The sequence below is a fragment of the Camarhynchus parvulus genome, chromosome 4, assembly GCF_901933205.1.
Source record: "Camarhynchus parvulus chromosome 4, STF_HiC, whole genome shotgun sequence".
Classification (NCBI taxonomy): domain Eukaryota; kingdom Metazoa; phylum Chordata; class Aves; order Passeriformes; family Thraupidae; genus Camarhynchus; species Camarhynchus parvulus.
Window position 1 is genome coordinate 62,309,411 of NC_044574.1, and position 127,601 is coordinate 62,437,011.

Below are 127,601 nucleotides of genomic sequence, written 5' to 3' on the forward strand. Positions count from 1 at the left end.
GGTCACATACCCTCTTTGTGTCTGCATACAGACACACATGCAGTCTTTAAATAAAATAAAAAGTATAACTCCATAGAAACCAAGCTGCAGCTGGTTATTAAAGAAGAATCTTGCCACCATCCAGATGCACTGATCTAGGGTGATGGCTACATGTCTCTGGAGGTGAATTCATGCCGCATGTAACAATAATGAGGTTCCCTGAGTAAATTCCTTAGAGCAAAAATGTCTTCTGCACTCAAGAAAACAGCTCTTAGGAGTCAGGTCCAATTGTTTCCAGGGCTCAGTGAGCTCCTATGACATGCAATAGAAAAACCTGCCTTTTGGCTGTCCTCAGGGTGTGAAGGAGCACAAAACCCATACACAAAACCTGCACTTCCAAATTCCTTCATCAGTTTTGTTTATATTTCCCTACACAAAGCCTTTATGGCTTGAGAATCAAGCCTTTGGGGTGGAATACCCTCGAGTTTACAAAGATATTCAGCATTCCAGCATCAAATTTTAGTAATAAAAGGCAACGGAGGCCGCAAGCTTGGAATAGTAATTAGGCTTGTTCCCAAAAAAAAGCAAGAAGTCTACATAAAATAAGCTGAGGGGGTTTAATCAGTGATAAACTTCAGACAGAGCTCACACAGTTGACCCCTCTGAGCTCTTCTTTTGCAATTTGAAGGATATTCTAAACTTGGAGAGACCTATGATGAGGAGCAGTTTATTTGCTCAGCTTCCTTCCATAAACCAGAAATATTTAGATGGAAAGAGTCAGAAAGGATCCTACCACGCATGCTGGAATGCTCAGCCATAACCCATACACTGTGAAGAGAAACAAGTGTTGGTTGCTAAATCATTTCAGTATTTTTGGCAGTCATGTTACAGATAAAACAGGAGACATGTTCCTTGTCCGCTCATGGGTCCAAATCATGGCACAAGCAAAGGGGTAAAAAAGAAACAATCTTTGTATCATTCTACTCTCAGGAGGAAGGAAACGGAGAAAAGAAATCTTTATTCCACTGAAATCAGTCACAGAACTCCTGCTGGCACCAGCAGGTTTGAGACTTCAGAGACTCTCTGAAAGGGTGAACTTAGATGGATTCACTCAAATGAAGCATAAAAATAACACACTTGGCCAAAACTTGGAAAAATTTTGGCCCACAACAAGTCCCAGTGATGCTCATCCAAAGAGCAATGAGGAAAGACAGAAACCAACTCAAATCCACAGATGCTGACAGCACAGGAACACAACAGCTCCTCAGCTCAGCCCTGAACCACAAATCTGTGTTTTGCATTATTTAACAGCCTTAGAACATCCTCTCACCTCACAGAACCTGGGGACAAATATTATAAAAGGCCAAAGCACCAGACAGATTTTATTTGGCCAGAGTAGTGGAGTTACTTTTCCTGTATTCAGTATTTCCTATCTTTAGGGTTTTTAGAACCTGCTTAGTAGTCAAGGCTTCACTTCTGCAGTGCAGCACCTCCCAGATTTCAGTCTGATTTTCCACCAGCATCCTCAATCCAAATTCTGCATTGCCACAAGAGCAAACAGCTTGTGGCAGCAACTACCATGATCTAGACCCAGACCCGAGCCAGACTATTCTTATCTTGGAGGCAGTCCTGGGGGAGCCGGCAGCCCTGGAAAAGCACACACACTGCAGCTCCAAGCCCTCATTGTCTGTCAGCTGCACTCTGCTCCACTCTGACATGCCATGGCAACACTGCCACACTGCAGCAGCAAAGGGAAACGCTGGGAAACAACCAAACACAGTTCAGGCAACTGCAGTTACCTGCAGGAGCAGCTCTCAGGGTACAGCTATGCTGCCTTAAAGCAGCTCAAAACATCTCTGCTCCTCCTTGCTCTCAACTTCTACCATCACTTCACTCGAAACAATCTGCATCTGAAGGGGAAAAGGTCACCATATATTTTTTTAAAGATTGTTGTCATAAGTCAGTCTCAGGGGACTTATTGCTGAAATCATGACTTTAAATATCTCCAAACAAAGCTTATCTCTCAGCCTTCCAGAGAGAGCATTTAAAGTGGAAAAATGCAAGACTAGCAAAGGTTTTATTAGCAAATTAATCTGTGCTTGTTTACTTTGTAAAATACAACAGAATTATTGGTTGCACTCTGGAGCAAGCACTTAGGCAGTAATGAAATAAAAGCCATGAACTGCACAGCGATTACAGAGGAAAATCAGGGACTCCAGGCAAATGGCCCCACCTGGTAATCCATGGACTCACTTACAGTCCCTGCCCATTTCCCTTCTGACAAAGCTGCACCTTCTCCACTTACAAAAGTTAACAAGGACCTAGTGCTCAACTGTAACTCTGGCGATGCATTAAAGGAAGTCCTAAAAACAAGAAACAGAAGTATTTCCAAACAGCTGAGTGAGTATCAAGTACCTCTTTAGAGACCCTTCAAAAAAAACCCCAAAAAACCTTTTTTCATTATGTGGCCAGATGGACTTGAACAAAATGCACAAAGAACTTGAGTTCTAAACTAAACCTAAACTAAAATCCCTTTAGTTGTACCCACAAGGTTTAGGCTACATTGATATGAAACCTCCAAAAAGTTGCTGTCTGCCAACTTTCAATCTCCAGCTCTTCCTCAAAGCAGAAATAACGTGCCTAGAGAGTACCACCACTATTTATATTTTATTAGCTACATTTCTAAGCAACTGATTTCCCCCAGTAGAAGATTTTATCATTTATTTTCTAGACAGAGAGGGCTTAAGGTCAGGAATTCATCCAGAAGAACGTGTTCTCTGCCTGCAGCAGCTCCCACTGAGGTATGCCTGATAAACCTCTGTCAGCAGGACAGAGGTCAGTTTTCTGTTCAAACTCAGGTGCTGAAAGAAAATCACTGCACTTGAGTGTTCTGGTACCTCCACTAGACCTCTCAAATCAAATCCAGCCTTTCAAAACTTCCAGGAAATCCATATTTTAAATGCTATCCTGTCAGATAAGGTTCACAGTTCACCATTTTCCTACGCACATTCCCCAAGTGAAAAGCACACACAAGGACAAATGGGAATCCATCACAGTCCTAAAGCCAAGCAGATGATCTGCCCTGCACAAATGTAAGTATTTCTAAACTTACCATGTCCCTGCCTGAAGATTCCTGGCCCATCTCAGGTCATCTTAAAACACCAGAGTGGAAAAGCACTTCCTGGCTTGCTTTACTTGCCTGCCAAGAGCACGTGTAACTACAATGCACAGACCTTCTTCACCTCTTGCACTTCCAAGGATCCATCACTCACCGCGGGCTGGCATTCCACCCTCTCTGGAACAACTGCACACCCCTGACCAACAGCTCCCCAGAACACTCCAGATAAACACACTCAGCCTCAAACTCCTGAATCCACAGGGCCCTTTTCCACAGGAATGGATGATGTTGAAGGCTGGCATTTGTTTCCAATTAACATTCTTCCCATTACTGCCTGTGTGTAGCCACTGATATTCCAAGTGGCTTTCCAACCTCTCTGTCCCCTCCATTTCACACATTTGAGCCTTGGGCTCCTAAAGCCAGTCAATCTTGTGACAGCATCCCAAATTCTCTGCTCTTCTCAGCAGCAAGTACCAAAACCACCTTTCTACTGCTCAAGTGTGAACACAGGAGTGTGACTGCCCTGCAGGAAGGAAGGCAGGGTACTTGGCACAGGGAAATGCTCTCCCTATCTCTCTCCAGGCTGGAGAAGGCCAGGTAATATTAAGCCTCAGAGCACACAGCACAATCCCCCTTATTTTCATGAGGGATTTGAGTATGGGAGCTGGAAGATCTCCTCCAGAAGCTCAGTCCCTACAAATAAGGCAGTAGTGGTCTCTTCAAACAAAAGCAGGGGATTATATTAAGTAAAGCAGGCTAAAAAAATTTACTTACTATTACTCCAACTGCAAAGTTAATTAAGGCAATCAAATTATGAATAGGAACCTTGGCAAATGAATCCACAGACCTCAACTCCTTAAATAAAGCAACATAAGGATGTGTGCACTCACTTAATGATGAGCCTAATTTACACAGGCTTCTTCAAACATCCCTACCCAAATCCAAAGCCCATAACACCACAGTTTTGTGCAGCAAAAATGGATCAAAATCATTGAGGTGTCATTTATGTGAAGCACTAATCCCTCATTCTGAATTTTTCTGTGATCCCTGAAACTCAGAAAATAAAATAGAACACCTCACTCAGGAAAGCAGCAGATGCTGTTGCTTTTCAGCACTACGCTGAGCTTCAAAAGAATGGAGAATACCTTATTTACTATTAGAAAGCAGTCAGATTAATTAAATATAGGTAGGTTAATAACACCAAGTGAAAAAGGGATGCTGCTGGCAGCTGGCCACATGGCTGCACAAACTTTGGAGGGCTTTGCAAAGACAACCAGGGATTGTTCCAGACACCTGCCTGCTTCCCTTGGGCATCCTCAGCCACAAAGAGGGAGCAGCAAGGAGTTCTTCCCATTATTTTCAACTATGCAGTGTTGAGCACTGGGTTACTTCAAAGGGGCACAGCAGAGAAGTGGAAAAGCAGTGTACACTGAAGGACAGCCTGATTAAGCTCTGAAACAGCACCAAGATGAAAGACAGAGGAGGAAAAAAGTTTTAGTCCAATGCTTGCCTGCCTGTCCTGGATTTCAGAACCCAGCAGCCCTGCAGCTGACAGGAGCAGGAGCACCCCCGTGTGTACAGCAGTGCACTCAACAGTACTTCAAAGATTTTTACTTTCCAGAAACCATGGAACTGTGCCAAAAATGACACTCAGTCCAGGAAAAAAAATTCTTGCACTTCAAGGAATCCATCCTAGTAACTGAGCTTTGGATTAGGAGTTTGGATTCCCCACTAAAACAACCCCAAAGAACCACCAGGTGGACTGGCAAGGTGTCAAATTCTCTGGCAGACAGCAGCATCCCCTCCACCAGCCTGTAAAAGGTGTTGGATCATACTGGTATCTCATTCCTCAATGGGACAAGGGCCAGCTCATCTCACCTACAGTGTTTCAGGCTAATAATCAGAGGGGAGCTAGGAAGGAAACTGCCCTCCTTTCTAAAACCACAATTATTTTATCACTACTGGGTTTTGCTCATTTGTTTACAACCTCTTTGTTTTCAGCAAAGCCAGAACATGAAGCAAACAGGAGAGGTGGAGACACAGTTAAAACAGAGCTATAAACCACATTACTTAAATAATAAAGGGTCATTCACAAAGAATATTGTACAGGCTTTTTAAAGACACTTCAGCTGGGTTTCTGAGAGAACACAGCAACAGGTTTTTCTGACTTCTTCTCCAGAAACCTCTCTTAGCCCTTCCACAGTCAAGGAGCACTCATTGGACCTGACACACATAATTTTATGTATCTTTGCTCCATCTTTGTCTCATCGACATGGACTGACAACAAAAATACTGCATTATCATAAAAAGGCAAACAGCAAATCTCCGACCCTCTTTCCTAGGAACATCATCTAACACTGAGACAAGGATTTTAGGCCAGACAATGTATTGGAACACAGTCATTACTATGGCTGGGAACAGAGGTAAGCTTTTGTGTAAACAATGTCTTTTTGCAGGGCACAACCACAAAGACAACAAGCATCAAGTTCTCCAAGTTCACACTGCATCTTCAGGACAGAGGATGAAACAAGTATCACCCAGCCAGGATATTTCAGCACTTTCTGAACAGAACCCATTCAGGGAACGTGGATTGCCTGGCTTCAGCTCCTTAAGCTTAGGCTCCCTCCTAAGTCCATGCAGTGTTCCAACACCCTCTTCCAGACCTAAAATAATGCTGTGATAAATCCACCACCCAATACACTCACTGGAGAAACCTTATTCTCTTTTATCTTGCATTGGCAGGTCTTGGGTGTAATTTTATAAAGTTAAAATGGGGTAAACCAAACATAAATAAATGGAGAACTGCAAATCTAACAAAGCCAGTTTCCTGCATTGAACATATGGGGTCCTGACAGAGCTGTCATTTTTTTCAGTGACCAGTTTCACAGCCCTCTTTATGCTTCCCAAAAAATATAATTTTATTTTTTTACAGCACACAAGATGTAGCTGTTGCAAGCCTACCCTGTTCCCAGGCTGGGAATGTGAGCCCCTCTCAGGTGAGACTGCTGAGGAAGGAGAGCTGACTTTCCTTAGCACTGCATGGAGCACCAGCTCCCTCTACCACCAGCTTCCCAGACAAAAATTCACTCCCCTTTCCAGTCTTTTCCCAACACCTTCAGATCAGGCAAAATGACAATGTTCATTCAGAGAAACTTCTAAGACCCTTTAAAAATCTAGAACATTATCTTACCTGTAATGCAGACCTGGAAAGGGCTTTATCACATACCTTCTCATCTCCTTACCTGTGGGTTTTGAATTGTTAGACACCATTAGATGAGATGCTTTTGGCTGCTTTGCCTTCAGTTTCACACCCGTTTTGGGAGATTTTGGTATAAAAACATCCTGGCAGCATTCAGACACAACTATCACTGATGTTCTGAGACTCCTAACAGTGAAAACAGTGGAAGATCTCAGTGAAACACCCCTACAGGTAAAGTGCAGTGTTGGGAGTCCAATGACATCTGCACTTTTTCTTCTAAACTGCTGGTTTTAATTAGCCCTATCTGTAAAGTTCCACTAGGTTATCACAATAACTCAAATAAACGTTTACAAGTCTGCATTTAAAATTTCTGCTTCTGAATTTTTGTTAGTTTACATCACAGTAGTAGCTTGGAATCTTTAAAAAAGTTAAGGTAAATAATTCATGATCATTTTAACAAAAAAACCCCAAACCTTTTCACCTTTAGGACTTAAGAGTAAAAGAGAGGTGCTGTATATGAGTCACAGCTTTATTTAACACTCACCTGGCCACTTTCTTATGATAATTCAGGAGACCAACCTGGATTTCTGGACTATTGCAGCTGCAAAAGGACCCCCTTGAAACAAAGCTTCCCAGTAAAGACACATTTTTGCTGACCAATCCTTCCTCGTGGCCAGTCAGCGTTTTATTTGGAAAATAAATATACAGCAAATAAGTACATCTCACTAGAACAGCATGACTTCACTGCTGAGGCAGCTCCTCCTGGAGCTCAGAGGTGTTTCCTGAAGCTGTACTTGGTGGCCAAGGCAGCCAGCATGTCCCTGTAGGGCGTGTCCGACTGGGACGGGGTCCTGGGGATGCGGCACAGGCGGCGGAAGGCGGGAGAGCGCAGCACGAGGTTGTGGGACAGTCCCACCAGGCTCGAGGACAGCCAGTACAGCGCCATGGACTGCAACAACACAAGCACATGTCAGCTCCCTGGAGGCAAGCAAAGCATCAGCTTCAGGCAGCTCCTCCTGAACTACAGCTGTGGGTTATTCCCAGGGATTGATTAAAATAACTCACCTAAACCACTCCCCTCCTGCTCTCATCTGCAATAATGGCTTCCATGTGAAATGTAACTGTCTGTCTCTGAACTCCTCTGGGGAAAAGTGCCATCTACACTGAGGCTTAACAGCTCTTAAAATAATTCATAATAAGCTTGCTTCAACTTCTGTATTTGAAACTGTAATTGAGCCAAACAACCAGACACTTTATTTTTACTAAGAACCCTCTGCAGTAGAAAACCTGGTAAAAATGAGAAGTGCTTGAAGAAAGGAAAATGTGGAAAATTTCCTAATTTAAGAACTACACTGGTTTCCAGTGAACAAACATTCCCCTGTGTGTCTTTACACAAAGCTTTCCTCTTCTTTTTCAGGCTACATGAAGGACATTAACACCTTTCAAGTTTGCAAAGTCTTCCTCCTTGAACAAAAACATCCCAAAGGCAACAAGATTTAAGCATACACATAGACAGAACATCTGACTTTTCTTAAGCACACAGCAGTAGAGACACGAAACATGTGAGGCCTTCAGGCTGTCCTTGAAGCTCCAGAACAGCCCAGGCACAGCAGGTGACATCCCAGAGGTCACCTGGGTACTCACAGAGGGCACTGTGGCAGCAATAGGGATCATCACCACGGACACCGCAGCGGAAGAAGTTGGTGACAAGCCTCTGGATCCGTGAAACTGGCATTTTTGTTTGGGAAGCAAAGATCTGAAAGGGGAGAAACTCACAGTTACAAACAAGCTCTTTTTGAAACGGCCATACTGAGGATGAACACCCAGAAATCTCATTAGAGCAGCATTCTAAAAGAAACTGCAGTCAAGACTAAATATTACTGAAGCTCAAGTAGATCTGAGACATGTCCCATCTGACCTGGAGGCCTCTGAACAAAAATACCTAACACATTAAAATACACAGAGCAAAGAGATTTTGTTTCACTTCTGCCCAGTGCATTTGAAGCAGTGATAATCTGCAGTCACCTTTACATGTTAGCCCTCTGCAGTCTCTGCTGCTGGTTTATCCCACCAACATACCTCCACCACCAGCAAATTCACCAGCCCCAGGGACACTGGCAAAATCCACGTGGAATCAGGTGCCGTGAGGTCTGTGAACCACAGTGCCCCTCCTGAGGAAAACTGTTCTTGCACTACAGGGAAAAAATTGAAGAAAATACAGAATTCAGTATAATTTGCTGTCTCAAGTGAGCCAGAACTGTACCATATGTTAAATCAGAGACCAAAGTTTCTAGGTATGTTTTATCCACATGGTAAGTACAATTAAAGCAGAAATCTTTGGTTTAACACTCTGCTACCAATATAAGTAAGAAAAGTGAGAGATACGAGCTGAGACCTGGCTTAACTCATGACAGCCACAGACAGGTAAATCTGCAATAAAAATACTTCAATCTCAAATATTTTACAAGTCAGTGAGGAAAATAGGAATGCAGTAACCTACAGTGTTTATTTCCTGATTTTGAGAAAATTATATTTTTCTTAGTAGGTGTATAACTAGCCACATCTTTGCTTAAAAGAACAAAGCATAAACTCTTGTCTAAAAAATCAGTATAATTTTTTTTCAATTTAAACGACCCTCACACATTCACCTTGTCTACAGTATTTCACATGGAAAGAGAAAAAATACAGATTAACAGTGAGTGTGGTGTGGCATGTGTAATATGACTTGCTAAATAAACAGGATTGTCAGACTACATTAAGTTTAGAACTCATTTCAAACATTTATTACTTATTATTTATATTAATTGATTAATTAAGTTTAAACTATATTAGATTTAAAACCTGAGTAGCTGACTGATTTTTATATCAGCTTGTACACCAAGCTTGGGACACTGTGCCCTTAAACCAACAAGGTGCCTGTGAAGGCAGCAAGTGGATAAGAGGTGACAGTGAGAGAAGATTTGTACCAAGGTGCAGCACCTATTTGTGGGACAACACCCTTTTTCTGACCCCAAAACCCTCCACAAGTGCATTTCCCCACCTTCAGAGCCCAGGGCACCGACGCTGCAGTTGCGCAGAGCCAGGGACACGCACACCCACATGGGCACCTGCACCCACAGCAGCAGGGTGGCCTTGAAGGGGTGGCAGTTGTCCCGGATGTACAGCTCCGTGACAATCCTCCGCATGTTCCGGGCAAAGTGGGACCTTTGGGAGAGGAAAGCACAAGTCTGAGCTTTGACATGGACAACGGCTGAAAGGCAACAGAATAAATAAATAAATAAATAAATCACAGGCAGGGAAAGAAAATCTAAGCTGTGGGCCATGGCAGAACCTTGCTGCCAAAGCACTGTTTGTGGAATCTTCCTTCCTGCCACACCCCACTCCAGAATGGATTCAGGAGGTGTGGGCAATCCCCCTCGTACCTGGCCACCTTTTCAGACCAGCCCAGCTGCTTTCCACGCACTGAAACTTCATAGCGAAGGCGCTGGGCAAGCTCCTTAATCTCAGGCTGCAGGTTTTCCAGCTAGCTAAAGAAAAGGAGAACTGGTCGGGCACAGTGGCAGGTAACACTCACTCCCTCCCTCACTTCTGTTGTTAGTTATCCCTGGTAACTCAACACCTGAACAAGTATTTGACTTATTAATTATCACTGTAAAATTTAATATCTGTACAGGAATTAATATATAATAATAATGTACAGTCATTAATACACATTGCCACTGTATAATTTAATACCTGTATGGGTATTACACATATTAATTACTCTTCTATGATTTAATACCAGCACAGGCATCAAACATATTCATTACCACTGTAATTTAACACCTGTAGGGGTAGGAAACACCTGTGAGGGACAAGGCATCTTGTTAACGTTTCGCTCAACATCAGTGAACACCTTTCATCTTTAAACAAAATAACCACACGAAGGTAACAGTGACAAGTAATTGCAGTAACAATCAAAGATACTCTCTTACTAATACATTAAATGAATACAGAATTTTAATATTTTTAGATTTTATACTTTTTAAAGAAGAAAGTGATTTCTGTCACAGCTGAAACCAGGGCAATTCTTAACAAGCATCTTTTTGTCTGCATTCAGGACTTGTAATCAGCTACTCCACTTAACAAGACCCAGCTGTAATGGCACTTCAACGTAAAAAAAAAACCAAAACAAACCGACAATTATAAAAACTAATAACAACATACAAATATAAATATATAATAATAGAAATTACATCTATGTTTATGAAAAATCTTAAATTAACAAACCAAAACCACAACAATATAACAGAATGTATTATTTACAATATAGTGTACGTAATTTACAAATATATTGTGTTACACATGATAAAATATGTATATTGTATATATATATATATAAATAAAATGAAGAGTAATAAATTGAAGGCCATGAGGACACACTCGGCAGTGAACAACCCACAGCATAAGAGACCCTACTACACGAGAGTGCAACACACGCTCACTTCTACAACCAAAAAAACCACAAAACGTAAAATTCCTTAAAAAAAACCCCAAACGCCCCCAAACCCGCCGCAATAAAAGAACTGCGATGTTCATTCCGCGGCCCCCTCAGCCCCTCCACCGCTCCTTCCCTCAGAGCCCCTCAGCGCTCGCACCTTAGCCAGCAGCCGCCCCTGCTGCGCGGCCAGCGGCAGGGTCACGGCGGTGCGCAGCAAGGCGGCCCCGCCGGCGATGGCGGCCCAGCAGGGCATCCCGGTGGCTTCCTGCAGCGCCGCCAGCCCGCCCTCGGCCCAGTGCACGGGCGGGGACCGCGCCGCCCACTCGTACCAGCCCTCGGTGCCGCCGTGCCCGCCCGGCCCCGCTCCCGCCGCCGCCAGAGCCGCCAGGGCCGGCGGGGCCCGCGCGCCCGCCCGCGCGAGCCGCCACATGCCTACTGGCTCCGCCCTCTCTGCCACGGCGCATGCGCCGCCCCGCCCCATGGCGGCTGAGGGCACGGGGAGGGCGGCGCCTCACGGCGTGCCCTGTGCTGGGTCGGAAGCTGGCTGCCCCGGGCCCGCCACATCACAGAGTGTGTGCCGACTTGGAAAGGAACCACGGAGCCCAACAGCTGGCCCTGCACCGGGCATCCCCAGGGATCACACCGCAGTGTCTCACCCCTCTTCCAGTAAATACTTCCTCCCAACAGCTAGCCTAAATATCCCCTTTTTCCACTGTACCCATTACTTGTGGGCGTATCACTGCAGCTCCTGACAGGAGTCCCTCCTGGGCCACTTCAGATACTGGAAAGCTGCTGTGAGGAGCTCACACAACCTTCACTTCTGCAGGCTGAACAGCCCCAGCTCTCAGCCTGAAGATTATATTCCACAGTAATTAATCATAACCAAACACTTCATCCTTCCACATGAGGAATGTTCTCCTTCCCAGCCAGGTTCTGACCTGTCTCCTTACCCCATTCTGCAGCAAGGAGAGGTCAAAACACCGCTTAGACCATGCACTGCACTGTGTTCTCTTCCTGTTCCTAACCCTGGTTCTGCTCCCTTTCCCCAAACAAACAGCACCTGCCCACTCCCAAAAGAGTGCATTCCTTGGTTTACTGGACAAACAAAGACCATTACACTGTGGGGGAAAAAAATCCAAAACCATCTGGGAGTAAAAATGGTCCAATGCCCCCACCCAGGATCTCCCGTGCCCAGCCCACTGCCACAGGGGTGGCATCAGGCCTGTTACTGCCCCAGGCATGGATGTAACTCTCAGGTCAACAAAATACTCTGGGAATTCATGGTGCTAATAAATACTGAGCGCTATTTCTCAGTAGGATTAATAATTAGTAACCCTAAACAGCACTAAAGCTGGCAGCAAATGACTAGCAGCAGAGGGGAAGGGCACTCACCCACACCCTGATCAAGGTGTGAGATGGAGTTTCAAACCTTTTTCCAAGCAGTTCCTCACTCTGGGATCCATTTAGCTAGCACCAGATCTTCACAGATGTATTTCAGGAGATCAGACTGCTGGAAAAAGGAACTTGCCTTTATTCAGAGCAGCACCTAAGGACAGGTATATAGCCTTGGGTATGCCAAAGGTTTGGGGACACCTCAAATACCACAGTAGTTAAAAGGCAGTAGTTTCTGTGGCCAGCTAAGGTGTTTGCTTTGTTTTCTAAGGAGGAACCATAATAAAACCAAATAATACTTCCTAAATCTGAGCAGTAGATCTCCTTTAAGTGCTCTTGAAGGGAGCTGTACAGGGATCCTGACTGGATCTGTGTCACTGCTCCCCAGCCTGGCCTCACAGGACCCACCCTCCTTCATCTCCTGCTGCCTCTGCCCACAGGTGACAGCTCCTAACAATGTACACGGGACTTCCCACTTGGACTCTTCCAAATAAACCTCCATGGGCCTGATTCTGGAAGAGACCTGCCTCTGGAGCCTTCAGCAAGGAAGCTCTCCTCAAATGTCAAACACAGAATGTATATTTTCTCAAAAAAATCCAACACACATTTGGAAAAGGCCCTCTGATAATGCCTGGGGTGTTTTTCTTTTTATCACTTATTTAAATTACACAAGTAGAAAAGTTATGCTTATTAATAGTTTAATGTATGAAGGAAACATCCAGATTTCTGAATATGAAGGTACATATCTCACATTAATTTAAGTCTACATAAAGTAGAGCCTCTATAACTGACATATTGAAATTTACTTTCTGCTTAGCCATTTGTTATGTAAACAATTGTACATTTATTTGCCATTCTAAAACTTCAGGATCAAGTTTACATAATTTTGCTAAATTTCTGTGTTTGCTCAGAAGCAGTTTACAGTACTAAAACCAACCAGCCAAAGAACAGCTTCAACAGAAAGTTATGTCAAAAAAAAAAAAAAGAGGAGGAAAGGAAAGAAGAAAGTCTAACTAAGTTGAAACATATGATGGTGGGGAATGGGCGGTCACAATGTTCACAGAAAAAGGTCAGTTAGTAAGTTCTTCTGCAAAAAGCCTACACACTTCAGTCAAGCACATCAGTAGAATGATCTGGGAGCACATAAACTGTTTCTGCCAATTGTGGTTTCCTCTGCAATAAAAGGAATCTCAAGGCCAGCACGTTGATCCCACTCAGCCCAGTTGGTTCATATGCACACTGTTCATGTGAGGTGTCCAGGTTCCAGTCCACACCTGCAAGAGAAACCCAGGTTAGCACCATGCTTCGGCCTGCTCCAGGAGGGCACAGCCCACAGGGGCTGCAGGGTCACACTTCTCCTGGCCAGGACCATGAACAGGGCTCTGGGGGTGCAGCAAATGATTGCTCAGCCCAGCTCCCAAATCCCTCCACACCCAGAGCAAGGGATGTGCACTCTTCTTGACCTTAAGTTCAGACAAACAACAACTTGATTCCTGCCACCTCATCTTCCCCTAACACCTTCAGCTCTGGGGAATCCCAGGTCTAACACAGTAAAGCTTTCTTTGGGGGACAAAGTTTCCTCATGAAACCAGAAATCACCTTGCAGGGACGAGAAGCCACCTCAGAGCAATACCTAAACTGTGGCCAAATCCCCTCTCCTTCACACCTATGGCCTAGCAGAGCTGGGAGTGTTCCCCACAGCTTGGATCATTCCCAAGCAAATTCAGCCCAGAAACATCTTTATTTAGTAACACTGTAACAGAGATCACTGTCCAATTAAACACAATCACAGGATATAATCTAACCAGAGCTACTGATGTTCCATTATAGTATGAGTTCCTGAGTAAAAACAAGAGGTTATGGGGAATTAATCCCTCTGCCTAAATTATATTCAGTGGACAAGCCAGGCAAGATCAGAGCAGCAAAGAGCTACTTACTCCCTTCCTCGGGGTGCTCCTAACGCACTCACAACATCCTCAACTACAGAGCCCAGCAGCAGCCCTGTTGCTGTGTCCCCTTCTTGGGAAGGGAAAGCTCAACTAACAGCACATAAACTGGCTTTTCCTATGAAATTTTTCCCCAAGATTTGTCTTCCCAAAGCCTAACTGCACAGACAAGAATCATGATACATTTTGAGTGAAATACGCAGTGCAAGAAAGCGGAGCAATTACCGTCTGAGGCCCATTGTTTTCTGTGGAATTTGAAACCATCTTTATCAGCGAGTTCCAAGATGGGTCAGCAGCATGAGGCCCGTTAAAGATGGGGCCTCCAGTACCATCTGTGATGGGGGCTACAGGAGGAATTATGGCGTTCCCATACACAGAAAAAGGCATTCCCTGGGGGGAAGGAAACGAACAGTCACAGGATGCTTTAATGAATGCCACTGCATGGCCAGCAGGATAAAAAGGAGCCAAGGAGGTCATTACCCCGACTTTTGGGAAGTCCATGTATCCTGCAGGGACGGGCTGATGGAATGTACCGGAAGGCGCTACGATGCCTGCGCTGTCTCTCTCCATGGCTTGGTGCGAGAAGACGCCTGGGTCGGACATGGGCCTGTGGATCATGTGGCTGCCCATGCCGCTGTGACACCAGTCCACTTTGTCTGCCAGCAGCACAGAGACACGGCGTTAGCTACAGCACCCCTGCCCCTGCCAGCCCACAGAGCTCAGCCCCCACCCGCTCCACAGAGCAGGAGCACACGGCGTGGATGGACGGATGGATGGACAGACGGACAGCACCAGGAGTGCCACCTGCAGGGCCAGGAGCTCTGAGCCGCTGCCAGGAGTTTGGACAGTTACCTGCAACCAGAGCGCTGCCCCTGCAACTTTCCTCCATTTCAACAGCAAAGCTGGAATTTGGGCTAACTCTCCCTCCTCCAAAAACCTCAGATCCTCCAAAAACCTCAATTCCTCGTGCCTTTGGTGCTGTGGAGAGGGTATGTACACTATGAAGACTATTTGCTCTACTTCACTACCATTCTTCCATTAATTACTTCGTATTCTAAGGGACACAGAAGTATCTGTGCAAACCAAAACCAGGAAAGGACCAGCTGCAGATATGTGCTCATGTCCTAATTCTGTGAATTCATCAGAGGCAGCTTGGTATTGGTGCTACAGTTCAAACTCCAGACATTCAAAAAATCCAATTTTCAACACAAAACATAAAAAAAAAGTATTTGGAGAAGGGGTACAGAAACATTTCTGAGGCACTCCAATACTCAAGTAGAGAAGAGCCAATCCCAATGTGAACTAATAATCAAAATGTTGAAGTCATTGACCGAAGCAGAAAGAAAGCAGCATCCCAAAAGCCAAGACAGGTACAAAGGACAACTTTTACAGCTACCCAAGGCAAATAAATAGTGAATTTCTAAAGCTTTATCTGGGAAAAGACCAACAGTGAAGTAAAAAAAGAGTTTGTATTTGGGGAAAAATTCCAGACCAGTCAGTCAATTAAAACCTTCAGCTGTCTGGACTCAGTCAAGGAGCAGAACAGATTGCTCTGAACACTGGGGCAGTTCCAGTCCTTGCAGGTTTTCCAGAGCAGACTGGAGCCTTGAGCAATACAGGCAGAACTCATGGCAAACCCCATTTTGTGCAGGAGGCTGACAGGACATCCAACACAGCCTCAATATCCATACCCCCCCATCCCAAGCAAAAAAACCCCAAAGAAATTAAAAATAAAACATCCCACAAAAAAAACCCCCAATTAATATGGAAAAAGTTAGTCGGTCTCCCAGAAATTGCATCCAAGACTCCTGACAGGTTTGGTAAGAAAAGCTGTAAGATCACTAACTGAAATTGTTAATAAAACCCAAAATACTAGACTCTATGTGACTCCAGGAGAGCCAAGAGCCTTGTGCTAGTAGAAGGTGGATGGCTGAAAATAATAAAGGAAATCCAAATGTGGAATTTTATCACTTTATAAAAGCACCATCCTCAGCACAAAAAGTTCTACCTTGGCTACAAATTAAATATTAACTCCTACCATACAAACAACCTCTTTATCAACAAGAAACTCCAGACAGTTATCTTGTGACACCTCAATTTCCCCTCTTCCTCAATCCAATGTTCCTCACTGTGTTCATGCCTGGAAGGCCTGTTTTTATTTTTCCTGCTCCTACTTGGGAGTACCAAATCTTCATAGTCAGGATATTTCAGAACCCCCGAGGGCTTCAGAAACCTTGTTAAAACAATTAATTGGACAAAAAGGCTAAGAGAAGTCCTTGTTCCAAAGCCTTTGGAAAGAACATTTCTGTGTTTTCAGGCACTCAATTTGGCATGCTCCTGTGCTGAAGACAAGCCTGGCAAACACAATGCTGTGATCAACTCAAGTGCACCTATAACACCACATACCTTGACTGCCACCTATACCTTCGAAGGACCAGATCCCACTGTGGCCCACTGGAGCAGCCAAGTTGCTCCCAATTACAGAAGGAGTCGACGTTCCAGTTTGTCTAATGCGTGCAGACCGTTCAGTCCCAATGGGAACAGGAACTTTTCTGTCCTGAGAAACGTTACTGGGCTTTTCTGATCCCAAGGACACTGCTGAAGGGGTGGGAGAGGGTGCTCGTACTCCAGAGGACACGGACTGAGCAGGAGATTCTGCAAGGAGAGCAACAGGAGCACTTAGTGATGGCAGCCAGACCCCACAAACCTGCCCTCCATGTCCAACAACTGACAAGGGGAGCTGGTTAATGCCACATTCATCCACCTCAGGATAATTTTATTCCCAGATCACAGAGATATTCACCACCACTTAAGCCTCTTATATAAAATGCTTATCATGCCCTGGTAGTTCAGCCACTGGAGGACACACACCACAAAACCTTAACTAAGCATCACTGCCTATCAGCAACAGAGGATTTGAGGATTATATCCTGAAACAGAGCTGAAATAAGCCCGCATAAACCTATGTCTTTGTTGGGTTTGTTTTTTCTTCTTCTTTTTGATTTGTTCCCTGGGGTTTTGTTGGTGAAGATGGAACAGGGAAGCTTTATAAATATGATTGCTTGGCAAAAGATTTTGAGAATATAGAAACTATAAGTGAGATTGAAATGAAAGTAACTTTTGAGATCTCTTAGTTACTGAACAACGAGAAAACAATGGTGTGGCTGAGAAGGTAATTTCTTTTTTGATGAAACAATACTTTCTCTTTGCAAGCAAGTCTAAGGGTCAGAAGCAGACCCTGCTTGCTTGGCAGGAGGAGTCTAAAGAGTAGTTTTTAGGGTTTAAAATGTAACACAGTATAGTAATGTAGTGATTCTTGTAAGCTGTAAGTAAATGCTATAAGATTTGTATCTTAGATTAGTTAGTGAGAATCAGAATATCCGACACAGAAGATGATTTAATGCATTGTAACGGGAACTTCGCTCTCTCACTTGCTCACTCTTCTATGCTCTAAGCTTCTCTTACTCTTGCTTCTTACTTCTTCTGCTCTCGCTCTTTTTCGCTCTTTCTTTGCTCTCTCTCTCTTTTTCTCTCAGCCCTGCTCTGAGCTGCAGTTGGCAGCTCCCAGCAGGGCTCTGCACTTACACTTTGGCAATAAACTGCATGTCTACGACTTAGCTTCAGAGATTTCTCGTCTCTGTCTATCTCGACCGTGCTGAGGACCCTCAGCTGCTCCTACAGGGTTTGTCATTGTTTTTGCCAATAAAACAGATTAACACGTTCCCTAAATAAGCCAGCACTCCACAGCTTATTTGCTTTCTGTCCAAAAAATTCCTAACTGCAGGGGCCAAAAGTAGAGGAGGAACCAGAACCTGCTCTAAGGATTTTATCCTGGAACTCCTTATGCAGTTCTGCCACAAAATTTTATTTATACAGCAGCTTCTCAGCAGCTCCCTGCTGACCAGAACTCACCATTTGATGCTGATGAACATGGAGGCAATAAACTAAGAGGGGAAAAATGCTGTCTGTTGAAATTAGCAGCTGCAGGTGCGCCGCCCAGCGGTGTCCCGGGCGCGTAGATCTGCCCTCCCGACAGGTTCGAGGCAAAGGTCCCCAGGTGTGTAGAAGAAGGTGTTACAGAAGCATAGGGAGAATCCATACTGACAATACCTACGAGAGAAAATGGGCACAAGTGACTTCTGCAACTCCCAACACTCCAGCAAGAGGTCCCTGGTAGCACAGAAATAGAAAGGAAAACTTTTATCCAACCCGTCTTTAGGGGAATGTGTTACAATTTTCCAAAGGCAACTGGAGCATTAAGCTTCACACCCCACAAGTCTGTTCAGTATGTGGCAGTTGTGCTGCACACCTATATCAAGAATATCCCAAATAAAAGAATTACTGCTCCCTTCATGTCCTTTTCGATGAAGAAAGGGAAAAATAAAATCTTAGGGATCTGACACTTATGCATTTCTCTATCTTAGGGGCATACAGGGCCCTAGTCAAAATGCTGATTAGCACATCAAGGTGAAAAAATTAAACACCATCATGTTCACAAAATGGGAAAGAAAGTGCTACTGTATCTCTCAATCTATTAGCATCTCAGTGCTCCTACAAAAACCGGCACAGATGGTCCAAACCATCTCTGTACTTTCTGAAAGCTCCGTAACAGGTTCTGTGACAAGCCCTTGGTTTCTGTTTTGGGCAGAAAGCAAAACGTCTTACTAAAAAATGCAGGCAGTCAAGGAAATTACATTTTTTGGATCAAATTTAGTAACTAAGAGAACACACCTCCTGTAAGTTACAAGTTCACTTTTTTACCACCCTAGCCCTTAGAAGATGCTGCACATTTTTCTGCAGCCTCAGGACAAGGTATCACAAACTGGAACAATCACTATCTGGTAGGGACGGGGGGTGGAAATAAGAGTGTTTTATCATCTCAGCTATTGGGAGAGGAACAGACTGGAATGGCAAAAACCCTCTTATATCAAGCCCATCAACTGCCAAACAGTTACTAGATTTGACAGGGCACTTAAAATGAACTCCACTTGGCTTAAACAACACAAGAATGAACTGTATTACTATGGAATGGACACAAGCCACAGGCTTACCTGAGGGACTCGGAGCTGGCCTCTGTAACGGTGGCCTAAAACCCGGGGCTTTGGAAGTATCAGACTGATGTAACGGATCTGAATTTGGCAAAAATGAGGACTTAGCTGAGAGCATGGACTCCGGTGTTGTCTGAGAGGAAACGACGGAGCCGCCCCAGAAGGCATGAGCAGACGTGGGGCTGTTCTCGAACAATGTACTAAAGGGCCCAAAAGGCAGGGTAGCACTGAAGTTGTTCCCCATGGGCTTGTTTGCCGCGTGGGCCGAATTCTGAGAAGCACTTTGTGTACTTAAGGTAGAAGGAAGCTGCACTGAAGAAGGAACACTGTGGGGCCTTTTGATGTGGTTAACATTGAGGACTGCGACAGGGGAGTTCTGCACGGGAGCTGGATTCTTGGGGACGCTGCCGGTGCCGTGGACAGGTGGTCTGATGGCTGGGGTTTCCATCTTGGCTGCGGGCTGAGCTGAGCCCATGGCCGGCTGGGACACGGGGTAGGTCATGGGAGTGCCGCTTGCGCCAACCGCCGGAGCAGATGAGCTCGTCGCCGCTAAACTCGGAGGCACAACCATGCGAGGATCTGGTGCGGGAACCTGAGGTTGCTGGAGAGGGGGCCTGGCCTCCGGCAGAGGAGCGCCCGGGGGCTGCTGATGAGCAGGATGCACGGAGGAGCCACTGGTCCCAGGATTGGGCTGCCTGCTGCCGGTTGAGCCGCCCGCATCCACGGCGGGCGGGCTCCCCGCGTCCGGCTCGGACGGAGGCGCGCCTTTGTTGGGAGAGGTGGCCATGGCACAGTCGGGAGGACTGCTCCTGGAGACGCCCGCCGGCTGTGCGGGAGGAGAGGGAGATGAGGGGGAGGATGCGGGGTAGTGTTCTTTGGCAGTAGGAGTTGGATACGTGGTGTTGGTGGGCGCCGTGCTCGTGTTGCTCGCCGTGGTCGTCACGGTGGTGGTGGTGGCGTTGGACGTCTTCACCACAGTGACGAACAGCTGCCTCCTCACCGAGGGGGAGCTCGGGTTGCCGCTCGCCGAAGATCCAGGCACAGTAGAAGCCACCGAAGTCGTCGTGGCTGTGGGGCTCGATGTCAAAGAACTCGCTGCGCTCGCCTGAGCGCCGCCGCTGCTCTGGCTGCTGTGGCGAGGCACCATGTGAGGTTTGGGCGAGTTGGTTGCGCGGGCAGGGCTCAGTGGCCTGACAGGGAACGGGCCCCATGTGGACTGGGCTGGTGGGAAGGTGCCTCCGAAGTGCGTCATGGGCAGCCGCGGGGGACGGATCTGCTGGAACGTCTGAGCGGCCAGGAGCGCGTGTGCAAACTGCGGAGGAGGATACGCCAGCGGGAGGGAGACCTGGAAACCGGGCCGCACGTTGTTCACGGGGTTCTTGATGCTCTTGTGAGTGGATGCTGAGGAGATTGCAGGCACGGTGAGCGCGGAGGCCGTCTGAGATGTCGACGAAGCAGCTACAGTGGTCACTTTGATGCCCACAAGAGAACTGTTAGCAGCTGTAGTGGTGGCAGGTGTCGAGGACCCTATCTTGGAATTTACAGTTGAGCTTTTCAAACGGTTCTTTGGAATAAGTTCATCAATTTCCTTGTCTGGATCCTTAATCAGAGCATTGATCAACTGCGTGGCCTGTCTGGTTGATTCTGTGCCACCCCTACAGAAAGGAAGGACAGGGAAAAGTGCATCCAAAGCATTTACACACATTATACCCAAAGCCCTCCCACACAGGATCCAGCCTGTCTTCTATCACCCTAACACAAACAGGAAAATAACTCTCTATGCAAAAACTGAGCCTAGCACAGTCCTGCTGCAGACCATTACTCAAGAAATTCAAGTTTAATACTCCAAATCCCAAAAAACTCAAATGGATAAAATACTTGCTTCCCTACATATTCTTTCATAATTCACCATGTATTAACAAGCCCAAACACAGAATCCCAACATTTATTTTCTCGCAAGCCGTCTTTTGTACCTGCTGGTGCTTGTACTGTTTCCCCACCCCTTTCATCTCCCCTGCTTTCAAGGGATCTTCCAAGGAACAACCAGATCAAGCCTTTAATTTTCCTATGCAGACCAACTTTCTAAAAGGAGAAAATACCCACAGGACAGAGCCAATGCAGGATCCTGCTCACCCACCTTATGGTGATGATTCGGTCTCCAGTTTTATCCTTCTGTTTGTCAATGTCTATGTGTGCTCCCGTGCACTCCCGGATCGCATTGATATTACACCCTCCTCTGCCAATAACTCTGGAAATCACAGTTGATGGGACAGAAACCTTCTTGGATCTACACAAAAAGAGAAACAACATTAAGTAGGAAACACTTGCATAGCAAGAAGCTGTGGGCAGGCTGGTCAAAAGAACACTGTATTTTCTAATTCAACTTAGGCAGCAGCAGCTCAAACCCACTAAGAAGGCCATTCAGTAACTCCAAGGAAGCCACACAAAGACAGCACCAAAGGGAATAAGGGGAATTATTTTGCTTACCTTCTCACGACTTCCTTCCAGCCTTCTTCCCTTTTCTGACCACGTTTAGGACTAGCAATGGTTAGCTTTCCATTTGGAGAAGAAAGGGGAGAAGGAGCGGATTTTGTGCAAGTAGACAAGGAATTACTTGTCACTTCATTAATAACTTCAGACAACCTGCAAAAGGAATTAAATGCTGTCATTATGTGGGGGAGAAAGAAAGGATGACTTGCACTTTGCATTTGTGGTCACAGGAACTCACTTGATGGATGACTTGCCAGGCACTGCTTTCCTCTCATCCTTTGGACAAGTGACGAGCACCGACGGTTGCTTTTTGTTGCTCTGTGTGTTGGTGACAGCTGTGGAGGAATGATTGTCACTCTTGTGGCTGCTGTTGCTATTGCTGCTCTCATCGCTGCAGCTGGAGATCCTCATATTGTCACTGTCACCACTCTCACTAGTGCTGCTGCTCTTGGATTCCCCATTCACCTTCTCAGGCTGGCTATAGGAAATGGGAAGCTGATCATCAAATATAATCTGAACGTTATCAGGGGTTACTTTGTTTTTCCTGTTTTTCCTCTTGGAGCTTGTGGTGGTGATGGTGTTATTCCTCTTCCCATGAGAGCCTGCTAACGTTGTCCAGGTTGCAGATATACCTATGGTCGTGGTGGTGGTAGCACTGGGAGGCTCCATTGGGACCTCAGGATCATCTGATAGAAGAGGAAAGAAAAAGCAGGAGTAACTGAACTGGTTTGAAGAAACCGGAGTGTTTTGCTTTCCAAATCACGCCTGTCCTATCAAAAAACTTTAGGACTAACTTTTTTGCAAAGCTCCAAGAAACACACAAAACCCTTGACTATGAGACATCCATAAATCTATTACAGATGTCATACCAGCTCATACCGAATTTCATTCTTTTCTTGGAATAATTGCAGTAATCACCTTCAGCTTTTAACTTCTCCTTCTCCTGAGCAGCTTGGAGTTCGAAATTCTCTTTATTTTTTGCTTCTATTTCTTCTAGTTTTCGCCTTTGTTCTTCTTTTTTCTTCCTCCTTTTCTCTTTTCTCTTCTCTCTTTTGGCAGCCAGAGCCAGCCTCCTGCTTTCTTCCCTTAACTACAAGTTAAGCACAAGGAACAGCATTACAAGATGTCCCATGCATTTCAAGAAATCCAAATGCTTTTTATTTCCTTTGATTTTTCTGTTTTGTTTCTACTACAGTGCCATGGTTTTCAGTAAATTAATTAGTTTTTTTTAATATTTAGGACACCCAATTTGGTTAGACATAAAATCCATATGAGTGTGACTAGAAAATGCCACATTCTTTTTTTTTTTTGACAAATCATATTCAGAAATCCTTCTTTTGGTACAGAGGAAATAGTTATATTGGCATTTCCTGATCCAATGTCTCTGAATAACAGCAAAGTCCAAAGATGACCTGAACAGCAAGATGCTCAGCTCTGGACACTCCAATCGTGGTCATTACACACACTGCTGTACGCCAATAACTATTTTAACAACCTTATCATCTTGAAGGAACATGAAATAGGAATTTTAAGAGAGAAATATTCCCAGCTGCAACTCTTTCCACTTGCCTTCTCCAAGTCCAGTTCCTCTAGAAGAATGCTTGCATTTTTGTTGGCCTCTGCAGCCTGTCTATCTTTGGCTTGAACAATTGACTCCATGCACAGGTGGCACTTCTTCAGCATCTCCTGAAATGACAAAGTGCATTGAGAACAAAGTGCCAGTGTTCTCATTTCCTGCTGCTTTTCCTCAAAAACTCCAATGGGACTCATGCCGCGGCTGAAAGCTAGTGGCCAATGAGCTGAAAAGAGGTCAGATCACTGTCTGAGGCTGAGACACAGTACTGTTCCTTGTCAAGTGTTTCCTTGCCCCCAGCTTACCTTATCAGTGATGGTTGCAATGTATCTCATGCACTCCGAGTCTGAGGGGAACTGGTTCACCTCTTTCACCAGGTAACGCACCACTTTCACATGGCCCTGCAAAACACAGTGCAAGGACAGCCCTTTCCATCAGACCAGCTGCCTCTGGCTTACTGAAAAACACTTCAGCCCAGCACTCCTTGCAAAATATTGATTTCCAACTCCTCACCACGTAAAACTCTCAATGCTTTTTCTGAAATCTTTCTCACCTTCCGAACTAGTGAGGCACATTTCTGCCACCAGAGAAGGCAAGTAATTACCTCTCATTGGGCTGCCCTTACTCCAGAAGTACTTGAAAAAATTCTGCATTTTTAGGGCAGTTTTCAGATGCCCATGTCTAACAGCTTAACAGCTACAGGATTCTACAGTCATCTGCAATGTTTCCAGTACTGCAACACCTCAACTACACTCCCTTACTAACAGAAATCATCTGTAGACTCAAATCAGGCTGAACTGCACTTTTTTTGACCTAAGTCCTCACCATCTCTCACTTAAGGAACCAATCCTATTTCCCCCCATTTCTATCACTCAGAAACACTGCAAATTTCACCCCTCACACACACAAGAACCAGACTCACTACACTGCCTATAAAGCAAATTGCAATTAGAATTGAACACAGGCATTACACAGGTGACACATGTACCTGTTTCTGAAGATTCAATGCCAAATATTCAAATTAACTGAGATATTATTAAATATGTAGCTTCTGTCAGTATGTTCTATTTCTAACAGCTATGTAGGGATGAACAGGACAATCCAAGCTAAGAGCCAAGCTGAACTCCACCACCTACCTTTCGGAAGGCTGCCATGAGAGGAGTTATTTTCCTGTTATCAGCTGCATCCACGTCAGCTCCAGCCTGGACCAGCAGCTGGACCACATCAAGATGCCCCCCATTAGCTGCCAGCCACAGGGGAGTATTACCCTTCTTGTTCCGCACATCGATGTGAGCTCCCCTACAAACCAAACACATGCCATCAAAACCCTGCATTTAGGCAACAGGAAGCACTCTGATCCCAAGAAAAACTTCATTTGAGTCCTTGGGATAAATTAAATTATGTGATAGCAGTCAACAGACACACAGAACCTTTCCTATTTCCTGACCCCCTGCTGGCTATTTGGAAATATGATTGTACATTGGGACAATGGAGCCTAAACACAGCCAGGCTTCCCTTTAAGCTGCTCACATACCAACACCATACCTGCTAATGAGGAGCTCACAGAACTTGTAGTGCCCCTTGTCTGCTGCAATGGTTAAAGCTGTGTCTCTGGATGAAGGGACTGGGGGAGCGTTGACATCTGCGCCTTTGTCCAGCAGGACCCTGCCCACCTCTGCATATCCCCCAGAGGCTGCTTCCATCAGCGGAGTGAGACCAGTCTGGGACAAGCAGACAGAAGCCATTAGTGGGGGAGAGTGGCTTACCTGAGACACAGTGTTTATCTGACTCACAAACACCATGGGTTACTGTCCTTATGCTTGTAAGCACCTCAAGATGAATCAACACTTATTTGAAGAAACACATTTTTTGATGAGCTTTGCAACCACTAAAATCTTACCCCTTAAATGCAGCCATTTTTTTTCTATATGATATCTGGTTCAGTTCAGTTAACTAGACTGGGGAACTGAACTAGAGAAGTTGACTTGCACAAAGGCAAGAAAATCAGGTACCAATGCAGACACGATGACTTACAAGCACCTCCCTCTGGAGCCCCCTCCAGCTGTTTGCTCTTTACCTTGGCTCTGTGCTCCACGTTAGCTTTTCTATCAAGCAGCAGGCTGACCACCTCAGTTCTTCCCTGGAAACAGGCCAGAGTCAGAGCTGTATTCCTGTTGGTCTCGATCTGGGCATTTATATCAGAGCCCATGTCCAGTAACAGCTTGACAGCAGCCGTGTGCCCATTCATGGCTGCCAGCATCAAGGGAGAAATGCCCAATTTGCTACCAGTTCTGAAAGAGAAGAAAGAAAGAACCACAACTGTATAAAAGGTCATTTCAGAAATGTGACTATAATAAACTAATGGAAGCAGAGAATTCACACATTGAAAAATCAGCTGCATACCAGCTTCTACTGAACCTACAAAAGATTCTCCACAGCAAGTATGGTTTAGGACAAGTGTTTCTACTTTAGAGACTCCACTTTTACTTTTTGATGGCTTCAAATTGAAGGGCATCTCTTATGAGGTATGCTTATGACTTACACCCTGTTGCTTGGCCCTTTCCTTGTACCCCTGCAGCTCACACCTGAGCTGTTTTCTACCTCCCAACAGATGCAAAAGCACGGCATAAATGCACACACAGAGAGAAAACTACACAGGGAAAACACACACACTTTCCTCACATAACTCACAACCAAGCACACGAGATAATGGCTGTGAAGGGAACTTGCCTGGAATTGATTTCTGCCCCAGCATTCAGCAGAATCTTGATAATGTTCACGTAGCCACCCGAGGCGGCGAGGCTCAGAGGTGTGTAATCAGACACATTCCTGTGCTCCTTGTTTGCCCCTCGAGCTAGCAGCAACTCCACCACCTGCAGGGTTTCAACACACAACATCTGGTTTGCTCCCAAACTTGCAAATCTAGCCAACACAAATGCTTTTTAGACCTAAATGTTCTGTTGAAAGACGTCAATGGTAAGAAAGGTGCTTTAACCAGTTGCTTTGCTATACCCCTTGCCTTCAAGAGGCCACACCTGTGTCCCCAAAGCCACTGTAAAACTTCCTTCAAAAAATAAATCTATCATGGCTGCTCATGAATCTACCAAATTCAACAGCAGAGTAAGAAAAAGCCGATCTCCTCATGATTATTTCAGTCATCTTTAAAGCGAGCCAGACCCAGAGATTCAGTTTCAATATGGAGTACAAAGTACTCCTGCTTTTTGTCCTCTCCTGCAGAGGACATGACCAGAAACTGAACTGTCTAGCAACTTAAAATCACAGTGTACACTGAGGTGAAAACCCATGGTGTCACTTCCAGTGCAATATTACATTTGCCTCACTTTCAGGTTTCAAGCATTAAAAAAGTTTAGACCAGATCTGCACAATTCTCAATCAGAATGTTTTCCCATGAAATCACAGAAGAAATACACTGTCAAACCCAAAATTTGGTCAGGAGGGTGTTCTGACATCATCTCTGCCATCCAAAGCCCAGCTTTTTCCCATTTCTTTCCCCAAAAACTATAATGCTCATATATGTAACCCATTTGTGCCTAACTCCTGATTCTCAGCAAGAATACTCATGATAGCATTCACTTTCATATCTACATTTAATTATGCTGATAAAAGTCCCATAATGGGGCACTAATGACTGCATTCATGAGGACACCTGCACAGCACCAGTCCAGTTATCAAAAGAGCAAAAGCAGTCCAGATGAGACATGTGGTAATGTGTAAATTGGAAAATATGAAGCTCTTTGCACATTTTTTAAACACACAACCTGTGTGACTCTATCTTTTCTGGAAGATTCTTGTACTGCACTGACACAGTATGTCATTCACACACTGCATCTCAAGATGTAAGGTTTACTTCACCTCTTGCCTCCCTCCTGAACAAGCCAAAGACAAGGGAGTGTCCTTGGTTCTCTCAGACTGGGCTTCAATATCAGCTCCATTATCCAGTAAGATTTCCACAACCCCCACATGGCCAGCTGTAGCAGCCAAAATGAGCGGAGTAAACCCTGAAACAGAAAACATGACACAAGTTACAGCACCAGAAGAGCAAGCCTGAAGGTTTCACATCAAGTGTAGGTTTACTGGGGATTTATTTAGCGGGACACACAGGCAAAGCAGACAGGGTTCATACTGCCATGGTGAGACACCCACCTTTCTTGTCCCTGTGTTCAATGTTAGCTCCTCTCTCCAGCAGGGTTTGTACCAGTTCTTCATGGCCACCAGCACAAGCCAGCGTCAAGGCTGTGTCATGGTTACTCTCAGTCTAAACCAAACAGACATACACACAAGATAAATACTTGTGTTTTCAAGTACAGCCCCTGTTATAGCCAAAACATAACTGTACCCGTGCCAAAGGAAAAGCTTCAACAAGCTAAGGGCATGTTTATGGATGCCCCCCTTGACAGCTGTGTGCAAGTTCATGACAGGATTCTACCTCTCAAGGCAGCTCTGCTGGGAGGTTTAAGAAGAAATCCTGACAAGAACGGAGATTCTTCAAGAACTGAGCTGTCATCTGTGCTCTGCTAACCAGATTAACTTCTTTACCACTGCTTTACTGTGACCTTTACATGGTATAATGAAGGTAAGAATTCTGTCTTTAATGGTTGGCACTCAAGCCAAAGGCTTTATCAGGGCACAATCCAAGCCAAGTGCCACAAGCACCTAAGTAGCAAGGGCTGATTTTCCAGAAGTTTCTCTCCTTTTCTCCCCAATGACCTCATGCCTTTGCTCTGCTCCATGCTGCGCAATCTCAGTCATGTTATGTATAGCCCAGAGCTGTGCATAGATATATGCCAGTCAGTATGTGTATGCTTTTTGCTGATGGCCAGCTAGCTCCAAGTCAACATAAAGCTGCCTTTTTAACGATTATTTTCATACAGAAAAGCTTTTCCCTTAGTGGAAATGAGAGCTTGAATTATTTCCTCTTGCTAAAAAAAAAAATCACCGCAATTATTACTTTCAAGACTTTCATACATCCGTGATCTCTGGCGAACAACCTGGAAGCACAACTGAAAACTCTGTGCGCAATGCTTTAAGGATTATTTTTGTCTTAGGATACCAGGCGAGAAAACATTTAATTTCTGTCAGCAGGCAACTCTGCTGTTTCTCATAATGCCACTGACAACACAGGAATAAGAAATGCAAGTGTTTAGTCATTCAGAAACCTTTTTTTTGTTCAGTGTGAGCACAGAGGAAAGTGGGTTGTGACTCTCGGGGGCGTTGCTCTGCCTTTCCAAAAGCAGCAAATCCAGTCCCCAGACCCCAATCCATTATACAGCAGAGCTCTTTGTCACCAGTGAATTATTCAGGATGCAGGAAAAAGCAGCTTGGTGCATCTGTGGGAGTGGCAGGCTCACCTGGGCATCGATGTCTATAGCAGGGTAGATGGGCAGCATGGCTGAAGGAGAAATGATGGGACTCGGAGTCGGCGTCTGAGGTTGGGACACTGAGGTTGCAATGCTGTGGGTAGGAGTGTTTGACATTGCAGATGCTCTTCCACTCACTGCTGTTGGACAGAAGAACCACACTTAGTCAAAGCAAAACACTTGCCAATGTAATGTGACAATAAAGGGACAGTGGGATGAATTCCCACCGACAGATGGAACTCCTCAAAAACTGTTGTTTTCCACAAATATATGTATTCCACACATTGAGCCCAGCCTTTGATCCTTTAACTCTTAGAATCTGAACTATGAAAATGGTTTACTGCATTCAATCAAAGAAAGAATTAAGTATCAGACTGACATGTTTTCTAAAAGCCCACTGAAAGTTTTTTGGGTTTTTTTAAAACCCAAAGATCTTTCCTACAACAACTCAGCCATAATTTGGACCTGAAGCTCCATACCTTTGGAAGCAGGGCTAAGACCAAGTTCAACCAACGGGTACCTATGCAATTTTTCTTAAAACAGTTTAAATGTTTTCATGTAGAAGTCTGTCCAGCCTTCACCCCCACCCGTCCATAAACATAACAAAAAAGCAACAGGGCAGGATGCTCACATGGCAGAATTTGCTGAAACCAGAGAAGTGGAAGCTTTGGAACAGCAGGCTGCAGAGAGTTTGGTCCAGGTGTTAGCTAAGCAGAGGTAACACCACTGACAGGGATAACAGTGTATGGACACGACACAGATAGCACCGACTGCCACGCTCCCTGAGGTTCATTCTGTGCATGGCATGTTCAGGAGTACACAGCAAACCTCAACACCCTTTTTCCTACTTTTCCTCAGAAGAACTCACTGGTTTTTCCCTGTCACTTCTCCAGTGTTTCTCCAGCTGCTTCTCAGGTGTAACAGCAAAGGAGAAGGTGAAGCACCACACACTTCTGTCCAGCTGACAAAAGCACTTTAAACTGCAAAATGGAACAGTTTCCAACTGATACCACAAAACCTGTATCCTAACAGGCCCAGTTGTGTGCTCCCATCTCTGCAAGGCAGCTGTATTTTACATCCAGAACTAATTTAATTTCCGGACTTCCTATACAAAATTTCCTACCGAAGTCAGAATTCAGAATTCCAAGCCCCTTGATCTAGATCTCTGAGTGCCTTTTGAAAAGTTATCTCACAAATCACACTAGGTATGGATTAAAATTAACATACTGAAGATGTGCCAAAGTATTCTGACATAAGGTCAAAAACTGCACATGTTTTAAACAGCTTCTAAGAATTCCTGCTCAAATCTCCAAAAGGAGACTGGGAAGCATCTTCTCTATTAGAGGAGACATTAGTAAATTCTCAGGTAAACCAAAAAAAATCAAGTCAGTTAAGAAGGTCTCAGTTCAGATAAAGTCTACTTTTTACATTTGTAGTGAGGGGAGAAAAAACAACAAAAAACCCCAATTACTGCCCCCCCCACCCCCAAAATACAAAACAAACCAACCCAAAAAAGAAAAGCATGTACTCCAGCAATAATTCACAAATTTAGTTCAGATACCTACAGTACAATTCACTGGGACACAATATCCACTTTTATGGGTAATCACTTTGATTATATTTATTTCAACATCACCTGTGTGGAGTTCAAATTTCTAATGAACACGCCAAGGGTGATGAACAGAATTTTTATGGCGCCCAAACTAAAATATTCAAAGCTTTCAATAACCCAAAAGGTTTTCAGAGCAGTCTGGAGCACTGAGAGGAGTAACCAACTTGATTCTACATGCTAAACACACTGACACAAATACTTATCTCTGCACTCTGCTCCCTGCCCTACTCTAATGGCCTAGTGGCAAAGTGAACTCAAGTCTGTACCTCACCATGGAAACATCCTTATTTCATGCCTGGGATAACCAAGTCTTCCAAGTTAGGTCACTACTGGAACACTTAGTGTATACAAGACTTGGTACAGGAGCACCTACACCTTCATCAAGCTTCTTGGTCAGAAGACATCACCAAGCACCATTTGACTACTCCAGTTCCAGTCCTGGACATTTGCTGGGCTAGCAGACAATCAGTTTTGTGCTTACTGATATTTGGAACAGACCTGCTCTTCATCTTGATTTTCTTCTGTCCATACCTCAACTCTCTCTTAGCTTGGATGAAGAGAGGACACCCTCAGAGCAGCTACCTCCTCCCCCATGCCCACTGGCCTCACCAGAGTGACATGCCCTTGTAATCCCACTTCTCATGTGGCCATCACATGTCCCACAAGTGCTGTCCCGTTGTGAGCACAGCATTGGTCTTATGCACTGATTCCTCGTCTCATGCACTGTCAACAGCAGACAGATAAAAACTGTTCCACATTACACAGCAATGAGGCAAGATGAGGGACAGGATAAAAAAATACTTTACAAGAAATGTATGAGACATCTCAGCTTTTTCCAGCTGGTTTCAAGCCAGCTCTACAGGCTTGTTCCACATCAGCTCCTTCTCTGTCCCCAATTCCTCTGTAGTACCTCAGTTATTACAAACCATGTTGGTGCCACAGAGGATTAAAATCACTCTAGAGCACTTGAGATGCAGAACATGTCTTGGACTGTAACAGTGCAGGTTATGTTCTGAATTCCAACACCAACACTGGGCTGCTGCTGTGCAAGAAGGGCTCCTTGGATAGAGCCCGAGAACCACTGCACACCTGCAGTCCTGGTGGTTATTAGTTAACAGTGTGCAAGGCAGCCTAAGGCAGGTCAGCCCCATGTGAAACCAGCTCCTGCTCAGGCCCCAAGTGGGACACAACCTGATTTTCCTGGGATGCTGGCACTCTACTGTTGGGTTTTTTTTTCAGTATTGAGTCTCTGTGAAAAGCTTACGGCTTGCTTTCTGACATTTTAATTCAGACAGCTGCGTTTCCAACTGACTCATCCCACAAGGTGGCTTCCAGGAATGCATTTTATCAAGAGCTTCAAGATTCCTGAAGTTCTTTGCAAAGCTCTGTGACTGGACACAATCCTTGGAATGGTTCCTACTTTGTAAAAAGCTTGCTATTAAAAACAAGGTGATTTTTCTCCCTAGATCTTTACCACACCATTTAACAGATGCAATGTTTCCATACAAGCCTTACACAACTAACCCTAAAAAATACTTCTTTTTATGAGCCACATAGCAAGCAAAAACTTGCCTGACATCTGAAGCTGAAGAGCAAACCTTTTGCTTGTCCTCAACTCCAGCAGGATCATAAAGGAGCCCAAAGGAAAAAATTAACTATTATTTACTACTTAGCCATTGTTTTCAACTAATAAAGCACAGAGATGCACATTAAATCAAGTTTGCACAGTCAAGGTGAAGCTTTGTTTCTGCAACTGGTGCTGCAAACACAGCTCTGCAATGGAACTAAACTCAAGGCATCTCTGAAACAAGAATTTACATCTCTAAGAATACTCTAGAAGCTTCTTTTAAAGCAGTACATGGAGCTATTGACCAGATATTTAGTGGCTACTTAAATGTTGTGTGTTACACTGAGCCCATTTCAGCTCCACATTAAACTGTGATTTGTGGACTCACTACAGGCTAGCACTGAAGTTCTGTACTCAGGCCCATGTCTCTTCTTGCTAAAAAAAAACACCCTATAATCAGGCACTTGACAGAAAATGAATTCAGACTTCCTTCCCAACTGCATGTGTGCACGCACTACTAACAAGTGGGGCTGAGCAGAATCAGAATATTCCTTCCAATTCCCACTGGAAATACCTGACTGCCCAAAAAGGCACACACAGGCATTCAGGTATGCAGCAGGTGACCTGGAATCACACCTGCTCAGGATGTGACATGCAGCTAAACACAGTCCCAAAAGTCCTAACTCCAGGATCAACTTGTATTTAAACACAACTCAAGTGCATTGCACAGATTCTTTGTAAGTTACCAACAACTGCAAACATCCCAGCTTTTAAATTCATGTTGTCCTGCACCCCAGCAGTTCCATGAGAGAAACTGTTACTGTCAGTGCATGCTATATGTCATTTTATCTACTTTTTCATGCCTACATTTGTGTTTTCATCTACTTCCAATCTTTACACCTATGCTTCAATTCTAACACAAGATTTCCAGCAAAGAAGTTTTTGTCACCTTTAATGAAGCTTTGCCTGGACACAAGGTCACTCATCAGGTGTTTCACCTCAAAAGTGGTGTTCCAAGTGCTTTAAAAAAATCAGCACCTGGTAGTTTTAATCAGTTACCACACCTTCCATGACTCTGTACTACTACTGTGCTCCAATTCTGGCAGTACATGCAGGACCAGCTCTGGGCTAACACCTTCTCTGAGACCTGCCTTCCTCTGGCACATTCCTCATGCTAACAGCTTTGCAAAGCAGACTTGTTCAGATGGACAGCACTTGTAAAAATGACAGTGCATCAGCTTAACCAAGAGCATCTGGTACCTTTTCATCAAATGACCTTTTTTTAAGACTGTCTCCTACCAGTTCACCTGTGTTCAGCTACGGGGTCTTTCAATGACTGCTTTAGCATGGAAAGGGTTCAGATGAAGCACAACTGAGTGAGGTGTAAACTAAAACAACAGTGACAACCCACATTTAAAACCTGCTTCATTCTTCTGTTTTACTGCTTAAGGCCTTAGAGCATTCATGCCAACGGGCAGAGAATTCTCTGAAGCAATGACAAGAGTTTGGTAAGGCTAAACATGCTTTCTGCTGGCAGCCATTTTTATGAGGAGACATTTCAGAAAGTCATAGGATTATCACCTTTTTTTTTCCCAAGCCGAAATAAAAGCTTCCAATAAGTAGACTACATAAGGCCAAGCGGAGCAGCTCTTTTTCTGAAGATAAACCCACGGGTCCCTCACATTTTACAGGCTAGTTGTGGTGCTGCAGCTGCTCAGACTACTGCAAGTCAGCTCTCAGCTAGCCCAATGCACTACCCAGCACCATCATGGTGCTACTCCTGAGCTACCATCAGGCCAAAATAGAACTGCCACACAAACTTTAATACACCCTTCCCCAAACTACGACGAGTTAAAAATGCCACTCCACCATACCAACCTGACCAACAGGCATGGCTCAGTTCACCCTGCAAACTGAAAAGTTAAAAGCTACTTTTCCCAACTCCTTGAGACAGGGATCAGAGGATGACTGGTGCTTGCGGTAGAGCTCGTGGGAATACACAAACACACACACACACACACACATATAAAAAGAAGTGGACATACCCTCGACTGGTCAAGCAAATATTATACCTGCTCATAACAATGTAAACCCACCTGCCATGATGTCATCCAGCGTGTCATTGAGCGTCTGAGCAGGGCTGGCTACCATTAACCCTTGCTGTGTTTCTGTCAGTATTCCTTGCCCCAGCCCTGCTAGTTGTGCTTGGCCCAACACTGGCTGTCCAACTATAACACCTTGCAGTTCTGTAAGATTTGCGATGGACCCTGGAGGTAAGGAACCTGCTGCCAGAGGCAAAGCTTGTGGCATGGCCAGAGGCTGAACTGGTGCAAAACCCGTCTGCGCAGCAGCTTGCTGAGGGTCATCTTTGAGCAAGATGGGGTCCACTTGCTGCAATCGTGCATAGTCTCCCTCTGAGAGTTGTTCTCCTACCCCAACGGGAGTCAGTAGTCCCAGATGCTGGCAAGACTGTTGCTGCTGCTGCTGCTGGAGCTGAATTCTTTGCGCTTTTACCTCTAGATATTGCTTTTTTAGCTGCTGCTGAGTTTTCAGCTGTAACTCTCGCTCCACTTTCTGCAGTTCCTCCAAAATCTTTTGTTTCTTCTGAATTTGCTCCTCTCTTGTTTTGTTCAGCTCCTCAATCTTCTCTTTGGTGAGCTGGTCAGCGTGTGCCAATTCCAGGGACTGCAGCTGAGCGTTCTTCTCTATGGCTTCTTTTATCCTCTGCTCCAGCTCTGTCAACTTGCCCTGAGCCTCTTCTACAATGCTCTCTGGAGACTGATTGGTGATGTAACCCTGTACATCCTGGTTGTTTGTTGGCAAATGACTGCTGGACTTTTGTTTAGAAGCAGCTGTGTGAAAAAGAAACCCCCTCAGAAGCAATGGAAGTGCATACCAACGGCATCCTCATTACAGAGCTACTGCTGGGCCGCTGTGTGGCACGGCACCCGCGGGAGGTCAGCGTGTCCCCAAGGCCCTCCAAGGACACCTGCCAACGGGTACCCAGCAGTCAGACTGCAATTTAACAGGCCACACCAGTGCACATGCACCCCACAGAGCCCTGTGCTACGGTGACAGGGCTGCTCCAGCAATCGGCACGCTTTTGCCAAAGGAAGCGATTGTCTCGAGCCGCTGCTGCCGAGTGCTGCTACACGGAAACTGGGAACAAAAAGCAAGGATATGCTGCCTCTTTACTTGGTGTTCTGCGTCTGGTATGGTGTTGGGACATAAACAAACACTTACAGCCCTGAAAGTGCAGCCCAAGGGACACAAAACCACCTCTAGGACTGGGACTAGGCTGCCGGCTTTGCGACCGACTTGGTAGGCTTTAACAAATGCTAGGCTCTCTACAACTAGGCATCCTTTCACTCCAGGTATCCAGCTTTGCTCAGGTGACAAAGAGTGCCAGAACCCAGGACTGTCATTTACATTTACATTTAGGACCTAACAGGGTGTCTTTAGCCACCAGGTTTTATCCATAGCAGACACGATTTTGCCTGTGTCAAAGCTCAGCTCTCTGTCCAGGCAAGGCAAGTATTTCAGCCTTCCTGCAAGAACAAGCGATGGACTAATCCAACTGGTGTTTTATGCAGAAGTCCCCAGTAACACAGCTGACATGCTCTGCCATACCAGGTGGAGAAGCAACAATCGGTTAATTTTGAAGGGCGAAAGGCAACTCAAAACTCAGGATCTGAGGCAGTGGAGGTGCCCAGTTTCTTCCAGCCATCCTCGCTGTATCTCCAGAACAATACAAGTGTACACACAGGATTAATTTTAGGACATGCACGCCTGTATTTGCTACTGCTGATGCTTGATAAAAATTGGTTTTTGACGAGAATTCTTAAGTACAGAAAGCATTAAGTGTCAAAATGGCGAGAGCAAAATAGATGGAAATTTAGTCCTAGGAGGACCTGAGCCACATCAGACTAAAGATTTTACTGCACAAGAAATTCCGCCTTCAATCCAATTAGTCAAACCCACTCCCAGACTACTACCCTAAGGAAACACAAGTTATCAAATCAACTGTGATATGGAAATTAACATGGGTTTTGCAACTTCCATTATCCAATTTCTATAGACTTCTGAGTAACATTCTGCATTAGTTCAGTGTGTCAGACTAGAGATTTTAACATATTTACTTAGGCAGATTTCTTGATGTTTTATGATTACAGGCTTAGATGACTGATACTTGGTGGACAAGCAAATCCTTAAAAAATAATTAAAAAAAAATCAAAATTGCAGTTTCCTTGACTGAATCCATAAACACTCTTCATAGGAGCTACTCTGCTACAAGTGCAAGCCTCTATCTTCTACCTAGGAAGGATATTTAGAAAATAAGCTGCAGAACTAGGACTGACCTTTGTTTCTGATGGGAAGGGTTGTGGCGACATTAGCAGGGGGTTTGTCAGGCTCCTGGGGCGGGACGACCATGGGCAGCGCCTGCACTGGTACTCGAGGAGCCTAAAACGTCGGATACTAAGAGATTACTTTTCTCATACTCTGTGCTAGTCACAATTCAACAGAAGGCAAACAAAATCTGTTAGAAAAGTAGACTTTAATGGTGACTAACAACATTCAATATAGTTTTTACTGTTCTGAGCTCAGTAATTAACACCTGCAGATCATGCGATCTCCATATACTTTGTATTTTTAACCTAAAAAATTACTTGCAGAACTATACTCAGCCTGGTACAGTGCTGTACTGTACTACAGCAAATGCAAGCCACAATGGACCAGAAATTCAATTCTGTAGAGTGTCATTTAAGCAGATCTTTGCACTTGCTGGTTTTGTCCACCTTCAGAGGTTTTTTCCAGCAATACTTAGAGAACAGTAAGAATGATGAGAGCACTACATCATAACGTTCAAAAAAGTCTTCCCCAAAAGTAAAAATCAGTTTACCTCCATCATCTTAATTCCACTACAGCACACCAAACAGACTGTCAACTATCTGATGCGTAAGGAATAGAACAGATTTGCAGCTCTAAGTAATTTCAAGTGTGCTCACCTACAGTTTATGATAGGACACGACTGACTCTTCTCTCACCTTTAAACTCTTGAGTAAGCAAGTGCAAAAAAGCCCTGCAGACCATGAGCCCTGGAACCTTACCCTGTTGAGGTCATGGGATGGTGGGGTCAGCTGAGTGGCATCAGGTGGAGGAGCAGAAAGCAAGTTGTTTGGGTAATCTAGAAGGTAACAAACCACGCTGGTGTGACCGCCTTTGGCCGCCTCGATCAGCATGGTCGATCCATCCTGAGAGGGAAAGAGCACACAGTTAGAGCAGAGCATCATGAAAACAGCACTGCAGCATTTTGGGACACACAACACACTACCTATGGGACTGCTTTCTGCTCTAATAAATACTCCATCTCCACAAGCTCACATCTAAGGTTACAGGCTTGATGAAGTATTACAAAAAAATTAAATAAATAATAATTTAAAATTCTTTCCCCTTCCACAATCAGCACTTGACAACTGGAAGGCAGTCTTTACACTCATGATGATCAAGAGACCTGCACTAACTCCAACAACACGTACACGAGCAGAACATCTGCTTGTGCAAACTTCCATTTAAATCATCACAGGCTGGGTGAGTTGTAGGGAACACAAAAGGACAAAATCCAGCTGGGTATCCTGAGTTTCAGAGGAAAATGGGTCAGGTGAGGGACAAACCTTGAGTCTGTGTGTGGGATCAGCACCATGAGCGAGCAGTAGCTCCACCACTGCCAAGTGACCTCCAGCACAGGCCAGCGACAGCACTGTGTGATCGTTGTTCGCTGTGGTCCTGTTCACGTTTGCTCCTGCACAAACACAAGGGCAAACATCAGCTGAAACTGACTTCAACAGGTAGCACCTCTATCAAATGTAACACAATTAACCGCTCTGCAATCTACACAGGGAAAACTCCATCCTGCCAGATGTCCTACTCCGTACAAGGTAGGGACAAGAAAACTCATGACAATCAGCCCAGGAGAAGGAAAATGGAAATTCCTGGTTTGTATGAAAACATCAAACAAACTATAGTCAAACTCTGGAAACCAAAAGGGACTTGTAGTTCAACTGCCAAATACAGTGCTCCAAAGCTGCACCATGGAGCATGGAGACCCCAGGGATCCCTATTACTGCTGCTTTTACTAGGAATTACAGACTGAAATACACTATTTTTACAACTACATGCAGTTCCACTAATGTCAGCAGAAACCACAGGTAATCATTACATGCCTAGTTGGAGAATCAATTGCCTACTGGAACTAGGATATTTAAAACAAATCCAAGGAAGTTACACTAGCTCTGACATGTTCTTAACTTGAAGTATTTCTAATGTCAGGAAAACCCAAACCATTCCACACTCTTACCTTTGCTAATCAAGAACTGAACAGTGCAAACATGACCTGCCCTGGCAGCTTTCATGAGAGGGGTTCTTCCACCTTCTGATTCATGCTCCTAGAGCAGATAAAAAAAGGCTTCAAAATCCAAAGTGGCATGTGAAAGAAGGCAAGCCGGCCTCCTGAGTTTTTGAATGGAAAGATGCTAGACATGGAACATCCTTCTCTACTGTTTCACACACTTAGCCATAAACATTCAGCTAATGTTTGAACTGAGGGTATCTTGAATGCAGGTGAACCATTCACCACCTGTCTCTGCACAGATGGGACTCCTGGACAAAAATCATTCAAGGCACACGAGGGGGATTTTAGTTAAACAGGACATCTTCTGACATGCTTAACATCACTTTTTGATAACACACTGGTGTACTGAAAAGGAAAAACCAGTTTACCTCCATCATCTTAATTCCATTACAGCACACCAAACAGACTGTCAACTATCTGATGCATGAGGAATAGAACAGATTTGCAGCTACAAGGACTAACCCAGAATCAACTCAACAATTTGAAGCTGAGTACCATGTCAAAAGAATCAAATTCCCTATTTTCCTGTCCAGGCAACCTTGAATGGCTTGGAAATGCGTTAGACATCAATCACCAGAGGACTGTAACTGACCTCTGCACTTTAGGGTAATCTAACAGCCCAAAATACATTAAAGAAGGTGTAAATTTTCATCAATGAACACAGAAACAGGAAGAATATCAGATGCTGATAATTTTTTATCCTACTGACATTTTTTAAGGAAGGTAAATGACTTACCAGATCTGCACCTGCTTGAAGTAAGACATCTGCTACATCAGTGTGGCCATTCTCACAGGCGTACGTCAGTGCCGTGTCACCTGTTGCTGTTGTTGCATGCACATTAGCCCCTGAAACACAAAGGACAAAACACTGTAAGCTTTATGATGGGCATTACAGAAAACATACAAGCCTCCACAATCTTTACAGGATCAAACAGCAAATGAAGCTTCCCCTTTCCAATCCAGCATCTATTAAACTGATAACCTGATTGTACTCTAAGAGGAATAAAAACAAACTGCAAGTTAGCTCCAAACAAGTTTACATCAACTCAATCTTCAAAAGCTAAATTAAGAGTCCAACCAGTAAATTACTTCGGGCTTCAAAGATCTTCACAGTCAAGTTCAAGAAGCTTTCTCTTTAGATTAAGCCTTTACAAAAACATTAACGAAATTACTCCATACCCGCAGCTAGTAAATATTTGACCAGCTCCAAATGCCCCTCTTGAGCAGCCTCCATCAAAGGTGTGGAACAGCCGAGTTCTATGTCAGCTCCTGCTTTAATGAGAAAATCGGCCACCTCCAGAAACCCTCCGCAGCAAGCCAGAGTTAATGCTGTTTCCTGCGTCTCCTCTGTCTGAGCGTTGATGTTTGCTCCTGCAAACAACACAAAACACCGGTTACAGAGGGCAGGATCAGCACACAAACCACCTCCACATGCACAAGGCATCTTATAACCAAAGAAAACAAAAATCACAGCAGCTCAGAGCTTCTTCCCCAGCCTGCTGAGCAGCAGTTACCTTGCCCAAGCAACAGTGCCACCATCTCCTCGTGGCCTTCCCGAGCTGCCTCCATCAGCGGCGTGTATCCCTCATCATTGACCTCTTCCAAGTTAGCTCCACGTTCAATCAGCAGAGCTGCCAGCTCCACGTGCCCGCCACAGGCTGCCAGGGTCAGTGGGGACTCGAAGGAGTCCGCAGGCATGTTCACCTGAGCTCCGCTGTCCAGGAGTAACCTTGCCACTTCCACGTGGCCATCCTGGAAAAAAAAAAAATAAAAAAAAATCAAAAAATCAGAAGACTGACCAAATGGAAAAACTGCTTTTCTCCATGGTTTTGCCACAGACTCAAATTCCCTCAAAATACACAAAAAGCCATGAGGGAGTAAAATGAGTCCAAAAATATAATGAATAGTTTTTCTGAATATTTTCCCTAAGCATTTGGATAAAGCATAAGGTCTCCTACTGAACAAGCACCTATAGAAATGCTGAGCACATTTTACTAAATATGTGCTGTGAACCTCATTATCAGACCTCTCTGTCAGTGGTGTAAGCAACAAGCTGGACAACTTTGTATCAGACTCCAGTTCAGGGGTTTGGGATCAACTTCCTTGGGGCAGGGGGGAACTCCAAAATAAAGCCCAGAAAGTCAAGAGGGAGCTCACGACTATTTTAGAAGCTTGTCTCCTCCACAAGAACAATAGTGAGATTCTTTTTCTTCCTCCCTTCCTTAAGAAGCAGCTATGAACACCGACCTGGCTTGCCTCATGGCCCCTGCAAAACTATTTCACTGCTCAATTTAACAGCAGACTTAAGACTTACTTCATCCTTCCAAGTGAAAAGTCAAAATGAGACCACTTGTCAGGGGTTCCTTACACATCCCAGGAGGCACCTACCCAAGCAACAGCTTTCCCTTGGCAGCATTCTGGCAGGGTTTTCCAGACACCGTGATCATGCTCCACTGTGATCAAACCCCTTCTACCAAAAGGCAGCTCTTAAATTTGCTTTCTTCCTTGCAAAATACTTCAGCACAGGATCTCCATCACATTTTCAGTATTCCATAAAGTCAGGAACTATTTGAAGTGGCTTTTCAGCTCCATGTTTACACTGGAGGCCTGACAGTGACACATCCAATTGCCATTCCACTCTGCTTTGTTCAGACAGAAGCAGAGCCTGGCTGGGTCGCTGTGCTCCAACAACAGCAAGAAGTCTCCAAGCTGGTTTTCTCCATGAGGAGATGGCCACCATTCCAGCTTGGAGGAACCAAAATCTGACAAACAAAACATTGGAGGGCTGCAGCAAATAAACAGCCGCTCACCAGGAACACAAGGCATTCCCAAGGTTGTCACTGAATGAGGTAAGTACACCTTGATCTCAGATTAATTCCTAAGAGGCAGCAAATCTCATCCACAGCCATCCTTGCCAAGCTGGAAACCACAACTCCAAAAAGCTCTTTTCCAGACAAAACACCAAACTGCATCTGACATTTTTCCGCTTCATTTTCTCAAGTGTTTCATACCTTATTCTGATATCCAGGGAGCAAAGCACGGCTTCCTCTCGGAAAAATATCTAGGACATTAACTAGGACATATTCACCTTTTACATGAAATGACAGTACTATTTTAGGGAAAAACTCCAAGCCTCCATAAAGAATCTTTCCTCAGGGAAATGCAGAGACGGTGCCTCATCCATCAGGCTCTGGCAAGACAGCTACCTGCTCACCCCTGCTCCATGCTGAGGATGGCACGACACAGCACCCAGGCTTGCTTCAAAGCTTCCTATGTGGGCCAAGCAGCCTGCAGGAGAACTGCTGGAGCCCCACCACACAAGGGAACTGGATCCATGCTTTAATAAACCCTGCAGTGGGGTGGGCCTGCTGAGCTCTCCTACAACAGCCAGGAAAAGCCTTCCAACTGCTAAGGGATCAGGAAAAGTCACCTGAGCAACCTTCACAAGAGCACCAGCTGCATCTTTAAGCTGAAGTTCTGTGGGCAGCAGTCCTTCAGTGAGAGGAAACACCAACTAGATCACCCTGCTTTTTGCTCCCACAAGGCAAGTGCCACTGTCCAACTCCTCCTGTGCATTAAATCAGTATTAACTGCTGTCTGAAAAAACTCTCAGGCACAAGTCTTCCTGAATCCACAAGGCTGCAGAAGGGTTTAAACCTGCACTGGCTATGCCACAGACAGACAATTCTGTGAGCACACATTCAAGCTCAAAGCTGTTCCAGAGAAGGAAGTTTTCTTGTGCCACTGAAGAGCAGTAACTGTTTCTGCACAAAGAACATGCTGAGATGGAAGTCCTTGCTCTGCTTCATTTCACACTGCAAGGTTTTTAAATACTGCTAGAGAAAGCTGCTCCTTCTCTCGTCAGCTGAGCTGAAGGTATGAGACTGAACTATCTGCCAGTTCTGAGCACCAGCGTGGAACTGCCTCCCTAGGAACAGCTTCCTGCAGGAATAAGGGAGAAGAATTTTTTCCTACTGCTCAGTAATTTTTTAACAAAAATTAGGTCTTAACATCTCTGTGGGTCGGATGGAAATTTTTTCGTCTACTAGAAGAGTTAAAAGGGCAGAAGAGAATGACAAGGAAAGGAAGGCTTGATCCATAGATTCACCACAAAAGCATCCTGATGAGAAGGCAACTGCAACATTAAACAAGGTCATTTTACCATCAACTCCCAGGAACTGCCTGCAAGGCCATGGCCAAGGATATTCATGTGGTTGCTCTAGTAAGATTTCAGGGTGAGATAAAGGACAGCTCGAGTTCTGTTTACCTACGTGACTTTCTTTGGAACAACTTTCAAGAACTGTAATGGTTTCTGTTAATCATTCCCCCATCTGAAACCATTAACTTCTTTCAGCAGACACAACTGGCTGATTTAGAACCACTGCAGTTGTTTCAGGGAAGGGCAGACTAAACAGGGATTTATTGCTCTCCTCTACAGCCACGAGTTCATAGTGTGACATTACACAAGTCTAATAATGCCATGAAAATCCGAACACATGAGGAATCTATTTGGAGAGAAGGATAAAAAGAAAATTTAAGAAAACAATTCTCAGTTTAACAATAAAGTTAACTTCCCATGAAGCAGACAAGAGAACCAAAACATCACAGTTAGATTCTGTACCAGAAGGAAACTCAAAGGAACCGCTTTCTCCATCTTCAGCAAGAAAAGAGAGCCCACAGACCTCACTGTTGGAGCCTTATGTCTCTTACCATGCACGCCTCCATAAGAGCAGTGTGCATCTCATCTGTCTTGTGCTCCTGGTCTGCACCAGCTTCCAGCAGAAACCTCACCATTTCCAGATGGCCTGTGTGGAAAATAGTTAACAGAAGGAAACTGCTTGAGAAAGTGCATTTCAACACTCACAGTGCTCTAAAGCACATAATGAAGGTCATGGATGTCTGTGATACAACATAAAGAGTCCACTCTGGAAAGGTGTGTTTGTATCTCTGCCATCTACATGCACAGCAGCTGGTATCAGTGTAGCTGGTAAAAATATACATGAAAGACTAAGACCAACTTCTACACAGGTGCCACACAAGAACCTCTTGTTACCAACATCAACTACTCCATGATGGCAAGGGCCTAATAAAACATGTCCCAAGTGACTATAACAGCAGCTGCTGGGCTGTAGGAACAGATTTTGCCTCTTAATTAAACATCTTCATCCCTTTCTGGGGTACTGCAATTTTGCTTTAAGGGAGGAAACAAAGGCCTGTTGTCCTCAGCACTGACACCTAAAAGGCAAGGTCCTAAACCTTCCATGATTTGCCAGTGCCAGTCCTTTAAAATGAAATATTTGCTGTATTTAAGCAGAGGTACCTGGCATAAAACAGGTGTAATACAGAAAGTTTAGCTTACTTTTTCTGTAATCTAACACATTAGCTCCTTGTCTCTTCATTTGTTTAACAGAGCATCTTCTAAATAATCATACCTCAGACCAAAGTTTTAGATCCTGATACTCAGACTCTGCACACAGATGATTTTGCACATGGCACGGGCGTGCTGTGTGGTATCACAGCCCGGACAAGAGCAGCACAGTGTGTGCTCACACCCTTTCAATTCCCCAGGTGGTGGGCAGCAAGGCTGAGGGAATCCACACTGGCCCTGAGTAGTATCACAGCCAGGACAAGAGCAGCACAGGGTCTGCTCACACCTTTGAATTCCTCTGGCCATGGGCAGCAAGGCTGAAGGACTCCTTGCTGTCCCTGACTCCTGTGCCCACTCTGTACAGTACCTTTGTAGCAGGCCAGCGTCAGGGCGCTCTCCTTGAACTCGTTGGAGTGCGTGTTGATGCCCGCCCCGTTCTCCAGCAGCACCCTGGCCACCTCCACGTGCCCGGCGCTGCCCGCCTCCATCAGCGGCGTGTGGCCGTTCTCGTTGTGCTCCTCGATGCTGGCGCCCGACTCCAGCAGCACCTTCACCACGTCCACGTAGCCCCCGGCGCAGGCGTACGTCAGAGCTGTGTTGCCTTGGGCCAGAGAGAACAGGGGTTGGGAACACAACCTGATGGCCTTCCTCCACCCAGAACTTCACCTGGTGCTCCATTCCATCCCTTCTAGCTGGATACCTGATGGAACAGGGCTTTTCACACTACAGATGAACAACTACAGGGAGGGGGAAATCAGCAGTGGCACCAAGCAGCTCGGTGCTGACAGACTGAGTGTCTGACCTCCTTGTGCCTGCACTGATGCACTTCTCTTCCCATCTCTAGCCCAGTCACAAACCCCCATCCATTTTCCTGTTAATCAGCAGGAGTACACAATGCTGTAAAATGAAAGCTCAAAACCAGGAGTAGAATTAACTGCTGCTTCTAAATCAGGTCTTAAACACCTGCAAGGGGCTGGTTCCAAAATGTTCCCAGTCTTTACAAGGAGAGGAAAAAAAACTACGGTGGAAAAAATACAAAAACATGGATCTGGACACAACAGCCAAAGAATCTGCCTCTGTGAAAGACACCTTGAAAAATGTTACAGGTCAAGGCCATATTACCACTGAGAAAACTGCTTCACTGAAAAAAAAATTAAAAAATAAATAAGGTGTCTTCTGGTATCCCCGTCTCCCCCTCACTCAGGGTCAGCTCTCCATTCATCAGGTACTGCTGACTACACACCAGTTCTCCACTTCCAGGTTACAAAAACTTACAAGATTTCCCAATCTGGTCACTTCAACACAAATCACTAGCAAATTACCACGGGAAGAGTGGAAGGGGAGGCCCTCTTCTCACTTTTCCCCTTGGGTTTCCTGACCTGCCACCAAATAACTTTTCCAGATACACACAAATTTACCAAACTGTGCTTAAAATGTGACAACAAATCTTAGGTACTCAAACACCTTCCAGTTACTAACTGACCTTATCCACCTTTCTATGTCTCCCTAATACTTGATCTGCATCCAACAATACTTCAGAGTTCCACTTAGAAAAGAGAATTTAAACGGCAAAACCACAAGGAAGCATTCTGCCTAGCTGGGCTGAGAGCCACGGCTCCCGAACTTCCACACCAAGTTGCCTGCACAGAGCAAATCCCAGCTCTGCAGTGGTTCCCAAGAGCCCCTTTACCTGTGGATGACTGTGCGTTCACATCAGCACCGTGAGCTAGCAGCAGCTTGACAATTTTGACGTGCCCACCATTGGCAGCAGCCATCAGAGGTGTGATGTCTCCCTTGATTCCCCGGTCCTCCACATTGGCATGCATTGCCAGGAGAACCTGCCAAGAGACACCGATCAACAACACTGAGGGACAAACCCTGCCCCTCCACTGCCAACCCCCACCTTCACCCCAGTGCTGGGTGAGCAATCCTGGCACAAAACAGGCACCAGAATGCATCAGCAACATTTAGTGTATGTGTGAGACTCATCTGCCATTTCTCACTACCTGAACACCCCCTTCCAGGCGCACAAAATGCTAATAGATTGATTTAACATCTCTCTATGTACAACACACACATGGTACAAACAGCCAGGAAACCAACCTGTGCAAGCTCATAATACCCTGCTGAGCAGGCCAAGCAAAGGAGGCTTTCCCCTTCCTCTGTGTGCTCGTTCACACTGCGGCCTTCAATGAGCAGCTTCCGCACAGCATTCACGTCTCCTTCGGAACAGGCCTCGGCCAGGCTGCGGCTAACAAGGGAAAAGCATTCAGAGTGGAAAGGGACTCTGCCTCAGCTCCAGTGTGCCATGAGGACACATCAGCAAAAAAGGAAACACAGCTAAAAGCGCGCCAACTGCTAATAAAAGAAGTGCCAGTTTTACACTTGAGGTTTCCCAGCTAACTTGGCTGAAAATTAAGTCATGTCCATATCCACTCCTGCTATTAATTTTTAACAGAAGTTTACAAGAGAAATAGATGCAGGATGTCCCAGGACCAGAGGACATGGAAATCAGCTGTCAATCTTGAGAAAACTTTATTTGTTCAGCACTGTAACTATTAATTAAACTAAAACAAATCACCAACATCAGTGTTCTCCTGTAGGAAACTTAACCACTTCCCTTCTCTCCTATGCTGAAAATACCAGGGTCTTGTAACCAGACATAATTGTAATACATGGAGAATCAGTTCTGAAATATGTCCCTTCACTACATGTTGACCTTTTTTTTAATTTCCAAGAACCTCTGTTTTTATAACAACTTTGGCAACTATCACCATTCCCAAGAAAGAGGTGCAGAGGAGAAGAGGGGATGCAGACAGAACAGAAGCAGACATAACCCAAAATTATACTGCTCTTCAAGCTGTTCCTACAGCAAGAAATCTTTCTTTCGAGTTATTCCGTATAGAAGGAACAAACTTCTGACTAGCACAGCACCCTTGGTTGTCCCTACTAACACTGAAGCCTTATGGCAGCCTGGAAAGAAATATCCTTCTTCTTTCCCTCCTGAATAACCCAGTGGAAAAAATTGCAGATGTAAAGCCACCAAATCCAGTACAAGAGCTGCAACCCCCTGGCTGAGGCGACACTGACCACTGTGGAGCTCCAATCCCTAAAGGCTGTTTTCCTTCCTCAATTAAAAAGGCACTCTGAAATCCCCTAAAACATTTTTTTAATCTGAAATCTTGTTTCATGCTATCACTGAACGACCCATGTGGGGATTTACAACTCTGGAACAGTTCTAAGGCCCATACCATTGAAGAGCTTAGAAATGTTTCTACAGCTGGTCATGATAAACTCCTTGGAATTTCATTCCGTAATTCTGAGCAGCATGAATTGCTTCACTCCCTACTGCAAGACCTGCCAGTCCACAAATATTTAAGCAGGAGAAGCAAAGGTGATAACTTGGCACCAACTCCACCTGAGTAAGAGTTTCATCATGCCCTCAGTGCAAGTGCTAGAACAAGAAAAACCGCTTCTAGAGGGAGCAAAGGACTGAGAGGCTCCAGGCCCAAGGCTGCCTTACTTGTCCGTCTGTCCTGCGCTGGCCGTGCTCTCGGCTCTCATCCGGGTCAGCGCGGCCGCCGCTTCATCCAAGGCGCAGCTGACGGACGAGGTCAGCCTGCGCAGCACCTCGGGGTCTGCAAACGCCTTCCCATCCGCGGTCGACAGCTTCCCTATGCCTGCCGTGCCCAACCGCAGCCCAGGGGCAAGCGTGCCAGCAAGGAGAGAACACACAAGGTCAAAGCGAGCCTCTGAGAGCTGTCGGCAGCAACGCTCCAAGCACCATCAACTACAGCTTCCAAAACGATGGCCTTAACTGTTCACAACAGTCATTCAAAGCTGCACGTGACTGAAACCCTCCAATCCACAGAAGGAATCAGTTTTCAGCTACTGAAACTATGTAGTATAAGCAACTATGAAAGCTTTTCATACAGCAACTACTACAGAATAAAACCTATTGAGCCATTCAGGGTTTGACATAATGGCACACGCCAAAGTCAGGCATCAATTTTGACTGAGGCTTTTAAAATGCCAACATTGGAGAAGTCTGATTGGAAACATCTTCAAGTGAAATTCTGATTTTCCAGACCTTGGAATACTCTAAAATGAACTTGTTTCTCTTCTGCGACACCCTTGCCAAACCCACCCCACTGTGCATTTCACAGCTGTATCCTGCTCCCATGGATTAGCCTTACGCAAGCAATTCCAGTAGGGACTCCTGTAAGGGGGTTAAACCTGTACGGGACACGAGGACTTACCCGCAGCTTCGAGCAAAGCTTCTAATCTCGCCTGGGTTTCAGGATCTACTGTTCTCAGGTCAGCACCATCAGCAGTACTTGACAGCAGCAATTTAGAAGCTGTTTCCAACATAGGGTTTTCGAGATCATCCTGATCCAAGATAAATGATTCCACCTGAAAAGTAACAGACCTGGTTTAAGAATGATATAACTGACCAAAACAGACTAAAACCAGAAAAAACCTAGAGCTGAACTTATTATTTAAGCATTTTATTTTTAAGTACTTTGTTGTCTTCAGGTCTCTCACTTCGGGTCTGATGTCTCGTAATCCAACATCCAAAGAAAAGAACCACATGGACAAGCAACACCTTCCACATAATTATCAATGCCACTATAAAATGACTTTATGTCACAGCATCTTTCTCAAGAAATCATTTTCTCAAACTTGATCTATGGAATATGCAACTGTTTATCTGCCTTTTTTAGAAAACAGATGCTGAGTTGTCTGAATTCTTCTGAAGACTACTTTTCTGTGCTGTCCATCTGTTTTTGCTGTGAAATAGGTAGAAATTTGGAACGAGATGAGTGCTTTAGAGAAGAAAGCCCTAATACTCATTTGTGTTATCCTGCCTGCTAGAGGACAAGTAGTGCAGAGAAGGCACTTCTCTGAGAGTTCCATGAGGTCACTCCACAGCCTGTGAACTAGTCACCCAAACAATTATCAAATAAAAAAGACCAAGTTAAACATCCCCCTACAAAGCTCAACAGCTTCCAAAATTCCCAGTTTCAAAACCCTAATCCCAATCCCAATACAAAATCAGAATCAATTTAAATGCCAGTCTGCCCAACAGAGACATCATATGTGCCACCCCTACAATAATTAAAAACTGCAGTCACCTCTGGATAAAAGCAGCCACTGTCTGCATCTGTTTCCACATGGAATATACCTCGTCGAAACAGAAAATTATTTTATTCTTAAGCTTCATTTGTGTCTCCAAAATTTCAAAGCAGTCCCATGAGCATCACAAGTTCAGATTCCTGCAGATAAATTCCCCCAGAACCCATCTATGTGGGCAGACAAACCAGAAGAGCAAGCAGGTCATCTAAGGACTCCTGGAAGGTCCCTCCAGCCTCCCCCATCCATTCTCTTTTCACAAGCAGGGAGCTCACACCACTTTTGCCTTCTGTCTCCCACTCCACACTTGCAGGACACACTCAGCTTCAACCCAAATCCCTTGTTTGCTAAGGAAGACAGGCTGAGCACTACTTCCCCATTTTCTTCATTTTATCCCTTTAACACCACCATAGAGAAACAAAGCCTCTGGCCAGCTCGTGGCAATACCCAACCACACATCTCAAGGGCACCTCTAAAGGCTCCCTCTGCTCTTTTGCAGCCACTCTCCCCTCCTCCTTCAAATCTGGGAACATCCAGCTGAAAGGGAGGACTTCCAGCTCCAGACCAAAGTGGCTCTGATGCCAAGAGCAGGACAGTCCAGCAGCGCTGCCCATCACTCCTCAGCAGTGTTTTCTCCAGCCATACTCACACGGGCTGCTCTCTGCAGTTTGGCAAACTGGTGAAGGCAGCTCCAAGTTTGCTCCCCAGTCCTAAGGAACCCTGCCTTGCCAGGGTCCTCTGCCCACCACCGCTCTCTGCACCTACACTGAGGTTTCAGGCCTGCTGTGGTTCATCTGAGGACTTGCCATTTGTGTTCTTGCAGAGGACAGGCAGCCTGCTGCGGCAAGCCAGAGGAACCGCTGCGCTGCTCAGGAGCCCAGCGACAGCTCTCACCCCTGGAAAGGCCAACTCCAGAGCTGTGCAAGGATTCTTGGCTCACCCAACTCATGCAAAATCCCAACTGCTCAGACTGACTGAAAAAAAACTCCTCCAAGTGAAATAATGAACAGCTGGTCGTGGTTCCTCCTAACACTATGAAATATTTGCTAAGAAGAAAGTCAAAATAAGAAAACTACTCTCCCCCACACACCTCCTCTCCCCAAAATTAGGTCTTTCATGCAGTTTAAGTTTCAAATGGAAAAATCCTCCCATCTTCCTTCCAGCTAAGAATATGTGCATGGTGTGATTAAATAAACAACCCAAGGAGAACAGGGAGAAGCAGAAATCCACCCACAAACAACACAGCACCGAGACTCTCGTGAGAGACCAGCAGAAAACATCCTCACAATAAAGTCTGGGGAATGTTTATACTATGTGCTGTCACTGAAAACATTTCAGAACAGTAACAAGAGATAACTAATTGGAAAAACACTTGACACCATTTTTTAATATTAAACACAGAGTAAAAATCTTTTCTATTGCAAGGTAGAAGAGATCCACCATCCGCCTGCAGCTTGCAGAAGTTCTCATCTCCTCTGCAGTTTCAAAATTGTTATTTACCTACAGGGTTTCATTACAGTCTTGTCTTTTCAGTTTTTCTACACAACACCAAGCACTACACAGGGACAGTGATAAAGACATGGTGTGCCAAAGCAGGGAACAAAACCCTATTTTGGTAGAAAGGAAAACTACTTCTGCTTCTCAGAAAACCCTGCCTTCTCCTCAGAAGCTGCAAATGAAGACAAAGCATTTCCATGTACCAGGTCAAGTAAACAGACATTTCCTTTAAAGGGCTTCAGACGTATTTTATTTCCCTTGACTAAAAAAAGTGTAGAATACCATACAAATGCTCCACCTTACATATCAGAATATTTCATCTGCATGCTCTGTCAGCATTGCTCCAATCCAACAATACTCTGACATAACCCAATTGTTCAGGGCCCCAGCATCAGCCCTTTTACAAGATTTCTCCTACCCTCTCATCCTGCAGTAAGAATCTCATGTTCTGTCCTGGCCCAGCTTTACTTTGCTCAAAACAATTTTTAGTACATTTGATACTTCTACTATCAAAAAGATGCCAGGAGAACAAAACTCCCAGGTTCTGGCTGCTCTCAAACAGGACTCATGTCTGCACACCCTGAAGACAGCCCTGAAACATGCCAGTAAGTTTGTTCTGACTGACAAACACCAAATTCTCAACATGCATTTGAACAAATGCCAGGTTAGGACAGGAAGACAAAGCACACCTGAGTTGCCTTAGCTGGTGTGGCTCTGCCACCACATAGTGCTGAACCAAACAGAGGCAGAATTCAGCTCTTGATCCTAACTCTGACTTCATCCGTCTCTCTCCATCAAGCCACCCACACACAGAACTGCCATCAGCACAGATCCCACTGTGGCCTCCACATCATTTCACACAGATGTAAACTAAGGTCAAACAATCAACTTCCTCTCAGTGTGTCCCTCACAGTAAGAAGACACAACAAAACCCCAAGTAATTACAAACATATAAAAACCCCAAACAAACAAACAAACAAACAAACAAACAACAGCTCTCTAGCATTAAGGACTTGAAGAAAAGCTTTGGGTTATGTACTGATTTCAAATTTGCTGCTTTTAAGGCTAAACATGGATTAGCATCTTACTAATTTTACACCAGGCCAGGGAGGGAGGGAGAAGGGAAAGTACATCCCACCTACAAACAACAGTCTCTTCGCACAGTCTCCTCCTAGGAGGAAGAAATGAAGTACCCAACACCAAGCAGCTCCTCTAGAACCACACCATCAACTAAGGTACCAAGCTAGGCAAAGTCCCAAAATGAGTATACAATGCCTAAATTAACATTGCATGTTTAAACAACAGCAACTCCAACCTTACTCCCAGCAGAAGGACCTGCCACCAGTTCTATTACCTGAGAGCTTTAAAATGAGCTGAGCTCTATCAGAATAAAACCACCTCCCAAACACTCACTTTGGGAACAAGGCAGAAAACACTTGGTTTACCAGCCTCACTGCAAATGCCACAAGCTCAATTTTTCATCCATCTAATCAGTACATGGCTCTGCTCATTTACAGAGCATCTCCAGCATTTGGTTATCACTGAGTTACAGTTTTCCCAAATGACATCTCTGCTGTAAGGACAACCCCGAAGCATTGAGAAAAGGCTGTAAAAAGTAATGTTCTCCTTCCCATCTCAGGTTCCCTGTCTGATTCCAAGAGCCCATTTTGCTGATCCCATTCCCTGCTCCTTCTCCTTCAGGCCATCTTGCATGCACCCAGTGCTGATGTGCTCCTGCCTTCCAGCACTGCCTCAGAGCAAGCTGGGTAAATCCTCTGTAAACTACAGAACTCTGTCTAAACTACAAAAGCTAAAATCACCTCTGTAACGTGCCATGTGGAGGCAGGGCAGCAACGAGTGTCCCAAATGGCACAATTGGGCACTCAGTGTCACTAGCCAGCCCAAAGCCTTACTCAGAAGAACCTGAGTGGCACCTTGGGACAAACACCCAGTGCCATCTCCCTGGAAGCTGCCTTCAGCCATCTGTGAGACAGCAGGGTCTGTTGACAGGCTCAGAGCATCAGTGCAGAGCTCCTGAGGCAGCACCAAGGCAGCAGAGCACTGCAGTGAAGGTCTGGCAGCCAGGCTGCACACAGCAGCTCTGCACGGCAGGGAAACAGCCAGTCAGGCTCACTAACCTAACAGGATTTACTTTTTAAGCTTCAGTGTTTTTAAGCACTGCAATATAAAACAGCAGCACCTGAAACTGCATTTGGATAAACCACACCAGCTCAGACAAGTATTAAAAAACAAAAAAATTCCACCTCTCAGGAAAAAAATCTTTTTGCTTATTTTTGGGGCTGGCCCCTATTTTCCACATACTTCATGTCTCAGCTTTTCTGAGTGAGGACTTTTGTCTTCTATTAGGCAAGGAACAAAATTTAGAACTTGCTAAATTTTTACCTTGGCATTTGGGCCTTTGGTGTTTGACACCCAGAGGATACCAAACAAATCCTAAGAGGACCAGAGCAAGGCCTTTCAGAAGAACCTTAAGGACAAGGAACAGCCAGGGGCCATTACCAGGCAGCAAACTGTACCCCCTAAGACAAACCTTACCTGACACTCCTTTAGGATCAGCTCTTTGTGAGGCACTTACTGCCAGTTAGCAAGCACTTGAACAGCTGATTTTTCCCAGCTCCAAAACTTTTGGAGAGTAGTAGAAGGTTTTTAAAAACAACAACAAATTTAGCAAGAATAGTCAACTCTGTTTGGTGTTGCAAAGCCACCACAACTATGACAGGTCATACTTAGTCCTACTCTGCTGACTTCAGCCCCACTTCTCTGCTTGAAGAGCAAGGAAGTTTCAGATTCTCTCCTTACTCAGCTAAAAATGACTCCCTTCCAATGAGCAGTTTTAATCCTGATTTCCAGGAGGAACTCCTCATGCCTGACCTACACCCACACTGCTTTCCCTGGTGCTCCAGCAACTCCCGTCCAAGATAATCTCAGCTTTCCCTCCAGAACCATTTCGGCTCTCACACCTCCAAGACACTGTACTGAAAAACAATTTATCTATCTATCTATTTATCTATCTACACTTCACACATTACTGAGCATTTCTTGACAGTGTATTTTCCAGTGTTGACTTCAGGACTACACTTCAAGTCTGTTTCACACAGAAATAGTAATGTTTATACTATTACCTTGCAAGGGGAACACACAGAGGAAATAAACCCCATTCCCAGAGCAAGAACAAAGTCCAGCTCTGACTAATAACAGGCTAAGTTCACTTTGCAAGACACTGCTAGGGCTTTTTCATGCCTTGTATCTAACCATTTGATGCACATCAAGAGATTCATGAAGCAGGAGTGAATAAAAACAAGGCAAGGATCATTTGAAATGTGACAAACTGGGCCAAGTACTTCGAGCACCAATTTTTCACTTTGGGATCCAAAACACATTATTTAAATTGGCAACCCAAAACCTCTGCAAATTGCAAGATACAACACCCCATACCACAGCAAGAACTTCATGTTTGCTCTCCCACACCCTGCTACCTTTTAGCCTTCAGAGTATCACCTCTGATGCTTTCAAAATACATGAGCCCATTGCAGTTTCAGGACAGCTTACTGGAAAAAATACTCGGATTTGAAACATCAAGACAGAGAAATTAACTTACACGTGTCTTCAAACACAACAGTGAGAATGGATTTTGACTTTCACAAACTAGCTACTGAGGCAAAGTATAGGGTTCTGCCTTTTCACCTGCGTGTTTTCAGGTAAAACCACCACTAAGTAACACAGGTTTCAAGGCCCTTTGCAGATCTTCACAGCATTAATAATGCATTATAGAAAAAATTCCATCCAAGGCTTTACTGAAGCCAAGGCTCTGGCAGTGCCTGTCATTTCTATGGGTGAATACCACCCCATTTGGATGACATATCCCTGAAATGTAAGCGATGGTTTTCTGGCTCCTTACACAAAACACCATTTTATTAGATAGAGATCAGCTCCTGGTCACTGCAAGGGAAAGCAGACACGGAAGCCAAGTGCAGCAGATGATCAAGTGCCCACTCCATTTCAGCTCTGCAGATTTTGTGTGTTTTCCTCAGATGTATTTCCTAAGAGGAGCAAGCTGTGTGATTCTCACTTGCCCTACCCTGCTACTACAGCAGCACTGCCAGCACAGACACGTCTGACAGCAGCACCCCTTCCCTGCACGGTGAGGATTGCCCCCCCTGATCTGGGATACACAATTACATCCCTTGTCTTCTCAACGTGCACTGACCCTCCCCAAACCAAAACGCCTCGATCAGCACAAATCCCAAGGCTGGCAGATCTGGAACATCTCAACAGTGTCTTCTTTCATTTTATTCCTTTGACTGTACTCTCCATTTCTCTCGCTGCTGCCACAAAAATGGAAAGGGGAGAGGAGAGGGAGGTGAGAGGAGCAGCCTGCTGCTGAAATGGCATAACACAGTCCTCAGGACTGGCACCAGCCGAGTCTCTGCTGCAGGGACACCTGCATTAGGACTGCAGTGTGCTTCTGATGACGAGACAGGTGCTGAGGTATTCACAGGAAAATTCCCTTCTCTCCTCCGCACGCTGCATTCCCAGCAGCATACACAGCAATAAAAACACAGGGACAGGCATGCTGAACGCAGGAGCTATGAGAAGATTGTGAAACTGCAAGGAATAATATTCTTTTTCCATTTCAAACCCTCATTCCAAGCACTTGGCATACTTCCACATGAAGCAAATTCATGCATTAACTGGTATTCAGCTGCAACCGTTCATGCGAGAAAAAATTAATGCCAGTGCAAAAATAGCAACACCTTGTCTCATTATCATTTCAACTTCCCTGCCCAAATTTCACATTTATGTGGGGGGAAAAACACACATTTTAGTCTCTGACATGAATAACAAGATATAAACATCACTATAAAAAAAGCCACTGAAACACATACTCATGCCTCTGAAAGCTGAGCTTCAGACAACACTGTTACATCAACAAAAGCTGCCACATTTTCAATCCAAGCCCTCAACACAAGTTCGCACCTTCACCCTCCTCCCAACCCTCCCTCAACCTGAACTTCTGACAGAACCCCCTTCTTTTGGAGCAGCTTTCAAAGAACTGACCTCAGAAGCAAAGCTTCGACAGTGTATGCATAACTCCTATGTATCACTGGGGATGTGGTGGTCTGCATCAGAGCCACGGACGAACAGCAGCACCTGTAATAAAGGTTCTTCCCATGCCATTGCAGAACCAAAATGGAAACCAATCCCTGCAGAAGACCCAACAGCTGAGGGGTACTAAAGGGACAGCTTGAGCCTATGCAGGCATTTTTTGCCACCCTGAGCAAGTCACCTGTCAAGTCTTCCTCACTGTTACATCTATTTAGCAGAGACAAAGTAAAGGGATCACATAACCCTGAAGAAGGAGATGGTACCACTGAGCTTCCCAGAATCACCCTCATTGCCAAAATCCCCAAACGTCACACCTGAACAACTGCAGCCCCCTAAGACTCTCCCTCAAGTACCTGAGGTAAGCACCACCTAAGCTACTTAACAAATTACTTACAGGGCCACTCAAACCAGAGCTGCCTCACCACAGCCCTGAAAAGCTTAGAGGGGTTACGTTCCCTCTGACGCCCCAGACTGTGCCACAGGCCCGGTAACAAGAGCTACAGCAATAGCATTTTGGAGTTTTCCTGAAGGACAGCTCAAGGACTCTAAACTTCCTTGGATAAGCACATCCTGAGGATCATCACCAGACTCAGAAAGATCCTTAAACATGACACAGCCAGCTCTGATGGATTCAGCAGCGAGAACTGAGGAAGGCAAAGAACACAAGCAGTACAGGACAACATAGTTCTGCAGTAGGTGCTACATGAAGTTGTTTCAACTTGGTCAATTCAGTAATTAAAAACTGGGAATCACACGAAGCATGACTCTGCTCTGAACAGAATATTTTAGCCCTCTACCTGAAACACAGCTCACTGGCAGCAGCACCTGCAGACAACCTGTGCACTGCTGAGAAAGGACTGGAATCCTGCTGTGCACTGTTACATCCTATTCTTCACTGCCCTACTTTCAAGGGACTAATTATTCTCTTAAGCCTTGTTTAAGGAAGGTGAGCTCCCAAGAAAGAGAAAATCCTTCTCTAACAGTTAATCACGTTCCTTTTCCACCGGACTCACCTTTTGCCTTGACTGTCCAAGGATAGATTTGACTAATTCTCAATACAAGACACTCCTAGGCATGCCATGAAGCACCTTGTTACACTGACAGATCCCCAGGGACTGGCTTGGATCCTTGAAGCATCTTCCTTTAAAATGACAACTAAGGAAAAGGCGAAGACCTAAAAGAAACCCCAAAACCCTCAGCTCTTAAAAACACAAATGCATTGTTTCAATCCTATCTCTACAAGAGTCAAGGCTGAAATCCCAATGATAATTTCTTGTCTGCATCACTGATTAACTTGAGAGGGCTTTTCCACACGTTACTTGCCTGCAGAGTCTTCAAGGAGAAGTACCTTGAGCCCTCTTCACACAGCTCAATAAGCAGCCATTTCTATGTCACACTCAGACTTTGCTGCAACAGACCTCAACCCTTCACTCATCCTTTGAAAAGGGAGTTTAGCTTTGCACAACTCAAGGTGGAACAACTTCTCACAAATACTTTTTCTGGAATATTTCCCCCATTCCATTCGCTCGGCCTCATGCACTGTGTCCAAGTTTCAGCTCAGAACTGTGCACACCCATCCATTTCCAGCTGAAACAAGTTGTTTTTCTAAGGATTGTAGCTCAGCACAGCTGAACAATGGAAATATGACATCCCAGCTCCTAAGTGGACAAAGCCAGCAGCAACAAAGCTCTGGGCAGACTGAGCTGTGGGGCCTTGCCTTCACCCACATCTCCTAACAGCACAGCTGAAGTGTGTCCATGCAGGAGCAGCTCTCCCCCATCTGAGCACACGATCCTTCCTTGCAGTGCAGCCAGCCCCCGGATCAAAGCAGCTCCTCTAGAGCCCATGCCAAGCAAGCTGCTGAACTAAGCAACCAGGCAGATCCAGAGGAAAAAGAGGACAGGTCATCATGCCAGTCACAGGCAAGACCACCCTCCTACCTCTCAATCAGAATCATATATGGCCATCCAAAATCAATTTCCCAAAAGGAAGCCTCTGCATGGTGAGTTTTCCCTGACAAAGCATGCTGCATTTTTAAGGTTAAGAAGAGACAAACCACAGACTTTTCCAGTCTTCAACAATAAATGCTCTAAATTTTTACACTGAATGTGCCAGAAAGCATTTCTCAGCCAGCACAGACCTTCAGCAACCAGCCTAGTCAGCTTGGCTGCATTCCTCCTGCATCCACAAGTGACTACAACAGTAGTACAGCAGCTACAATTCCCATAAGGAGCTTATTCCTGGTTCCTAACTGTTGTCAGATGACTTATTTCCGTCTGTTTCCCAATTCTAATCCTAAAGTCAAACTCATAGTCAAAAGAGAGGACAGCTCACATGCTCATTTACACCACAAAGATTCCAAACAGAAGACAGACCTCCATTCCATGGAAATCTGACAGCACACAAGCTATCAAGTCAACAGTATTTCGCTTCAACAGTATCAGAAGGCAAGTAAGTAATCCATGTTTGTGCACACTTCATCCCCACACAAAGATAGTGAGATAAACAGACTGGTCAGACCACAGGACAAGAGAAACAACGGGAGCAGAAATAAAGGATCTGGTATCTTGTATGATGAAGTTATTCTGATTCCTAATGTCCTCTCCTATGGACTCAAACACTGCATCTTAAAAAGCTCTAAGGAACTCCTTGCCCTCCCCACACCTTCCAAGGGAACAGCTCTGTTTTCTCCTGGGATGAGGCCCTCCCTACAGCATTTGCAGAAACCCACCACCAGCACCCAGTGGCACCCACCTGTGCAGGACCAATTTACTACTCAAACTGGATCTGGGGTGCACACAAACCTGATACTCCAGGGAATTCCCCTTCCCAACCACAAAGTCATTCAGTTACCAGCAAAACTAAGAAAAAACACCTTCACTGCCTCATGGACAAGTAAATTTTACTTCTGTAGTAGCTCTTTGAACATTTTCTCATGCCCAAAAACCACCTAGAGAGTTTTCTCTACAAGAGCTGTCACTCAACACTGTGGTGTCTCAAAGCTTTAACAACTCCTGTACAACATCAGGTTAACATCAAGCAAGAAGCAAACATACACCCACTTTTTTTTAGCTACTGAAAGGATGATATACCAATTCCAGGACAGGAAAATGGCATTTTGCAGTAGGAGCACAGTGGGTTGATGCAGTGCTGGAAATGAACTGTGGCAAAAAATATTGTCACCCAAGGCACTCACATGCCCTGTCTGTCCCCTCCATGGCAGCAGACTGCCTCCCTGTCTGTGCTCAGGCAAACTGAAATCTACTTGGGAGGAAAAGACATGTCAGTGGCAGACATCCATCTCTCCCAGCACTGCAAGGAAGAAAAGCTGTTCTCCTCCCACTGCAGTCTGCCTGCTTTGCCCACAACGTATAACCCACACTCCCCCTAGAACTGGGTTTCTCCCCCACAAGACAACACTGTGGATTAAAAGCCTTCAAACACAATACTGAAAGCACACCCGGGCAGCATTTCTTCCTCCTTGTTCCTGCAAAAAGGAAATCCTCTCAGAGTCTCAATTCTGATCACTCCTGCACACACCCTGCCATGGCCATTTCAGGCACCAGGTCCACAGTCACCCGTAGGACACACAAATTTATTCAACCATTCACTGTGGCCACTGAGCATAAAACACAGCGAGCAAGTGGCCTCAACTGCACAGCACCAGTTAGGTTTCAAACAGAAATAGTTTTAAGCTGCCCACATGTTTTCTTACACAAATTTGGCAGGCAATCTCTCCCTTCTGTAAGTGGTTTTGGTCGGCTGCTCCTCACAACAGCAAGCAAGTGCTCTGCTCTGAAGGATGAGGCAGCAGAAGGGAAGGAGGACATGTGGAGGAGGGACAGGATGAACACACAAACAGCTACTCTGTTCCAGTCCAGCTCAGAATTCCCTTTGGCATGAATGAAACACTGACGTGTGCATGGGTTTCTCACAGCAATACAGCATCTACTGCTGAGCAGATAGATTAAAAAAAAAAAAAATGGCAGGAATGCAAGAACAATTTTTTTCATCAAGCAACGCCATGTGTAGCTTGGCTTAGTCAGAGCTTTCCTGTGCCATCATCAAAGCAATTAGGAGCACCAGTTCACTGAAAGGACATCCTAGGAGAGGACTATCCCTCTCTTCACAGTGTTAAAGCCAAACACAATTCCAAGGTCTGAAAAAGCCAAAGAAATGTGGTTTCTTTGCCCCACAACTCATCTTTCTTGACACCAGGCTCCTCATCTCAAGCCATGCTATGCCAGGTGACTGATGGACAGGAGGTGTGGACTCTAACCCACATCAGAAACAAAAAATACAACACAACATGGCAGAAATTATTGTTACCAGAAGAACTGAGTTTTCAAATAATGTCTAATAATAAAAAAAGATGTTGCAAACATGTGCATTTTGCTTGCAGCCTCCCCAAAGCTTAAGTGAAACTGTGAAAGCTTGCGGTGCATGAAGGTTTAGCTACCACTTCTCTCACCTTTACTTCCCAAGCCAGGAAACAGCCAAGACACCACCAAAGCTGCCACTGCCTGAAATTCACCCTCACAGCAGAACCTGGAGATCAAACCCTACCTAAGATTCAGTTTATGGCAAACTACAGAAATCCCTTTCTTCCTGTGCCGATGACTTCCATCAGAACTTGCTTTTATCCTGCCTCCACGAGTTCTGTAGCCCACATCCGATTTAACCTATCAGGACTGGGGAGGGGATAGGAGAAAACAGAGGTCCTTAGAGGACATCTACATTTCTTCATGTAATTATCTTGCTGAAATAATTATTGATATTAAAAAGTGCTGATATCCCTCATCATGCAGCATAACCAAGTCCACATATTAAGTACAGACATTAATAATGTTAACCAAATATAGTCTGGGAAGATATGACCAGTTAGGTCAAGAGCTTTGAAATTACTTCACGTTATTCCAGTTTAATTCATTTGTATTTATTCCAGTCCTATAAAGTCAAATGAAGACATGGCTGTGCCACTGTCCCAAACCACCAACCACACTCACACACACAAAAAATGAACCCAACAAAGGAGTGAAATGAACCAGCTGAATCGTAATGCAGAATTTCCTTCCCTTTTTTGGCATTTAGAAGGCAAGTATTTTTTTCAATGAAGGAACCAGTATGGCCTAGTTCACCAATCTTCTCTTACGATGAGAAGTGAAAGGATAAAGTTACAGCAGGAGACAGTTGGATTCAGTATCTGATTAGAATTCCTATTGTTACTGCCTGGGGAACTGAGCACAGAAGGAATTATTTCTAATAATTTCAACTCATTTGGTTAAAATTCTGACAAGCTTGACAGTCCCTGAATTCTTCCTTCAATACAAACTACTGTTAGGCATATCTAATAAATGAGTTACAATTTTTTTTGCTCTATTTGGCACAGCCAACTGAAAGCTGCAGCATGCTGAAAGGGTTTGAACAGTTTTTAACATATGGTGAATGAACAGACTTGTGAAGGTAGTTAAAGCAAGACACAAGTATGACTAAGTCCAAATATATCTATTTTTCCCATCTTATCAAAAAGAGGTTCTAGTTAAAAAAAGTAAATCAATGTTTAAGGGCAAAGACAACAAGCTGAAGCGGAGTCTTGGCTTTTCAGTGTTTGCTTCCCATGTTAGCTATAAACATCACGTGCCAATTTCCTTGCAGTCAACACGACAATTTTCATTCCTAGTCTCTCCTTAATGCTTCCCATCACATCTGTTCCATGAAGATATTTAATGTTACTTATTCCATATTTACATGGCCATTAAGTGACACAGAACCACTGTTTATTTATACCAGCCAGTTCCCTGGATTTCCTTCTTGCAGGATTCTGATGCCAAGACAGTGCAACAGGTTGTTTGGAGTGTGGGTTTCAGCTTTAGAGCATGTGACTTCCTATCAGTCAACACAGCCAGCAAATTCCAGGGAGGCAAAGATCTGAAGAGATTTCAGGCACATGCAGAAAAAAAGTAACAAGCATCTTGGCCGTGGAAACAACCTCTTTAAACATTTCTATGAACATTTAAAGACAGGATGTATGAAGAGGTGGGAAAAAAACAGAAAAAATCTAAATAAATCCATCTGTCTGAAATATCCCTCTCAATTCTCTCACTGGTTTTTGATTAAGGACTTCGTTTGAACCGAGAGCTTAAAAGATGAAGAGCCTGGGTCCAAAGAGACCTTTGCTGATCAACTGATCCCACCTGCTAGTCAAGTCCTTGGCTAAGACTTCCCAGCTAGTAAGACCCTCGCTGGCAGACAACCATGGAATGATACTGATCTTTTAAGTAGTTACCCTGTATGAAGTCAGTTACTTACAGGTTTCTCACACAATAATTGCATTTTCGTATTACTGTTACTGAAAGAGATACAGCAATAAAGCACAAACAACAAGAACAGCTTCAAATTATACCATTAAGTCTGTAACCTCTCCCTGCAAGTCAAGAAGAAACAGGTTAAGACTCAGAGGAATTCTATCCATGAGATTTTCTGTCCCATTTGGGGCTGGGACTAGATGTGGCCCAGACTTAGCAATGGTGCCTCAATGAAAGGGTTACTACAGCAGGGCTCCAACTTACTTGGAAATAAGGCACAGAGAGCCTGTCCTGACAGCCCATGAACAACTGCAACAACTCAGCTGGATTTCCAGCTGGACTTCAGAGGGGAACCTTCCGAGTCCCTTCCAGCTCAGGAGATTATATGATTGAAATCACCAGGAAATAATGGAGCACACAGCAGCCAACACCGACTTCATATGGGAAATCTCTTTTTAAAGACAAGAAAACAGGTAAAAAGTAAACCAGACAAGATTACTAAGAGAAACTGTGAGAAAGAAAACAGGGAAAGGATTAGCCTGTTTAAGGGCTGGAACATGGGAAAGCTACTAATGCCCCAACACTGCAATATAATGCTGATTTTAATCTTCAGACCAAGAGACTACAATGTTTATAAATATTAAAAGACTTGGCCTGGTAAAGAAAAGAAAAATTGCCTTGCAGAGGCCTCCCTGACCTCTGAACGTGCACTGCAGACACGACTCTGCTAGTCCGTGTTTGCTCTCCCTCCCAGCAGTGTTCCATGGAGCACCTGTGTGCTCAGGCAGGGCAGTCCCTGCTCTGTGTAAATCCTGTGGTCACCACCTGAACTGTGCTCTGCTGTCCTCACTGTGCTTCAGCTACACAATCCAAGGTCTAACACCTGATCCTTTCATATCACCTCACCTCTCACCTGCACCACTGGCAGCCACATACAAAGCAGGATCTTGGGCATTACTAAATTATCCCCATGACTCCAGTATGAAATCAAATAAAAAACCCCTTCTGCAGTCAGGAAATACTTCCAATATCACAGTAACAAACAAAGTTTTTCTCACAGTGATTTTAAGTTCCAGTTCAAAGCAGGTGGAAGAAATCCACCTTAAGCTAGAAAGGTGAAGGACACAAAACACGAGTAAGGACATAGAGCAAGCCCCACGTGTGGGCCTGTGCTAGAGCCCAGCCTGTCTCCCTAAAGCCAAGCACAAATGAGCTTTCAAAGGACCTGAAGGTCAGAGCACATGGCTGCTGCTCTTGAAAAAGTCGTAAACCAACACAGGGAACATACATTTACCTCCCCACTGTCATAAGCTTCCTAAGTGGATTTCTGAGCTATGAGCCTCACAACACAGACCACATCCTCATCTGTCAGCACTGAAGCTCCTATTCTCCCACCCAAGTACTGATCTTGACTAATTCAAGCACCAAAACCACAACTACAGGTGTACACCGTACCAAGGTCTGCTGTAATGTCACTACTCCTTCCGTGGCACGTGCAAGCCAAAACCTGAAAGCTTAAACCCACCCAAAAAGCCTTGTGTCAGTGAAGCCCCACATCAACAAACACACATGGTGAGGACACAGGAGCCAAAGCACTGAGTGAGCAGTAGCTAACTGCAGGGTAACCCCACAGTGCTGCCCTTTGATTCACCTGCATCCCCACACAAAGCTTTCCATGCCACATTCGAGTGACAGAGCTGAGACCATGCTATCTTCAGCTGAGAGCAGCAAAGCCAGCTCCACTTATGTACCACCTGCACCTTCTTCCAAGGTGGCCTGAGCACAGGGCAGCCAGGACACTGTGTGAAATCCTCTGGGCTGACAGCCACGTCTGCCTGCAGCTGCATTCCATTTGCTGAAGACTTACTTTTGTTTTAGCATTCACAAGTGATTTTGGCCCCAGAGGCAGCCCTTGCAGGAAGGACCTATAACACCATGTGAACCTCACTCTCTTTGGCACATAACTAGCACATTACAGAAAACAGCTTTTTTCTGGTTTTAAATTATAAGCAGCTTAGAGGGAGAACGTTCTTGAAGATTTTATGAAGAGGCAAGGCCTGATGATCACACCACACTGAACCAAATACTAAGCAGCACCAATTATTTTCAGAACAACAGAGATGACAGATCTGCTGCCCAAGCAAGAGCAGTTCTCTCCATCTCCACACTGCTGCCTTTGAATGAGCACCAGAAACTGCTCCATGGGAAAAAAAAAAAAAAAAAGCCCTGAAATGGGAAAATAAGACACTCACTGTAAACACTGTTGGAAGTTACAACAGAAACAAGCTTGAGGGAATTATAAATTGTACTTCAGGACATGGCTTCCAGTGATGTGCTAAGAAACCATCAATAGACTGCATTGGTACCAGAGTACCTGGGAGATTCATGAACTGACTCAGTCATACCTCACACACATCTAAAGCCAGGCAGGCCATGCCTGACTCCTGAGGGTGTTTTTTACCTGGATCCAGCTGGTGTTGAGAACAGGAAGTGAATGTGTGACAAAACTGTCAAAAAGAAAAGCCACCACATCCTACTGGGAAGCAAGATCTAATTCCTCATTTCACACAAGTCCAAATTCTGTCATAGTGACAAAATTAACTTCCCAACTGCCCTTCCAAACTGGACTATTGATAAGCACCATGTACCTTATTAATCTGACATACTATGAAGCTGCATAGGCAACTGTGGTTAAAATAAAGAACAAAAAAAAGGAAAAGCTTTCAATATGCAATGAGGCAAGTGAAGTACTGAAATATTTATTTGATGGCACAAAGCCCAGTTCACAATTGCTCTTCCTACCTCCCCACACAAACCCAACCACACACACAGATATTGGTGAAAATGTCTTGCTCATACACCTGTGCCAGTTTATTCAGCACAAAGTGAACAGCTGAGTTAATATTCTGGATGTAATTATGTTAAACAGTTCCAAAGTCCACACAGAAGTTAACAGCAGTATTCCTATTGATCAAAAATTTTAGGGTAACCTAAGTGTGGCTACCACAGGAAAAAGCCTACAGGAGAAGCACTGGTGGAAGCACTGTTTTGTCAGAATTCTGACGGCAGCAAATAAGGTTGCAGCTTCTTGTTACAATAAAGAACGCATGCAAATATTCTGACAAGTCATCTGGCAATGTTTTTGCTTGCAAAACCTGAAAAACCACAGGAACAAGAAAAAGGTATTTCATAAAATGGTTTGGAATATCATCTCACTCCAGTCCCCTGCCATGGGCAGGGACACCTTCTACTATCCCAGGCTGCTCCAGGCCTTGTTCAACCCGGCCTTGCACACTTACAGGGATCCAGGGGCAGCCACAGCTTCTCTGGGCAACCTGGGCCAGGGAACACTTCCTTGAATTATTACAGCAAATACAACCTGTAATACAGACCTGTTTCACTCTATAACTTCTTGGCTGGCCTCTCCATTTGGCTGAAAGGTTACTTCCAGCCTACCCTCACAGGAAGAGATTATGCCATTTATTTCATAATAAATTACTGCTGCAGACGGAGATCTACTTCTGTGGAGGAAGCAACAACAGGCTACATTTAGACAACTGGAAATGCAGTAAGAGGAATTACGTACTGCAACAAACGCGCCTCTCTGGTCTGCTGAGACCCCACCTTGAGTCCTGCCTCCAGCTCTGGGGTTCCCCAGCACAGGAAGGACATGGAGCTGCTGAAGAGACTCCAGAGGAGGCCACCAAGGTGATCACAGGGATGGAGCCCCTTTGCTATGAAGAAAGGCTGAGAGAATTGGCATTGTTCAGCTTGGAAGAAAAAGGCTTCAGGGTGACCCAATTGTGGCCTTCCAGCACCTGAAGGGAACTTGCAGGAAAAAGGAAGGAGACACTACTTACAAGAGTGTGTAGTGACAGCACAAGGGGGAATGGCTTTCAATTGACTGAGAGTAGATTTAGGTATCAGGAAGAAATCCTTCCCTGTGAGGGTGCTGAGGCCCCGGCACAGGCTGCCCACAGAAGCTGTGGCTGCCCCCGGATCCCTAAAGTGCCCAAGGCCAGGCTGGACAGGGCCTGGAGCAGCCTGGGATAGTGGGAGGCATCCCTGCCCACGGCACAGGGCTGGAATGGGATGATCCTCAGGGTCCCTTCCAACCCAAGCTATTCTGTGATTCCACGATTCTATGAAACGGAAACACTGGCAACAAAGATTAAAAGAGAGAGAGAGAGAGTTATGGCAGGCACTGGCTGAAATCCCCGCTAATGTGACCGCAATGTCACCGCCGGGGCTGCGCGTCCCGCACCTCTCCCGCCGAGGGGGCAGCGCCGGTGCCCGGCCCCGTCCGCCCGGGCCCCACCGAGCGCCGCAGCCCCAACGGCCGGGCCCGGGGTGCCGGCCCCGCGGGCCCCCGCCATCCCCGGGCCCCCTTTGTTCGCGGCCCGGCCGTACCTCCAGGATGTCCTCCAGCACGTACGCCTCCATCGCGGCCGCCCGCGCCCCGCCTCACCGCGCCGCCGCCATGCCCCGCCGCCCCCTCCCTCACGGCCGGGCCCCCCCCGCCGGCGGCACGGGAACAGGAAATGGACCGTTCCACCCCGTGCGCGCCCGGCGCCTACCACCGCGTGCGGGGGGGGGGCTGCGCGCCGCTCCCCAACGCCCGTGCCGCGGGAACGGACACACCGAGCAACTGAACGGAAAAAAACCGAGCAGAACCAGCTCGTTTTATATGTCCCGTGGATCATTTCACCTCCTTCCCCGCCGCGAACTCGCAGAAGCCCCAGCCCTTGGGTTAGGCAGATCCGTGCCATGCCACATTTGTTTCTGTGCTGTGACCTGGCTTCCCATTAGACCAGACCCTCCCGGAGCTCTTCCAGTGCTGCTCCATCAGCTGCCCGCATCCCTCCCTCCTCCGGCCAGCTCCCGGCTGGCAGCAATTCCAGAAACTGGCTGTGACACCGGGAGAAAAAGGTGCTAACCGCACGGAGCAAGGTTAGCACCTCTACCACAATGCAGCTTTGAGAAACATCATCATCTACCCACCCAGATGAGCACCCACTTCTTACCTACACACGTCTCTGCCTAACCCAAACCATCAAACGGGCCAAAAGATATCTTACATATTCCACAACCCGAGGTGACAGTGAGACCAATTCTGTATGCAGCAGGTCAAAATCACTGAGCAATCATATCTGCAGCTCTCGAAATAACTCATTTTCCAGTTCAAAACATCCAGCATAATAAATCTTGTCAACCCCCCAAAAAACTCCTCTCTCATGATGTCATTTCAGCAGAGCACAAAGGAGTCCAACGGCCAAAAGAATTAAATTCCCATTTTTACTTGAAGAAACACTCATAATAATCACTTAGTTAATCTATCTTTTCCCAAAAAATAGTAATTGCTAAAAACATTCGCTTAACAGCAAGAATATTCTTACCTGGATTTAAAAAGCTGACCAGACTGGCTAGTAACATCACAAAGAGAAATTCCAGTTGATCATTATAAATTTTAGGTGCAGCTGCATTCTTCCATTTCAAAATGTTATTTAACCACCAAAAATGGGAATTACATCCTACTCGCTTATTACAAAGCCCCTCATTTCACACAAACCCAGCACCTGCCCAGGCTGTCCGTTTTTCCACTCATGTTCCACTTCAGAGAACAGCCCAGATTCTACCGTTTTACTAAGAACTAATTCAAGGAAGACCCACAGAACAATATTCCACTGTTCCTCTGGAGTCATGCTTTTAGGGTGGCATTTCCAACATCCCCAGCAGCCCCTTGCAACTGTTCCAATGTACATGAAATCCAGCAATAATGCACAAACATTAGCCCAAGTACAAAGCTGTCCCTGACAGCTTGAAGGATTTCTTTGTATATATATAAAAAAAAAGGAAAAAACCAGCCACCACCTCCCACATAACACTCATGTCTCAAAAGACAAGTTATTCACTCTTCTGAGCCTCAGACAGAATTAACAGATACCTTATATCACACCAAAAAAAAAAAAAATTAAGAAGAAGCTTAAAGCACACAACTTAGCACTGAGCTAGAGACACTTCACACATGACACCACTGAAAACATTTTCAAATGCAAAGGCAGCATTACACAGGAACAAAAGCAGCTGTCTGCTCCACACAGGGCAAACTGCACAGCATGGGCTCCCCTAGATCTACAAATCAAGCACCAGATTTTCAGGAGAAGAAGGAACACTGTCACCTTCAGAGCTGAACCATCTCCCCTTCTGCTGGGGAAACTGCAGAGTCCTGCCTGCAACAGCATCACTTCAGTTACAAAACCTAACCCAAAGAACAATTCAGAGCTTCCCTTACACCGTGAGAGATGGGAGGACTCTACATGTGAGCTGTGTGAAAAACCTTCCTGGCACGGAAAGCAAGTCACCCTCAACATTTGTTTGAGGGCAGCGAACAAAACATTCCAAATTTCACACTCAGAACCTCAATACCCAATCCTACCTCCTCTCCCCTGGTCCACCTGAATCTGCAGCTCTCTGGTGCCAGCTTAGACAGAAGCACTTGCTTGCAAAATGAGATCTCAGACTTTGTTTCATACTTCAAAAATATTTATAGTATGGAATACCAAATTCTAAAAAGCCCATCCCCAGCTCTTGATGTTTTACTGAAGATCTCACAGTGGTGTAAAGGAAAGGCTTTAACACATGCTTTTGTTCCTGAAAAATAAAGGAAAAAAAGAAAAAACAAGCCAAAAAACTTCGAGGGAAAAAGCAAAAAAAATGTTTAGGCCCTTATGATGAATTTCTTTTCTATTTCTACTGTGTGATTTTGGGTTTCACACACAGGTCAGGAAATACATCTTCAATTCTGCACAGGTAAACACAAACCCATTTCATCCTCACCTTCAAGTCCAGCTCTAGGAATTACTTGAAGCGGTTGATTAGGAAAGATAAAACACATTATCTCTTCAAAACATCTCAGCTCCTCCTTGAAAGCTAACAATCTTTATTTAGCCTTATGCTAAAGGGCATGATCCACTCAGTGCCCTCATTTGTCACCATCCACTACTAAAACTCAGCCTGCTCTCCTGATCAAGAGCAGCCCTAAAACCACGTAGCTGTCTGAGCTGTGTCCATCCATCACCTCCCTTACACTCTGTGAGCCTAAAACACACCAAACCTTCCTGTTCCCCATAGAAGGTGGCAGAGAAAACATCTGAGTGCAGCTTGAGGAGACAGATTTAAAAACAGTAAACAAAAGCCCTGTTTGCAGCCCCATGAAGCGTGTTAAGCCAAGGGAAATCCTCAGAGTGTTCTGAGGGATGGGTACAAACCAAGGCTGGTTTGCTCTGCCCTGTGCTCCCCACACAGCACTGGTAACTCTGTGGAAATGAGCAAGGGGAGAATAAAACCCTCCAGAGAACCCAGCTGCTCATGCAGAGCAGAGCTGGGCACGCCCAAGAGCTCACAGGCAGTTTTTAGGAAGATCTTCCATCCCAACCTTGCGGTAACACGCAAGCCACCAGCAATTCTGAGCTGGCATCACGTCACCCTGAGGCACAGGCATTTCAACCATTGATCCCAGACAGATTCTGGCACCCAGAAATGTGAGCATTGAACAATTGATCAGACAATTCCCACTCTCATATCACAAAAGGACATTGTTATCTGGTTCCAGCTGATCGAGCAGTACTGGTCACCAACTGGCCCAAAGCACATAAACACACTTTTCTGTGTGTGCTTTCAGAGCACAGTGTCAAGGTTGGGCTCTTTAAACCCTGTCCCATGCAGCTGCTAACACCTTATTCAGCAAGATCACGAGGTGCATTAATTACTAAAAAACCAAATCATTCTGAGAAGAAAAAAAGGAGAGTCGCAGACAGGCCCTCAATACACCACCAATTATCAGTTATACCCTTCAACAGGCATTCCCCAATATTTCCCTCTCCAGACAAAGGTACATAGTCAGACAGAATCATAAAGCTCCTGAGACAATTAAGATCAAAAACCAGAGCGGGTTTCCAGCCGAAATTTTGTGACATTCTGATTATCTGCTACAGTGCCAGGAGGAAACCCCCACCACTGTCATATGGAATACCCTGAAAACTGAGGTACCAATCACAATGAAAAATCCAAACAAGATACACACACAAGATGGCATATCACATTAATTAGAAATACACTTGTAATCAGAAGACTCAGTTAATTCACCAAGTGAAAAATTCCATCATTAAAACCATCAAATGACCAAGTTTGCTCTTCTAACATTAAACAAAAAACCATGACAAGATACAGGAGCAGTCGTTGGTATACAGGAACAATACTCAGCGCAAGGAATATCCACACCGATTTTTCAAAGGCTGCTCCAAACTTGTGTTGGGCCCAATACTTCCATTTTTAGAGTGCTGATAATCCCACCTACATTCATTTTGCTGGACCAAACCCAGTTCTTCATAGCTGCTCTCCAAATAAAAACAATTTTTCAAACCCCTTTACAACTAAGCCAGAACTGAATGTTTTCCCCAAAAGATACCCCTAAGGGTACTCACTGCTCCAGATAAATGCACTAGGATTTATCCACCTTCATTAGGAACTGCAGCCTATAACTTGCAGCTCTCCATCATATCAGTATAACCACCAAGACACTAAAAACATTATTCTCTGCTACTTCTGTTCTAAACACAAAAACCTTGTTATACCCCAAAAGCATCACCTCTGCTTTGGGGCTGTTTGCATTAGTCACCACTTGGTGCAATTTTTAAGGTCCCTTAGTTCTATGTCACTACAAAACAAAATGAGTTTTAAACCCACTGTTTCAGGTTCTCCCTCCAGAGAGATTGATCCAACTCTAGATCCTCAGTGGTTACATAAAAACAAGTCAGCCCAAACCCAAACCTCAGGCATCACCTGAAGTCATGACCCCCATCTGTCTTTCCTATTTTCACATTGTATATTGGTTTCTTTTACTCCACCTCTTGCAGCAAACACAGCTCTGCAGTTGTCAGCCTGGCTAAATTTCCAGCATCCTTCAGGCAGGTGCTTTAGTGAATTCCAACTAAAAGAAACCTACTTTCTTCCTTTCATTTTTATTATTGTGGTGGGGATGTGCAAGGATGATGGGCTTCAACCTGATAAATACTGAAGACATACTTTTATTCTGATATTTTTATTCCCTCAGCCTAATAGTCCAATGTCTCTCTGAGCATTTCAGACTTTGCTGCCAAAAGCTGCAGTGGAGCTTTCACATGAGTTTTACAGTCACAAGATGATCCTTGCTGCCCATTGTCATTATCACACCCCCCTTGATTCAGCTCCGTTATCTCCCACAGACAAGGAAACTTTGATAACAAAGCCACATATTTTTCTTCTCTAACAAACATGTAACAACTTTTTTTGACCATCCAAGATGGTTTCCCACTCAAAAACTAATTTTCCTGCCAAGACAGATCTTTCATTTCTCTCCAGCCTATTCTTCCCTTGGCCTAGGGCAGCATTCCAGACCCTTCTGACACATTCGAGTTTGCTGTTCAGTTAGTGCTACTCCTTTGGGTCAAGGGACAAAGCTGGAAAAGATGGAATTATTTTCCTTATGCTATCCATGAGATCTAGGTTTTCCACAGCTCCAGGAAACTAGAATCTGGAAAAGGTGTCTGACATAACTACCTTTGAAAGCACCACAATTAGCACATCCTGAGGTTTTTTATGCCCATTTAAAAGATTGCATACACAGAAAAGGTTTCAAGCCTGAGTTGAGGGACTAGGATGGTTATGACCTGTCTGATGGAGTAACTTCCACAATTCCCTGCATAAAGTCCTCCTCCAATCTGCTCTCCCTGAACAGAAGCACTGTGCTGGGGAAGCTGACTTGGCAGCTCGCATGATCTGTCAGGATGTGGTGGGATCAGGGGATAGAAGGACTCCATGCCCAGAGAAGCCTCCTCAAAGAGGTGGAACTCTCCTCCCAGTTATAGCTAGGCTATTAGGAATTTCAGCATTCCAGCTGCATTACCATTTCATAGAGGATTTCTCATTCAAGGCTCAATAAAAAAGGTGATTAATTCCACAATGGAATTAAGAGTTAGCACCATCACGCCAGGAAGCTAACAGAAATACAAAGATTCACCACCAGACCATACAAGCTCAGCCAAAAAGCATCCAGTTCATTGCACTTTTCCCAGGAACCTGAAGACAGGGAATGTCAAAAGCAAGCTCTGCCTGGAGGCAGACTGCAACACTGGTCAAGAGTTGTGAGCTCATCATCCCTACTTTATCAGCAGCCTCTTATAGTCACACCATCCATCTTGAGCCAGGAGCCAGAGGCACAATATAAAAACATTTCTGAATTAAGTCCTTATTTATCTCTGCCTAAACGTATCTGACACCTGGGCAGAGTTTTACAGTCCAGCAAGCAAGCAGCACCCTGGCACAGAGAGAGACAAACCCTGCTCATCAGCCAGGAGCCTTCCACCCTGGTCAGTGCTTACATCAGCCCTGTTCTTCTGGATTCCAACTCCCTAAGGCAAACCTAGGCACAAAAAAAAGGAGCAAAGAAAGTACCTTTACTCATCCACAGCACTGCCCTGAAGATGAACTGAACTATAACATCACTAAAAACAACCATGACAAGATAGCTCCTATGATTTTGCTATGGAGGAACTGCCCAGTGCAAATCCAAATGCACCTGACAAGACCTGAAAAAGGGAGACAAAATCACTTGAGCATTTTGAAAGGGTTTTTTGGCAGAAATGCAAAATTACTGGTGGACACACTCGTGTGTTCCTATTAGAGATCTTCCTTGAAGTTGTCCATAGAGTAAAGCCAGTAAGTTTTCACTGGGTAATACAATGCTCCAAGTCCTCAGGCCAAGGACTATGAACACACTCAAGAACCCTGGTTTTGGGAAAAACACAAGTGAAATGAGGGACATGTTCAGAAAACACAACCTGGGACATGGAAGATCCTTCCTCAAACAAATGAACTTCTATTCCTTTCTCATTTCACATGTGAAATACTGGTGACAGAGAAGCTGTGTGTAACCAAGCAGCATGTACAGTCCAACAAGATTCATACTAACGCCTCTCAAATCCTAAGGCAGGTACTAATCCAAGGTATCTCCACAGGAGAACATGAAAATTTGAGTGCAAGTTCTTAAAAAGTTTTCAAGTACAGACACATTCCCTGCCAAGAATAAGGAAATCTTAAACCAGGAAAAGCCACTATTTGGGACAAAGTCTCCTACTCCTTTTTAAGTGGCCTCATCTAGCATTTACTTCCACACATAAATTCTGAGTGAACATTATATCAAGTATTCTCATATCAAATTCCAATCCAGGACCTGCAGGATCAGGATGTCCCTGTCTTCCTTTTCCTGGCTGTGAACTGGATGGTTGTTTCAACAGCTCTACATCCAGGCTGCTCATCATGAACTTGGACTGGGTTAATACCAAATTTTGAAACCCATTCCAAAAGCAGGAACCATAACAATGTACTTGAGGTTTCTTTCTTTTACAAAACTCTCAATTAATCAGTTACTCAGCTGGCATCTTCAAACTCACAGACTGAAATGGCTGGAAAACCTACTCCATTCACTGACAGCAGTATCAAGCCTGGAGTTTAACAGAACAAGCGGGATTAGGCTGAAGAAGGAAAACCACAAAAACTGAATAAAAATGAGATACTAATGTGATCTCTGTTTTTGTTTAATATGGTTGTTCATTACCTTTTACATCTGAGGTTATCTGGAAGATCAGCACAGACTGCGGACCACACAGCACAACTCCCAGCATTTATTACCAGTGCAATTGGACCAGCTGCCAGACAGAAACACTTCTAGCTGAACTCTGGAGCTCAGGACCTCCTGTTCCCCACCTCCTCTTTGCTGGGCCTCCAGAAATAAAATCATACGTTCACTTTATCTCACATTACCAGAAGATAAAACTTTTAACTGCAAACACCTGCCCTCAATTCAAGATGTGCTCACAGTAAGAGCTGATTTTAGCCCAAGACTAACCCTAAAGTCTTGGGCTGGTATCAGAATCCAAACCAAAAGAACCTTAAATGCTCCTCAAACCCCTCACTGCCCTAGCAGGCAAGCTGAGGTCCCCTGTCAACCCAACACACCCCTCCCCACAGAAGAACTTGCTTCCCCTCCAGCACATTTAAATTACATCATACACACAGAGCCTGACAGAATTCTTTTACTATGACCAAGTTTAATAAATGCTGGGGAAGTTGACAAAAAGTTTTTTTAAAAGCTAAGTATCTTCTGGACAATAGTTTTGTTATAAAACCAATTGCTTGAGTTATTTCTATTAATAAAGTATTCCAATGGTTTTTGGAAAGGCTGTGTGCTCTGTAACAGCCAATTCTGGATTACAATGAAAGCCACCATCGAGGACATCTGCCTTTCTTGAGAACACTTCAGCAATTTTTTAATGTAATTTTTTTTTTAATAAAGTTCTTTGAGTCCTACTGGTAACTTCAAATCTAATTCACTCAAGCAAGTGCTTATTGGGTGTCACTTCTTCACCCACTTTATTATTAAACCAGTAAATTATTATTATTATTATTATTATTGTTGTTGTTGTTGTTGTTGTTGTAAGAAGATAAGATTATTCTAGGTCTAACTGAGGTTTTGGCCATACTCTGACATAACTGGACACAGTGCTGGGCCACAACAGATCCAAAGCACAGGAGGAATCAGCATCCATATGAGCTTTGACACCAGACAAGGCCCCTGGCACAGCTGTGCCAGCAGTGCTCAGCTCCAGAGGGCAGAGGGAAGCTCTAAAGCCAACCCATCACACTGGGCCTTTCTCTAACCCAAGGATCTCTGCAGAACCCAGCTGTGGTGCAGGTACCAGCATGCTTCTAAACCCACCCCAACCTAAAGACACTAGTAAATTTTCTCACCTTGAAGACACAAGTGCATTTAGAGAGTGATTTCACAGGGAACTGTAACATTTTCCCCCTCATGCAAGCTCCAGAAAAGGCCTTTTCTGAAGTTCAGCACAGAAAGTTGCCCACTATATTTATTCCCGAGGAGTTCTTTGATCAAGCTGATTCTCCACAAAAATACCAGCATGCTGTTATGCCAGCTTTCACTTCTGCTAGTGACAGAGATGGACAGAAGGCATATGCTCATCCCTGGAGCAGACTGTAACATTCAAAGTGCTTTTTTCTTTAAGCCAGCTTGGTTTTTTGTGTTGTGATTACGATCACAATTGTGACTTTTTTAGTCAGTCTCCAAAGTGACTTCTTTGCTGCAGTGCACTAAGTGACACAAAAGTGATGGTGATAAACCAAAAGGCTGCAATATTTTAATAAAATCCTGCTTAATTCCTCTCTTTCTCCCTATCCTTAATATGCTGCTTTCAAGAACTTGAACAAATACCAGAGACAAAAGTCAGTGCTGATTTTATCTGAAGAAGCTCTAGGTTTTTAAGCTACACACACACACAAAAAAAAAAAGGAAAAAAAAAAGGAGTCTGTGTGATTTATCTGTTCCAGTCACTTCCAAACAGAAGATCCAGAGGAAGTGTCAAGAGGACTAATTTGCCCTTGAAGACAAAAATTCTCACTGATCTGTACCATCCTTACCAACTGGAGTCCTCAGAAACAATGCAAACGTTTTCCATGACAGGGATTTCAATGAATTATCCAACCAAAAGAGGCAGTGCTCACCCTCTCACCCTCCTCCCTGCCTGAGCTCCTGCTCTTCGCTGTATCAGCACAAGCTCCTGTGCCTGACAAACTGGATCCAGGAACTGATCAACTGGAAATGTGTTTTTTCTCTTACTGAGGTTTTTTTTCAACGACATCATTTCCCAACTGGCTGGGAGGAGCACTGAATGCCTTTTTTTTGCCTTCCTCCAAGCCCAACTCCCCCAACTTCAGTGGGATTCATACCCACGCTGGTGCAGGGGCTGAACAGCACCAGGCACTTGAGGAAAAAAACTAAACTCACATCATGACTTGAACATTTCAACTTCATTAAAGCATTGTTCCCCATTCTGTGGAGGAGAACAAATCACACCTGCAGAACAGCATCAAGAGGAAAATTCCACTGGCAAAGCATTTCAGGACAAGACTGAACAAAAGGCAAGAATACCTGAAGTCTGGAGATGGGAAAGCTCCAGGACAGGAAAACATGTGAGTCACCTGCCAGACACAGATGCACAGGGGAGCTCCAGCCTCTCCTTCAAGTGTTTGGCTTTTTCCTTGTGTGTGGGAAGGACTGGGAGGTACAGCTGGGAGGATAAGAGCGACCTTCCTCCTCTTATCTCTGAATCATTCCCTGCCCGAGAGGGGGGTTCAGATATTCCCCTGGGATTCTGCTGGGATTGCAGTTCCCAAAACTGCTCCTGCACAGCTGGACAGATGTACAGACTCCGAAAGAACCATTCCCTGTACATCAGGACAAGGCAAAGCAAACCCTACGCCAAATATGAGGCAGCCCCCTCAAGAGCAGTTCGGATTACTGTGTGCAAAATGTCTTCAGTTTTAACCTAAAAAATAAAGAACCTAGACACTTTCTGATTGTTTCAGGTTAAACTTGAGGAGAATGGAAGCCAAAACCCTAAAGTGATATTCTAAATAGCAATATTGCATCGTATTTCTTATTGTTCCAACATCATTCTAGCTCTGAGCAGCTGCTTATTTGGATACATTATCCGCTCTTGATAATTAATACCACATAAGATATTGAGGTGGGGCAGGGAAAAACATAAAATCAAGGTTTACTTCAGCTCATTTCCTAAAATATACCATTATGCTCCAGGAATTTGAGGATGCAGGTGAAATGCAGAAGAGGAATGACTCCTGTACATCAAACACCAGCAATTCGAATTTGTCAAAAACTGCTTTGGGTAACGCCAACAGAATCACCCTAATGACAACATGCAGCCCAAAAGAAAATACTGCAAGCACAAACAAGGATGTATTAAAGGATGCATGCTTGGCTTTGTGGCTGATTTTTAGCCTGGTGTACGACTATTACCTCATGTGAAAACAAGGTGACACAACAGTTAAGTAATACCTCCATGTGGCTTCAGCTCTCTGCACAGTCATGAGCTTAGGACAGCCTAAGGGGGATAACCCAGCTGAAAAACATCTGGAATGCTGAGATAACCTCTCCCAGTACCCACTAACACAAAGCACTGCCAGTGAAAACACAGAGGAAATGCTGCCCTTCATTGGCCAACAATGGATTTTTTTTCTCCAGAATTCCTGTGGACTCAGCACAATGCCTGGATGGAGGTCACCAAAATTCCCACACTAACACCAAGACACACTGATATTCACTGCCAGCTTCACATTAAGGAAGACCTTTTCCCTAAGTACACAGGTTAGCTCAGTGAGCTTACCCAAACCATCTGCCAGCATTGGTCCTTCCTCATCAACAGCTTTCTTACTCAACAGACCCCAAGTTATGGACAAGACAAAGGAAGTCCCACACAGGTCCAGGAGCTCTACAGACACAGCACATCTTCAGGATGTCATCTCACTTGAGTCACCTACAAAGCCACACCATCAAGAAACCAGAAGTACAGCATTTCAGAAAAAAACACAAAGTCTCCCCAGGCAGCCATGGATTCTGCTCAGATGGCCCAAAGACACTAACAGCAAATTTAAGCAATTTTTATTTTACACTAAGTTAGAAGGGCTTGTCCCCTTAACCTCCAAACAAAGGCTTCTTACTTATCCTGGATCTGCAGCACTCATTTTACAATTCCCAAACCCAATTGCAAATCAGCTATATCATAAATAAACACCAACAGTTTTGGTTTTAAAACACAGATAGAGGGAAAAAAACAAACACACATAATCCCATTTGCCTTCAACCTAGACAGATGAGGAAATTCTCTCAGCTAAACCCCTTCCAAAGAAACCATTCTCTTTACAGAACTGAATTACTGGCTTAAAATGTGAGGTGTTTGGCTCCAGCCTGCACATGGGAATTGTGTTTATAAGGACATTTCCTGAAGAAATATCTAAGGAAGTAAACAAATTCACCAATATTGAACTCCACCTTATGCAGTGGTCACTCTCTGCTGGGGGGTTTCTTTTTCCACCCAGATATTCACTGACTGCTTGAATTAAACAAAGCACATAAAAATAGAGTAATATTTAACAATTAAAAAAATAAAAAGCATCAGGTCTACCCAACCTGATTTTGCTGGAAGCTAGTCCAGGAACAGTAAGGAAGGGATGTTAAGCAGTTTTGACTAATGCTTCCTGGGGTCACCTACAATCCTGGTTGTAGGATTCCCCTACCAACAGCCCTGGGATAAGCCCTGAGATTCCAAGGATTTTTGAGAACCATCCTACAGTATTTCTCTCCTATTTCCTCTTTTGAGTGGAAGAAACTAAGTGGTACAGGCAAAACACAGCTGAAACAGACAGGAAAAAAAAATAATTACAAGATAGACACTGCAGCAGAATGTGAGACTGAAGTGGACCTCAGGATGTCACACACTCACAAGGACAGGGCCCATCAGCTGCATGCTCAGTCACATCTTGAGGACCCAAGCATATGAGAGCAGTGGCAGTGAAGGGAACACAGCACACAGGGATCAAGTCAGGCATGGTGGCCCAGCAGAATCCAAAGGCCTTACTCCAGGACTCTGATGAAGACTGTAAGAGTTAAAAAAAGGAAACAGATTGCTAAAATAAATTCTGTGCTTCAAATCAGCTCATTTGAACACTTAAGCTCTTCAAGTCTTTTCCAGTTTAAATATTACAACCATGTGCCTGTAATGCTCTTGAAACAATACCAGGACGCCCAAGATTTCAGATTAACTTTGCCTTAAATACACACAAATCCAAGGTGGATCTACACCTTGGATCACCACAAGGTTCATGGGCAAGATGTAACTCACAAATTCCTAAGATGGATATAAAGGGCAGTTATAAATTCCACTGCCAGCAGCAAACATCCTCCAAGTTCACAGACTTGAAATAAGCTTGTAAACAATTTTTATTACACAACTAAACCTTTCAGGGTTAAATAAGAGAAGCCCTAATGCACTCTGGACAGTGAGTTTCTAAGCAGCACCTTGCTACGAGGACCTGCTCATTTTTTACACTATTTCACTATGAATGAAAGTGTTAAACAAAATTTGCACGTACGAGAACACTTGGAAGGAACCTGCAAGCTGACCTCCCCTGCTATGTAACTCCTACTGTCATTCTTGTCATACCTCAAGATTCCTCTTCCTGTATACCCAGAAAAGTTGCCATTTTTTAACAACTGTTTTTTAGGGAAAAGGCAATTTAGCTTTTACAGACAACACTGGACCCCACTACCTAAAGTCTTGGGGTTTTGCAGTAATTTGCTGCAATTTGAAAGACCAACATTGGAGGTTGCCATGAACTCATAAGGTTGTTGGTATGAAATTCCCATTAAACTTCTCTCAAAGCTCTCCACAGTGCCTGTGTTGCCACACTAAAATCTGATGGAGTTCAGACATGGAGATGAAAACAGCTGATCCTAACTCCTGATTCCATTCCATCAGCTCAGCAACAACTGAGCTGAACAATGACTTTCTGCTCCTGGGGTTTCTGTGACTCAGGATGCACCAGGTTTCCCTTCAGAACCCATTGGACTTGTTGCTACAGTACTCCTGATTTTTAGAAGCAGTCTCATTAGCAGTCCAATCTAGAAGCACCTTGCTTTGGAGATTAGAGAAGTCTTAATGTATTAAGCATGGGAAGGGCAAAAAATAGCCTAAGACAAACTATCTTAAGTTTACAGAGATAATGAAGGGAACGGTTGGGAGGGAACACCAGCTTCTGCAGCATTCCCACAGTAGTTTCCATTCACAGCAAAACCAGCAACTTGCACTTCTTTCTGTTTTTCACTTTATGTGCCTTCCACACCGCCCGTGGTCTGAAGACCACAATCAAACTGAAGAGCTGGGCACAACTCAAGAATATGTGAAATAAAATGAAATTTTAACCCCCAAACAACTAAAAAGCCCTTTGTTCCTACAATCCTGTGGGATTTTTTTAAAGCTTCTAAAAGCCAAAACTAACCATCAGGTAGGTTCCTTTCAGACAAGGAAACCTCCCTTTCACTGAGAACACACAAAACACTTTTCCTTCCCAGGAACTGCTGGGAACGATGTTCAAGTTGGATGCTCTGCTCCAGTAATCAGGCCATCCTCATGTTCACAGTCCTAAAAACTGTGACTTCAGCTGCGCACATTCTACAAGTTGCATCCTTTCATCCTGAAGTCACTAGGAGAAAGACTAGAACAGATTTTTGCAAGCAACCTGCATGACCAAGAACAATTATAAATGAAGCATGTGGCATATATTTTGTTGTGAATCCTGAATTTCATGCTCTCAGTATTATTCACTTGCTCACTTAGCCCTGCTTAATATTTAATCCCAGACCACCCAGCCTGGGAAAGCCCTCACTTAGGATAAGATGAAACCATTGGGGAAGCTTCCAGATGGCCAAACTACCTTCACAAATTACCTATCTCAGTACCTATGGCACATGTCACTCTGTCAAAAAAAAAAGTGAACTATTCTGTTGCCTCATGATATTTAATGATCACTGCCATTTCCTCCTCTCTGCAGGTTCCAAATAATGGGAAATAGGTGCCTCTGAAGGCACAGCAAGCAGGTAAACCCACTACCTCACCCACTACCTGTACTCTTCAGCTGTCTCTGCCCTTCTCTGCCACACACACAATTCCACCTGGAAGCTCCCAGTGCAAGGAGCCCTTGGGAAGAATGGCTGTGGACCACTAAATAAAAACCCTCCTGTGGCTTCACCAGCATGTCTGGCTTGACACAAATTCTGCTGAATGTTTCCACCACACACAACTGATCTCAGGGCTTGTCAACCGATACATTGAAGTCACGGCAGGGTCTCCATCACTTCACCACACAGCACCAGCAAATCCCAAAGGCCTGTGCTCAACAGAGCCCTCCAAGCACCTGTGGGACTGCTGGACAACATAGTTCAGCAGCAAAGCAGTTATCCTACAAGTCTTACACCATAAAAACTTCTACCTACACAATGATATTGACTTTGCTGAAAACCAACACCACAGAAAAGAGAGTACCAACTCTGAGACACACTCACTGCGTGCATTTTATCTCAAACAGCTGGATTAAATGCTTCTTGTATCAACTCCAGCAGGAATGAAATGCAGAGTGCTGCTTAACTGTGGAAAAAGCTATCACCATCCCAGCCCAGCCCTTCCTTGAACCTATCAGACCCTTCCTTCCTGCCCAATTTCTAACAGAACTGTAGATATATCGCTCAAAAGCCAAACCGCTTAGAGACCAAGTTCAAAGAAAAGCTAAAAACTTCAAGAGAACTTTTCTGCGGACACTACTTAAAAAAAAAGCAAAGCAGAAGTGAATGCTCAGCTGGGGAGGTTACAGAATTAACACCATTCAACAATGCAACCCTGTGTGACTACACAGGCAAATGAGGGGCTCCTAGCCTTACAGGCCTTTTCCAACCATACCTACCTGAAAATCCTAACACCAGACAAAACCGAGTATTAATGCTTCCTGCTTGTGCATTGCATGGAACCGGGGCGGCTTTCAGGTTCGGAGAAAACGCCACTCAAGAGTTCAACAAAGTGGGCTCTCTGGCAGCCCTCGCCTGGCTGCACCTTCACCTGCTTCAGCTGCACCTTCACCTGCTTTACCTGCACACTCTCTCCAAGAGGATCTATTCCCACCGCTGGGCGCGCCAGCACCTTCCCAGCCCCGCAGCCAGCGCTCGGGCCTGCCCCCGGAGCCTCATGCCGGCCCTGCCAGCCAGCAGCATTTCCACCGCTCGGCTCTCCCTCTCCCGGCCCCCGTGCTCACCGCGATACAGCACATGGCACACAGCACCTGCGGCGGCCCCTGGGCCTTTCCCTTCCAGATAAAGCCACACCAGGGACGAAGGCGGCCGCTGGCTGCGGCTCGCAGGGAGCCCCCGAGCCCCGGGGAAAGCCGGGGGGCGCTGGCCCCGCATCCCGGAGAGCAGGGGGGCCCGGGGCCGCTCCCCGCGGCGGGGGTGACCGGAGGCCGGGATCGGCCGTGCCCCGCCACGAGGTGCTGCCCCTTCCCGGCTCTGCCGCAGGGCCGAGGGCGGGGGGAGCCGGGAGCCAGCTGGAATTATGAAACCGGATCAGCGGGGAAACCCCCGGGCCCCCCCCCGCGCCGTACCTCGGAGACCTCCTCTTCCTCCTCCTCCTCCTCCTCCTCCTCGTCTTCCTCCTCCTCCTCCTCCTCTTCCTCGTCGTCGCTGCCGTTGTTGCTGCTCTCGCTGCCGCCGCCGCCGCTCTCGCTGCTGCTGGCCGGCCGGGCCGCCCGCCCGCCGCGCTTCGCCTTGCCCGGCACCGCCTTCTTCTTCAGCAGGAGATCGCACACCCGCACCAGCCCGGCCGCCCCGGGCCCGCACGGAGACGGGGGCGCGGCGGGGCCACTCGGCCCCTCCGGGGGACCGGGCCCCGCTGTGGCGCTGCCGGCCTCGCCGCCGCCGCCCTCACCGCCTCCCTCCTCCGCCGTCACCGCTACCGCCGCGCCGACCGCCTTCTCCATGGCCGGAGAGGAAGGAAAAGGAGGAGAAGGAGGAGGAGGAGGAGGAGGAAAAAGAGGAGGAGGCGCCCGCGGCCGCCGCTGCCTCGGTCACCTCTAGCGCCGGCGCCGCCGCCGCGCCAACTCTCGCGATACTTCCGGCGGCCGCCGCTCGCGCCGCTCTCGCTCCCCTCACGCGGCGCGCGCTCGCGCTCTCCCCTCACGCCGCCCGCGCCCGCTCCCCTCACGGCCCTGCCCCGCTCCCGGCAATGGAACCGCGGCGGCGGCGGCCAGACACCCCTTTCCCCCCCGCCTCCTTCCCTTCCTTCCGCCCGCGCCGCCGCCTCGGTCACCGCCCCGGCGCCGGAACCGCCGCTTGCGTCATCACCCTCAGCCTTCGGCCCGCTGCGCCTCGGTAAGGGCAACGGGTGCCTCGGCCTGGCCTCCGTCGGGAACTTTCCCCGAGAGCCTCCTCCGTGGGCACGGAGGTGCCGAGTTACCCCGTCAAGGCCCGGCGGGGCCCCGCGGTCTGTGGGGGCAGCACCGCCCTCAGAGCGTGAGGGAGCGCGCCTAGGGCGGGAAAACGCCGTGAGGGAAGGCCCGTGTTGAAACTCCACAGCACTCAGAATTCCGCCTAAAAGTGATGGTCTCTCACACCGTGAGGACAATATGCATTAAAAAGCAACCTCCTAACGCCTCCGATAATAGAAATTGCGGGGGGGCGTCGTTGAAAGGGTCAGAAAATAAATTGGTAGAGTATCACTAAAAGTGGTGGTCAGTGAAACCACAGAGCACAGAATTCCAGTTAAAAGCTATGTCCAAGGAACGACTGGAAATGGCAGTCTGTGGTGATCTGTCAAGGTTGAAGTCGGTGATCTTTTCCAGCCTAAGTGTCTCTGGGATTCTGTGTTGCACACAATTCGTTCCCACCAAGCATTCTGCATTCAAGAGTAACCTCCAAATCCCTGTTTTACAATAATTTTCTTACCATTTCACTAAAAATGACCAACATTAAGATGCCCATGCCAATTTGACTATATTTCTTTGATGAAACCCTTTGAATATGTCATCATGCCTTGGCTCAGCCCTCAGGCCCCCCAGCCCAGATTTTCATCCCCAAAGTGTACTTGGGTTATTAATACTGTTGCCTCCATTAGGGCAGACCAAGTCTTTTTAGACCTGTTGGAAATGAAAATTATTTTCACCACAGAAACACATGATTGTAAAGATCAGTAATGGCTCTATGCACTGGTACAGTATGGGTGTTTTGGAATTGGCGTTTCAAACCAACAATGCCTGTTCTGGTTATATTTTACAGAAATGAAAAAAGATTGTTGTCATTTGAGTAATTAGGTGTTTTCTCTTATTTGGCTGATGTTGGATAGCACCGGTCAGATGTGCAGCTCCTCTGAAATCACACATTCCTTTTTAAATAAATCCTCAGCTGGCGTTCATCATGCCTTCCAATTCAGAAGATTAACTTCTAATCTTCAGGTGCAAGGTCTCTCTCTCTCTCTATATATATATATGTATATAATATGTATATATTATATATTATTCCTTTATAAATATCTCTGCAGATGATAGTTTGATGTAATCCAGGAGGGATAAATTGAATACTCTAAGCCACCGACCTCCAACTTCCTGGTGTAACTGTGCAGAAATCTCAAACCACACCAGCATGAGATGTGTGATGGGAGATCAGTTACAATAATACTTTTGTCCTCTTATATATATATATATATATATAGCATTAAAATTAATGCAAATGCTTTGATTTTACTGGTTTCTATCGGGGTGCAAGCAGAGATGAAACCTTTGTTATTTGTTACAATTACATATATATGTTATTTAGCATTTATGTATTATTTGTTGTCATCACAAGAGGCAGAAAAGAGACTTGTGAGTAAATACAGGTAATCTCAGCCCTGCCAGCTGAGATTTGTGGTGTGACAAGGATGTCACTTCAATGTTTGATGCGAGAGGTGGGTGACTTTGAACAAAACACACCTGAGATGGCTCTGGCTGTACGAGCAGCCAGACAGGTCCAAATGCACCACACTGACCCAGCTGGGTCCGGGAAGGGTGGCTGCAGGGCTGGGTTTTACCCTTGGAGCTGTTTTCTGCCCTCCCTCTGTCCCTTCCCAGGCCGGTGTGAGGCGGGGAATGGCCTCCAGTGAACGGCTCTGCCGCAGAGCTCGGGCTGCGCTTACTCTGGGCTACATTGTATCACATATCTGCCTGTGAGACCGGCTGCATTTGCACCTTATTCCAAGTATCCATTGAGGCTGTTAGACTTGGAAAGGCTCCAGCTTCTTGCTACCAAAGGCAGCCGTAGTATTTAATCTGTGTGTGGTACTCCCCAGCCCGGGGTCATATGGAGCGCAGTTAGCAGCGCCGCTCATGTTGGCACAGGCGGAGTGGCCTGGCGGAGACTGTTTGTGCCGTTTCTTTTATGGCGGTGACCTCTGTTCTGATCAAAGAGTGGCGCCTCCTCGTTCGGCACTGCATGGCAAGTCCTTTTCCTCCATTTCACAGCTCTCCCTGCCACCCGAGCTTGAGCCTTTTGTGCTGGAGTGCAGCAGAGGAAGGGTCTAGAGAGGAAATCATGAGGAGCGGCTGAGGGAGCTGGGGGGCTCAGCCTGGAGAAAAGGAGGCTCAAGGAACTCCAGAACTCCTTCTAGACAGGAGGATGCAGCCAGGTAGAGGTTGGGCTCTGCTCCCAGTTCACAAGCAATAGAAGAAGAAACAAGCCTCAGGTTGTGCCAGGGGAGGATCGGGTGGGAAACGAGGAAGAATTTATTCGCAGAAAGGGTTGTCAGGCATTAGGACCGCTCAGGGAAGGGGTGGAGTTACCATTCCTGTTATAAGTAGAAAAAGCTGCCAATTTTTTAAAAAGGTTGCAGAGTGAACAAGTTGGACCAATTGCTGCCAGGGTTGTTATTGTAATCACCAGTCATTTTCGTTAACTACCTGTCGTTGATGGTTAAGAATTCCGCCTTTTGTCGAGTGACACCCTGCTGCTTCCTAGAACATGACACCCAGACGGTGGAGGGGAAGGGACATCGAGTCAACATGCAAATGACATCGGATCCAGCATGCAGCGGGAGAGACCCCTCACCAAACCTAGCCAAAAACCCCTAAAACAACGAGCCAACACAAAATTGACGAATCAAAGTGATGACTAGACGTGAGGAATAAAGTCCAGAGCCTGCAGAGACGCTGAGATCCTTTTTTGCCCCTCGCCCTAGCCAGAGGACCTCGGCCAGAGGCAGGACCCTGGGGGTCAGACCCAAAGAACAAGGGAGTTCCCGATGCTCTAGTGAGGACGGACCCCCAGCTCTGCCCACAGACCAGGGGACACAGCTGAACTCTGCCTCTCCTCCGAATCACTCCTGGGAGCAGCAGCAGCAGCAGCAGCAGCAGCAGCAGCAGCAGCAGCAGCAGCAGCAGCAGCAGCAGCAGCAGCGGCGCGAGCACGGACCTGTCGGTTTCCCCCCTCCCAGAGCTGATCACTTATAATGAAGGCATTAATGAGGAGAAAAGTCGCCTGCCCGTGTTTATTTCAATTCCTGGAGGTGTTCAAGAGACAGCTGGTCAGGGCACTCAGTGCTCTGGGCTGGTTGACAGGCTGGAGACTCGTCACAGCTTGGACTCCACGGTCTTGGAGGTGGTTCCCAATCTAAATGACACTGAGATTTTGAGAGTGCAACAGCAAGCAAAGCACTTGAGTTCTTTAGAGACGCTCAGTTTTAGACCCATGAGGCTTATAAAATTTGATTTTGTCGTAGGCAAAAGCTGCTAACACAAGTCTGCTCCTAACCATCTTGGTTTGGATGGTTTGAATGCCTTGGGAAGGTGCAACACTTCTCCAGCACTTTATATTTTAGAAACCCAAACTAAAACGTTGTTGTAAATACTATGATAATCACCAAGACATAATGAAGGAGTAAATAATCCAGATTTTTTTTAAATTGGGGGGGGGGGGGTTGTGTCTCAGTTTCCACAAGGGTGTATGACCCATAGCTGTGTTTCCTGTTCATAGGGCTCTTAGGGAATGGATTGCAGATCACTGAAAAGTCAGTGTAGGCTCTAAATAGGGCAGTAATTCCTAAAAACCACATTTCCTTCCCTGGTGAGTCTGTGAAGTTAACTTTGGGAGCTTGGGGTTATTGGTAGCATAAAGCTGCAGGAAATCGTTCAATCATAGAACCACAAACTGGTTTGGGTTGGAGTGGATGTTAAAGACCACCCAGTTCCAGCCCCTGCCATGAGCAAGGACACCCTTCACTATCCCAGGTTGCTCCAAGCCTTGTCCAACCTGGCCTTGGACACTTCCAGGCATGGGGCAGCCACAGCTGCTCTGGGCAACCTGTGCCAGGGCCTCACCACCCTCCTAAATATTGAGAAAAACGACAATCCTTTGTTCTCTTTTTCATCTGTGATTTCTGATTCTGTACTTATTCATTTTCCTCCAGGTTATTGATCATTCCACTGAGCACTTCATAGGAGTAGTGGGAAAGCTTGGGGTCTGGATTCAGTGAATACTTTCAGGAACTGTCTCCTGTGTGCCAGATTCCTTAAAAAGTCCTACAGGACAAACAATGTGTTGAAACCTCTGCTGTGGTATAATTATCCTCATGGATCTGCTTTCAGTTTCTTTTACAGCTGCTGGAAGCAGTGTCATTGTCAAGGTCAGGGAGCGAGGGAGCATGAGTTTTGTTTGTAATTAATACAAGGACTGAAAAAAGTTCAGAACTTCTGGAATTTTTCACCCAAACTCAGGACTGCTATAACTTCCACAAGGCTACCAAGCTGACCATCCAAATAAACTTCAATCCAAACCCCAATCCTGCCATTCTGACTGGTGAATGCATGTGTTGTCTTTGAGATGTGCAGTTTTGCCACCACTGCAGCTTCTACATGCGCTGGAATGTTTTTATGTGTATCATTCAGGGAACTGGGAACCCCAGCCTGTATTGTTTGAACACACACACCAAAGGGACTCGCTCACTGGACCTCCTTGGTGCCTAGATGGAAGATCCATCTAGGAAATGGGTGGTAAGATTAGCTACAATTACACCACCATGACTGATTTTAAACAGAAGTAACAGAACTGAAGTTGTTCAGCAAGCATGCAATGCCTGCTGTCCAAGGCAAAGGGAGAAAGAAGAAGAAGAACACAAATGTTTGAACATTCAGAGAAGTGCAGTTTTCCATGACAGACATTTTAAGCCTTGTCTAAACCACTCAGTTTTAATCCCAGTAAATTGCACATGGAAAAGAATGATTTAGAACAGATTTTATGGAGTCATATCATTTGCTTTAAATTACACTTATTAACTATCTGCATTTCTTCATTACAGTGAGTTTCCTGTGAGCACCTCAGGCCTTGTGAGTAAAGAAAATAAAGACAATCCAGACAGGTGGAGAATTGAAAAGGAGCAGTGCTAACCCAGAAGAAGTGCACAGAGGTACAGCAGAAGGTAAATTTACTTTACTGTTAACACCCAAAGTGCACTGACATTACTGTTCACACTCCAATCCCTGCAGTGAGACCCCCTTTGGGACCAACCTCAGCCTCTGTGGTGCAGTAAGGTGGGTGATTTGCCCTTGGCTGTCCTTCCCCATGATCCATGGCACTGCAAACACACAGACACGTCCCGCTTGAGTGCCTTGCGAGTCATTGCTGTTCTGTGCCAGACACTGATGGTGCATGTTCTTTGAGCTGCTCTTAGAACATCAGGCCAGCTGTGACCACCTCCTCACAGGGAGAACTGTGACAGGAGAAACACATACAGAAAGTAAAACCTTTCAACAATTGATTCAATTAATAAATCTGCAAGTGCTCTGTTAAAAAACAAAACATCTGTAATATACGTAGTACCTGGGGAGTCTTAGTTAAGAAATGGCTTAAGCACTTGAAATCCTAAAATGCATTAGTGCTTTGTGAGCCTTACATTTTAACACGCATAAATTATTCCAAAGGTGTGTTTTAGGCTCCTAATTTGCTTGATAAGCTTTCAAAATGATCATCCTTCGTGAGTATAAACCTGGAAAACACCACGGCAAATAGAGACAAAGGGCATCTGGAGAAGATTCTGGATTCTTTCTCATTCTCTTCAAGTGTGGTCACAGGTAACATAAAACAAAAACAAGACAAATCATAAGATAAAGTGAATTTTTTTGTGTATTTCATGTAAAAGGGATCTGTAATCCAAAACTCTAAACGACACCACTCAAGCCAAAGCTGCCTCACCTATATTTGAACCCTAAAGCTTACTTGTCAAATAAATGTTTTGCTGGTTGGTTTTTTTCTTTTTATTTTATTTTTTAATTGCTGACATTTAAGGCAACATCACGTGTGGGTTGCACAGGAGTCAGCTAGAAGGTTAAACATTTCTTACACTTAGTGTTTTGCCTGGGTTCAGCCAATCCATAATGATAATTTCTATAGTAACCACTTTTTAAAGTCAACAATTGATTAGTTCTGAAATTAGTCCTTGAAACAGCTTCTCCTGGAGCAGCTTGGAAGATCTCAATGCAAGCAGCCTTCTGCTGGCATGCAGAACAACAAGGCTCAGGCTGTTTATTCTCTCCTCATATAGAGTGTGCCTTGAAAATATTTATCCTCCCAGGGTAGTTTTATCTCTGGATAAGGAAGGGAGTGGGAATCTCCATGTAAAACTCAGTAAGACCTTGGATTCAGTGAAGGCAGTGTATGAAATGCCTTTGCTATCTCAGAAAGGCACTTAAAGTGGAAGAAGAACATTTTTACAGCGTTCAAATTACAACTAGAAAAACCATCTGTAAGTTTTTCATGGTCTAAAATTCCCCAACCCCCAAGGTCCTGTGAAGCCTCTGTTTTCAAGCAGAATCTGCCCTCACTTGCTCACTGTGTGCTGTTTCACTTATTTACTAATATTGTGGGTTTCTGCTCTGCTTTAAGGGCCCTTGGGACAGGGTTTTTAAAAACAGAGGAGAGCTCAAGCTTGCTGTTATTTCAGTTGGACTCAGCAGGTGGAGCTAAAAGCCGGCAGCACACCTGCAGCTAAAACTAGTCTGATTTTAATTCTTTCCAATGCTTTGGAAATTAATTTTTACTAACGCATTTGATTCTTAAATATCTATGTCTTGATTTTTTTTTATTTGACAGTAAATATGAAGTGATTTTTTACATGCAATTTATTTCCAGCGGGCTAAACAAGCATTTCTCTGTGTGTGTGTGGCATTTACAATGGCATTGACTTTATTGTTACCTAGTTACAAAGTTAGGAGCTGCCTTGAATAGCTCTGTGTTCCTCAGTTAGGGACCTTTTCAATAAAGAGAAAAAGTGCTGGTGTGGTGAATTTTCTTTCTGTCACTTGTCATTCTCTTACTTTCTTCTTTACGACTCTGAGTTAATTTCGATTTTTTTGATGAGGAAATATCTCCAATGTCAAACTTATAACTGTCCAGTGAGTAAGCCTACGAGCGTCTTGAAAGGCAAATCTATATCTTTTATTTTCATTCATGAATGTTGATGCAAAGCCTCAGCTCAGTTCTCAAGTCTGCAAATTTAAAGACAATATATTAATTTCCAATACTTAACTTCATAGAACTCAGTTTGAATATAAATTACCAGGCTTACCTTCAGACATCACAACCATCTCTCTATGTACACCAAAACTCTTAAATGCTGCTTAATTTCAGTGAGTTTTAAACTTGGATTCAGCAAAGCACTTGGCATGTAACATTTATGTACCCTAATGCCAAATCCTGTGCATCTCTTGGTTAGATGCTGTCACAAGCCACAAAAGGAGTCCAGAATTTGTGGAGTGTTCTATCAGCAGTACCTCATCTTAAGGAACTTCTCACATTCTGTGTTTCTTTTATTTAAAAGGACTCCTGTAAGGACAATGCAAACACTCTCCAAGCAAAGTGCCTCCATAAGGATTACACAAATAATTTGCAATAAGAGCACCAAATAAATCACACATCATTACTAATCAACAAGCTGAGTTTTCTCTCCGTTATTAATCCAACTCCAGTGAGGGCTGATCTCTTTTTTAGACACATCATTCTCTAAGAGTGATCACAATTCTCTAAGACTGTCACTTTCTTTGCCAACAGGAACATGAAATTTTTCTCAGTTTTGAAGTCTACGGCCTCTTTGTGCAAACAGTTATGTTAACAGTAGGTGGCAGATTGCTCCTGCCTGAGAGCTTGGAAAAATGCTTCATGGGGCTAGTTCTTATGGAATGCTGATACCTGTTTATTCAGGACACACTGCAGCTTTCTCTGTCAGAGCTCTCCTTTAGGAAAAGATTGAACATCATTTTTAGAGTAATCTCTGTATTACCTGAGCTAGACCTGCTTTTGAGGGTACATCCTACTCATCCACTAACCAATCTAAACACATTGCTGTGATTTGCTGTGAAATAACTTCCTTAAAATGTTGTAGGGAGGGTTGAAAATCCGCCTGTAAAAATCCAAGATACAATCTGCCTTTTATCTAGCTCGCTTTCCAGAGAAATCAGGCAAGTTTTGGCACTGACTTCAACATGACCAGAATTAGGTCAATGCTGAATATATTTCAAAATCCTGCACAGAAGACCTGGTAATCTTAGCAAGTTGCCAAAAAGCTCCTTAAGCAATATCAGTGCCCAAGAGACAGGAGTCTCTGCCTAAAGTGCAGTTATATACTAAAAGCAGGAAGGGAAAACCTGATTTCCTTTTCAGAAGGGGAAGCAGACAGTTTGTCTAGCTGATAACAGAGAATCAAATAAAATAATCTCACTTTTCTTTGAAAACTAACTAACATAACACACAGAAGTTCCTAGGCAAGCCTAGTCTCAATTTCAGTTTCTCCACACAGTTTTCAATTCTGATGTTATGTTGTTCTGGATTGAATTTTATGACCAGCTGGAGTGTGAAGTTTTCTTCTTGTGGGTGGACAGGCAAAATAACCTAAGCCCGTGTCAGTGGAGTTTCTGTTTTGTGACTGTGGGATAGTGGGAATGACATGGAACATTCTAGAGCCATGAGTCTCTGATGGCACACATCCCAAGGTCCTGGGGGAACTGTGGTCTCCAAGCCACTGTCCATCATCTTGGAACAGTCACAGACATCAGATGAAGTCCCCAGGGACTGGGGACAGGGGAACTTTTTCTAAGAGGGGTAGAAAGCAAGACCTATGGAACTACAGACCGGTGAGCCTTACCTCTGTGCCGGGGAACATCTTCGAGCAGATCTTTATGGAATCAGTGTTGAGGCACATCCAAGACAGAGCAGTGACAGCTTCACTAAGTGTGACTGACCAAACTGGTCTCTTCATGATCATCAAATCCAACCCATAACCCAGCACTGGCAAGAGCACCAATAAAGCATGTGAATGAACTGAATCCAAAATGTTTCACTGGAAACATCAGAGTACTGATAAACTTTCATAAAGTCCAGTTATATTTCCATATTGGCTCTGACAAACCTGCAGGGAGGGCAAACTCTGAACTTGAGAGATTTCTGTCAAGTGATACAAGAACAATTGTATTTTGGGATGTCAAAGGATCCATCTCAGAACTCCGCCTTGCTGACAGCAGAGTCTGCAGTGCCCAGCAGTGCAGCAGGACCTCAGAAACCATGAGACTTGTGTTCATATCAGGCTCTCAGCATTTTCAGGCTTCCTGGACTCACCAGGAACAGTGCCCTCAGTCTTGACTTAGCACTAGGCTGTCCCCTCTGCCAGCAGGAACTGGGAGAAATTGGGTCGAACATATGATTTGCCCAGCTTCCAATCTCCCAGTCCAGGGAGCCAGGCATCTGCCTAGATCCACACGGACTTAAGCCTCTTTGCACTGGGAAAACCCACTCTGCTTTCCAGCACTCCGAGTCAAGGAGCAAAGTCAGAACCCCAAGTTCACACTGAACTGAAGGTACCAGAGAAGGGCACTACTACACCAATTGTTATAATTGCATTTCCTGAGTTATTTCTGAGACCTGTGGATAGGCTGTGGATATGCCTGGCTGGTAATATTGAAGCGCTGTTGGTTTGAGCAAAAAAGGCCTTTGGGCAGAAAGCAAATGTCAAGGACTGTCAGCATGGGGTTGGAGAGTGCCACAGAGGAATGCCCCTGGGAGTGTAGCCTCTGCCTAATTGATCCAAAAGACAACACCAAAAGCTTCATGTGCAAAGAGTTTGTTAATATTTCTTTGCATGGCTTAAGAAGGACTCTCAGTGTAGTGTTGAAATTTAAAAAAAAAACCAAACCAAACATCACAGCTATTTGGGCTTTGCACAGACACAGATCTGCCTGATAGATTTCTTTAGTTCCTCTGATGTATGGACCAATCTTTTGATAACTTATTTAAGAGAACCACATGAACTATACAGATCATTGCTAAGCTCAATTGCAGTTTTTGGTCTCTGATGAAATTTTTCTGATTCTGGGAATGTACTGAGGAACCTTTCTTCCAAAGTCAAGTCTTCCTGAAGGCCCTCAGAGAGACTGAATTTCAAACCCCAGTTATTCACCCCTTTGAAAATCAGACACTGTAAGCAGTACTCTAAAGAAAAACAAACAAAAAACCCGAGCAATATTTCCTCACGTTTTGTATTATTTGTTGTCACTTCCTTAACTCTGGGAATCCCAGGTTTCCAGAACTACATGTCATAGTGCAACAAATCCAGTTAAAGGAGAACATGGGAAGGAAAATGGCAACCTGAAGAAAGACAATGTTTTGTTGCTGCTGCAACTCCAGTTCTCTTTTAAGAGATCCTTATATCCTCGTAATATCATTGCCAATCTGATTCACATTGAAGGAAGTACTGAACCTGGAACTACAAGCCAGAGCTCACCTAATAAATGTAGTCTGGTTGAATGCTGCCTGAAAAACAGTTGATTTTTACAACAGAAAAGCACAGGTACTTGGATTTGACTAACTGAACTTGGCTTCACAGGCTAAGGCACAATGTGGAAATATTTCACCGTGTCTTGTGATTTCACTTATGAGGAAAGATGCTTCCCATTTCATTCATGGAGCCTAGAATTTGTAACTGCAGCATAATATGCAGAAGTGGACTATCCTTTTATGTCAGCAAATAAATGGCGGTGCCAAATTTTAAAATGTCTTGTCCTGCCTGCTCCAGTAACAAGGACCTAAAATGACTCTATCAATTTTTCTTCTCCTGCTGAGGTGCCACCTGAGGCCCTGACAGTTAGCTAAAGAAATTCCAAAGACAGCAGGAAATATTAGAGGTGGAAAATGCTATTCTTGCTCCAGGACTTCATTTAAAACCACTATATTTTAATTTTTCAAAGTTGTGAGGGCTTTATCTAAAGAAATTGTTTGCTCAGGAATAGAGGAAAGGCTGAGAAAAGAATCACTCCTTTTATGTCCTTAATGCTTGAACATTTACTAGTTGTCTTAAACAGATGAACTAGCATTTTCCCAAGAAAGAAACCAGCAAAGAAACCCCAAGGTCCTAACAGAAAAAACAACACAAGAGAACAATTATAGCAGTAACAGAGTCTGTTTCTATGGAGATGGACATGAAGGAGAAAATATTTACCAGCTTGACAGTTTTTAGGCCAGAATGGGAAAACCTTAAGTTTACAATGAATCTAAATGAAAAATAAGGCAAGTAAGAATGTCAGCACTGCCAGGTGATGCAGTAACATTGTGGGGGGCACCTGCAGAATGGCACATTTTCCACAAGTCCTACAGCCCCTCTAGACACACAGGATTTTTTTCAACTCCTGAAGTGTTTCAAGTTGAGAGCAAACCCAGTGGCTCCCAGAATCATTAATTCATTTTACACATGTTTTGTTTCTGATTTTAGCAAATACACCTGCTTACAGTTACAAAAAAAGGTTTTTTAAAAATTTGAAGGTTACAGATCAATGGCCTAAAGAAAAGCAAAACAAAAAAATGCTCCAAACATTTCCTGCTGTTCCTCAAAAGTTTTCACTATTTCTTTTATTGCTAAAGCACATCAAACTTAGGAAAGAAATATTAAGAATATCTTGCCAAGCAAAAGCTTTCAGCTTTGGCTCTTGACTGTACCACATTAAATGGCTCTTCTCTCCTGCCAAAGGCCATCAGGTAGCATAGCAGAGCAGCACAGAAATTGGAAACAGAGTGCCAAAAACTTTCTAGGGCACAAGTGAATGCACTGGATTCCAAAGGTCTCTGGGACTTATGTAAGAGGAAGAAAATAGATCTCCACAGATAGTCCTATCATGAGCCAAACATCAATCACAGCACTGCAGCAATTTCAGTTCCAGAGACAATGATCAAAGGCATTATAAGAAATACTGAAGAAAAATCTCCCCCTGAGAAGGACTTCCTGAATAGAGCAATGCTGCACCTTGGGTATTTCTTTCCCACATCTATTTTGTATTTAGATACACCCATACCAAGATATAACACTGATTTTTGTTGAGGGACCTTAGAAATGGGTAAGAGATTAAGCCAATACTCAGCTATCTTGTGGATTACCTACTGGAACTGGCAGAGCAAAAAGTCATAGGGACATGTGTGGTCTTTGTGAGGTCCCCAGGATGAGGTGAGAGATAACAATCGGACTCCATGTTCTCAGAAGACTAATTTATTATTTTATGGTATTATATTACATTATATTAAAAGAATGCTATACTAAAACTATACTAAAGAAAGAGAAGGATACAGACAGAAGGCTTAACAAGAATGAAGAATAAAAACTCATGACTGACTCAGAGAGTCCATGACAGCTGGCTGTGCTTGGTCATGAAGTTAAAACAATTCACATGGAACCAATCAAAGATGCACCTGTTGGTAAAACGATCTCCAGACCACATTCCAAAGCAATCAGATAATTACTGTTTTCATTCTTTTCTGAGGCTTCTCAGCCTCCCAGGAGATGAAATCCTAGCAAAGAGATTTTTCAGAAAATATGACAGTGACAGACATGGAAAGTAGAGACAAGTCCTGAGAAGTCTCAGAATTGACACCCTCAAAAAGCACTGAAGGCTGTATATTTGGATATATGCAGGCAATCGAATGCTTAATAGGCAAAGCAAAGCTGTTCTTGTTCCTGCTGCCAAAGAATGATGTTGGCAAACGGTCACGAATAAGGAAAACAGATACATCACTACACTGTGGACTTGTGAGAAAAAGGATTAGGGATGCTAGAATGGCCTTGGGATCAAGTGCACAGGATCAGCAAGAACAGTCATCTTGGTGATTCAAAAACCCTCATCTGAATAATCCAGAACTCACTAACACTGCAGGTGGGTGGCTGATGGCAGAAGAGGAACAGCTGAGTATCAGAACTCACTGATGGATATGCTCACGAGATACACCTGACATGGAATGCTATTAGCTACAGCTGAGCAGTCTCTGCCTGTTCTGCAACAGTGATCAGACCCCTTGCGTCTTTATGTTTGCTTTGTATCCATGAGTCCATCTCTGTTCAAACAAAAGCCATATATCTGAGATGTCTGACTTGTTCTGCACGGGAGTCAGACATCAGTGATAAGAATGGCAAACATCCTGTACCAGAGCAGGAAAAAAAAGTAATGCCTGATAGCTGTCCTTATGTCCTGAGCTACAGACGTATAGAGCTAGAGACATTTATTTAGAAGTATACTGATCATAACAGTTATTAAAAAACAGCTACTCACTGCAGCTACTGGCCCAGCAATGTCTGTCTCCAGGTTTGGTGTGTGCCTCATGGTTCAGTCCCACAAACAGAACTACAGGTCTTGAAAAAAAGGAAGAAACAGCAATAAATAAAATGGAGGGCCACAAGAGTAAAGAGTTTCTTGATGTCCTTTGGGTTCTGAGAGATTACTTTGAAAAGCACTTACTTCCCAGAAGGGCTCTGACAGCTGTTCTCACGATACAGCACATTTGTTTCTCAAGAGCCTCATTCCATATTAGTACATCTCAGTCCACTTTGTTTCTACTCTGCCACTCTGCACAAGCTGGTATGATGACATATTTAAAAAGGATGCATCCTTTTTATTTCCAGCTCAATTACTCTTGGAATTATTGTCCTTTGGTTCCCCACACCTGGAATAAAAAGTAGTCATCATATGTAACTTTAGACATAAATGAATGTGAAAATGGATCACCCTAAAATGCCATTGATAAATTCCTTTTTCTAATACCAGGACAACTTTGTTGGAGTGAAATCAATGCAGTGTGAAAGCACTGAGTAACAAGAAACTCAGTATACTATTTAATACTGTTAAACAAACATGAGCATTGGAGTTCAGCTCTCAGCAGTTATATGAACCATTGGCATCAAGTACAGGACAGACAACAGAAGATATCTAGAAATAAACATGGACCCTGTATTCCAAACTTACATATTAACTCCAGGGGACCTGGAGTATTCCTGCTAACACTGCACAATACTGCAAGGGAAAATTCCAGAGAGCTTTCAAGATGCAACACTGCAATCCTGTGCTGAATTTCAGCTTTGCCCTCCCCGCCCTTAGCTGTAGTTTTCTGGAGACTTCTTTGGTACAGCCTGAGAGCATCTCAAGAGCTATTCCAAGACATCATTCACCAATACCACAGTTTTTTACTACCTTGTAGTTATCCACAAAATACCTAAATGTGTGTTTCTGTCCCACTGAATGCTCTCTTAAGATTTGAAAGGAGATGGCTCTTCTCTGACAGAGGGATATGGTCAGTAAAATAATTACAGACTGAATTAACAAGCTCTTTCCCCAAATTTTGTTAGGCTAAAGCAGCATAGGTGACAGCTCCAGATTGCTCATCAATTCCCATCATTCTCCAGAAATCTGGGATTTTGCTACAACCACCTGAAAAGAAGCCCCATGTCTAATATTATGACATTTCTAACATTGCTTTTCTGCCAACCTGGCTTTCCTGCACCATCTTCATGTAAGAGTTATCCAAATAACCTTTTAATTCCCAAAACAGAGCCTTGTTCATTTAAATCACTCTCAGAATGCTGCCTTTCACCTACAAAAATATCAGGAGCAGACTCAGGAAAATGCAGAAAGTTTTTGCAACAGCAGCAGACTGTAGAAATGTCATTGTATCAAACTATACTATGAACTCATCTCAGTTTTATGCGGTTATTCCTGCAGAAAAGAACAACCTTTCTGGAAGACAAGATGCACTGCCTAGGCATTTTCCTGAATGAAAACTGCCTGCAAATATTTTGAGCTTAGACATACCATTTGCTTTATTTCAAATGTCTTTAAAAGCTCACACTCAGAAACAAAAGGAAGTATTAGGTATATACTTACTTAGTCAAATTTCCAGAGGACTGATCATGGAATTGTTCTTACTATTCCCATTAGGAATAATAGTGTGTCATGGCAAAACTGCTCACCTGAGGAACAAAAACAGAGCAGAAAAGGGAACCTTTAAGACTGAGGAAGGGTTTGGAAACCACAGGCTTGGCTCTACAACGTGGGTGCTCGCAAAGCAGAGCTGCAAGGCAGCACACAAGCTCCAGTTGTGTGGGCTGATATCCACACACTAGGGATATAAATTAATTACAATAAATCCTAGTATCTCCCGCTGGGAAGCTACACCACTTTGCACTCAGCAAGGATCCAGCCCTGTACTTGTCTGGGAATTTTTGAAGCATCTCACTGGGTGTCCTGAAAAGTAATTTTGATTTATTCCATGTCCTGGGACTCTGTGCAAACTGCACATTTTATTTTACAGAAATTTTACAGAGATGAGAGCAATGTTTAATTAAGAGATCACTCTTGGGAGGATGTCAGTACAAATTGCAAAAATTCTGAAATGACAGCTCTTGCACATGTTTACCCATGCATTGGGCTGTTTTCTGGATATCAGTGAACAGCAGCACCCAGGGAAAACCAGAGCAGGACCTAACAAATTCAGGAGCTCAAATCAGCCACACGTGTCTAGATTAGCCATGTCATCTCAATAAAGTGATTTACAATTAAAATTCTCTAATTTCAGGTGTACTGAGTCCTCTCTGGGTGACCTGTTGCTATACAATACCAACATGCTTTGCTTTTGAACAAATAGTAGCAAAAAAAAAAAAGGCTATAGGATTAGCCCTGATGACATTTTTGTCTGATGCCTTGAACTCCTTGTTTGTCATTTGATAAGGAAATTTACGCAAAACTTTATCTTTTTTGGGTGCTGGGAGGTTCAACCTCTTCAGGACGAAAAGGCCCAAAGTAACAACACAGAATAAATAACTAATATCAAATTAATTTTTGTCAAGGGCAGCTGAAGTTTCATAATCCTCCTCAGGCCAAATGGCAATCCACAAATGCCAGCTCAAGGGTTAATATTTTACAAGCACAGGTAGTGAAGGGTATATAAGCAAATGCTCTTCCTTCAATCTTCCTAGCATTTTTGAGCAATTTTGCTCACATCATAACCTGCAACCATGAAGTGGTTAACATTAATTTCATTTATTTTCTTCCTGAGCTCTGCCAGATCCAGGAATCTGCAAAGAATTGCACGAGATGCAGGTAAGAAAGGACTAATTAATTCTCTTGGAAGTCTTTTTTCTATCAATTTAATGTCTAATATAGTTTCACTAACAATTCGTGGGAGCCTGATCCATATTGAACAGAAAAATGTGATTGACTTGAAAAGAAACGAAATGAAGGAACAGTGGGGAGATGGGTAGGACACTCAGGACAACTGAGGTAAGCAAGTGTGGTGCCATGCCTCTGCAACATCTGTGTGGTGCATGAACAGGTGTCAATGAGTCAGGATTTGTTCCTTCCCACCAGGGAAAACCAGCTGTACTGTGCTTGTGGAAGTTCTGTCTTTTGACAAGTTAATAACTCAGTGTTCAGAGGAAAAAGATTTGCTCTAATCAAACTGCAGCTGCACTGCTTTATTTGCAGTGTTTGGGGGTGGTGGTTGTTACCCAAAGGACACATTTGCTAACCCTAAATAGTAAAGTCCCAACAGTCATTTTGAGTATCTGAATGAAGTAGCTGCTTACAGAGGTAAATATTCTATTAGGATCATAAAAATCACAGGCTGGGGTTCCTTCAGAAGGACAAGCAGACCTAAGAGTCAGGTATCTGTAGACAAATGAACAAGAAAGAGTTCAAGTTCTTAAGTTATTAAGTAAAGGAGTCAGGTGAATACTGAACATGGTGAGAATCTGGCCCATGGTGCCCAGAATGTGTTTTCAGGGTCCAGCACAGCCAGTGTGACAGTGTGACAGTGAGCACCACTGCTCCCTCTGTTTTCCTTCCTAGAGCACAAGAGCCCAATTGCCCACCGCTTCAACGACCTGAAGGAAGAGACATTTAAGGCAGTGTAAGTGAATGTTCAACTTCATCTTCTGACGGTTGTTTTGTCCCTCTTGATACTGTACCAAAAAGGCAAAGTAAGACACACTGTATGAGCTCACAGGGAGTGTATTTGTCTCACTGAAACACTGACTTAGCCCCTTACTGTTACTGCAAAACCTAGAAATATTTTAAGACCTGCAAATGTCACAATGACTTACTTCCTCTCTGGGAAAAGAACTCCTTGCAAAGCTTGTGAAAAAACCTCTGTTCCTTCTCTGAAAATAAAATAGGCATGAGGAATGCAGGTTTGCTACTCCTAGAATGAAGAGAAATTATGCTGCATTGGCAACATTGCCAGAAAAACCACAATCAACCTTAAAAAACAAACCTGTGACAGGTTTTCTGAGACAAATCAGTGATCTTCATTTGAAACCAGTTTTGGGAAAGACAGAGGGCCCTGACAGACACGTAAGGGCTGACAGAAGGCAGCCTGAAGGTCATAATTGGTAACAGTGGCCAAATCCATCTTAGATCATGGCATTTATGAGTTTGCTGGTAAAAACAACAGAAAACTCCAATCACAGTCTCTTCTGGTTTGTTTATAATTTAGTATTCAAGGCTTTTTTATAGGGAAGGTAGAAAGGTTATTGGGAAGGTTAAAAACATGTTCAGAGAGGAGGAGAGAACAAGATAGTTGTGGGATATAGCACTGTGCTCCGCATGGTACTCTGGTGAACCTTTGTGCATGTCATTTGAACAAACCAGTTCAATTCAGAGGCACCTTTGAAAATACTGCCTGATGTTTCTCAGTGTCATGTTCCAAACTGTGCTTTGTGTTTCAGTGCCATGATCACATTTGCTCAGTACCTGCAGAGATGCTCCTACGATGGACTGTCTAAGCTGGTGAAGGATGTGGTTGACCTGGCACATAAGTGTGTTGCCAACGAGGATGCTCCCGAGTGCTCAAAACCACTGGTAGGCAGTGAAACCTCACTATCGCTTTTCTCCTCGCTCTGTGCAGCTGCCAGGATCACCCTGCTTGAGGACTTACACCTGAACCTTACAGGTGTGCCTGTTGTCACAGGCCAACGCTCAGATTTCAGTGCTTAAACAAAGAACTTGGTTTTGTCAGGTTCTAAACCTCTGCCTTTAACAAGTGCCTAAATGATCCATGGAGCCATTATGGTAGAGACCAAATACCACACTTTGGCACATTCAGCCTAGCATTGCCTGAAAATACATGTTAGCACTTGGTACAAAACCCCAGCTGTGAAGTACAGGCCTAATTCTAGGTATTAAAGTGACCCAAGTGTGTGGATTTCCACACTGGGGTGACTTGAAAAAGTGTCTGTGCTACTTTAAGGCACTTAGTTTATGAGGGTTTAAAAAATTCCTCTAAAATCAGGTAACCCAAGAAATGTGCGGGTGTTTAGGACTCCTGGACATCTAACAGTTTCAGCTAGATATGAGTTCTCCCTAAAGGTTTCCACCAAATTCTGCTTCAAATCATCTGAAAACTCAGTTTAGTTCATAAAACTCAGTTTAGCTTATAAGTAAAAGTAGATCACTGTCTTGCACAGAGTACTTTAAGTTATAATTCATTTTTTCAGTAAAGCATTGGAACCGTTTTGATACCAGACTATCTAAAATAAAACTTTATAAAATTATTGAAAAACAGTAGATTAATTTGATTTATGGTCTAAATCTTATTCAGTAAAAACCTGTTTACTGTTCAGCCTGGCTTTTCTTTTGCAGATAAGCAGACAACACATGGCACTGTCTATATATAAACACTAGTTGTGACCCTCCCCTCTCCCTTTCCAGCCCTCTGTTTTCCTGGATGAAATCTGCCAAGTGGACAAGCTCCGTGACTCATATGGTGACATGGCTGACTGCTGTGGTAAAGCTGATCCCGAAAGAAACCAGTGCTTCCTGTCCTTCAAAGTGCAGCACCCAGACTTTGTCCAGCCCTACCAGAGACCAGCTGCTGATGTCATCTGCAACGAGTACAAGGACCACCGCGTGCAGCTCCTGGGAAAGTAAGGGAAATGGCCACTTGTCCTGTCTTACCTGGATCACATTTGCTCATCTCATGCAAGAGCAGGTTTTTGCATTCCAAACAGGGGTTAAGGATCCCATTTTATACCTCTTGGATGACCCTTCTTCCCCAAACTTGCTGAAAACTCAGTATTTCCAATCCTGATTAAATAACTTATTCACTCCAGCTTCCCACTACTCTTTGTGTAGTTGGCAAGAAGGAAGAAAGGTAACAGTGAAAAGAACAAAACTTGGCAATAAAATCTTGGTGACAGGTCCATAGATGAATTTTTCACACTGAAAAACAGAATTTTCAAGTACTTGACAACACATTTTAAAAAGCAGATGGATGTCAAACCAGATGGCTGAGAACATCAGGAGTTCACCCTTTACCCACAGTTAGTGAGTCCTGCCTTGGAAAGGGTGAGATTTAGCAGAGCATTTCCCATCAAGCAGGCATTACGTCTCAAAAGCAGATTGCTAAACTAGATTTCTGGAGTAGATTTCTACACTAGAAAAGAAGTTAGAGAAGCCGCAGGAGGTTTAAGGCTATTTACTGGAACACAGAACTAATGCTCTCCTTTTCCTTTTCCTTCTAGTTTTGTCTACTCTGTTGCAAGAAGAAACCCCTTCCTGCACGCCCCAGCGATCCTGGGCCTGGCTGCTGAGTATGAAAATGCACTTAAAAGCTGCTGCTCAGAGAGCGATATTGGTGCTTGCTTGGATGCAAAGGTACAGCAGCTTGGTCTCTGTGGATAAACACTAAGCAACTGAGACACAGGCAGAATGCTTCTGTTCATGCAAAGCTTTGCATGAAGAACTTGGAGAGACAGGCCAGGATTAGTCCTATCCATTGCACATAATGAGTTTAATGTGACAATGTGTGTCCTGTTACCACAGGCAGCTGTCATCAAGGAAAGAGCCAAGAAGATAGATGTAAAGCAGCAGCACGGATGCAGGGTCCTCAACAAGTATGGTGAGAGGACTTTCCAAGCAAGGTAAGTTCCCATCACTTTTTTGGATAAAATGTAGGCTTGTCAGCCTGTGAGAGAGACCTAGGAAAAGCTCAGCTGTGAGAGTTGCAGAGCAATTAAACCATCTCTGGAACCAGTCCGGAGGATGGAGAATTAACTGTTGGAGTGTCCCTCAGAACCAGAGATCACAGTGTGTTTAAGGCACACTTTTGCTGAAGCTGTACTCCACTCCAGTGCCTACAGCTTTTGGTGATGGACACATCACTAATCAGCAGAGTAAGGTGCTAGTTTGAACCTTAAGCCAACCAAAAAGCCAGACTTGGCAGAACCACAGTTGTTACAACATTTGATTGTAAGACAAAGAAAAGCTTTTGCCATTTAATAACTGGATCACCTGTTGGGGCACAGAGAGGTGCTTTCATTCTGTCGCCAGTCTGACACACCAACATTGACTAGGATTATTTTATAAACATAATCAGCTTTCATTTAAAGGTGTCATCAGGACTGTATCTACCTGTGCCAAGCAACCTGGAGCGCTTTCCAGGTGCTCAAGAGTGATGGAGAATACTGGGGTGTGATTCTTACAGTTCAGGCAGAACAGGAAAACCACAGACTTGGTCCTTTCGGGCTTTACTGGGGCAGATGTTGATGCCCTTTTTTTTTTAGCCACCAGGAATTAGATGAGAAGAATGAGTGTTTTCTTGAAACAATCCTGACCTACCTTACCATGTGTTAGTGATTGCAAGGTTTCTGTTCCCTGCAGTGCTTTAAAACAAGTGTCTTTTTCTCCTTTTCTACCCAGTAAACTCGTTCGTGTGAGCCAGAAATACCCCAAGGCTCCCTTTGCAGAACTGGTTAAGATGGTCCACGATGTGAAGGATGTCTACAAAGAGTGCTGCGATGGAGACATGGTGGAGTGCGTGGATGACTGGGTGAGCTCGCTATTTTAGACCAAAGTTGACATATTTGAAAGATATTTAGAAAGACAGTAATTTGTGCAGCTACATGTTCACAGTCCAGGGAACTTAAACTGGTACTCAGCACTGTTGGAAGGTTCCTCAAGCACTGAAAAGCTCAGGATAAGCACAGTTGACTCTCACTGAAAGTAGGTTTCAGCCCAGCTCTGGATCTAGCCCTGTCAGAACATTTATCAAGGAGGCAGCTTGACAGTATTTATTCACTTGAACTCAACCATAAATAAAGGAAAAAAAAGCAGAGGCAAAAAGGCTGCAATTTTTTCTCCTGCCCTGTCAAGCATACTACAACTAATCCAGCTTTCCTGTAGTGCCAATGAATGCTAGAAAACAGATGAACAAACCCCTGCAATAGTGAGATGATGTCAATATTGCCTGGCTGACTCCAACTTGGACACACTCATTGACCCTGCTCGTTCCAGGGCTCTGGGGTTAGTCCTCCATCAGAGCTGGGCATCCTGTCAGGAATGACAAGATCCATCAGGCATCCTTGTGACAGACCACTCAGGGATGTGCCCTGGCTCGCCAGAGTGTCTAGGATCAGGGAGGGAACTATGCCCCAGTTATTTCTCTTTGTGTGAAGGCAGCATTTTTTAGTGAAGTGCTAAATAAAGAGGTGACCTGAGTGAAAAGAGTCTGAAGCTGAGAGAGCAAATTAATTAACCTGTCTTTATTATTTCATAGCTTGTCTGATACTACGTATTAATTTTACAGTCAGAGCTCGTGGCCTCTCTGTGCTCTAAACAAGATGTTTTCTCAAGTAAACTGAAGCCCTGCTGCGAGCTGCCAGCTGTGGAAAGGACCAAGTGCATCATGGAGGCAGAGTTTGATGACAAACCTGACAACCTTCCTTCACTAGTTGAAAAATACATTCAAGATAAGGAAGTGTGTAAAAGCTATGAGGCAAACCATGATGCATTCCTGTCAGAGTAAGTAGTGCCCAGAGCATTACAGGCTCATTGTCCCCCTGAGGAAATGTCCTTGTTATTGCTGCACTGTGCTGAGGACAGCAGCACGTTACTCAGGAGCTCTGTCTGCTGCTGTGCCTTCCAGGTTTGTTTATGAATATTCACGAAGACACCCTGAGCTCTCCACACAGCTGGTTATGAGGATTACCAAGGGATATGAAACACTCCTGGATAAGTGCTGCAAGACAGACAACCCTGCTGAGTGCTACGGGAACGCTGTAGGTGCAATGCTGTGTTTGCAGCTGGCTTGAATGCTGGGCTGGTACCTGTCATCAAAGAACTGTGTTGAGGAGCTCCCACAGCAGAGCAGACAGAAAGCTTTTGGAGAGACTAATTCCAGGGGGGTTAATGTCCTGATGGGAGATGAAGCAGTCCATGGCCCATGGCAAGGATGCAGGGTTATCTCAGATTACAGAGTAACTTCATTTGTCACATCACATTATTTCAGACTAGTCTCACTCAACTAATTGTCTGATGCCTCTCTATCTCAGATATGATTCTGCTTGTCCTGAGGCTGACAATTAATAGCTCAGTTATTGTCTGAACTCCACAGCCTACACTGAGTATGGCTGCTCATGGATTGTGATGGGAGAGAGTGTGCATGGCCAGCACACAGAGACACCTAGCAGGTCTGATCCACAACTCAGTCATACACAAGACACAGCATAAGTTGAGTTCCTGAAAGCTTTGGCCAAGAGATGTTCCCCTCGTGGTTGATAATAATTTGAAATATTTACTTGATTTAAACAAATAAACATAAACCCCCACTGCTGAGAAAGTAAGTCCAACAGGTAATTAATTTAAACTAAACTTTAAAAATGTGGCTGCCTTTTTCAAGGAAATTTCTGTTAGAACTTAAGACCCACAAGGGAATCAAATCCTGCCTACACCAGCCTGGCTATACAGAAATGATCAACCTTGCAAAATGAGTATTTTGTAGATAAGGTTTAGAAGAGGTCAGAAGTTACATTTGTATGACTGTTAGCAACAAGTTCTGCTCTAATATCACTAATAAATTTGCATTTGTTTGCAGCAAGAGGAACTGAACAAGCATGTCAAGGAAACTGAGGATGTGGTGAAGACCAACTGTGAGCTGTTCAATACCCACGGCGAGGCAGACTTCCTTAAAGGGTGAGCAATTCCTGAGAAACATTCTGGAGTCATCACTTCCCTTTTCCCTTCAGTGGCCCAGATGTGCTCATATTTGAGGAATGCTCTACTAACTGTCATTTTGATTTGACTTTGCCAGAATTCTGGTCCGCTACACCAAGAAAATGCCTCAGGTATCAAGTGAGACCTTGCTTGAAATCGGGAAGAAAATGACAGCGGTTGGCAGCAAGTGCTGCAATCTCCCTGAGGACAAACGCATGTCTTGCTCTGAGCACTACGTGAGTACATGTATTTATTCTTTCCCCTTCTCCTCCTGGAGATTTTCCCTGTTCACAAAAACACTGAATTCTGGTGAGATAGCAAACAGTGTTTTTTCCATAAACACTACACTAAGCATCTACCTAACAGAATTCCAAGTCTGTTCATTTTTTTATGGTGTGAGAGCCTAAATACCTAGCTGATGGTATCTTGTGAGAATTTCAGTTAAACTTTGCTTTGTCTCAGCAAGCAAGAGTGAGTTCATAGAATTGGAAATCACAGAACACAGAATGGCCTGGGTTGGAGGGAACCTTAAAAATCATCCAGTTCCCACACCCTGCCATGAGCAGGGGCACCTTCCACTGGACCAAGTTGCCCAGAGCTCCACACCTGAGACTGTGGCAGGTTGCATTTGGGAAATGTCCTAAAACAATGTCCTAAAACCCTCAAACCTACTGATTGTAGCCCAATGCCCTGACTGTTTGCAGATGAAGAAATGCTTCACTCCAGGACTACCTATATATTTTAAATTTTAAACACGTACCATGTCCCAGCAGGTGTTTCCAGCTACGGTGTTGTGATAAAAACATCACTTAGTTGCTGTATTTTTTGGGAAGATGTAACTAACCTTTGCCCTTTTTTTTTCAGCTGAGCATCATCATTGAAGACATGTGCAAGAGGCAGGAGAGCACCCCCATCAATGAGCAGGTTTCCCAGTGCTGCAACGAGCTCTACTCGTACAAGAGGCCATGTTTCACTGCCATGGGCGTAGACACCAAATACGTGCCGCCAGCCTTCGACCCCATGATGTTCAACTTCGATGAGAAGCTGTGCACTGCTCCTCCGGCTGAGCGCGAAGCAGGGCAGCTCAAGTAAGCCCCAACAAACACCTTGGAGGGGAGTCCTCAACTGCAGCACTTGGGAGTACAGAAGGAAGCTCCACCCTGTTGTGTCACCTGACTGGAGCTACACTACTGACACAGAAATCCACATGGAACTATGTGTTTGCACTGACCTAGTCACGACATAACATCCTGTAGTGTGGAAGAAGCAAACAGATTTTTTATTCACTGAAATCACTCCCTTAACTGACCAGTTTCATGTAGGCCCACTGCCAGTGCAAATCTTGGGATGTACTTAATTAGGACAACATACAGATCATTTCCCTAAGTTTTTACTCAGCTGCAACTGATGGTTGTGTTAGACTGAGAGTTTGGAGTCACCAACAGGCACAGGCTCATCTAGGCATGACAAAAACACCCTGAAATGAGCTGTGCTTGGGGGAATGGCATCTTGTAAAACAGGAATCCTACAGCCAGCAAGAATAATTGTGTCTTGTGGCTTTCTTTTCAGAATGCTCGTCAACCTCATCAAGCGCAAGCCCCAGATGACAGAAGAACAAATAAAGACAATTGGTGGGAGTTTCACTGCCATGGTGGAAAAGTGCTGCAAGCAGGCAGATGTTGAGGGGTGCCTTGGAGAAGAGGTACTTTCTATCTCCTTTTTTTTAAAGAAACAAAACACAAAATACACACACACACAAACCACCAAAGCAGCAAAAAATCCTCAAACAAAAACCTCAAAGCACATATACAGGAACCTGGAAGCTGAGCACTATAGAAAGCTGTTCTGCAAACTGCTGTGGTCACTTGTCCACGTGCCCGTACAATAAACAGCCAGAGCTCACTGTGTATCTTGGCTGCACAGATTACAGTCACTGACCAATTTCACATGGAGAAGTTGTCTGGAGGTAATTTAGTCAAACCATCTGCTCAAAGCACATCTCAGTCCTAGATTAGATTAAGTTCTCTCAGGTCTTGTCAGAAGAGCCACAGATGAAAAATACCCACGTGTAGAATTTAACTTTAGCATACATAAACGTCCTTTTGTTCTAAAGCTCCTTACAAAACTCTGGGATTACCAGTAAAAAGGGCATCTGGATCAATTCTCAGAAGTGCCCAGCAAATACAGATCTACTGGGAGTTGGGCTGATCATGTCACAGAAAAGGTTTATCTGGAGTCATGTGGCATTGCCAGCAAGGATAAATGACAGTTTGCAGTAGCAACCTCATTATATGGTAGGGCACAGAACTATTACTAATATCTTAAAGTGCTTATTAATTGAATTATTTTTTTATTTATATCCCAAGTGTTACATAGTTAAATATATTGGGCAGACTTAGGAAAGAATTATTTTGTCTCTAACCAGTTCCAAAAGTTTCTTTGCTACTTTGACAAAACTGGAAGACACAACATCCAGGGGCACGTAGGTCCTAGGGTCAGAAAGTACCATCAGAATTATCCCTTGAACCATAATTCAGGCATGAGTTTAAGTTGCTAACAGCTCCTTCTCAAGCACAACCTGCTTTTCTTCTTGCTTCTCTCTGACAACTGTTTGTGTTCCGTTTCCCAGGGTGCTGCCCTAATAGTCCAGAGCAGAGCCATATTAGGAATTGGTGTTTAACCTAAGGTAGGTAGCAGCAGCAATACACAAATACCTTTGTCAGTCTGCCTGCCCCTTCCTGCCCACCCTTCCACCCACTTCACTTCCTTATCCCCAAAGAGCATCCAGCTTCCCTTTAACCACCACCTGGGCTTTCCCTAATTGTTTTACCACCTGTCACTGCACGGGGCTCAAATAACTGAGGTCTTGCCAGTATGCTGCCATTTCACAAAATCCTCCCTTTTGTCTCTCCAATCTAGGTTGCCAGTGAGAAAAACATGAAGAAAAAACTGTGTAACTTCTCCCACCCCTTACCCTTTTTCATTTAGTACTGAAAGAATCAATCATGAATCTTCAGTGTTTTGTCACACTATGTGCTGTTCAATTCCTTCTCTAAAAGAAAAAAAAAAATAAAGGCTTTATAAAACCACACCTGTCCCTGTCTGCTAGTGACTACCACAAGGCAAAGCCCAGCAGTAGTGCCTATACCAAATGGCTGTTCTAAGTAGAACATATGGACAGTGAGTCTGTACTTCAAATTTTTTTTTCTGCTTAGTGCTCTTAGAAAGTTTTTATGAAAGAATATGAAAATTTAGCTAGACTTTAATACCCAGATTCAATTGCCCAGGTTCATTTTAGGCTTTACTTCAGCCATTATAATTACACAGTAAGAGAGGTTTCAAAGGTACTATGCGATCTAAAGGAAACGATCAGCAAGGACCTGTTCTAAAAAAATATTTTTACACCAACCCCAAATCAAGCATCTCTTCATCTGCAAAGAGTTGCGAACAGCCCTGCTTTTAAGATGCTTTTCATCTCTTAACTCGATTTTTAGGATGTGTTTTAAATTTTCTCTTGAAAAGCTCACCACCTAAATCACGCCCTTTACTACGGCAAACTCCCCGGAAAGACATTTCCTGCTCCTATGCCCACAAAACCCTGTGATTTGCTATCACATATTCCAGTTCACCCCCCCGGGGAGGCTCAGGCCGCGGACTGCCCCGGCCCCAGCCCAGCTCCCAGTCCCGCCGCCGCTCACCTGCTCCGCGCCGCCGCTGCCGCTCCGGGCGCTCCCACCGCGGAGCCGGAGAGGTGGAGGCTACGCCGCTGCTGCTCTTGTACCCGCACAGGCACCGTCCCGGCCCCGAACACCCGTGCGGCTGTGCCGGCTTCGCCGCTCCGGGCTATGTATGAGAATCCCGGCCCGCTGCTGCCTCGGGAGAGCCGGGCACCGCGCTCCCGCCGCTCTCCGCCCCGGCGGCCCGGACGCAGAGGTGGCGGCTGCTGCAAGCGGCCCGGTGTGTAACGGGAGGCCGCAGCCGCTTTCCCGTGCAGCGCCCGGGCCAGGCCCTCTCGCTGTCTTCGGCCGAGCTCGGCTCGGTTCGGCCCAACTCGGAGCCGGGTGCTGCCTTCGGCCGAGCTCGGCTCGGTTCGGCCCAACTGGGGTGAAGGAAAGAGCCCAGACTCCATAATTAAGTCAATCCCCTGGCATAAGGGACAATGGACATCAAGTGCTGTGAGCCAAATGTCATCATGTCCAAATAAGAGAAATGGAAGTGGAATGATCAACTTCCAGTGCAGTCTTTGGAGATGTTACTGCTTTTCATGGTATTCTCTGAGGTTTTTTTTCCCAGACGTGTGTGATGCCCCTTGTTCAGTTAACTCCTCAGTCTTCCTTTTATTCTAGTACCTGAGGGTGAAGAGAAGAGCCTAGACTCCATAATTAAGTTTATTGAGGAATGCATTGTTGAAGTCTCGTGGCTCTGGCTCGTTGCCTGCATAATATGTTCGAATCCCTGTGTGTAAATCTGTAAATTGTATTGCTACCTCCCTGAAATTACTGTCTTGTTCTCTCTTTGCTATTCCACTTGCTTCCTTGGTGTGCTGCAGGACACTGCTGACCATCACCACTCCTTCCCTTGCCTAGTTTTAGGAATCTGGATGGGGTGCTTGGCAGAGCCACAGTAGTCATGCTCTGGCCATAGTGGACACATGGATCCTGGCCAGTAGCTGGGCTGCTGTCTCAGACTGCTGACAACTCCAGCATAATCCTGGAGTTGAACAAGTCCTAAAACTGCTTGAGAAAGTCCTGGCAGATGTAGTGCTTGGAATTTAAAGTACTGTTATACATTTGATGGGAAGGGCTTATGGTTTTTTTTTTTTTTTTTTTTTTTTGAGGAGTGGGAAACACTTGGATATTAAGGCTAAGTATGAAGGAGTCAAAATATGGTGTAGTGAGCCTTCAGCTTGACTGTCCCAGCCTGTGTCACTTAGCCAACTAAAGCTTTGTGCTTGATTACTGTTCCATCTTTTGTAGTAGTAGTAGTGGATGCATTTACTTTTTTTTCACCTTTTCTTGGATTCCTCTCTTCTGAGTAAATGAAGAAAGTGACTATGAAGGCACAGCATCTGCCTTCTGTTTTCATCAATGAAGAGAAGTTCGTAACCAGGTAAATTATTAAAACCCTGAATGTTTCATGAGTTTGCTGCTTTCTTTCAAGTGATTCCACATGTATTCCTTGGCAGGGAATCCTGTAGACAGCTGAGTCTGTAGCCACAGCAATCCCTACCACTTAGTTTAAGCTGCCTACAGAGCAGAGTTGGCCTTGATATGGAATTAAAAGAACAGAGCATTAAGCCTTAGGGTCTGTGGGTTTTGTTCCTTAAGGAGAGCAGCCCTTCTAGAGGATTCTGAAATAAAATTACAAGTTAGGGAACAACACCTTCTTGTCTTGGAGATCTGTTGGAATTGACCCTAAGTTCCAGAGTTGAGCTCAGCTTGTCTCCAGCCTGGGGTTTGGCAGCCCTGGATGGCAGGGTATCTGTGCAGAAAGACTCTTGGGCTGCTAGCTCTCTGCTGTGGTCAGAGGAAGAGTCTCTTTCACCTACTTGTAGAAAAAGCTTGGAATTGCAGTCTAACTGTCATTTGTGGGATGCTTTTCCACAGTTCAATCTCCCTAGGAGAAATTTTTCCTATTGCTGCCCCAAACCCTGAGCCACCTGGCCTTTAGCTCCATCCCCTTCCTTAGGGGATTGTTTTTCCCCTGGTGACAAGAGCGCAGGAGCTGGAAGGAGCCTCTCTCCTCTCTCCTCTCTCTTCTCTCTTCATTTCCATGGCTCTTAGTCCTCCCATGGGAAAGAAACTACCTGTGGACTCAGCCAGGGATGGGTCTGCAATGGAATTTATCGTGCTGCAGGAGAGATTTGTTCCTGACTCCTGATGCTTTCCTGCGTGGCCTGGGCAATGCTGGTTTCTCCTTTCCAAGGAAGGTTGTCAGGGCTTTGCCCAGAGCACACAGGCAGCAGATGCATCACTCCCTTTCTCTTCAAGAGTTGTTCCCTTTATGCTGCTGTTAATTTGGGACACAGTGCTTTTGTGTCAGAGGGAATTCACGTGTGTGAACTTGGCATGCAGAAGCCTTTGGAAATGTACCAGGTGAACCAGAGTCTCTGGGGCTTTATTCCTCTATGTACTTGCCTGTTCCTGTGGTGAAATGTGCATCCCCGTTGAGACCTTTCTGCATGACAGCCACGGTTTAAACTTTCTTCGCCTTGCATCAAGGGAAATAAGTGTCTCAAGAACCACTGACATTCCATAAGCACTCAGGCTTGCTTCCAATACAATTTCCAGGCTGTCATCCCTCATCTCTGCCTTGAATCTGCTGTTACGCTGCTTCTCTCCCAGTTCCATCCTGCAATCTTGCTGATGGGGCAAGCTTGCTGTTTGGGAATTGCACAATGGCTGGATCAAAAGGCTGACCAAAGCTTGTGGGATGATTTGGCTGGCTGAACTGCTGCCTCTCCAGCAAAACTGCCATAAATATTCAGGGATTGTGTGTAGGGCTTGGGCAGGAGAGAGCACAGGAGAGCTGTCCTGGCTTGGTGTTTCCAGAGAGCAGCCTGGGCTCTCTTGTGGTTCACCACCGGGGCACCTGACCTTGCAGCTCCCTTGTATCCTGCTTTTGCTACTGGATAAAGTGGTGAATCTGCAGTGCATGTTGTGTTTTTGGGCTGAGTTGTTCTGCCAATTACTTGGCTTTGGTTTCTGTTAATGGCTGTGTTTGACTGTTGTCACAACAGCTGCTGATTTTCCAGGCACCAAACTCAGCAGAGATGGCATCTATCTCTAGGTTAGGGCAGCAGGAAGATGTGTTACAGTAAGGCCACTCCTGGAACTGGGTTGGTGCACATATTCCCTTCTGGGGCAAAAAGAAGGAAAATGGTTTTTTTCTCTTATGTTTCTACTACACAAGGACAAACAAGTCAGAGTGAGCTGCTGGTAATCTCTCCCTCAGGGCTTTTCTAATTGCTTGTGTGGTTTGTCACTGTTGGTTGCACTAATGCAAGGCTGAAACCTGAAAGATCTATTTATGCAAACTTCTGAGGAAGGTAATGGCAAGTTTTTCTAGACAAGGCAAGAAGTTCTGTGGAAATCTTGAGGGCTTGCTCTGAGAAACAGAATCTGCTTCAGAGATGACCCTTACCAGACCACTTACTGCTGTTAGTCTATGATTTTATTTGCCTTTGCAGTCAACATGGACTAAGAGTAATAGCTGGGCCTCAGAGTATGCTCCAAGTCCTTAAGTATTTCTAATCCATCTTCAGGGAGCTCACCTTCCCAACTTCCTACTTGGAAAAAGACCTGTGAGATAGCAGCTGTCAATAAAGTGATTGCTAAATGCTGTGAAGTGCAGAGATTTGAGTTTGAAGCAGCTCTGGAGCAGGATCAGCAGGTCTGTCACAACATCTGTCAGACAGAACTGCAGATCTATCTCCTACTTGCCTGGTAATCCTGAGCTGCATCTGGAGCTTGCCTGTGTACAAGGCAAAGGCGTGCTTCATCTTGCTTGTCTGCAGCCAGTTCTGTGATCCAGAGCTGGGCTTGCTTCTGATTCACATCCAAACCATTGTAATCCTTAGTCCACAAGGAAGGATTTGTACACTTCCATGCAGTTGTTCCCCATGGTTAACCACCTCTGCTGCTGGGAATTGCTTGCCTGAATTACAGTCTGAGTCGTCTTTAAATGGTGTGGGGAAGAGTGTTTCATTCTCATGGCCTCTAAATGCATTTCAATAATTCTGTCATTGCTCAACCCTCCATAGCCTGAGCTGCAGCTGGCTTTGTCTCCATGGCTCCTTGTTCATGGCAGAGGAGCATTGGTGCATGGGGATGCTGTTCTGTTTGCTTCCTCCTCATGGCGGCTACAGAGGTGCAAAGTACGAGCTATGCTGGGGCATCATTATTAAGGTCACATGAGTCTGACTAATTAATTTCCTCTGAGTCTTTTAAGGAGCGACTTATGAGCAACCCAGTAACCTGGCAAAACTTTTCTCTCAGAAAATGATGTATGGATCATTAATAAACCTATCCAAGGGTGCAGTGGGTAGCATAGTTATGGGGTGCTACCCTGCCACGTACCACCTGCATTTTGCAGTGATGTTAAATTTTTTTTTCATTGTGATCTTTATTCTAGAGAGCACCTCAGTTATCTTCTGAAGAATTATAACTCTTACTATTCAGATCAAGAGAATCTGCAACTGACATATAATCAGGTAAGGATTTAGGGGTGAGAAACTCCACTAATCTGGACATCACAAATTAGTGCTCTCTTCTCCTCACAGCACTGAACTCCAGCTCCACTTGCTGTGGTGCTGTTATTGCACGGCATGTTCCATCTAATGTAATAAAGCAGAACTGGTTTCCTGAGCTGATCAGGTCAGCCTGCAGCTTTGGCTGTTTTGGAAATTGCTCAAAACTGAGGTTACACATTCTCCAGGTAATCTGTTCCAGGGCTGTGTCAGCCTCAATGATTTCATTGTAGTCCTGTTACTTTGAAGGGAGACAGATTATTTATTAGTTGATTATTTTTACTCCATTATTATGCAGCACTGACTATTTCCATGTTTTTCTCCAGCAGGAAGGAAGCACCCCCTTCATTGAAGGAATCCTCTCAATATTCTGGGGTGTGTGGCATCCTATCAGATTAAAGATTCAGGATGAGAAGCAGATACCCTCTTTTGTAACCCTGAAGTCAACAGAGAATGTGGGCTTTTTCCCCGGTAAAAGGTAATGGATGGACTTCCCTAGGGAGGCTAGCATTGCAAGATAGCTCATGTTGTGCCTTCAGTGGCTGTGGCTGGCTGCCCTGCATATCCCAGATTCCCCAAAGGCCGTGGTGGTCGCTGGGCAGCAGAGCCTTTGAACAGCCTCTGCTGGGCAGGAAGGTGTGTGTTTGTAGCATGTTTGTTTGGGCCTCAGCCTGAGGAGCTGGAGGAGGCTGCTCTTTTTCATGGGAACTGACAATTCCTATACAAGGACTGGGAAATTGGTGTATATAAATGTATAGGAAAAGAGCCAAACAAACCCCTGTGTTTCCATGTGCACCTGATACTGGTAGCCCCTGAGAGGCTTCGTGTTGGTGCACACACTGGAGCATGAAGCCAGAATCTGGTGGGTAAGTGCTGAGGGATTGTCTGTCCCAGCTTACATTCCCAGGAATGTGAGGTCTGCAACCATTGCTGCTCAGGTGAAGTTCAAGTCAGGCAATGGATACTGGCTTTGTCTGTGCAAAATTTGGTGTAAAAACCTCTTAAAATACTCTCAGACCAGCTGTTCCAGCTGCTGCCAATGGCAATTTATATCCCAATGTGTTGTGCTCAGCTGACACAGGTACTCAGTGTACTTTTCCTTTGTTTTGAACACTGTTTCCCCAGCCTTGGTTGGTGAATTTGATGAGCTGAGTCTGAATCTTGTGATACAGAGATAGAGCCAATGTTCAGCCTGAATGACTCCCTGATAAATTGAGTATTGCAGAGTTTATTTTTCTAATGACTTATTGTCTTATGTTGCATGTGAGGCATGTTGGAACTGAACTGGGGATTTAATTCAGCCACCTTTGCAGCTGTGGAGTTCCAGTAAAGTCTTCTGCCCCATCTCTGGCTGCTGAAATTCAGGGATGAATTTTGACAGGAGTAACTAGGAAAGAACCTGAGTTTTAGGCAAATCTGGCTCTCAGTTTACCTTGACCAGGTCTGCTGGTGTGGGGTGCACGTGGCCTGCAGGGCAGTTCTTAAAAAACTTCTGGCTGGTGGAAATCTGTATGCTAAAGTAAACATTCACTCATGATCCCAGAAACAGAGGGCTGCCCTGACATGCTTTAAGGTATGCAAAGTAGCTTGGCTGTCTGATCTTAAAGGAACTTGGTAAATGTGTGCAATATAACCAAGATCTTGTTTGGCATGTAAATTGGGGGTAGCTGAATATTGTTGGGAATACATACAGATTTATATAAACATGTACATATGAAATTCATTTTTAATATTGCACTACGAATTGGTTTATTCTCAGTCAGAGCAGTAACTGGATGAAGACCTTATGCTGAAGAGTTTGGGCAATGATTTATGGAAATATTGACATCTGAAAGGCTGGATGGAACTTCCTGCTCTCATACACAGCTGGTTTGGACAGCACAAGTGTAACCTATGTAACAGACCTGTGTTCTGTAACTATTAAACAACAATATGTGTGGTTTGTGTGCCTGCCTGGTAGTCTGAGTGTGATTAATCTAGGATGTTGCTGTAAAACAGATCAGGAATTACTGCCAGTTGTTTAAGCTGTGTCCTGGTTGATGTTCAACAGGTTTTTGGGAGGTGTTACATTTGGGATCCCTGGTCATACCGTATTTTAATATGATTTTGTTATGACTTAAACTAAAATGACCATGCTGAAGTCTGTATATTGAGCAGGGATAGGAATGTATGACATGACCCCTGGGCACAGGATAAACTGCAGTCACTGAGTTACTGAGGAGCAGTCAATGGTAACTCCGTGTTCGTCTTTCAGGGGAATGACTCGCTGGGGAGAGTTTGCTGACCTCCATCACATCAGCGGGGATACACTGAAATCTACTGAGGAGCAGGCAGACCTCGAGCAAAGTTACTGTCGGTGCTCTCAGGTGAACCAAAAATTCTGTGTTCTGTGACAGTGCAAAAGGCCCCTCACACATCAGCCCTTCCCTGCCAGCAAAGGGAAATTTGCTTAGGTGTGTGTCACATGTCCTGCAAGATGGGGAAACACCAGCCTAGGGCTGCTTAGAGTTCTGCAGGTGACTTTGTGAACAGCCAGTGGCAATGACCTGGGCTTTCATCCAAGAAATCATTCCCAAGGGAGCAAATCAGCAAACTGCAACCCCTGCCAGCAGCCCATTCTTCATCGTACGTCTCTGCCTTGTTCCTTTCCTGCTCCACCCCCCCAAAAATAATAAATAGTAAACAGTAAATGGAGCCCTTCACTGAGAGCCTCCCTCCTCTAGGGGTGCTGGCAGCTGCACAGGACGTGTGGTTCTCTTCTGTCCAGGTTATCCACGCTATGAAAGTCACACTCTCAGGTCCAGGAGGGAGCAGGAGCTCGACTGTGCCACCCTGCCCCGCAGCAGCAGCGATGCCGCGGCCGTGCGCAGGAGGACCAAGCTCCCCACCATCACCAGGACAGAAGTAGAAACTCACAGGTTCTCTATCAATGGCCACTTCTACAACCACGAGGTAGGAAATTTTAGGCTTGGCTTTGTCACCTGAGGGACAGAGAGCCGTGCCCAGTGAGGCGTGCCTCAGGCTCAGGCCGTGGTGTGGCTGTTCTTGTTCCCAGACATCAGTTTTCACTCCGGCTTTTGGGTCAGAAACCAAAATAAGAATCAACAGCCAGATGAGGAGCAGACAAGTGATAGAGCAGTTGCTTCGGAAGTTTAAGGTAAATCTGCTGGCAGGAGGAAGCGTGGCCGTGTTCTGGAAGCGTTCATTCCCATGTGCACTCCCTCCAGCACTGCGGGAAAGATGTGGAATAGCTGGGCCAGGATGGTGCATGGAGCGGAGTGTAAAAAACCCAGATGGACAATTTTAACCCTGGCGGTGCTGCCCTCCCGCGGACAGCCCCGGGAACTGCGGCTCGCCTAAAACAGCGGCGATTATCCCAGCGCCTGTCCGGGACGGGCTTTCCCTGAGAGCCAGGCGTGTGGAAAGATGGGAAGGTTACAGCTACAAGTACTGCTCGCGGCCAGTGCCATGCTGTCTGAAACGACTTTTTTTTTTTTTTATTTCCTTGGAACCATCTCCCACCAACAATATCGTATGTGGTCAGAAGTAGCTTTGCCCTTTACTGCTACATATTTCTCAAATATCTTGATTTTTCATGCTTAGTGTTTAATTTATACTTTAATGGTCTTAAGCTTCCCATTTAACTTGTCTGGAGACTTCACTATTGCAGATTTACTTTGTGTGGTTAGTAAGACTTGTGAGTGTCTTTGAAGGAAAACAACTTCTAGGAGTAACAAGGAAGGGAATTACAGAGCAGGGAGTAGAGTTGTAGGGAATACATTGCAAAGTAAGTGTTCAAAAGCTGTGCTGTTTTCAGAATGTGGCTGTCAGGCACGAGGGTAGGTCACAGAGGTTTACCTTGATGGCAGCACACATAGCAGATCTACGTGTGAGGGGAGAATAAGCTCTAGGAAGCAGTTAAGGATGCTGCAAGGAAAGCAGGCAGGAAAGATCTGAGTTTCCAGTGTGTTACTGGTTTGGGCACATGGGAACACAAGGGTTAGGGCTGGCACAGGGGCAGTGAACATGGCAGCACAGCTTTCTGCCTTATCCAGATCCACTATCTTTCACTCTTGTACAGACAGGATCCCTGTCTCAGGCTTTGATCCAAATCTCTGAGCTGAGACACACAGGGAAAATGGGCTCAGAGGGAGGTGCTGGGAATATTTGTGAGTCTGAATTTCTTTTTTTTTCACAGATAGAAAACAGCCTCCATGAATTTGCACTTTACATTATCCATGCATCTGGAGGTAAGCCAGCCACTGCTGCCTGATCACTTCAGCCCTGATCATTCTGTGTGTGTGTGGAATGTGCCCCTTGGAGTAACAGGACTTGTGCCAGGCCTCTGTCCTTGTTTGTGCACTGTGTGTGTGCTGTGGCATTTTGCCTTCTCAGGGACCCTTCAGAGATGTCTTCTCTGGAGAGGAAAAGCTCAATAATTGTGTGTATTTCAGCTGACAGCTTTGCATTGCATATGCTGAGTTCAAAGTACTCACTGGTCACTGGAAACAGGTTACTTCCATAGCAGTTTACTTTTCCAGAGATTTGATCTTCAATAAAGGGAACACCTGAGAGAACAGGAGGGAACTGGGGGAGAAGGTATTTTAAATGGCACCACATTAGGGACCTGTTAGGTATCTGGTAACCTTTGTTGGGGGGTGTAAAGGTCACTGCAGCTTATTTTTTTTTTTTTTTTTTTTTTTTTTTTTTTTTTTTTTAAAAGAGGGGGTTCCCTTTCCCTGTGGTGTCTCTTGTTTTTTTTTTTTTTTTTTTTTTTGGTGGGGGGTTTTTTTTTTTTTTTCTTCTTTTTTTTTTTTTTTTTTCCCCTTTTTTTTTTTTTTTTTTTTTTTTTTTCTTTTTTTTTTTTTTTTTTTTTTTTTTTTCTTTTTTTTTTTTCTTCGAGTCAGTAGACAGAAAACTGCAAGGTAAACAGACACAAAATGAGGTGTCACAGAGTCCAGGGCAATCTGTACAACTGGCTCATGAGAAGAACATATGGATGTAGCAGAGTGCAGGTGGAACACTGTGATAGGAAGGCTGGAGGGATTGGGAGGGTTTGTAATCCTTTCCCTATCCCGCTGCTCTTAAAGATTCCATAATTAATACTGACTACACACAGAGTGGGGTCTTCAGAAAATTTGGATCCTCAGGGTAACTTCTCTTCATTTTGTTTGCTGTTTGCTTTCTGGGCCTTTGACTGGCTCGGTTGGTGCTTGCTGCTGTTCCCTTGAAAAGGGTAAATGCAGTACCACACGTGGTACCATTTTGGTTCTGTAGCATTTCAGCCACATCAGTGCCTGATGTCCCCTTAAAACTTGAGGTGAGTGATGGAAATCCCCCTGGCAAAAAGGGGGATTGTCCTACAGGTACAAGCCAGAGGAGCTGCCATATTTGTGAGCCTTTCCTGAGTCCAGGAGCACTAAGAGGCTGCAGCAGCCACAGATCTGTTACTGCATGATGGGCTGATAATCACGTTGAATCCAAGTGTCAGGAAACATTTAGAAAATACTAGACTTGCCTGCACTGGGAAAGTTGGACACGGACACAAAAGTTGGGAATGGACCCACATGTGAGCAGCTGGTTGGAATTTGGGCTGAAGGTTTGCAGAGGTTATTTCAATTCCTCCTCCCTCTCAGGTACACACGAGAGAAGAGGCTGATCCAGCAGCACCTGCGCAGTCGGAGCGTTCAGAAAACAGAGACCACGGTGTGATGGGATGGCCCTGGAGAGCACTGGGAATGCCCCTGGGAACGCCTGGGCTGCTGAAGGATGGTCCTGCTGCCTTCTGGGCTGGGACTGAGCAGTGAGAGTGCCCCGTGGGAGAAGTCTCCCCTCACCATTAACCCCTGCAGCGCTGGGGTGCGGGCTGCTAGCACCCACAGAGATGCACATTGCCCAAACTGCAGATGCTGGATCTGACTTGGAACTTGGGCAAAAACTCCCCTGAAAAGCCCAAGGCTTTAAATCCTGCTGATGTGTGACCTGGCACCAGGAGGCTGGCGTAGAAAAATGCTGCAATAACCAATGTGCTGATAGAAAATGTGCAAACTAGGAATATGGTTATCCCTCTGTTAAAGAAATGTTGTGTTATATTAGCAGAAAGCTTTTCAGTAGAGCCAAGTGCCAGAAGATATTTATGTATTTAAGACTGCAGGTAGGATTTCCATTTCAGTTATAAAACATCCATGCAAGATGCCTGAAATCCACTGGCTTCAGGCTGGTGGATGCTGAAACTGCTTAAGCTTTGAGCTGCTGTTAGAAAAACATAACTGGAAACCCTCCCACTTAGGAGCTGCTCAGCTGTTAGCAATAACAGGGAATTTATTGCTGAAATACCTTGTGAACTGCAAAGTAAGAACTGACTGAACACTGTGGGGTCCTGAAAGGCACCTCAGTGGTTTCTGTAGTTGGAATTGTTGATTGTGTTCCTTCCTGAGTGTTCTGTTTGACAGGGAATGGAGGTGCCCAGTGAGAGGCTGCATGTCACAGCCAGGGAGGGCTGGGCCCACAGCCTCCCCAGGGATGCAGTTTGGTTCCAGCCCAGCCCCACGCAGGGCACTGCAGCCCCTGTCAGGTCCTTCCTGGCTGAGCTGTGTTCCATCTTAGAGCTCCAGTTACAGAGATGTCAATACAATAAATCTGTGCACAGCTCCTTGTCCTCCTGCACCACCTGGTTGTTTCTGCCTGGTGTCTGTGCCTTACCTCAGCTGCTTTGTCTCGTGCAGGTACCAAATGCTTTTGAGGGAGGAAAGGGATGTGCAGAACATGTGGCCTAGAAATTGTATGGAGTAAATCAAATTGTAAAACTTTACACTGCCCGAAATGCTGTTACTGGGATGGGAATTCAGAAAGTAAAGGTCAAGGTGCTGATATTGAAGCTCCTCAGGGTGCAGCAAGTGTGTTATTTCAAAGTACAGCTTATAATCCTGCCCAGGAGAATGGGTAGGCACAAGGGAGCACAGAAGGCAGAAATAACAATAATTCATGGTTAAGAGGTAGGAATTAAATAGGCCATTTTTGTCACCATCTGATGTTCAAGACTTGAATCCTTTTCAATTCTCTTTTCTTGCTGAATTGGGACTGAAAACTTTGGGCAGACAGAAGTTTGGGGATAGGGCACAGAGCTGGTGCTGTTGGCCAGGATTTCAGTGTGAGTGCAATGATGCGGTGACTCCTGCGGGACTGGCTCTTTGTGAGTGCTGTGCTGTCTAAATGATCCATTTCTGACAAATACAGGCAGGAGCAGGGGAAGAATCTCTTCCAAGATATTCTGGGACACTCAAGGAAACACAGCAAGGACACACAGGTGACAGAGGAGAGGGGGGTCACTCAGATTCGAGCACGAAGCCATTAACCACAGAAACAGTGATTACAGTCCATATCTTACCCGAATTTGTGCATTTGATCTCATTTGCACTTATACTTCATAAGCTTAGGATTTAAAATGCCTTTATTTGTTTTGTTCTGTGACTATTTGGGATAATATGATAACATTTCCTACCAGAAGGTGGTGGCCACAGCCAAACCCTGAATTTCCATCACTTAGCTTACTGTTTCAGTGGATTTCCTTACAGGGATTCAGCCTCTCTCTGACCTAAAGGTGGCTTTTTGTCACTCGGTTTGCTTTAAATGCTCCCTGTGCCCTTTGTGTCACTTGTCCAGCGAGGACCTTCCCATGAACTGTGCAGCTCCTTATGCCGGCAGCATTTTCTCACTCCTTTGGATGAGTTCTGGACCCTGGCAAAAGGAAAATCCCTGGGAGCATCAGTGTCAGGAGGGTGGCTGGTGTGTCTGTGGCACGTTCAGTGCTCATCAGGCTGTGACTGCACTCGCGCTAATTAATGGGCACGAGAGCAGCAGGCCGGGTTCGGCCGGGCTCGGCTCAGTTCGGTTGAACTCGGTGCCGCTCGATGCATTCGGAGCTCAGCTCGGTTCGCTTCGACCGACCCTGTAATGTTCAGGTTGGTTCGGCCGAGCTCGCGTTGGTTCGGTTTATCTAGTTCGGTTCGGCTGAACGCGGTTCCGTCCCGTTCCGTTCAGTTCACCTCAGCTAAACTGGGATCGATTCGGCAAATCGCGGCCAGAGTCGGCCCTTCGGCCACGCTCGGCTGTTGTCGGCCACACTCGGCCACACTCGGCTGTTGTCGGCCACACTCGGCTGTTGTCGGCCACGCTCGGCTGTTGTCGGCCACACTCGGCCACACTCGGCTGTTGTCGGCCACGCTCGGCTGTTGTCGGCCACGCTCGGCTGTTGTCGGCCACACTCGGCTGTTGTCGGCCACGCTCGGCTGCTCTCGGCCACGCTCGGCTCTTCGGCCGTACCTGACTCTGCTCCGCGGTGCAATGGCGGCCGGTGGCAGGGCGCCGCTCCCCGGCCTGAGCCCCGTGAGGGGACAGAGCGCTGGGACAGCCGCCTCAGCCCGGGTCACCCAGTCCCTGCCGCCCCCGCGTCCCCCGGAGCGCGCCCTGCAGCGCAGAACGCGGCCTGGGAGCCAGGAGCGGGGACAATCCCCTCGGCTCGGCAGCAGCGCCGGGAGGCAGCGGGCGGTGCCCTCAGGTGAGCGGCCGCAGGGGAGGGAGCTGTGCCGGGGCACCGGGGCCGGGGGCACCCACAGGGGGACGGGGGCGCTTTCGGCGCTGCTGCGGGGGACCCGCTGTGGGTGGGACGGGTCTGTCCCGGGCCTTGCGGCTCTCTGGGATCGTGTTCCGTGGAATAAAGCTGGGGCTTGTCCCAGCTGCGGGGACAGCGTTTTATTGTGTGAGAAACAAAGTCCACTCTTTGGAATTGTTACAGGTTTGTTAAGGGATAAAAGGCAGCGCTGGGGTGCTTGGCTGTTTGCCAGGAGCGCCCGGTTACCTTAAACCGTGTTCTCTATATTCTGGTCCATTGCAGTGGTGTATGTATATTCATTAGAGTTTATACATATTCAAACAGTTCTTTGAGTTTAGATGTTCTTTTGCTTGCTTTTAACCTTCGTGCCATCTTGTGGATTAAACCAATACACTTTAGTTCTTCCTGTGGTGCCATCCTGTTTTATTTTCACTCCCTCGTTATTTGATAACGAGGGTCAATAAATTTTTCCTTTCTTTCGGTGCTCTGGTTTCTGTTTCTGTTATCTCGTGTTTCAGATAAGATTGTTCCCAAATGTGGGAAATCACCCAATTATCTTATACTATTTTTTGAGTTCCTTACATGTAAAAGCATTTTAACATTACACAGTCTCTGTTATGCTACAGTCTAAGATAGGATCCATTACACTGCTGTTTATAAAAGCTGTGCAGTGCATACATGAACTGACAGATTATACTTTATCAGAGCAGTAGTTACAGATTGTACTCTCTCAGCATTTTTGTGGTCAATAATACTGTGCCAGAGCTAATACATAAATGGCAGAGGCAATGACTGCATTTGTTATTTTTAATTCTGGGGTGGGCTGAGCTCTGTTTTCCGGGAAGCAGCGGGATGGGTGTCCCTGTGCCCCCCCCCGGGTCCCAGAGAGAAGCTGCTCCTGTGGCTGCAGCTGAGGGGCAGTGGGAAACCCGAACAGTCCTGATGGAAACCGATGGAAAACCGGGTTTTGTTGGGTTTTGGACTTGCCATGTTCCCCTGCTCCGTGTATTTTGCCTTAGGAAACAGGAACTGGGCACCAAGACACGTTGTTACCCTAGAAGGGACGAGTTTATTTGTATTTATTTCCTGAGCCACCTGGAACGAGTTGGGTCTCAGTTGGCACCTGAGAGCCTCCTTCTGTGTCCTGGGGGGGTGGTGGCGATCAAAGGGGTAAAAGCTGGAGCAGGAGGGTGGGTGGAGAGGAGAGCAGTGGTTCTTTGGGGATTTGCATCTGGAAAGGGCCCTCGGCTTCCTGATGGGAGTGCTGGAAACAGAACTGAGAGTCCCTGAGCAATGGGGATAGTGCAGCTGGAGTGCTGAGAGCGCAGAGGCTGCAGTGGGTGTTGTCTGCTCGGTCTCCTGATGTCCCATCCCTCATGCTGGGCTGGCACCCAGGCACCTCCCAGGTCTGGGCACCCTCAGGGCAGGGGTGGGTTTTAAATGTTTTAAATGCTGCAGCAGCTCCCTCAGATTGGATGAGTGTGAGGATATCCAGCTCTTCCTTAGGGCTTGGAGCATGGCAGGGGTGCAGGGCTCATGGCCAGCCTTGTTTAAACACTTGTAATAGCAAAATACATTAAAACAGAGACTTTGAGGAAATAACATCTGTGAGTCTGTTGCAGGGATGGGTACAAGCTGTCTTTATTAAAGATCCACACTGCTGGATGTTCTGTCAAACCACTCTGGGGACAGAAGGTGTCCCCAAAGCTTCATTAACCCCTTGTTTTCTGCTGGTAGGGCAGGGTGTGACCCCAGGCTCGGGGGCTGTGTGGCTCATCCTCCCTGGAGCAGGGACACCCGCGAGGGTGAGCCACAGAGGTTCAGTTGTTGGAGCAGTGGGGATCTCTTTCTGCCTGGTGATTGCTGTTGCTGCTTTACTGTCACAGCTGCAGAGTTCCTTCAGAGCTGTGCCCTGCAGCAGCACTTGGAGCTCCTGTGCTGGGCAGGGAGCAGCTCTGGGCTGGGGCTTTCAGTCCCATCAGTGCCCATTGAAATCCAGCGTTTGTTTCGCTTCCATCAGCCTCTGCTGTGCCCCCCTCAGTGCCAGGGGACAGAGCTGTGGGAAGGCTCCATCCCATCTGTACCAAGGGCTGCCAGCACTTCCAGCAGCAGTGCTGGGGCATCGAGGGCTGCCTTTGGAGCCTGGCTTTCACAGAGGGTTACACACTCTGCCCTGCAGCATCCAGCTGCATCCTACAGCTGGGTAGTTCAGCTGGCAGGGATTAGAGTCAGCTCTGGGGCCCAGAACAGGTTTTGTCCCTCAGAGAGCGACTGAGCTTCCTGAGATAGCACAGAGATGGTGCACTGGCCTTTGGGGCTGATAGTGAGTGCTGCCAGGTGATTCTGGTAAGGCTGAACTGAGGCTTTCTTAGGAAAGCCATCAGCTGTAATGAGAATCTGTGGAAAACAGGAGGTTGGTACACAGCTGGTAGTAGGTCCTGGGCTTTTCTTCTTCTTTTCTTGAACCTGTTCTTAAGAGGACCCCAAAACTGACAGGAAGGGGGATGTGGGGGTGAAAGTTGCTTTTCATTTTTTTAAGTGTTGCTGTGGATTTTGGTATGTCAAGTGGCACTGCCAAAACAGCATTGGAATAACCAAACTTCAGGGCTCTGCACTTAATTCCTTTAATGTGTTTGTGTGGGTGCAGGAAATGCCAAATCCCAAAGCAATTCCATGTCTGTAACTTCAAGTGCAACATCTTTAAAACCAAGTGCTCAGTGTGGGCTTTCCACGTGGATGCAAATGGTCAAAGGCCTGGCTTGTGTCCCAAAAGCAGAAAACCTTTCTCTGTGAGGCTTTGGAGGGGATTCTCTTTGGGATTTCTTGTGATGCAGCATCCTGGGTGTCCCTTCCTTTGTGCAAATCCAGTGGTAAAGGATTGAATGACTGACACGTGGGGTCTGGGATAAAAATGGTTCTGTTCAAATTAGGCAAAGAATGCAATAAGAAAAATGAGCATCCTTTTCATGTCTGAAATGGTTAGGAATAAAAATGCTGGGAAAGGACACGTTTATGTTTGAATTGGTGTCACCTCTCATGGATAAAACCCCATAGTGAGCAATCAGAGCAGAAGTATGAGAGCTGGGATCCTTTGACTTCCACAGTGGACTTAATTTTCTTTTCCTCCTCTCTTTCAGGGCAGGACAAATCATCAAACTCCTCCCATCTTTGCCAAAAGCTTTGGTGTTTAAGCAGCCAAAGGCAAGAGGCTTCAGCAGCAGGGGTCTGCGCTGGAGGGCTCTGGTCCTGCCCGTGCTGTGGGTAAGTCAGAGGGACACAGGGCTCCTCTTTTCCTCTCTGCTGGGATTCACTGCCATGGGAATGCCATTTCTGACAGCCCAGCCCTGGCTGTGTCTGCTGGAGAAGGGCAGAGGTGAAGAGACAAATGCCAGAGTTGCCTGGGGATGATGGAGTTGTGGTGTTGGCTGTGCCCTGAGGGGCAGCTTGGGCATTATCTGTGCACCTAAGGACTGCTCTGGGGCTTCAGGAGCTCTCAGTGTATTCCCAGCTCTGCCAGGGCTGGCAGCTGGGGCAGGGGCTGGGTGACAGCCTCTGGTTGGGCTGGGGGCAGGCACTGGCCTGGCACAGATGCAGGGGCAGGGCTGGGAGGATTTGGGAGCAGTGGGAGGAGAATGAGGGATGGTGCTGGGCAGAGGGGTCAGCCTGTGCTCGTGTCAGCACAGCCCTGCAGGGCACTGGCATCTGGGAACAGCTCCAGCTCTCCTGGTGTCCAGGGATGGGGTCTGAGGGACTGGCTTTACCTGTGGCTTCCCAGGTCAGCAGGAACAAGGGGAATGTGGTGCCAGAGCTGTGGCCCATCAGGCTGCGTTCCCTCTGGGAAAGCAGAACAGTCTCTGGGCTGAGGTGAGTTTCCTGCAAGTGCTTAGAAGAGCAATCCAGGGCAAAGGGAGTTCAGGAATTGCATCTGCTGCTGGGAACAGTGCCTTAGGCTTGCTTAGTTTGTGTCTGTGAGAGGTGGCCTTTGGGCTGGAGAGGTGCTGTTGGGAACAAAAGATGGAGTAAATCCTCTCCAGGGATGTGCAGTGAAGGACTGAGTGGGAGGGAAGGGGGAGTATTTAGGAATGATATCAGTATTTCTCCCAAAACTGGGGTGGAGCAGTGATGGGGGTGGTTGGGTTTGCTCTGGGCCTTGTTATTCCTTGTGCAATTTTTCAATTCTGTTGCATGATGTACTGTCCAGTATCTTTGTAACAAAAACTGACAGAAATTTAGGTTCAGGATTAGAACTTAGGTCCATTCACTGCAAAATCTTGCCAAGGCTGGAGGACTGGGATGATGGCTGCTCTCAGCAGAGGTGACTTATTAATGCTGTGTCAGGTTTCCCTCAGTGCTGGGCAGGAAAGGTGAGGCTTTGGATCAGAATTCTGCAAACAAGGCCTGGGTGATGGTTGATTTGTTTTGTTTTTCAGTGAGCCGGGGCTGGCACAGGGAATCGTGCAGGTGCTGGTCTGGCACCGGAGCTGCTGCCCTTTGGAGCCATTTTAAAGGTAAGATCATAGAACATTTTGGGGGCTGTTTTCAGAAATCTGGCTCTAGAACTCCTGTCCCCAGCCCGTTGCTAACCCTGAGACATCTGCTCTGGTTTCAGGCTGTCCTTGCTGGAGCACCCTGGTCCCTGCCACGGCCAAGCCCTGAGGCACAGAGGGAGCCCTGTCCCAAGTGGCCTTTGGCACCTTGTCAGGAATGTGGCAGCAGCCCCGGGAGCAGCTGGAGGTGAGAACTGGGTGTGTGAAACTGAGCAGTGCTTCTCTGGGGCTGGGGGGAAGGGGAGGAGTTTCCACCCCCCCTGGAGCTTTCCTGCTGGGATGAGGCAGCACAGGGAGCAGAATTCATTGTGCACCTCCCACGGGCATTGCTGACCTTGGTGTCTCTGTTGTGCCATCAGACCGTGGCAGTTTGCTGCTGTCACTGCCACTGCCACCCCACCTGGGGGCTGTGCCCTCCTGCCAGCCCCACACAGGAGCTCCAGGGGTGCCTCTGTGCTCTGTTGGGAGCGTTTGCTGGGAATGTGCCTCATCCCTGGGAGTGTCCCTTTGTCCCTGGGCTGGGGACAGAGCTTTGGGCTGGTCAGGCTCAGAGTTGGATTGCCAAAGGCACTGAGAGGGAGCAGGACAGGGAGGGTGCTCAGAGAGGGGCTGGCAGAGCCCAGCTGGCAGTGTGTGCTGGGTGCTGCAGGTGGGGCTGTGTGCACTGCAGGGAGTGAATGTCCCCTGCCCTAATCAGCCCTACAGATCCCAAGGGCTCCTAGAGCAGGATTTTATTCCTTACTTCCCTTTGTGGAA

General features: G+C 45.3%; 4 protein-coding genes across 14 annotated transcripts; 2 read left to right on the forward strand and 2 right to left on the reverse strand.

The window, feature by feature from the left end:
• Positions 1–6,824: 6,824 nt before the first annotated feature.
• LOC115903327 (cytochrome c oxidase assembly protein COX18, mitochondrial) lies at positions 6,825–11,126 on the reverse strand. The gene is given in 7 exon segments (XM_030947748.1): positions 6,825–7,245; positions 7,941–7,985; positions 7,987–8,052; positions 8,376–8,488; positions 9,337–9,500; positions 9,719–9,819; positions 10,934–11,126. Coding segments are annotated over 7 exon segments (765 nt in total). The 5' UTR covers positions 11,030–11,126; the 3' UTR covers positions 6,825–7,065.
• Positions 11,127–12,849: 1,723 nt separating this feature from the next.
• On the reverse strand, positions 12,850–82,259 carry ANKRD17 (ankyrin repeat domain 17). 9 transcript variants are annotated; one of them, XM_030946808.1, is made up of 34 exons: positions 81,740–82,259; positions 47,819–47,972; positions 47,083–47,239; positions 45,663–45,810; positions 45,250–45,397; positions 43,927–44,160; positions 42,902–42,996; positions 39,706–39,943; positions 39,371–39,562; positions 38,928–39,037; positions 38,138–38,225; positions 37,455–37,582; positions 36,891–37,034; positions 36,141–36,243; positions 33,879–34,634; positions 28,595–28,740; positions 27,390–27,501; positions 27,099–27,244; positions 25,956–26,098; positions 25,303–25,516; positions 24,771–24,946; positions 24,362–24,524; positions 23,531–23,626; positions 23,222–23,338; positions 22,571–22,742; positions 21,891–22,338; positions 21,650–21,805; positions 21,300–21,449; positions 19,166–20,817; positions 18,027–18,224; positions 16,521–16,769; positions 14,595–14,770; positions 14,340–14,504; positions 12,850–13,442 (listed from the first exon to the last, which is right to left on the reverse strand). In XM_030946808.1, the coding sequence occupies exons 1-34, from the start codon at positions 82,112–82,114 to the stop codon at positions 13,383–13,385; spliced, it is 7,809 nt and encodes a 2,602-aa protein (XP_030802668.1). In that variant the 5' UTR covers positions 82,115–82,259; the 3' UTR covers positions 12,850–13,382. The 9 variants fall into 9 exon arrangements, with proteins under 9 accessions (XP_030802668.1, XP_030802666.1, XP_030802667.1 ...); XM_030946806.1 differs by having other exon boundaries at positions 22,532–22,742; XM_030946807.1 differs by having other exon boundaries at positions 28,595–28,743.
• A 96-nt stretch (positions 82,260–82,355) lies between these two features.
• LOC115903113 (serum albumin-like) lies at positions 82,356–108,494 on the forward strand. Of its 3 annotated transcripts, XM_030947345.1 has the most exons (17): positions 82,356–82,505; positions 87,457–87,576; positions 98,508–98,551; positions 99,299–99,359; positions 100,177–100,309; positions 101,159–101,373; positions 101,971–102,103; positions 102,272–102,369; positions 103,148–103,277; positions 104,034–104,248; positions 104,373–104,505; positions 105,321–105,418; positions 105,537–105,675; positions 106,304–106,527; positions 107,009–107,141; positions 108,069–108,125; positions 108,359–108,494. In XM_030947345.1, the coding sequence occupies exons 5-16, from the start codon at positions 100,181–100,183 to the stop codon at positions 108,117–108,119; spliced, it is 1,698 nt and encodes a 565-aa protein (XP_030803205.1). In that variant the 5' UTR covers positions 82,356–82,505; positions 87,457–87,576; positions 98,508–98,551; positions 99,299–99,359; positions 100,177–100,180; the 3' UTR covers positions 108,120–108,125; positions 108,359–108,494. The 3 variants fall into 3 exon arrangements, with proteins under 3 accessions (XP_030803205.1, XP_030803206.1, XP_030803204.1); XM_030947346.1 differs by lacking the exons at positions 82,356–82,505; positions 87,457–87,576 and adding an exon at positions 88,144–88,228; XM_030947344.1 differs by lacking the exons at positions 82,356–82,505; positions 87,457–87,576 and having other exon boundaries at positions 98,424–98,551.
• Positions 108,495–110,457: 1,963 nt separating this feature from the next.
• On the forward strand, positions 110,458–119,399 carry LOC115903708 (ras association domain-containing protein 6-like). The gene is made up of 9 exons (XM_030948353.1): positions 110,458–110,548; positions 113,573–113,651; positions 114,014–114,165; positions 115,942–116,033; positions 116,455–116,639; positions 116,743–116,844; positions 117,886–117,937; positions 118,778–118,838; positions 119,324–119,399. Exons 1-9 carry the CDS (start codon positions 110,478–110,480, stop codon positions 119,397–119,399), a joined length of 870 nt encoding a protein of 289 aa, XP_030804213.1. The 5' UTR covers positions 110,458–110,477.
• Positions 119,400–127,601: the final 8,202 nt, after the last annotated feature.

Excerpts from the sequence above, each read along its gene's own strand:
- LOC115903113 (XM_030947344.1), top strand. The coding sequence starts at position 98,467 with ATGAAGTGGTTAACATTAATTTCATTTATTTTCTTCCTGAGCTCTGCC. Across the intron at positions 98,552-99,298 it reads AAGAATTGCACGAGATGCAG|AGCACAAGAGCCCAATTGCC; the intron begins GTAAGAAAGGAC and ends TTTCCTTCCTAG. Across the intron at positions 100,310-101,158 it reads CCGAGTGCTCAAAACCACTG|CCCTCTGTTTTCCTGGATGA; the intron begins GTAGGCAGTGAA and ends CTCCCTTTCCAG.
- ANKRD17 (XM_030946805.1), bottom strand. The coding sequence starts at position 82,114 with ATGGAGAAGGCGGTCGGCGCGGCGGTAGCGGTGACGGCGGAGGAGGGA. Across the intron at positions 37,583-38,137 it reads TCAGTTCTTGATTAGCAAAG|GAGCAAACGTGAACAGGACC; the intron begins GTAAGAGTGTGG and ends GTGTTTGTGCAG. Across the intron at positions 28,744-33,878 it reads GCTGGATGACATCATGGCAG|CAGTGAGTGGAAGAGCATCT; the intron begins GTGGGTTTACAT and ends TCTGTCCAACAG.
- LOC115903708 (XM_030948353.1), top strand. The coding sequence starts at position 110,478 with ATGAAGAAAGTGACTATGAAGGCACAGCATCTGCCTTCTGTTTTCATC. Across the intron at positions 116,034-116,454 it reads GCAGGCAGACCTCGAGCAAA|GTTATCCACGCTATGAAAGT; the intron begins GTTACTGTCGGT and ends TCTTCTGTCCAG. Across the intron at positions 116,640-116,742 it reads GCCACTTCTACAACCACGAG|ACATCAGTTTTCACTCCGGC; the intron begins GTAGGAAATTTT and ends TCTTGTTCCCAG.